Source organism: Podarcis vaucheri (assembly GCF_965113315.1).
Source record: "Podarcis vaucheri genome assembly, chromosome: 13".
Classification (NCBI taxonomy): Eukaryota; Metazoa; Chordata; class Lepidosauria; order Squamata; family Lacertidae; genus Podarcis; species Podarcis vaucheri.
In genome coordinates, this window is record NC_138751.1 from 25,985,853 (window position 1) to 26,124,486 (window position 138,634).

Sequence of the window (138,634 nt, forward strand, 5' to 3'; positions counted from 1 at the left end):
AGTAGAAAACAGCTACTATTTTGTTGGCATTAGATTTATATTTTACTGCTGGGCGGACATACATGAAAATGAGTGTCGCAAAATAGATGGTGACAACAGAGAGGTGGGAGGCACAAGTGGAAAATGTCTTCCTCCGGGCAGCAGCAGAAGACATTTTCAGTATAGTGATTACGATTTGCACATAAGAACCTAGAGTGAACAAAAGAGTGGCCATTACAATAACACTGCTGAAGCCGTAGCCAATGACCTGAATAGAATAAGTGTCAGTGAGGCATCAGGCATAAGCCTGCATTTTATTAATGTTTGATCAGGACTTGTATATTAAAGAGAGAGCTTAAATTTTCAAAAGTTTCATGCTAGGCAGACCAGCTGCTTAAGAAAACACTGGCAATGTTTTTCCTAGACAAAGGGGCCCCTTTGATTGATAGCAGAAAACAATTCTCAAAGTCGTAAAAGCTGAAATTACAGGCTAAGAACGAGGACACTGACCCTACATGTTACAGAAGATAAAAAAAGGCAGAAATAAATATAATTAAGAATGAGTAAATAGTAAAATAATGCCAATGTGCCTCCCAGTAAAATGAGCCAGATCTTCTTTCCAAGGTTAAAGACCAAATGGGGAAGCATCTAGCTGGCAAGTCTTTTTTTAAAGCTGTTTCTTTCTTAAACTGAGAAAGTTAGATAAATGTTGGGAAGAGCTAATGGGAAAAGCAGCTGGCTGAAGGAGGGGTTGTAAACTGGAGAGGCTTCTTTTGAAGCTGTTTTTTTACTGAGTTCCTTTTTACTTTACAAAGGCCTTATTCCTTTTAAAAGGCTATCTATGTTATGTATTAAATATATTGTCTTAAATGTAATTATGCAAAGGATTTAAGAAATGCTAGATTTCATATAGTTGTAAGAGTTGTATTTTGAAATTAAGTCAGCCACCAGTCTTGCCCCCCTTGCCAGACAGGAAGACGCCATCCAAACAGTCCTGAGCAGTCCTGATATATTAGTTGTCAGACATTTGTTTAGAAACCTTCAAATGAAGGAGATCTTTCAATGTTGATGTGAAACTCAAGATCCTTGACATATGTTTAAGATAAAAATTTAAGATTAACCATTTGTTTTAGAAGGCAATAGGGCAAGGAGGGCAAGAGGTGAGCTGGTAATTAAGATGCCTTGTTGAGACACATGTAAGATATATTACTACTTATTTGTCATTTATAGATGTAACAATATATAGCTCTTTGTGTTCCATATAAGGACAGGAGGATATGGGTGTATCTTTTTGTGATTGATTCTAGCAATCAGCCAATAGGAATTTCAACCAGGCTGATTGGACAGAGGCAGCCACAGGAGGAGCAAAGGGGGCTGGATTAAGGGAATATAAGTGCTGGCCATAATGGCAGGAGGCCAGGCCAGAGCTTGGTAACCATATACCACTGTGCCTCTCATTTATTTGTCTGACAAATAAATAATTATTTTAATTTCTCTATTGCTGCGTTGAATATTTCATTCCAGCTAAGCGTTAACCACAAGCAGGGTGCTACATCAGTACACGAAAGGCGAAATATCTGCCCAGCATCGCAGAAGAAGTGGTTGATTTTGTTGGGGCTGCAGAAGGAAATTTTAGCTAACATGAAGGAAGGGAATGTAGGGCATATGAATCCCACAACCCAGCATATCACAGCCACATTTCTGCAAGTCCTAGGGTTCATGATGGCGGAGTATCGTAGAGGGTTGCAGATTGCAAGGTACCTGTCGTAAGCCATGGCTGTCAGAATAAACAGCTCAATTGCAGCAAAGGCAAAGAAGAAGTAATATTGAGTGATACATCCTGGAATGGAAATTGTCCTCTTCTGAGCCAGTAAATTCTCCAACATCTTTGGCACTGTGACAGTGGTGTACCAGACTTCGACCATCGAGAGATTGCAGATGAAGAAATACATGGGGGTCTGTAGGCGTGAGTCCACGGCCACAATGAGTATAATCAGCAAGTTCCCCATTAGAGATAAGATGTAGATGATTAAGAAGAGCACAAACAACACCATCTCAAGCTTGGGGATGCTAGTGAAATGAAGAAAGACAAATTCTGTAACCACAGTTCGATTTTCTTTGTCCATTATATCAGAAAGCTACAAGGATATAAGCAAAAAATAAAAAATAAAAATGGAAATCATGATTTTTTAAAAACAACAACAACGATGAAGAACAGTGTCTAAATTCTTTGTTATTCAAATTTTTTTAAATAAATTCTTTATTCATCCTCTCAGCATTTTACCTTTTAAAAAAAAATCATTTGGCTCAGTGTAATATAACTCTCCTCCCCTCTTCCCTCCCCCCTCCCCATCTGTATTTCTTCCATTCATTTTAAAAGAAAAAGAAAAAAGAAACAATGAATCTATGAAAAGCATTTGATGCTGCTTCTAGGTGCATCACAGTACTGACTGATGAATTTCAAAAGTAAAATTTGCAGTGGTAAATATTATCATCAATGACTTTTTGGAAAGAATTGGTCCAATTCAAAGACTGATGTGAATGGACCTTGCTCTGTTCCAACAAAGTAATTATACTGTGCTGTTCTTCAGCTTTATTTGAGGTACACACAATGTCAACATTCCTCTGTGTCTGGGTAACGGAATACATTTCCTGTATAAACTGGCGTACTTTTTGCAACAGCCTCGGCTACCCTTTTGTCCTCTAGATATTGTTGGACTCCATGCAGCACTACCAATAGTGGAACTTGTGGTCTACCAATATCTGAAAAGCCAAAAGTTTAGTTGCCTCTACATTAGAGCTTATTTTTTTAAAAAATCCATTTACCTCCAAACCTCTTTTTTCCTGCCTTTTACACACAGAAAACTTTTAGCTTTTATTTTCTAATCCATAATTTTCTTGTTTTTGAATGATTAGTGCATAGGCTGCTGCTCAAAATTTGAAGGATACATTCTAGAAGTGAGGTAAGAATTTGATTGCATCTTCCCAACCAGAACACAACAGCAACAGGAGATACTTGATTCTATTATGTCCCATGCTGGCTAAACTGTATAATGATGTCACTATCCATAAAAACAAAAAACACTGTATGCAATAGGGGTTTGTTGTTTAGTCATTTAGTCGTGTCCGACTCTTCGTGACCCCATGGACCAGAACACGCCAGGCACTCATGTCTTCCACTGCCTCCCACAGTTTGGTCAGACTCATGTTTGTAGCTCCGAGAACACTGTCCAACCATCTCATCCTCTGTCGTCCCCTTCTTCTTGTGCCCTCAATCTTTCCCAACATCAGGGTCTTTTCCAGGGAGTCTTCTCTTCTCATGACGTGGCCAAAGTATTGGAGCCTCAGCTTCATGATCTGTCCTTCCAGTGAGCACTCAGGGCTGATTTCCTTAAGAATGGATACATTTGATCTTCTTGCAGTCCACGGGACTCTCAAGATTCTCCTCCAGCACCATAATTCAAAAGCATCAATTCTTCGGCGATCAACCTTCTTTATGGTCCAGCTCTCACTTCCATACATCACTACTGGGAAAACCATGGCTTTAACTATATGGACCTTTGTTGGCAAGGTGATGTCTCTGCTTTTTAAGATGCTGTCTAGGTTTGCCATCGCCTTTCTCCCAAGGATCAGGCGTCTTTTAATTTCGTGACTGCTGTCACCATCTGCAGCGATCATGGAGCCCAAGAAAGTAAAATCGCTCACTGCCTCCATTTCTTCCCCTTCTATTTGCCAGGAGGTGATGGGCCCAGTGGCCATGATCTTCATTTTTTTGATGTTGAGCTTCAGACCATATTTTGTGCTCTCCTCTTTCACCCTCATTAAAAGGTTCTTTAATTCCTCCTCACTTTCTGCCATCAAGGTTGTGTCATCTGCATATCTGAGGTTGTTGATCTGAGGTTGTGTCATCTGCATATATGAGATTGTTGATAGGGGTTGGCTGCCTCTAAATGAACATGTAGCTAAGTTTGTCAGTGACATGATAAAACTTAAATTGTGTCATTCCAGATAAACAGGCTGTCACAAGTTTTATTCCAGGCAAAGGTTATGCACAAAGTTCATACTTTATTCTACACCCATCACATAGTTCTACAACCATTGTGTAGAATATATAATCTACCTAATTCAAGAGGGCTAGTTCTCTATTCCTTGCTTAAAACATTTTTGGTGGTGTCCTAATCTCTCATCTGGCTGAGTAGCAAAACGTGGACAAGTTCTGTACACATGTGGTGGGCTAGTCTGACCCCCACCAACCCATTACTGTGGATGCTGATGATTATTATGTCTGAGCAAAATACAGCTACTGCACAGATGTGCAAGCTGTTAAATCTCAGGGATGGGAAACTGTGACTCCTCAGGTGTCATTATTCTCCCATTCCCATCAACCACAGTAACCATGGCTAATAGTCAGGGATGGTGAACATTGTAGTTATATTTAGGATTCTCCTACTACTAGTAGTAACAACAGCAACAACAACATTTAGAATAGTCCTCTTGGAGCAGACTTATCAGCTTATCTGATCCAGAAGATCCTGAAAATTCAATTTTCAACTATGGTCAACTAATGTCTCCAGGGCATTAAAGAAATAAGCCTCCCCTGATGTTTCTCCCTGAAATCTAGTAGCTAGAGACAAAATGCCTTTGCACATGAGTATTCCATTTAGCTATCAAGGCTATGAAGCCGTTGATAGAACCTATTTCCTGTAAGAATATAAACACATTTATTGTAATAAGTGTTTTTATAAAGAAACTTACCAGGGAAGTTTCCTGAAGGAGCACCTGCTACACAGAGGGATACGTTCGTCTTTATTGGAAGAAATGCATCTTAAATGCTCTATAGTAAAAGATGAAGATAATGAAGAAGAAACAACCCCTTTTGCTTTCAGTCCAGTCTAGCCCACGTTTCACCCAGTATTACTGAAATGGTGATTTGTTGTAGCAATTGCACGTAACCCATCTTACTTAAAAAGACAGTGGCGCATAATGTGTTGGCTATGCATCTTTGCAACTGTACAATTGAAATGTCCCAGGCCTGTTAATATCGGTTCATGTTGGAGCTCTAGGGAATTCTGCCCTTACGAGCTTTTTCATGTTATTGTTGCACTTAAGTCTCCCTGGAATACAGAGACTGTTCAGTATATGTAATTAAGCCCATTTATTTTTAGTCTGTTTTAATTGTGAAAGTTTATTAACATGGAATAGTTTTCGCTTTATTCTAGGCTGGACAGGCATAATTTGTGAGTGCAGTTCATTTGCCTTTACTGGCAAGTGGTTGACATCACTCATGGATGTGGCTGTTAGCACTGCTACACAATGTCTGCAGTCCTGGGAAAGCAGGGGAAGCAATAGGCTGCTGAACCACTGTATATAGATGGGGGGCGTATTTTCAGCTTGATGGCTTACAATATGGATGGGGACATATATATTTTTCACCTTGAAGGATACATTCTGTCATGGGCAGCCTACCAGGGCTATTAAACACTGATGGCAAGGGCCAGGAACAAACAAAGGTGGAGTAACCAGCACAACTATCTTTGCACAGTAGCATATATTCATATGTAAAGTCTCAAACATTTCTCCCTCTTCCATCCAGGCAAGCAAGAGGTATAGTCAGAATTCAATGATCGGCAAGCCCCTTGTTCTCTGTTATTTGGCATGTGAGAAGTGGCTGTGCAAATCTGCTTCAGTCATTTTCCTCCCTTCCTTAAATGAACGAACTATTCAGCTCTAAGCAGAGTTGCTCTCCAAAGGGACCATGGGAGCTGAGGGCACATTCCTGATCTCTGTACTACATCTTCCTTTGGCGGGGCAGGGGTGGGGGGGATGCGCAAACCTCATGGCTCTGACTTCAAATTGAGCCACAAAGCGTGTACTCCCTAAAATGAGAGCACGTGTTGTGGTGTGGGCCGCCAGGCCAGCCCTCTGTTGCCAGGCAGGTTAATAGTTATTGCCTGGCGCAACAATTGGCTGACAGGGTTGCTGGGGCAAATTTGATGTAACAAATTGGGTGGGTGGGACCATAGGCTTTAAATATTGGGGCACATTGCTTTCTCTTTCTCTTTCGCAGAGTGTATCGGCCTGCCCTGTGTTCCGGTTGACCTTGCTTTGCCTGTCATGGGTCGTCTGCCTTGGTGCAGGGGCCTAGTAGGAATTTTGCCATTTGGCTGATTGGCTGGTGTCACTTGATTTTTGCCTACTACTTAGCAATTCGTCACAACTTGTAAGGTTGTGGTTAGGCATTGGTTATAAAAAGCTGGTGGTGGAGGGGTCAGGATAGGCCGTGCCTGCCCCTCCAATGGTGCTGGAAGGGAATTCCATTAAAGGAATCCTGGGGCTTGGCACAATTTCGTCCAATCCCTGAAATGGGACCAGGGCTGGCAAGCCTTGGGGAGCTGGTTGGGTGAGCTGTGAGGGACTGACACTCAGCTCAACTGATCCCCAACATTGTTTTCCCTTCACTGGCTTTCGATGAAGTTCGGAAAGTCAGTTCTGTCCCAGGTGAGGGGACAGATAGTCATAACCAATGTCTAAGCAACCACTCACAGATTTTGTATTTTAATAAAGTTGTGACCAAAATAGTGCCCAAAACCTTAAACTAAAATTATGTGTAATTTGTGAATTATTTTGAGGGGTGGCTTGGGGACCTATGCACGCAATACGATTTTATAGTATCAGGAGAAAAGTTGTTTGATGGCTTTCAGAAGAGCATATGGCAGGGTATGACATCATCCAGTTTCTTCCCCTGCCTTCCAATATATCACACCAAGACTTATATATGGTTCTTCTGAACCAAATAATACATCATAGCCTGGGGAGATACAAGGTAATATCCCCCCAACAGATCAATTTAAATGAAGAAGATAAATATAGATGAGTTTTCCCCACACACACTTTGCCTCCTATTAATATTTCATGACGAACATTCTGAGTGGGCGGAAGTTTATTTCAACTTGAGGTGTGATCTTAGGTATAGTGATAGTGTATGCACTTGTGGATTAAATGCTGGGTAAGTGACAACTCATTTCTGGTCTTTGCAGATGGATTTAGTGGTAGGGATGTACAATGTTATAGCATAGTGAAAGAATTATAACCTGTTGTATCATTGGTACAGGGTGGCAGGAGAGGGTCCCTAAACATTTACCACCTGATCTAACTAACCACATAATGGAAGTTTAGCGAACTGAAAAGTTGAATTAGCTTTCTAGGCTGCTTCATAATAGATAATTGAAAACAATAAAATTAGGATGCAGTTTGAGCTGAGATCTCAAAAGAATATCTAGAAACTAATTCCTTCGAAACTGCAATTAGTTATTATCAAAACCATTATTTCTTTCCTTTCATGTGCCTCAGATATCTTGCCCAAGCAGATACAGTAGCCCTAATTTTTCCTCTGAAGTTCTGCCTTGGGTGAGATCTTGTCAGTTTGCTTTCCAATACTCATTAATTTTTCTCAATGTATGGAGTGTCTTCAGCAGACATGATCTCCTCAAAACATATATTTTAAGTGGCATATGGAACCCATGGAGAGTATGAATAAATATGCTGATCTCCTCACACCATTTTTACCTGAACTGTTAGCAATCTTAGTGTGGAGGGCATTCATTTCCTCGCCTTTCCTTCAGTATTTTGCCTTTTCAGAAACTGCCATAATCACTCTACAACAGTCATTGAAGTTAAGCTTTGTAGCAAATCTATTACTATTATTTTTTATAAAGAAAACTTTATAGTCTTGTTACTTAATATATCAGTTGCGAGATTACATTCAAGCATAATCCCAGTCCAGATAAATCATAATTGTTTATCTCTTGAGATGTTCATGTTTGTTTCTTTATTAAAAAGCCTTTGGTCATTTTTTTAGATGTGCATCCTTCAGATAACTTTCAATGGGAAACCAAACCACGGAATACTATTTTTTTCTTCTTGGCCTCTCCAACAACCTTCAGCTCCAGATCTTCTTATTTTTCCTTTTCTTGTTGATTTATCTGCTAACTCTGTTGGGGAATGTAATAATCATGCTGCTTGTAAAAACCAGTCCACCTCTTCAGAATCCTATGTACTTCTTCTTGAGTTACCTCTCTTTCCTTGATGTGTGTTATTCAACTGTCACTGTCCCAAAGATGTTGGAGATCATCATTGCCAAGCAGAAGACCATCTCTGTTGGTGGATGCTTCACTCAGGCATTCTTTATTTTGTTCTCGGCTACTGCTGAAGTTTTTATCCTCTCATCAATGGCTTATGACAGATACTGTGCTATATGTAAACCACTGCATTATGTGGAAATCATGAATGTGGCATTCTGCCAAAAGCTAGTGGCCAGTGCATGGATGATTAGTTTTGTTTATGCACTTGCAAACACATTGCCACTGTTAAGGCTACAGTTCTGTGGCTCAAATATCATAAATCATTTCAGTTGTGAGCTCCCTTCCATCCTTTCTCTCTCCTGCAATGATACTTTCTTCAATAAAATGCTGTTCTTCATTTCTGGGAGTACAGTTGGGCTTGTATCCCTGTTCCTCACTGTGCTGTCTTACATTCATATCATCTCCACCATACTGAGAATAAATTCATCTGAAGGGAGACGTAAAGCTTTCTCTACCTGCAGCTCCCACCTCACTGTAGTCAGTCTCTTCTATGGAACAGGTTACTTCCGATATCTGAGGCCAAGCTCAGCTTCGTCAGTACTTTTGGATTTAATATTGTCCATAGAATACAGCATTCTTACCCCTTTGTTAAATCCCATCATCTACAGCTTGCAGAACAAGGAGGTGAAAGCGGTGCTTAGGAGGATATTGAGAATGAAATCTTGATATTCATTCCCAATTCAAATAAACAGAACAGTGTGTAATGAGAAGATCGTGTCCCATTGTTTGTATGACCCCAATCTTTTATTTCATAAAACAGTTGATTAACATGGTTGTCAATAATTTTCCCTTCCATTACACGCCACAAACATTGCAAATTTTAGACGCACACATGCCCAATTCTCTTTAGCTTTTCTCCATGCATCTGTAAAGCAAATAAGCGATCTCATGGAAAAGGTCCACAAGGTTTGTATTCCAGCAGGTAAAAGTGGAGCCCATCAACCAGATTCAGTTTAGTAGGGTCTCCTCATTGGTCTGACCTATTGGGATTGCAAAAATTTCAATGGTAATTACGCATTGCCCAGTACATGTCAGTCCACACTACATGATTGATGGGTTATGTTCAGCTTTACTCAGCTGTGGGAACTATGACTGCTGATTTTTAAGATGAACTATATTTTACAGAATTTCTTATTTGAATTGGTTTCAAAGAGAGGGTTTTATTATGTCTTAGGCAATTTTCTTTTAATCTGTAAGCATGCCTGCCAACTCATTCACTTGCCAAAATCAGAAGAGCCTAGCTTTGGCACTCCAGCAGTAACACCATTGCTCCTGCTCTAAAAAATAGTTATGGAACTTCATTCCCTAGTGTCCTCCTTCTACTACATGACTGGTCAGCAACATATGCCCTTTTGGCACCAAAATGCATGGGAAAATACACAAACAACTACACAAACAACATGGCAACCAAATTCTTAGTGGCTATATGATTAAAATTTACATCACCTGGCTCTAAGGAAACAATGAGGCATTTCAGATAGGCAAATTAGGCCAAATATCTGCAAAACTTTACTGGGTATGGTTTAGTGAGCAGTAGTTTCTCAAAATACACACAAGAGCTACTTTTATTTTTTTCTAAAAACATTTTCTAACTGCTTGGAGCAGCTAGAAAGCACAGTGCTTCATTGAAATGGCATCTAAAACTGACCTGGAAGTGGTTGTACATTATGGTGGGTAATCCTTTCTTTGTGCCCACTAAGGAAGCCCCTCTAAATCTGCAAGGGATATTATTGTACATATTTTCCACTGACACAAAATGCCATTTTTTTGTTGTAAATAATAAAATACTTGATGCCACAATTCCTACACAATTTTGCTTTCGCTGACTCTGCTAATATGTGTTATATCATGCACATGTCTCTTGGATGTGTGCTGATGCTTGCAAGAGGCACCTCCCATCAATTATGGGGGGGGAGTATGTTTTGTAATAAAGTGTGATGATTTAAATACATTGTGAATGAACTTGACATTCCAGTTGCTCCAAACAGCTTGAAATTGGGGTTATGATTACAGTATTATTATTATTATTATTATTATTATTATTATTATTATTATTAGAGAAAGCACAACCTTCAAACCACCTAGAAAGTTACACATATACAAGGAGAGAGACAGAGAGAAACAGTTAAAGAAAAGCAGATTTCACAATAGTTATTTCCTAAAAATTACAATGTAGACATGGAGCAGAGTGGGCTTTGCCAGTAGGCATATACCAAAATGGACACAAACTCAAGCAGATTCATTCTGCCCATTCCTGACTGAAAGTTGCAGTTGTTGACAATATGAAGTAGGATATGTGGCCCTGGTCTGCCTCATTGTAAAGCATCTCTATATCTAAAGGAGTCTATCACACCTTGATGTTCAACTGACTTGTAAAACCTATAATAAATATGTTGTTGTTTTTTGGAAGGAAGAACTAATACAGTTTCATTTAATGAAAAAGGCATCCCAGGAGAAAGTCAGTTGGCAGGATAAATTTCATGGGATTAATTCCAGAAAAATGAACGTGACATCACATCACCATCCTTTCTATACCATCTTGCTCACTTAAAAATTGTCCAGTACATAGGCAGAATGGACACTGAACAATGCACATTAAAAAAAATCAGGCTTTTGTAGAGTTGGCAGTGATTTCAATCATTCCCTTTCAGTGTGCACAGCAGGGACCCTGAAATATTTTTCCTTTCTGTCACAGATGAAAAATTTTTGACCAGCTAGATGCTGTTTGGACTTGAGGTCGCATTCAGCCCCAGATAACAGGGCCAAAGGTCATGAACTGAAAACCAGCAACCGGTTCCCCAGCCATGATCTAAATGAGCAATATGATAATATGAGTGATCTTTATTTTCTTTGGGGATTTCACCAAGATTTGTTTCAAATCGTCATTTTTTAAAGTAATTGTAAAGTGGATGGAGATCTCTTTGAGATGCAGCTCCAGTCAAACCTAAGGGCAGTGGCAGTTGTTGCGCATCTGGATTAGCTATCAGGTAAGTGGCAATCTCTTTCTGATATTTATGAATAGTTTAATTCAGTGTGTTTTATGTGCTGGGCGATCTTAAATAGACAGTAACCAGTGCATGCTTTCAATTTGCAGAATTATTCAATATTTTCCTAAAGATTCCAGTGACTTGCACTTGGAAACACGAAATCACAGTAAATAACTAAGATTCACAAAGAAGCCGAACATATTTCTAGTCTTCTGACAACTTTTTAGTACTTTCTAATCCTCCCAAATGTTTCAGCAGTTTAAAAATTCTACAAATTTGCTTCAAAATTTAACCCTTTAAAAATGAAAAATGTAGGCTGTTCTAGTATATACAAACCAGAAAGGACCACTGTCTCCTATACTGGCTAAAGAGCTAAAAGCTCAGTGATAGAGCATCTGCTTTGCATGCAGAAAGTCTCAAGTTAATCCCTTGTACTTCCAGGTCAGACTAGACTTATTCTTTTCAGAAATTCTGGAGAGCCATTGTAAGTCAGTTTAGACAGTACTTAGCTAGATGGACCAATAAAGGACCAGTACCTAACCAAAAATCATGATCAACATATCCATAAATCTGAAAATGCATCTTTTTCATGTATGCCAGCAGAACTGAGATGACATTATTGGTCTTACCAAGTAGACATGGGTCTCAAAATTGAGATTGAACAGTTTCCACATTCAGAGCAGCATACCTAAATTTGATCTATGAGGACAAATCTGGAAATGGAAGGGGGTTCACATGTTCTCAGAGCTGCTTCCTTTTTTATAATAGGCAGATGTACAACAGGTCGAAGTTTTCCAACCACCAAATGTGTGCTAGGAAATAGTTTGACTGTTTATAGTCTTGCTTTTCATCTACAAAAACCTCCCTCCATTTTTTTAAAAAACCCCTCCCTTCCCACATTTAGCATTCTGTCTGGAATTTAGAGTTTGGAATTACATGGCCTTGTGCCCAGTATGGAACTATTGGGTCAGTGGTCTCCCTTGTCCCTGTCAGGTATGTAAAATGCTATGTGTACACAGTTTGTTTTCCATCCATTCAGATCAAATAAACCTCACCCCCCCAAATTAAACATTAGCATGCATATTGACCTCCACCTTAAAAAAGAAAGAAACAATCTTGAAGTGGTTGCACATGTGTGTGCATCCAATTTCCTTTTGTGCAGTGAGTGTGGAACTGCAAATGTGAAATCTCTACACAAACAATTAGCGCTTGAGTCAACAGTCTAGTTCTTGGCTGCATCAAAGCAATCATAACTATGTCCAGATAGAGATACAGTAGATCATATTGAATTCAGTGGAGCTTACTCCCAGGTAAATAGGGTTAAAAATTCAGAAAATACTTCCCCTACATTTATACATTCATTAATCATTTTTCAGAGCTTTCTACAAATTGAATAAATTCTATTTCTTTTTTTAATTTGTACAGATGTTAAGGCTTTTAAATTCATTGAGATGGAAAATCAAACTGCAATTACAGAGTTTATACTCTCAGGACTCTCCAGAGATCCACATCTTCAGGTGTTTCTCTTCTTGGTGTTCTTAATAATTTTTTTGGTAACATTGTTAGGAAATTCTGCAATCATGCTGGTGATTAGAACTGAGTGTAGCCTTCAAACCCCCATGTTCTTCTTTCTTAGTCATTTAGCTTTTGTTGACATCTGCTATTCATCTGTCACTGTTCCCAAGCTGTTGGAAAATATCATAGCAAAGCAGAAAACGATTTCCTGGGAAGGATGCATTGCACAGATCTTCTTCTTTTTCCAAGTTGCTTGTGCTGAAGTATTCATCCTTTCAGCAATGGCTTATGACCGATACATTGCTATATGTGATCCACTGCATTATACCACAATCATGAAAAAAGAAATCTGCAGACAACTAGTGGGTGGATCTTGGGCTATGGGTACCTTCTATGCTGTGTTGAATGTTCCACCTTTGGTGAATTTGCATTTTTGCGGGAACAATATTATTGACCATTACAGCTGTGAGCTTCCTTCTGTCTTGGCCTTGGCTTGTACCCAGACCCTCATAAATTACATTGTTCTTCTTATCACTGTGTTGGTGTTTGGTCTTGGCTCCTTTCTCCTTACCCTCATCTCTTATGTTTACATTATTTCAACCATCATGAAGATTCGTTCAGCAGAAAGCAGGCATAAAGCCTTCTCCACTTGCAGCTCTCACCTCATTGTGGTGGGATTGTTTTACATTGCAGCTTTTTTCCGGTACATGAAGCCAAGTTCAGAATCACTCGCCTACCTGGACAAATTAGTGTCGGTGCAGTACAGCATCTTAACTCCCATGTTAAACCCTCTCATTTACAGCTTGAAGAACAAGGATATCAAAAATGCTCTGTTGAAGAAGTTTGGAAAGTGTAAGTTTCTTCAATAAAATTAGACTCAATTCTAGAAAAGTGTACAGTGTCACAAGCTATCATTTAAAATGGTGTACATGTGTATATATCCGCCAAACATCTTAAGGGCTAATGAGGAGAGCAGCTCCCTGTTTTTAAAATGTCATGCTTCCCTTGATGCTGGAGTTAGACTAAAAAAGACCCCAAAACAAAGCTGAGGCATAAGATTAGGTTGAAGAAGCAGAACTGGAATCAATTTGCTTTCATGGGGGGAAAAGACCAAGGGGACATTTAACTAATGGGAAATATAGAAGCGTTCTTTTTTTTCCTTAATGGAAATCTGGAGAGAGAAAATGAATGATATGAATTATATAGGGGAAATGGAGTGAAATTTGAGTTCTGTGTTTATGGTTTGGATCTACTGCCTTGCATTTAGCTTCTGTTCTGGTGGACATCTGCTGCCTTCATCTAGTCTAGCCCTCTGAATCCAGCCAATGGTCATCCAGCCCAATGCCTCTTGGAAGCTCAGGTAGAAGGTGAGGAAGCTGAACTTTTTCTCCAGCATCCAAGTCATATGCTTAAACTGCACTGAACGAAAGCATAGGAATGGGGAACCTGATTGGTCACTTGGGCTTGCAGTGATGGAAACAATTCTTGAAGGGCCAGAAGTTCCCTGTTTATGCATGAGGTTATTAGGAGTGAAGATGTGTTAGATGAAAAAGGAGAGTTTATCCATATATTGCTGAGGAAATGTGTTGGAGGCATGCCTAGGTAGGATTGGTGAGATTTGAAGCTAAGAATGGGTGGACTAATATAATCTATATCACTTTCTTGTGTGTCCATTCATAAATCCACACTTCCAGGATTGCTGAATTGATCACACTAGTGTATCTGAAGCACCATGACCTTGTCCCTCCCACTCACCTTCCCAGTACACAGCAGAAACTCTGAAGATAGCTAATATTAGTCAATATAGCTAATATTTGTTGTTAGCTTCCACAAGTATTTAAAGTGACCTAACTGAGAAGCAATCCCCACATCATATAGCAATGAAACCCCGCTAGTTAGTTAAATATGTATTGCTTGAAGACTACAATTTTGTGGTATATTGCCACTCAAATTCATAATGTGAACCCTAGTTCTAGTATTAGCATTATCAGCCACTAAAATTATTATTTTTATAAAACAAAATGCAATTTTGTGCCTGAATGACATATTTGTAACCCAGCTGTGATCAGTCTGTATGGTTATGTGCTTGCTTGTTTGCTTAAATGGTGCTTAATTGGTGAATTGTAACAGCAATGAGTATATGGGGTCTACCTTTTAAAGGAGCTATTCCAATCTTGTTTGCTTGTTTTCAAAAGCTGTTGTGAATTTTAATATTATACATTCTTACTGGACTTAGTTTAACATATCTCTTACAATTAACAGGATGTTCAGGGCTGTTGTTCTTTTCTTATAAAAAAAATAATCACTATTGTTCCTTTTTTGTAATTATAGTACTATTACTTTTATGTAATATTTGTTTAATGGCTTTTAAAATTATGTGTGTTTTTGTTATGTTATTGTAAACCTGTTTGAAAGTGGGACATGATAGTGAACAAATAAATGTGACTATTCACCAAAACAGTAGTAAAGTGAGATTTAACTTTTGTCAAGCTGAAATCAATGTTGAACCAAGACATTTTGCTTTCTGATATGGAGTCCAAACGCTCCTCACAAGGATATGCTGCATGATTCAATAAACTCCTGCTTGTAATCTATCTCCCTTTCAGAATTCTCACTGATGCCTGTTGCTTCACCCTCCTGAATGGCAGGGTTACCCTTGGATGAAATGTAAACTCTCATTTACGTTTGCCTTAGCTAAATTTCATACAGTTGCACTAGGGGTGCTCACACATTATATTAAACAAGTGTGCATGATATTAAACTTGTGTACATGAATAACTGCAGTATCAAAATACAGTGGTACCTCAGTCTACAAACAGTCCTGTTAACGAACTATTTGGGCAACAAACTCTGCAAAAACAGAAGTAGGTGTTCCGGCTAGCAAACTTTGCCTCGGAAGCCGAACGGAAGTTAAACGGTGGAAGGGCACTGGTGGCAGGAGGCCTCAGTAGGGAAAGCGCACCTCGGTTTAAGAATGCTTTGGTTTAAGCATGGACTTCCGGAACGAATTAAGATCATAGACCGATGTACCACTGTATACAGTATGCCAAAATCTGGTCCTTTATCTCATGAACTGTCGTGTCAAATTCAGCAACAATATCTCCAGAGGCATCCAAATTGTTGCAGTTTGGAATGTTTCATTGGCCGTCTTGAACAAAATAAACTTAGATGAAGCCTACATTCTTCACTCTGTTACAGATAAACAAAAATATAGCAACAATATATTTAGAGGCATTCAAGTTGCCACAGTTTGGAATCACCATGCCAAATTGGATGAACGCACACCAATTGAGCAATTATATACTCATACATATTCAGAGGCACAAGAACCCTAATTGCCACAATTTGGAACCACCGTGCCAACTGGTCCCAAGCTACCCTCTGCATGTTTATCCATATTTGCCACCATGGCAGAAAAGCTTCTCCCACTAAAACAAAACAGAACAAAATTCACAGGCATTTGCAGGAATGCACTACTGATGAATTTAATTATCCTCTTGGGATGAGTATTTCTATATAAGTTGCTAAATTCCACACTGAAAAATATATCCTCCAGGGTTTGTTATAGCAAGTATAATAACATCATGGCAAACACTCCACTTAGTCTTAGTGAGCAAGGGAACCATTCTTACTGACACATAAAAGGTGCTTTTTCCAATTCATTCCCGCCTTTTCAGTCAGGTAATTATATACAAAAGTTTGAGTCTCTGGTTCAAGGCAATGTCCTCCAAAAGCTTCTTGCATGTTCCTTGATTTCCTCTTTCCCTCTGTTTTTGCTGATCATATTGATTTTTCTTAGGCCTTTATAAAAGAAAAAAGAAGAAATGAAAAGAAGAGATATGTTTACGTATGATTTCATTGTGTTTTAAGGCAGAAATCCTTGCTTATGTGAGAACGAGCAGGAAGGAAAGAAAAAAACAGCATTTGAAATTTCTCACTCACTAGACATAAATTAGAACGTAGGAAGTGGAGCCATTACAAGGTAGTTTTCATCATCAGTGCAACCAAATTACAAACATAAGGCTAAAAAAGTAAGAAGTGGTCCTGCAAATGCACACGTGGGTTAAATATGGATTCCAGGTTTGAAAAGAATGAAGACTACTGTTCTTAATAGTAACATGGCATTTATTCCTTTTACATCTCTCTCTCCCTCCCTCCTATATTTTAAATTGCAGTATTTGTTAGGAAGAAGAGTAGCCCTACTGTGGTGATGGTCTAAATTTCAGTTGCCATTAATTTCCTTGCATTTCACTTCATTCTGTGTAAGAAAGTGGCATTGAAGGAGCACTTCTAAAGGCTGACTCACGCACATACTAAATATTTCCATATGATGATTTCTGCATATTTAGAGTGAGCAAACTGCTGCAAATGGGAACCTTCAGAAACAGAAATGAGATGCAATGTGATTGCCTGCTGATTTTATTATTGGCATTCAGCTCTTAAAGGGACAGAAAGTCTTCCAAGGAAAAGGTGGCAACCCTGGACGTTAAATTGTACCAAACAGTCCTTAGGAAAAAAGGCTTGTGAGCCACTGATTTACGAAATCAATTCATTTTTTGTTAATCTTCAGTCCTTATGGAAGACAAATAGAGAAGTCTGTTCAAGGAGACTTTTAGAAACTGGTGAATAAGGCTGAGAAATGTTGAAAGATAGCAACTTCCCAACTGTGTGATCCCGATGATGGCAGCTGCTTTTGTTATTAGACCAGTTAGGATTTAACCAAAGATCCATATTATGGGTTTGAATATGAAATGATGCTCTCAGCATATTGAGGAAATTTTGATACTATTTATTTAAAATGTGTTATTTATTATATAAGAACACCTCATTTTAATAAGCTTTCTAACATTGATTACAGACAAGTAAAAGGCTGAAATGTCATGCATAGCTTGCATGGAATTATGTCCCACTGAGACCAGCTGGACTTCATTTCAAGGAAACATGAACTGATTTGGGCTACAATGGCTGTTGGTTAATCTTGCTGTCTGGTCTATGACTGCAATAAAGATTTATTGATTGGTTGGTTGGTTTCAATGATGCAGAAAAATTGAGCATGGACATTGACTTCTCAGTGGAGGTTAAAGCTGCTCAACATAGACTGAATCCAGCTCTTAATTGATATATGTTTTCAGAATTATGGTTCCCATCTCAACAATATTTCAGATGCTTTAGTCTACTATTCAGGAACAACAGAACAACTTTGCTGCAATCAGATGTTTGTTTGTTTTTCACAGATTACATTTTTGTTGGAAAGGAAATGGAAAATCATACTACTGTGACATATTTTCTTCTTGTGGGATTTTCTTACAGTTTTCCAGTACGTATTTGCCTCTTCCTGGTGTTTTTACTCATGTATGCAATAACTTTGGTAGGGAACACGATCATCATGATGGTAATAAAGAAAGACAGTAATCTACAGAGCCCTATGTACCTCTTCCTAAGTCAACTGTCTTTTCTGGATATTTGCTACTCTTCAGTCACGGTGCCTAAGGTTCTCCTGAATTTCTTCCATAGCCAAAGAATTTCTTACAGTACCTGCATCATGCAAATGTTTTTCATCATTCAGACAGGATGCACTGAAATCTTCCTTCTTACAGCAATGGCTTATGACCGATATGCTGCCATATGCAAGCCACTTCATTATGTTGAAACTATGAATATACCGTTCTGTAAGCTGCTGGTGGGAGGTGCATGGGCAATAGGTTTTGTACATGCATTTATTAATACATTTCCTGTTCTGAAGCTGGTGTTCTGTGGTCCAAACACTATCAGGCATTTCAGCTGTGAACTCCCATCTCTCTTGGCCTTATCTTGCACAGAAACCTTTGTGAATGCAATAACATTCTTAATTACAAGTAGTGCAGTAGTGCTTTCATCAATCTGTGTCATGCTGGTGTCATATACCTACATAGTCTCTATGGTTCTGAAGCTTAATTCAGCAGAAGCTAAAAGAAAAACATTCTCCACCTGCAGTTCCCATCTCATTGTTGTCATTTTATTTTATGGCACTGCCTGCTTTAGGTATTTAAGGCCGAATTCAGCCTCGTCTGTACTACTGGATGAACTCTTTTCCACCCAATATAGCATTTCAACCCCCATGCTGAACCCCATTATTTACAGTCTGAAAACCAAAGAAGTGAAAGAAGCCATCAAGAAACTGATGGGGTACAAAAAAGTGATACCTCCTGCTATATAATTATTATTATTATTATTATTTAAAAAGAGTCGCATATAGCAGACAATTCAAAAATTTGCCATGTGGGTATAGAATTAGTTGTATTTATAGGAATTACTTTTCTGTGGTCATTTAAACTATAATAAAGCCATGCTGATTAATTCTGAATCAATTTTCATCTCTCTAATTTGCAATAAGATTTCTGTCTGTCTGTTTCTCATAAAAGAGAATAAACACCCAATAATATGTGTATAAAATCTGAACATTTCCCAATCAATCATAATATTTGAAGGACCACCTGTTTCCATATTAATGTGTCCATATATTAAGAACTTCATGTTGCAATCATGAACACATTTACTAGTGAATAAGGCCCATTGAACTCAATTGAATTTACTTTTGAGTAGGCCCATTTGTGCAGGATTGTGTTGTCAATGGAGGTCTTCTATGGGTGACTATGCCACTATGAAGTGAGATGTTTTGTTTCCAAAAAGAGATCCTTCTCAGTGGTGATGTTTCAGTTGTTGAAAGTTCTCCCCAAGGAATTTTCATTATTACTCAATTGACTGTCCTTTCAACACCAAAGTCCTTCTTAGTTTCCAAGGATCTTTTTGATTGTAATAGTAGTCCTTCTGGATGTTTTATGCTGCCTTTATGATAATGTTGCATTACAATTGACCTTGTAATTATTGTATTCTATACATAAACCACTATGTTTATATAACCTTATAATAATAAAAAATAGAATAATAAATAATAATAAATACCTTAAAATGGACCATGAATTCTTTAGCTTTATCCTATTTATGGCTGCAATAATTATTTTTCAACTTTCCTAACAATAATGCAGATTACATCAGTGAAATGAATGGGACTTCCAGTCCGGAGCTGCCATGGCGAACAGCAATTCCCATGATAGCAGATGCTGGGTGTGCAGATAATTAAGATTAATTTGAGAGTAATTATCCTTGCAAGCCCCCCCCCCCAGCTCAGGGGGGGGTGAGCTCTCACTTGCAGATCATCCGATACCTGCTTCTTGTTTCTATGATGCGGGACAGGGGATGCAGAGTGCATAGCACTGCACGTATCGGTAACTTTCCAACACAGTCACCATGAGCAGTGGTTCCTCTGTTTTTTAAGATAGATATGAATTTAGACTTAAAAAACAGACACGTTCTGGAAGAAGGAGACAAGATAACCTGCTAAATGAATCAGGCACTGAGTGCCAAAGTCTTCATCTGGAGAGGACTATCGTCGTAACCGGATTGGAAGGCAGGTGGAGGGAAGCCTTAGTTTTTTCTCTATACATGCACTACATAGTTTTATGATTTGGCAACCCTTCACTGAAGAAAGAAAAATAATTTCTAATGGAATATAATTATCAATGGATTGTAATTAGTAATGGACTGCAAGAGGGAATCAAGAAAAACTTTATAATTTTTATGGACTAAGTCAGCCCGGAGCAAGGCTAGAGGCCAAAGAAACATGGTGGAGAGGATTGCGCAGTAAGAATTAAGTTCTTGGAGTGGCATGGGTGGGAATGCCAGAAATAATGGATTGCAACAGGAAAGGAAAGACAAACATTAAAATATATTACACAGAGAAAGTTAGAAGATATAACCCCCTCTGGCAAATCAACAGAGATGGAACAGTTAAAAATACAAATGAAAGTCATTACATCAGTGGCTGTGAAGATAAAGCAATAACATTGGAATGGTATTATTCGGATTAACTAAGAATGGAAGCAGCAGAAGGAGCAACAACAGTATCTCCACAAGACCAGAACATAGGAAGTCACCTAAAAATGTTTAATTTGGAATGGAATAATTGGTTTTTTAAAATTGTTTTATGATTTGGTATTGTATCAATGTGGCTTATACTGGATTATTATTAATGAAAAATTAATATAAATTATTATAATTGAAAAATTATCATTAGTAAAATGAATGGGTTAGGAAAGGAAGGGAAACTCCATGGTGTCCCATAACTTTGGCATATGAAACCGTATTCTTGCTCCTGTTGGAAACATGGCAGGCAAGGACATTTAAGGAATAGCTCCAATATTATGAAAAGCCTTCCCCACAGAGCTCTCTCAGCCCCCCTTGTCTCTTTCCAGACCAGTGGTTGTCGTGGCTAGATGCAAAGGTTGGTGTGGCTTGTTTCTATATATACTCACACACCCCTCTGCATCATTATCATCCATCCAAGCAAGAGGCGTTATCAGAGTTCAAGGACACAAAGTTGGTCTGCCAACAGGCCTGGTGCCTGAAGCCAGCTCCCCGCAGAGCATGCCCTTGGAGATCTTGCCATCTTCTATTCTGTGGACGTGACCAAGATAGCATAGATGTCAGTCACTGAGACAGGAGTGTTAACTTGCTTGGAATGTGGTCATGGGAAAGCATCTTTATCTGATACTCTTTGGGAAGACGATCCATTTCCATTGGGTTAGGTAACAGGAGTGAACATTTTTGTAACATGCAAAAAGAAAGGCTCACAGTTTCATCAAGTTTTTCTTGAAAGATGGCCAAATGATAGGCCAAATTCCAAGGAGCCCAAGATGAGTATAAGATCATTCTGGCTGGAATGGTCCTTTAAACTCTTATCATGTCTGATGGAGGACACAATGTCTGTGAATGTGTGTAGATGCTAGCCTATTGTATGAAGGCAATATATACATTCATTTCTTCACCCATTTTTGCCTTTGGCTCTTCCAACCATTCATTAATGAAGCTTGTTTTGTTACAGAGGTGCAAATGAAATTATATATTTTAAATTGTTTATTATCAGTGCAGTAGAAACCCAAGGTCCACTGGGATGAAAGAGTTTGGATTTGGCTGATCTTGGGCTTTCCTGGCAGAGCCGTGGTTATGGCAGCAAAAGTCCCTCACCAGTCTCAGCCAGGGTTCAGTCATCAGAACTTCCACCAGAAGGGGTATTCTGGGGATGTGGCAGGAGTGGGATGGAATAAGGGGAGACTTATACCTATTTCAAACTGCTTTCAGCTTGGTGCATGACCCAGCAGCTGGGCAGAACATATCTGGCAAAATTCCTCCTGAACGACATTTGAAATAGTGATAACCTACACCAGCCTAAGTGTGATAACCTACACCAGCTTTCTATAGTTAGGATTGCTCTGTACTGTATATATTCTACTGGTAAAACTTTAACATTTCCCATCACCTGCAGTATACTGTTTTTGAGTGGGGACATTTCACCCATTTACCTACAAATAATCAAATATACATTTCTTCTCATCTACACACATACCCAAAATAAACCACCCCAAAATCAAGAACCAGAGCTCTGAATATAATACTGCAATTCTGCTGGAGAAAAAGAATAAAATGTTGTTGCTTAACTCATGAGTTGAGGAATACTTTTCTGAGAGCTGCTTTGACGTCCTTATTTCTTAAAGTGTAGACTATAGGATTCAGAGTTGGCGTAACCAGTGTGTATAGGGCAGCAACCACCTTGTCTCGCTCAAAGGAGTAGCTGGAGGCTGGTCGTATGTAAGTATAGATGACAGTCGAGTAATATAAGGACACAACAATGAGATGTGATGAGCAAGTGGAGAAAGCCTTCTTCTTCCCTTCAGAGGTCCTGATGTTTAAAATTGCCTTAACAATGAAGCAGTAAGATAAGCATGTTATTAAGAAGTCCCCCATAGCAAGAAATATGTCTGCTGTGAATACCCAGACTTCATTGATTCTTACTGGGCTGCAGGAGAGAGCCAGAAGTGGAGGAATCTCGCAGAAGAAGTGATTGATACCATTGGGGCCACAGAAAGTGAGCCGCATAATCAGTCCAGTGTGAACCCATGAGTTTGTAATGGCGATAAGGATCACCACTGTGGAGAGTGCTACACATACTGTCTTATTCATCATGATGCTATAACGCAAGGGGTGGCATATAGCTACATAGCGATCATAAGCCATGACAGTGAAGAGCACCATCTCAGCTCCCAAACACCATGTGAAGGAATAGAGCTGGGCTATGCAGCCAGAATAGGAGATTCTCTTGCTAAAAGTTGCTATGTTTGTCAGCATCTTGGGAATGATGGTGGAAGTGCAGACTATATCCACCACAGCCAAATGGAACAGGAAGAAATACATGGGTGTGTGAAGTTTGGGATAAGAAACAATGGCAGCAATGATTGCTGTATTTCCGATCAGGGCAACTATATAAATGGAAAGGAAGAGAATGAAGAGGAAGATCTGCAGCTTGGGATGCTCAGAGAGACCCATCATCATGAATGCGGTCACACAGCTCCTGTTCCTTACTGCAACTTGGCCACATGATCTGTTAATGCAAAAGAATATCCATTATAGCTTCTCTATAACATGAATCAACAGCTATGAAAAACAAGTGTAGTTAAAGTAGTATTTTATATCAATAGACAGTTGCTTTCCTCATTCTTTTCTAAAAACATTGATTTCACTTCCTTTAAAGCTAACTGTTATATTGGAGCATCTATATTAAAATTTAAGCATTTTGGCACTGCTGTTTTTTAAGCTCACATTTATTATTAAGAATTCTAGCAGCATAGAATGGCTAGAAAGCACAACAGCTATCATAAACATTATTGTGATATATCACCAAATAGTAAAATTTCTATAACTCACAATATATTTTAGTGATGTCCTGCAAGGACTAAGACAAACGATTGCTTCTTATGAAAAGACCAAAAGATAATATATTTACATGTCATCAAAGTACTGCTTTTCCATGCTTCTGTTCTCTTACTACTTAGGTTAGTTCTGTTACCATAGAACACAGATAATGCTACAATGCGCTCAGTGGGCGAGAACATGCCAATATGAATGTGAGGAATGATATATAGGTGACTACAGTGAGAACAATTCCCAAAGCAACTCCATATTGGACTCTAAAGGAACAATTAAAATTTTAGTTTGTTTATGAAATGACATCACACAAATCCCCGCTTTCTCTTCGATTTATAAAAGTTCCTTGTTAAATTATATTTTATTGCAATAAGGCTAACAACCCCTCTGAAGATTCATCAGAACATTGCATCATTTCATCCCTGGTGTCCCCCAATCTGAGCAAATGAAATGAATGCAGCTCCTGGGATTGACCTACTCCCAATGCTTTGCTCACATTCTCCCCCCACCCCACCCCATATCACCATAACAAGTCTCTGATGGCGATGTCTGACCTGTTCTACATGGCCAATGTAACATTAGAAAAGTTTTTGTGGCACATTTTATTTTCTTATCATCATGTACTACAAACTTTGAAAAATGGTTTTCTTTTCTCAATAGGTTAGATAATATCTTTCAATATATTATCATCAAACTCAGCATGAGAGTTCCTGAGGTGGGGCCTGTGGCCTTCATCAATATTTGGATGCCTGGTGCCATTTAGAATCAAGATGGTGGACCAAAGGCACCAACTTCCAAGGGAGAATGGGGGCTGATGTCACAGAGTGTGTGATATCAGGATGTTGGGAGTAGCCAGGACGGAGCCAAACACAGTGGCAGTGTATTGGCAGTACAGCTTCAGTGGCCATGACAACTCCTCCTGCTGCTGCCACCGCCACTAGCAGGGGGCTGATTTCCTGCTTCTTCCTCTCTAGCAGCAGCAGGAGGAGAAGGAGCCAGCTGTGCCACACTTAGCTCCATGATTTTTCTCTTCTGCCACCTTTAAACATGGGGGGGGGGCTTGGTCCTTAGGAGATGGCGCTCCTGTGGTAGAAAGCATGACTTGGGTATGACTTCACATGTTTTGGGGCATGCAATGTCCAAAACAAGTCAATTTTGATGCCACTGAAGATATTGTTCCCCATCTGGTAAAACTTCACCAGATTTGATATATACATGTCAGGGGTACTAACTTGAATAAAATGGGGGGGGCAGGTAAGCCCTATCCTGCATAATTGATCACAAGACACAACACACACACACCATTTGGATGGCAATGTCCATCAAGTTTGGGGGGAGCTAGCCTGCCCCCTCAAATATTTCATTGGGGGGTTGAAGGGAGCTTGGCCCCTAGGAGTTGGTTCATATGATACACATACAGCCCCCAAACTCACAAATTTCTTTTAATAATAATAATTTAATAATAATTTATTATTTATACCCCACCCATCTGGCTGTTTCCCCAGCCACTCTGGGCGGCTCCTAATCAAGTGTTCAAAACAGTACAGCGTTAAATATTAAAAACTTTCCTCAACAGGGCTGCCTTTTAATTTCCAGCACCAGGAACTCCCCCTAGTAGTGAATAAGCCAGACAGTCTGTTTTCTATAAAAAATAATACCACCAAAGTAGTTGCAGGTCCAGGCATCATGCTCCCCAACCCCCAACCCCCAGATAAATAAAAGACGACTAAGTCTTGTTTGGATTGAAACAGACCACAACTTTATTGAGTACTTCCGGCCCACCCACTGGAAATGATGCGTAGGTCAACCCAGGTGTGGATTCCTAAAACTTACATGAAATAAGTGGACTCCCACAGGGACTGCTGTCTGGGGGGGTGCCATCAGCCTTGGCCCACCTGGGCACACAGACATGACCACTCCCCTCAGATCTCTTTATCAGGATACCCCAGCATTTGGAGGGGCAGGTGGAGACTACAACCTTCCCTCCATCCAAGACAAAGAATTGTCCCAATGCCCCAACCGCCAATCGAGCAAAACAGTCACTACCAAACCACTCACATCTGCATTCAAACCCTGATACTTCCTTCAATGTCTGCCAACCAAATATCATTTCCTGTGTAGAAAATGTCTCTTCTGAGAATGTAATACTGGGGTGCCGGATCACCCAGCCACTAGGTTGCAGCACCTAATTGTGCAGCTAGCCCTTTGCCAAGCACAATTGATTCCCACTGGGACTGGGTTGCACCACTGTTGTCTCTCAAGCATATCGGACCAGCCAAGGCATAAGCCAGACAGCCTGTATTCTATAAAAATCATCGTAGTAAAAACAAGAATAAGAGCAACAATGGTATAATTTCCTTCCTCCCTTCATTCATTCATCAAAATGGGGGCTAGATGAACCTGCCTTTGCCTAGGTATTTTAAAAATAAACCTGAAATAAGTCAATTTATAAATTAATGCTATGACCGTTGATAAGTTCTTTGAAGGACAATATAAATTTCTAGATTTCTCTCTCTGCAGGTGGAGAGAAAACCAATCACGTCTGTTGCTTCTCTACGTCAGAACTTTGGTGTCAGAGAATGTAAAAAAGAGGTGTGCTGGGAGAGGCTGTCGATACACAGAGTCCAAAAGTTTTCCATTCTCCTGATCTGTCATTGAAACTATGACAGTCCTAGAGCTGGTGTAGCTTATTTACATCCCAGAGATATATAACTCTCCAAAACAAGGACTAAGTGAGCCTGGGCTTTAGATGTGATGGTTTGACTAAATTTCATTTCCCCTTCCTCAGAGTATTATTATTGCTCTGTTAGTTACATCATGTTCCTTTTGCCTCCCCCCGCCCCAAATACTCTATAGTACCTTGGAATGCACTGGGGTTTAAATGTGTTAATGAACACCTATCAATTCAAATGGGGGATAGATATGGGACAAGAGATCCCACTAGATACTTTGTGGGTTTGAAAGCATATCTTGAAGCAAAACACCTACAAAGTAATATTTAGATGACACTTAATTCCTCCTATAATTAATCTTATATATAGGGATCAAGCAATGTATGGCAAAGATTAAAAGAAGTGACAATATATTATTGCAGATATTACTGTTGTGCAGTTTGAAGTGAAAACTGACTCCTTTCGGAAATGAAAACTGCCTCTTTTTGGAAATGAAGCATTGTCAACATTGAAATTTGAATTATAAGTGTATTTGAAAAATGGGCTAAATGTTGACATCAGTAGAATGAATAGAACAAATCCTCATCATCTTCCATGTGCCTCAGAGTTCCTTCTCCCAGTGGCACCATCACTTCAATTAAAGTAAGATTTAAAGGTAGCTGATAGCTTTCCTTGAAAGCCTGTCTACAATGAGATCAAACCAGTTTTCATCAGACATCCAACTTATAGAAGGCAATTGGCTCCAAGTTATAAAATACCAGCAACGATACAAAAGAGCAAATAGGGATGAAGGTAAATCTTTCATGTTACTTAAGAGTTTCTTCATAATGTAAATTGGTTAATTATTAAATGATAATAAATGACTTGTGTTTTGCCCAACCCCATTTAAAGGGTTTGTAATATGTGGCTTGACATAGTATTTCACATAGCATTTTGCAAGCAATGATTTTTCACACAATCACTTATATCTCTGAACTCTAACTTCTTGCACAAAAAATGTCAACTCATTTTCAGATACTCACATATATCTATATGTAAGGGCTTTGAAACAGCCCAGTTGGATATGTATGGGAATATTTTAAAAGTGGATATTTCTGGCTGAGTTATGATGACTGTATGTACGTGTTTTTAAAAGGACACAGAAGATTTGAATATAACTATTTTCTGATTAACCAACTCTTAGAGAAGAATTTGAATTATGGAAAACTTTCAAAAACTGGTGGAAAGATTTGGGCAGCCTATTCTTACTAATGTTGATATTTACCGAGGATGAATATAAAGATGAAATTGGGTTATTTAGGCCTTATTTATTTATTATTTATTTATTTCAAGGCTTGGCAGTCCATAAGATGCTATGGCTAATATTAATACAATTTAGGTTATAAAGATCAACTAACAAGTTATTTAGGCCATAGTAGATGCTGCTCTTTAATGAAAAGACAGGCAATTTAATAATGAATGAAAGTATATTGTTAGCCATGAGACTCAAAAGAAGTTATGATTTATTTATTTTGTGATCTCAAATGAAAGAACAATTGCTTTACAAATATTTGCCAGCTGAAGAAAGAAATTGCCAAATCTCTAGTGTGAGTGAGAGAGGGAGAAAGTGAATGGAAAAACCAAGTTTCTATCTGGATAACCAAGTTAACACAATTTGCCTGTCTAGGTCATCAGCATCAGAGATATTGACATGAAAAACCAGTCTACTGCTATGGAGTTTACACTGGTCAGCCTAAGCAGCTCCTTAGAACTACAGACTCTTCTCTTTTGGGTATTTACATTTATCTATGCTACTGCTTTGGCTGGAAACTTCCTGCTCATCTTCACCATATGCAGTTGCAGAAAACTCCACACACCCATGTACTTCCTACTCATCAACCTGTCCTTAGTGAATGTGTTTTCCATCTCAGTTACAACTCCTAAATTGCTCCAGACTCTTTGGACTCACACAAAGACCATTTCCTTTTATGACTGCATCACACAGGTGTATCTATTCATATGGGCTTTAGGAACAGAGATTTTTCTTCTCTCATTTATGGCTTTTGACCGTTACGTTGCTATCTGCAATCCTTTGCAGTACACAGTCATTATGAGGAAGGAAGTGTGTTTTGGCATAGCAAGTGGAGTATGGGTTGCTGGAATGGGCAATTCTGCCATTCACACTGTACTTGTGCTGCAACTCTCCTTCTGCAACTCCAACATCATCAACCACTTCTTCTGTGATCTTCCTCCACTTCTAGAGCTCGCAAGTTCTGACACCAGCCTGAATGAGACTATGGCTTTGGTGGCAGATGTGATATTTGGGATTGGAAGTTGTGGGTTAACCTTAATATCCTATTTGTTTATCATGAGAGCTATCTTTAGGATTCGTTCCACTGAAGGGAAAAAGAAGGCTTTCTCTACATGTTCCTCACATCTCATTGTAGTCAGTTTTTACTTCTTCTCAATCATATACACATATATCCGGCCATCCTCTGACTACTCCCCCGACATAGACAAATTTGTTTCTCTCCTTTATACAGTGGTACCCCCTGTTGTTAATCCCCTTATATATTCACTAAGAAACAAAGATTTTAAAGAAGCACTCAAGACATTTCGTGGAAGAAGCAGGCTGCTTCCAATACTCCAAGAATGAACTCCATATCCTTTTAGAGCAGCATTCTTAAAAATATGTGAACTGAAAGAAAAGGTTGACAACAGGATATTGTTTATGTTTAGCTGACGTAAGATGTTCAGATGACATATTTTGTACTTGAGAATCAAACATGGTGCTTAAACAACAAGCATATTTTAGGAAGCAATCTATTTTAGGAAACAACCTAAGTATAAGCTCCCCTGAACTCATTGGTATTACTGCTGAAAATACAAGTATAGAATGGCAATATCCCAGTGTATAAACAGCTTCTTTTAAAAAAAAAAGATACAGGGGGTTTCTGAGAGAGAGTATACATGTACATCAGTGCACACAATTGGGGAAAATGCCTTTTGCACATACATAAGCCTTTCATGTGCCTTAGCCTTATTTAGAACTGTAGAACTCAAGCATGGAGGTCTTGGGTAGTTATTGCAGACACCAGTGGCGTAGCGTGGGGGGTGCAGGGGGGGCCGGCCGCACCGGGCGCAACATCTGGGGGGGGGCGCTCACACTTGCAGCTCTCTGCCCCTACCTGGCTCACTCACTCTCTCTCACTGCAGTGCTGGCTGTGCGAATCTGATCCGAGCCGCTGGGTCGCCGCCCACTGTGGAGGGGGTGGGTGCCAGGCTTGCGGTGTGGAGAGAGAGCGAGGGACTATCTGGGGGGGGGGACAGTACAGCGGCCGCCCAGCGCGGCGCTGAGCGCGGGAGAGAACCACACCAGACCAGACCAGGCAGCAGCAAGAAGAAGCTGGCAGCGGCGGCAGGTTGGGGGTTAGGGGGCGCAAATTACTTGCCTTGCCCCGGGTTAGGGGGCACAAATTACTTGCCTTGCCCCGGGTGCTGACAACCCATGCTACGCCGCTGGCAGACACAATTCCAATCCACACATTGTGAAATGGTGTCCCATGGAATGTTTGAAATAGTCTACAGTGGTACCTTGGTTTACAACCATAATCCGTTCTGGAGGTCTGGTTGTAAACCAAAACAGGTTGTAACCCAAGACATGCTTTCGCCAATGGGTTCTCCCCCCAAAAAAACAAAAAACAAAAAATTGGTTGTAATCCAAAAAAAAAATGGGTTGTAATCCCCAAAAAGGGACACACACTTCCAGGTTTGACATGGTTGTAATCCAAAATGGTTGTAATCCGAAGTGGTTGCAAACCAAAGTGCCACTGTAATTCCTAATATTCTGCCTGCTTTTGTAACTTGGAACAGTGCATTATATTATCTAAAGTTCAATATATACAGATGATGTTGCTGGATCTCTTCAAATTGTCTAGTTAGCAATGAATATTAGGAGCACTTTGTGAGTTTGTGAGTTGTAAGCCTTTTAAAGACACACATAGTTGTATTTTTTAAAAAATAATGATGATGATGCAATGTACAATTGTGTATGGATTTAGGAGTAAAGACAAGAACCACTGTAATTTTCTGGAATTCAATAAAAATATTATTCTTAAAAATGGACGTATCAGCAGCCAGTTGAAAGTTAATTTTGAATTATATTTAGCCACTGAACCCAGCATGAATATACTTAACTTAAACATATTGTTCCTTAACCTGACAGTGACCTTGTTAAATGTGACAATTGAACTGAACTGAACTGAAATGAACTGAAATGATATTTGAACTGAATTGAAGTGGAACAAAAACCAAAGGAGTAATGGTTTATCTCAAACTGCTGAAATAGAGAGTATGGACTAGGGATGAAAGGGGGAATTCTATTCAGTTTGCATGTAAAGCTGAATCTACCTAATGCGAACTTTTCTAAACAACATGCAACCCAAAACACAACCATAATATGGAGAAATATGCATATATTAGATAGAGTGCATTAAATGCATATATTTCTGAACATAGCATACAAAATGTATTATATTAGAGAAAATTCTTTGCAAAAGAGAGAGTGTGTGTGTAATAGGAAAGACATGCTTTCAGATATGTATAGTAGGAGCGATCCACAGTAAAAGGTTGACAATTTTACATAAGGACTTTTTTCAAGACAAATGTGTAGAGCTGATTTTAGGATTGGAAAAATGGGAAACCCAAAACTACAGATTAATCCTTTCATATTAGACATGGGTGTGTGGCAAGGGCAGGAGCTGTGGGGACAGAAAAGAATTAACAACAACAAGGTTTAACTTGCTCTTTCAACTATTGGTTTAACACAGAAATCAGTGTCAGGCCCTCCAGGTTTTGTTAGGATGTGGGTGGCTCTGTAGTATAAACTACTGAGCCTCTTGGGCTTGCTGATCAGAAGGTTGGTGGTTCAAATCCCTGCAACGAAGTTAGCTCCTGTTGCTCTGACCCAGCTCCTGCCAATGTAGCAGTTCGAAAGCACGCCAGTGCAAGTAGATAAATAGGTACTGCTGTGGCAGGAAGGTAGACGGTGTTTCCGTGCGCCCTGGTTTCTGTCACAGTGTTCCGTTGTGCCAGAAGCGGTTTATTTTTTTTTATAATAATTTTTATTACATTTTTCCAAGTTACAGAAAAAACAGAAGAGAAAGCAGAATAGAAGGAAAAAAGAAAAAAGAACAGAAAATCACATCCATTTCAACAGCTTATTTCAAATTTCCATTGGACTTCCCCACATCTCCCGCATAATGCATTCTTGATAATAAAGTCATCAGCAAATTATACCCTTATTTCGTGTGTTTCTTTATATTTTCAGTTGCAATTTAAGTTTAAATCTCTTATTCTCCATTTACTCTAGAAATATAACATGATATCATTTTTACCCATTTAAACTTTGATTCTTTCACAAATGTTAGCAATTTCATAGATAATTAAATTTCATTGCTGGGGCTAATGTTCCAAATCATACGACGTCTTATGTTTCATACAACTTATAATACTTTTGCAAATAGTCTTTAAATTTTTTCCAGTCCTCCTCCAATGCCTCTTCTCCCAGGTCTCGGATTCTTGCAGTCATCTCGGCCAGTTCCATGTAGTTCATCAATTGCGTCTGCCACTCCTCCAGTGTGGGCAAATCTTGGGTCTTCCAATGCTTGGCGATAAGAATTCTTGCTGCAGTTGTAGCATACAGAAAAAAAGTTCTATCCTTTTTTAACACCTTCTGGCCGACAATGCCCAGAAGGAAGGCCTCTGGTTTCTTGGGAAAGGTGTACTTAAACACCTTTTTTAACTCGTTATAGATCATTTCCCAAAAGGCCTTCAATCTTGGACAAGTCCACCAGAGGTGAAAGAATGTCCCTTCAGCCTCCTTACATTTCCAACATTTATTATCAGACAAATGGTATATCTTAGCGAGCTTGACTGGGGTCATGTACCACCTGTATACCATTTTCATAATGTTTTCTTTCAAGGCATTACATGCCGTAAACTTCATACCGGTGGTCCATAACCTTTCCCAGTCCTCAGACATAATATTGTAACCAATGTCTTGAGCCCATTTTATCATGGCTGATTTAACTGTCTCATCCTGAGTGTTCCATTTAAGCAGCAAGTTGTACATTCTCGATATTACCTTGGTCTTTGGTTCTAACAACTCTGTCTCAAGTTTCGATTTTTCCACCTGGAATCCTATTTTTTTATCTAGCTTAAAAACCTCATTAATTTGGGCATAGTGTAGCCAATTTTGCACCTTATCCTTTAATTTTTCAAAGCTCTGCAACCTCCAATTACCTCCAATGTTTTCTATTATTTCCCAATATTTCGGCCAATATGCCTCCATATTGGATGTTTTCCGAGCTTTGGCCTCTATTGGTGAAATCCACCTCGGGGTTTTACTTTCCAATAAGTCTTTGTATTTTTTCCAGACCATAAATATTGCTTTTCTGACAATATGGTTTTTAAACGTTCCATGTGTTTTCCCCTTGTCATACCACAGATACGCATGCCAACCTAACGAATTATTAAAGCCTTCCAGATCTAGGACATCAGTGTTTTCCAATAGAATCCAATCTTTCATCCAACAGAAGGCCGCAGCTTCATAGTATAACCTTAAGTCCGGCAGGGCAAACCCCCCTCTCTCCTTTGCATCAGTTAGTATTTTAAACTTTATTCGGGGCTTTTTGCCCTGCCAGACAAATTTAGAAATGTCCTTCTGCCACTTTCCAAAACAATCCACTCTGTCCACAATCTGCAAGGCCTGGAACAAAAACAACATTTTTGGCAAAACGTTCATTTTTATAGCTGCAATTCGGCCTAACAAGGATAGTTTCAATCTTGACCAAATTTCTAGATCTTTTTTAACTTCTGACCAACATTTTTCATAATTATCTTTAAATAAATTCAAATTCTTGGAGGACAGATTGACCCCCAGGTATTTCACTTTTTTAACAATGTTTAGTTCTGTTTCCTTCTGAAACCCCTCTGTTTCAGTGACCGTCAAGTTTTTCCCTAACACCTTAGTTTTTTGTTTGTTCAGCTTAAAACCCGCCACCCGACCAAATTTCTGAATCAATTCCAAAACTCTTTTTGTACTAGGTTCTGGCTCCTGTAATGTTAAAACCAAGTCATCTGCAAATGCTTTCAGTTTATATTGTTTCGCTCCGACCCTTATTCCTTGTACCTGCCGATCCTCCCTTATCATATTCAGCAAAACCTCCAGGACTGAAATAAACAACAGAGGGGATAGGGGGCACCCCTGGCGTGTTCCTTTTTCAATATGAAGCTCTTCTGTCACCACATTGTTCACTATCAACTTAGCTTTTTGTTCTGAATAGATTGCCTCTATTCCATTCTCAAACCCCCTTCCCACTCCCATCCCTTCCAAGTTTTTCTTCATAAATTTCCAAGAAATGTTGTCAAAGGCCTTCTCCGCATCAATAAAAATTAACACTGCTTTGGTGTTAATATTTGTTTGTAAAAGTTCCAGAATATCGATAATGTTCCTGGTATTATCATACAAATGTCTACCTGGGAGAAAGCCTGCTTGGTCCTTATGGATTACTTCATTTAGTACTTTTTTAAATCTGTTAGCCAAAACATCCGCAAATATTTTGTAATCCACGTTTAGGAGTGAGATGGGGCGGTAGTTCTTGAGTTGAGTCTTTTCAGTTTCCACTTTAGGTATCAGTGTGATGAATGCTTCTTTCCACGTATCCGGTGCCCTCCCTCCCCCCATAATCTGGTTGCAAACCTCCATTAATGGTTGTATCAAATAGTCTTTTAAAATCCTGTAGTACTTGGAGGTGAGTCCATCAGGGCCCGGAGATTTGCCTAGTTGCATATTCTGAATGGCATCCTCGATTTCCTGTTGTGTTATTTTACAATTCAAGATTGATCTCTTCTCTTGAGATAATTTTGGTAGGCCGTTATCTTTCAAGAATTGTTCTATCTCAGTTGCTTCCTCGGATTCTTGTGTGTACAGTTTTTTAAAGTATTTCTGGAAACACCTTCTAATTTCTCCTGGTTTCTGAATGTTTTTCCCTTCAACTTCTAAGTTGGTGACATAATTTAATTTTTGTCTCTTTTTCAACTGCCAAGCGAGCAGTTTCCCACATTTGTTCGCAGATTCAAAAGATCTTTGTTTCATTTGTTTGATTTTCCATTCCACTTCTTGGTTAATCAATTTCGCATATTGTGACTGGTGAAATTTGATTTCTCTTAAAGTCTCTTTTGATTTTGGATTCACTCTTAATTTTTTCTCTCCATCACTTATCTTCTCCAATATCTTGTCTTTTTTACTATTCCAAAGTTTTTTCTTGATTGTATTCTGTTGTATCAGAAACCCTCTCATAACAGCTTTGCTTGCGTCCCAGATAATTCTTTTTTCCACCGAGGTATTCAAGTTAATTTCAAAATAGTCCTTTAAAGTTTTTTGGGCCTTCTTTACGATCTCTTGATCTCTTAACAGGTTGTCATTCATTTTCCATCTGAAGGAGTCGGCAGTAGTAAATCTCATTTCCATTTTCAAAGCGTTATGGTCGGAGCAAGTCTTTGGGCAGATTTCTATTTTTGTAGTCTTAGGTGCCAGCCCTCTAGTTGCCCAGATTTGGTCGATTCTTGTCCATGACAGGTGGGCCTCAGAAAAGAAAGTTCCTTCTTTACCTAGGGGGTTTCTCGTCCTCCATAAGTCAATTAAGTTCATATTGTCAGTTAATTCAAAGAAAGTTTTTGGTAGTCTTCCATCTTTAGTCAGATTCTGATTCTGTGACTTATCCATCAAAGTAGAGACGACCCCATTCATATCTCCCATCATAATGATGTTGGAATAGTCCAGATAGTCCAGTAGTGTCTCATGCAGCTTCTTATAAAATTCTGATTTCCCCTCATTAGGTGCATAGATTCCTAATATCAAAACTTTTTCTCCTTGGGTCGAAATTTCAATAGCCAGGATTCTTCCTTGTTCATCTTTAAACAAAAATTTTGGTGATAAATTCTCTTTGGCGTAAATCACCACGCCTCTCTTCTTGACTCTGTCTGATGAAATAAATTCTTGGCCTAATCTTTTATTTGTTAACACCTTCCTGTGTAACCTGGTCACATGGGTTTCTTGCAAGCAAATTATATCCAAATTCTCTTTCTTTAGGATATGGAAGATCCTTTTGCGTTTTTCTGGGGAATTCGCGCCGTTAATGTTCCAACTATACAGCTGCAGAGACATCCTGTATCAATCTGTTGTTACTCTTGTTGGGTGTCTTCTTTTTTATCCAAATCCGAGGGTGGTAACTCTTTTCCTGACTCTGGTGGTGGCCAAATAGCTGCCGCTCCTTTCTGCAAGTCTTCTCCGTGGTCGTGTAGGAACTTCTGGCTATCCTCTTTCGTTTTGATTTTTATCTTCTTTCCTTTGTATTTGAATGAGAGGCCTTGTGGGAACTCCCACCTGTAAGGTATTCCGTTACCTCTCAAAAGTCCAGCTAGGTCAGTGTAGTTAGATCTTAGATCCAGTAATTGTTTAGGAATGTCCTTGTAAATTTGTGCTCTTCTGTCCTGGATCACAAGTGCTTTATTAAAATGTAGGTCAAGTATCTTGTCTCTCTCCTGCTTAGTCCTTAAAATAATCAAACAGTCTCTAGGTCTGTCCTTCCCGGCAGCCCTTCCCAATCTGAATGCAGTTGTTATTTTGAAGTCTGTATCTTCGTTTATACCCCAGAATTTAGAAAATTCTGCTGTTAGAAAGCCAATCAAGTCCTCTTTCTCAATCTCTGGGATAGAGCGTAATCTCAAATTATTTTCCCTGTTTCGCAGTTCCACCAAAGACAGATAGGCCTGCTGGTCAGTAATATGTTTATGGAGCGGCCTTACCTCTCCTTTCAATTCCTCCACTTCTTTAGTTACTGCTTCTACTTTTTCATTCGCAGCCTCGGCCAATTTTCGATTTTCGGATACAACGTCCTTTAGGTTTCCAATATCTTGTGAATGCTTAGCCACCTGTTCAGAAAGTTTGGTAATTGAGGATGTGGCTAAGTCAATTTTTGCAGTTTGGTCATCCACTTTTTTGTTCAAAATTGCAAATTGTTGTAGCATTTCCTGTAGGAGAATGTTGGATCCCCCAGCTGCCATATCTTCACTTGTTGATTGTTCTGATTCTTCAGCTGGGGTTGTTGGTAATGGTACAGCCTGTAGAACCGCAGGGACTGAAGATCTGCGGGCCTGGGAAACCAAAGTTGTTTGTACCAATTTGCCTTTCCCTGCTTTCGACGCAGCTCTTGTTTTTGGTTTACCACTCATTCCACACTCATTCCACACCTGTCTTTGGATTCAAGGTCAAGCTGTCAAAAGTTCCATGGGAAAGACAGGCCTCAGAGTGAGTAACCAGACCACAGAGAGACAAAACAAAGTCAGTTCTCAGGAAATTGTAAATCCCAAACTCCACTAGGGGGAGTGTTGTTCAGTTCATGAAAGAAGAAACAAAGTTTCAGTCGCCATTAAAGTTCCTACAATTAGTTAAATTAATCTGTATCTTTAGAGAAGATCTTTTCCCTCTGGCAGAGCCCTCTCAATTTTGCCACAATAGTTTCTTAAAAGGTGCAAAATACAGTTACTTAATTGTATCCACCGGTAATGCCTCTAAGTGTCTGTTTCAGCTTTGTAAGTGTATCCGCAACACAACTTTTTGCCCGCTGCAAGTCCGGGACTAGGGATTTTCAAGTCTTTAAAGTTTTTAAAAGTTTTAGCGGAGAAGAAACCCCAAGCAGAGTAGACACGATCACAGGAAAATAAAGATAACTTGCCTTTCCCTTCAGTTTCCAAACTTCTCCAGACGTATGCTGTCTCTCATTTAAAAACCCTTTTGTACTGCTTCCAGCTTGTCAGTTCCTTTGCCTTTGATCATTAAGCACCTCCGGGAGACGGACTTCCTTTTTCTCGTCTCCCGCTTTCAGCCGAATTCACAATTTGTAATCCAATCTCAAATAAATCCTACTCACGAGTAGTTGATTTGTAATCCAATGTGAAGGAAGAAAGGTCGGCGCTCATCGGTAACAGTCGCGCGGCTTCACTCCCGCAGAAAGAGCGATGAATCCACAGCACCGCTTCCCCTCCGCGCTTCCGGAGCCCCTTACGGGGTCCCTTCTTCGTTTTGGGGGTCGCTCTCGGTGCCCGCCGGATCCCACGGCCACGAGCTCACTCTGCTCGTGGTTTAACTTAATGGGTCGTCGCTTCGCCGTAGCGAACAACCCTTTTCTGCGGAGCCCCTCTTTGCTGCGCAAAGAGGACCGCCATTACTCGTTTCGCGCCGCCTCCGGAAGTCGTGCCAGAAGCGGTTTAATCCTGCTGGCCACATGCCCCAGAAAGCTGTCTGTGGACAAACGCTGGCTCCCTCGGCATGGAAGCAAGATGAGCGCCACAACACCATTGTCGCCTTTGACTGGATTTAACCCTCCAGGGGTCCTTTACCTTTTCCTTTACCTTTTAACACAGAAATCAGTGTCATGCCCTCCAGGTTTTGTTGGAGTCCAATTCCCAATTATGATAGCCAATGGTAACAGAATATGGGAGGGAGCTATACTCCAAAAACAACTGAAGGGCAAAACATGGGCTGTTCCAGTTTTAACAACAAATTGTCAGGAATGAGCTAGCTCCGAGTGAATGTTTGCAGCCAACAGCAGAAAGCAGCCAGGAACAGAGAGACTAAGATGTTAGTCAGGCAGGGGAGAGCCAGGGAGTTGCAGACTTCAGCTCTTCCTGACCGTGACAGGCTGGCTGATAAGGCAGTGCAGTGGTACCTCGGGTTAAGGTCCGTTCTTAACCTGAAACTGTTCTTAACCTGAGGTACCACTTTAGCTTATGGGACCTCCTGCTGCCGCCACACAATTTGTGTTCTCATCCTGAAGCAAAGTTCTTAACCCGAGGTACTATTTCTGGGTTAGCGGAGTCTGTAACCTGAAGCGTCTGTAACCTGAAGTGCCTGTAACCTAAGGTACCACTGTAGCTGAGAGCAGTCTAGAACACAGGCCAAAACTCACAGGAAGCACAAAACAGCGCAAACAAACTCAGAGACAGCATCTCTGAAAAGGAAGAGGTTGGAGCTGATCCAATAAGTCCACACAGTCAGTGAATGGGAGGCTGCTAGACAGGAAGCAAAACAAGAGAAGTAAGGTGCGAAAGTTCAATATATTCTGTAGACACTGGAAGGAGTCTTCAGAAGAGTCATCTTGAGTAATGATTCTGGTGGCTTTGTTAGAGTCATCTGGAGCTGTTTGTTTTGCAATAAAGTCTCCTTTTTAAATTATCTACACTTACTGTGTTAGCAAGCTGGAAACCTGGACTCCTAACACAAATGAATTTTGTTTTTCTTCAACTGAAGAGCTGCAGTGTTTCAGGTGTTTACAATACTAGCTAGATGACTGCAATTGCTCTTCCCTGCTCCTGGTTCTTATATTCGTTTATCTTGAAAGTAAGGGGTACACAAAATAATATGCACAAAATATAATGCTGCAACTGCAAAACAGCATACAAATTAATTCATCAAAATACTTTCCTTGACATGCACATATTTTAAATATAGTTGTTTATTTCATTCATATATTACATGTGTATATATATTATGTCACCTTTACCTTATAATATTTCCAGGCAAAGACTTTTTGGTAGTGTTCATAGAAAAACCCAATTATATTAGGTTTGCATCATCTCACAAAAACAATAACTTTATTTGTAGAAATAGTAGTGGCATGATTCACCCAAGGTTAAGCACACTCATATTAATTTAAATTCAGTGGGAATGTGAATTTTGCCTTAGGTTTCTAAAAGTTGAATGATAGGAAGTGAATTTGACAAGTGTGCTAAACATGGAAATGATACAAATGTGCATGTGCAATTATTTTGGCAACAGAATTAATCATCTCCCGGATGATACCTCAAATGTCTTTCTCCCAGTGGCACCATCTCGCCACTTAAAAAAATATTTAGCACTGGTTACTAGCTTTGTCTGGATAGTATGCCTACGATGATATCAAACTGGTTATTATCAGACATCAGGTTGATAGGAAGATATTGGCTCTACATTATAAGAAGGGGAAATAAATGAACAAATGAATAATAGGAACAAACAAGCAAATGCAAAAACATATGAAGGTAAATATTTGATTTCATCTAACTGTTTCCTCTGAACCTAAATCGGCTGCATAAAATCAGGAGCATGAAAAACCCCTGGTACATGCGCCTGCTCCAAAAGGCTTCAGCTAGAGTCAAAGAATATATGTACAAAGTAGTGCTCCAATGATATTATTCATTGGTCAAGTTTGGAAAGATAAACTGAAAGCTGTTTATTAAGTTCTGGATGGTATGTTGCAGGCTGGGCATATATTATTCACATGTGGGGGTCTTGCCCAATAATGGCAGCAGTTTGGACTCCCATTTTCCAAAAATTCTCAGCAATTGTACTACAGATTATCCCTCCAGAACTAACATTGGCACTGCTATTGATTTCTCTAATGGAAATGATGCCATTGATTTACAAAGAGCTCATTCTTGTTCTAATGCCAGCTGCTATGTTAGAAATCTCCCATAATTGGTCCTCTCATTCTCTTCTAACATTAGAACGTTGGTGGAATAAAGTGTGACTCTTTGGTGAGAGGGAACATTAACTGCATCATCAGTGACTGTGCAGGAAAATATCTGGAGCTTATTAGTTCAAAGGAAACATGGTGGCCAATTTTGGTGACCAGTAATAGGCCAATTTGACCTTCAGATGTGCAATTCTGATTTTGAAGACATTCAGTTCAAGCATAGGATCACCTATGATGCTAGGTGTACCTGATAACATGTTTTCAGGCATTCTGTGCTCCTCTCTAATAATTACATTGTATTACCAAGCAGTTGACCCCTACTGTAGTTTTCCTGTTTCTATTCTCTATTGTTAGTGTTTTATCCTTTTTAATGTAATTCTTCAGCTAATTTTGGTTGGGGAAGAAATAAATACACAAGAAATACATATAAATAAGAAACTGTTGTGCTTTGATAAACCCCTTTCAAACCACTTTTTAAGGAGTTGTAAAATGAGGCTTTCTATAGTATTATATTTTGATATGTATTTCATGTGCAGTGTCATGGAATGTGCCACCAATATTGTCTGCTGGGTAATGTAACACTGAGGCTGAAAGAAATTTCATTAAGAGTAGAAATATGATTGTGAGTATGTCAGTCTCTGCTCAGGTACTGGTGGTTAAAAACTGTATTTGAAAGGAGAGATGGGGGAGCACCCTTCTTTAAAAGAGTGGCAAAGTAAATTAAAAAGGTAAAGGTAAAGGTACCCCTGCCCGTACGGGCCAGTCTTGACAGACTCTGGGGTTGTGCGCCCATCTCACTCAAGAGGCCGGGGGCCAGCGCTGTCCGGAGACACTTCCGGGTCACATGGCCAGCGTGACATCGCTGCTCTGGCGAGCCTGCACCAGCGCAGCACACGGAAACGCCGTTTACCTTCCCGCTATAAAGCGGTACCTATTTATCTACTTGCACCCGGGGGTGCTTTCGAACTGCTAGGTTGGCAGGCGCTGGGACCGAACAACGGGAGCGCACCCCGCTGCGGGGATTCGAACCGCCGACCTTTCGATCGGCAAGTCCTAGGCGCTGAGGCTTTTACCCACAGCGCCACTCGCGTCCCCCGCAAAGTAAATTACAGCACAGTAAATTATTAATACATAAAATAAGATATAAGCTTATTCTATGAATGAATATGCCCCACCCCCAAAAATGATTGGAATAGCAGGGCAAGTTTAACAAGAACAGAAATAATAAGAGTTGATATTTGAATGATAGAAATGAGGTGTTAGAAGTTGTATAATTGGATTTAATTAAACCACAATTGGATTATATCAATTCAAATTAAATGATGAAGAATAATAAATACATGATTTTTTGTCGATAAGGAATAAAATATCAAACAATAATCAAAAACAAATCATCAAATAGTCATTTAAATTTGATGATTTGTGTTTGATTATTGTTTGATTAAAGTATGAAGTATAAAGTATCTCTCTTATTGAATGTATTTTTGTGTTATTTATTTCACTAGTAAAACTTCCTTTTTAGTATAATTTTTAAAAATGCAACATCTCACAAAACTGGTTTAACCAGGTATCATGGCGAAATGAGTATATCCTTTATGAACAAAGATCCAAGATATCACCCTAAACAGCACAATCTGATGGAAGTTTTCTTGGATGAAAGCCTCACTATGTTCATTGGGCCTTGCTCCCTACAGAGCTGATGGGCACAAGCAATTGTGCATGATGAATTAGCCCTTGTCAGACTTTGCATCTGTATCTGCAATCACAGGATCCTCCACCTGACTACATCCCCCTGAGTGGACTGATACATCTACCTGTACAAATCCTGCAGCATTGCAGCAATACATTTCCACTCAGATATAGTTAATTAACCATCTTAGAATCATAGAATCATAGAGTTGGAAGAGACCACAAGGGCCATCGAGTCCAACCCCCTGCCAAGCAGGAAACACCATCAGATAGAATCATAGAATCTATGTATGAAGCTTAAGTATGAACAAAATGGCCACAGAGACCTTTTGAAATGGAGGGAATAATCAGCATGTCTCAACAAATGTTGACAATTAACAAAAACTGATATAAACGAGGGTAAGCATTGTGTCATTTACTGAAACTACTTGGTGGTTCCCATCCTCACCAGGTAATACAAATGTCAGCAATTATTGCTAGCAGTGTTCTTTTTTAAAATTCCTGCATTTTCCTAAGCAGTGGCCATCTTTTGTGTGTGTGTTTTGGGGTTGCAGTGGGAAGTATTGTTTTAGTAATGTTCAATGTCAATGAGACTATTTTCTGAGTATAGTGCAAGGGATAACTTCAGAGTCCACATTTTCTATGATGACAGACTAGCTTGCCACAATCTTAAAAATGACTAGTGAAGTCAAATAAGGGCCAATTTTCTCCTTTTGGCACAAAAGAGAGAAAGAAGGATGGTGTATGTATAAAGTTGGATCATTAATTCTACTTAATATAATTTATCTGTTTAGGACACCAGTGCCATCGTTATTGAAATGAAGAACCAGTCAGTTACTATGGAATTTATACTGGTTGGTCTGATCAGCTCCTCAGAACTCCAGACTTTTCTCTTTGGGTTATTCACATTCATATATGCTATTGCTTTAGGCAGTAATTTCCTTCTAATCTTTACCATATGCTCTTGCCGAAAACTCCACTCTCCCATGTATTTCCTGCTTGTTAACCTGTCCTTAGTGAATGTGTTTTCCATCTCTGTTACAATTCCTAAATTGCTTCAGACTCTTTGGACCCGTGCAAACAGCATCTCCTTTTATGGTTGCATCACACAGGTGTATCTATTCTTATGGGCTTTGGGTACAGAGCTTTTCCTTCTGTCATTTATGGCTTTTGACCGCTATGCTGCTATCTGCCATCCTCTGCAGTACACAGTCATTATGAGGAAGGAAGTATGTGTTGGAATAGCAAGTGGAGTGTGGGTTGCTGGAATGGTCAACTCTGCTGTTCACACTGGACTCATGCTGAAACTCTCCTTTTGCAGCTCTAACATCATCAACCATTTCTTCTGTGATGTTCCTCCACTTTTAAAGCTCTCCTGCTCTGACACTAGTCTGAATGAGACTATGGCTTTTGTGGCAGATGTGATTTTTGGGATTTGTAGCTGTGGGTTGACCCTAGCATCATACTCATTTATTGTAAGAAGTATCCTCAGAATTCGTTCCACTGAAGGAAAGAAAAAGGCTTTTTCTACATGCTCCTCACATCTCATTGTAGTCAGTTTTTACTTCTCCTCAGTCATCTACGCATATATCAGGCCCACCTCTGACTCCTCTCTAGACCAAGACAAATTTGTTTCTCTCCTTTATACAGTGGTAACTCCAGTTGTTAATCCAATCATATACTCACTGAGAAACAAAGATTTCAAAGATGCTTTCAAGACAATTACTGCAAGAGGAAGGCTGCTTCAAATTCCTCAAGGTTGATTGATCTACATACATATATAAATTATATATATATGTACACACACACACACATGCACACACACACAAATATATAAATACTATTAAAAAACAGTAAACAGTAAACTGTTTGATTACTTCATGAACAGTCAAATATGCTTCAGTTCTTCAGAACTCGTTTGCGGAACATATGATTCAAGCTTTCATGATTTTCTCTCTAATAGATAATATATTTCATTAAAAATACTTAAAAGTTAACACTAAAACCATCCTTTTCACCACTAGAATGGTTTTTGAAGAGGAAACGATGTGATTTCATAGATGGAGGAGTCCTTCATAAGTACTATAACAGGCAATGATTTTATTGTAGTAACTGGTTTTTCCTAAATGTTATAGCTAAAAGCCTGCAGCTATATTTACCATATTCCTTCTCAAGTAGGGGTCCTTTGAATGCTCTCAGACACCAATCTGCTATATTTTTTATCATTCTTTCTTGCCATCCAAATTTATCTCTCACCAGATTGGAGAATAATTTTCCTTTTTTGCAGGCAGAAGATTATTGAGAAGCCTGAGCGAGTGGAAGATTAAAACTAAATATCATAATATTTTGACACACACCACTTAACTGCTTCTTTAGGAGGCCTCGTATCAATGTTAAATAGTACTGGAGATAAAAATTGTGCCCTGCTGGGGCAGACAATATGAACTTCAAAGCCCTGCAGAATGTGCCCCCTCACCACGTTCAGCAACAGTGGGGGGGTTCTGGCATGTGAAATTGCCACTTGTCTTCCCTGGTTCATGATAAGGTAATAGTGATGGGGTGGGATGCAGCAACAGGCCAGGTAAGAGGTGGCTCCTGGTTGATTGCCCAATCAGGGGAGGAAGGAAGCCAAGCTATTTGATCAGTTTCCTCCCCAAATTGTCCCTTCTTCTTTTAGAAGTACTGTACAAGTTTTGCTGGTTGCTTGTTTGAGTGTTGAGTAGTAGTTTGGGGGGAGGCCCTGATAGGTTTTGGGACTGCCCCCCCCCCTTTTCTACAGTTATGCATGGAGTTAATGGGATTGGTTTAATAGGCCTTTCCAGGCAGGAAATGTAAGATCTTTTGGGGAAATAAGGGCACTCTGTGGGAATCTTACATTGTTTTGTCCTTTAGAACCCCAGAGGGCCATTTACGCTTGGGGGGGGGGGACTGACCGACACCTGTGGTTTGCCCAATAACTGCTGCTCACTACAGAATGTCTGGGCAGGGACTCAGGGTCAGGAGCACTGCATGAATTGGCACTCTCCAGAGTCATCACCATGAGCAAGAGGATCCCTGTTTTGCAAAAAAAATCATTAAAATTTGGACTAAAAAACAGGCGTGTTCTGGAAAGAAGGAGATAAAAAAGACCTGCTAAATAAATCAGTCACTGGATGCCAAAGTTTTGAATTAAAAAGGACTTTCATCATGGTGTTTCAAGTGAGGTGAGTGGTTATTTCTTTCTCTACATTTGCTACTTATGATTCCCTCAACCTCACAAAAAGAAAGAAGTAATTATCCAAATGGTGTGCAGGAGGAACTGTAAAAAGTAATTAGAAGCTGGGCTGTGCAGTTCTCGGTGGAGAGCCCTAATTAGAACTGGCAAAATATGATCAGAGATTAAGGAGGTTCAGGCTGAAAAAAATGGTGGCGGCTCTGGCGCAAGAGAAAAAGAAAATGGCCTCCTCTGAGGGGCGGGGGCTGAGAACATTTGATGGAATAATTGGAGAATATTTCACATAAAAAATTCTATTTACTTGCATGAACTTTTCTTTTCAATGTACAGTGGTACCTCAGGTTAAGTACTTAATTCGTTCCAGAGGTCCGTACTTAACCTGAAACTGTTCTTAACCTGAAGCACCACTTTAGCTAATGGGGCCTCCTGTTGCTGCCGCGCTGCCGTAGCACGATTTCTGTTCTCATCCTGAAGCAAAGTACATAACCCGAGGTAATATTTCTGGGTTAGCGAAGTCTGTAACCTGAAGCGTATGTAACCTGAGGTACCACTGTATGGTATAATGTGAAAGTAGAGTCAGTCTTGGATTTGGCAGGCTTCCCTAGGGCCCATGGGAGCAAGCTCAGATCTTGGAAAATCTAAATTAAACAATCCCCCCAAAATAGTGAAACATACCCCACAGCATTGCTTTTCTACGGAGATATTCATTTGGAATGCTAACTTGAAACATTAATTTGGAACACTATGGTATACTAACTCATTAAAAGACTGAAAGACTGCTTTACCATAAATCTTATCAAAAGAAGGAGAGTTGGCACATGCTGAGAGAGCTGTAACATAGCCCAGAGCCTGGAAGATAAAATGCTGAAATGAAAGATGGGACTATTAAGAGAACTATGCTAAAAAAAAAAAACAATTGAAGGATAACAACATAGAATGAACTGCCTTCTGAATGTTAAAAGAAATACTGATTTGCTGGACACGATAGAGAGTCATACACCGGAACCGCGAAGGCAAAACAATGGATTAAGATTGGACTTATGAAACTGGGGAAAAACAAGAGAGGTGAATGCAGGAACAACTGAAAGAGACTTTCTCCAGACATCCAGAACATAGGAAGTCCTCCTTTATTTATTTATTTTTTAATTCAGAATGTATAATTGGCTTTGTTTGTATTATGATGTGGCAAGATTTGATCTGAATTGCTATCATTTGGAATTTTATTAATTTGAAAATCAATAAAAATTATTTACAAAAAAAGAGATGAGATGCATATGCTTTGTGTGCTTATGAACAATAATACATCAGCTGCATATGTTGTTTCTGGGTTTTCTTTAATTCTTCAACTAACATATAAATAAAACAATACAACAGTGTACTCAGGGAGAAGCGGAGGTGTATCTCAATTCCTTCAGGCTCACAGCAACCAAGATAGAAGTTAGGGACTATTTCCCCCTTATGCCTGAGGATCAGGGCCTTTGGAGGATCTGCAGAGCTTTTAGTTCAGTGGACTCTACCTGCCAGCACCCTGTCCCTCAAATATTCTTTTTCTGGGCTTTCTGCCTACCACTGCCAGTGGAGACATTTCCAGCAAGAACATTTTGCCCATCTTGGTTCCTCACTGATGTAGTTCAGAGCAGGCAGGCACCAGTGCAACATCATAACTTGAGTTTATTGGAAGTAAAGGTAGTGCAGAAATTAAACAAACATTTCTATACCGCTTTATATTTTTAATAAAAATCTCAAAGCAGTTTACAGCATATTAAATCAATAAAACAATCAGCGGGTGGTGTTCCTCCAGCCTCATGAGGAGCCTCTTCAGTAGTCCACTCTTACCATCATCAGTTTAAGATTGTGCTCCAAATCTTCTTTAGAATCTGTTTTATATTATGTATACAATATAATGCAACAATTGCAAAACAGGATACAAAGATATTAATCAAAATACTTTGCTCTTACAATCTCACTGCAGATATTTCCGTCTGTCAGTGCAAAGACTTTTGAGTACTGTTTCTAGAAAAGCCCAATATAATTATTATTGCATCACCTCACAAAAAACAATAACATTATTTTTTAGAACATACTGTGTTTTGTTTAAAATAAAAAAATTCCTTCCAGTAGCACCTTAAAGACCAACTAAGTTAGTTCTTGGTATGAGCTTTCGTGTATGCACACGAAATTTTTTTATTTTGACTATGGCAGACCAACACGGCTACCTATCTGTAACTGTGTTTTGTTTATGAGTTATTTCTGATGCACTCCCATCATGTTAACTGTTTGTTAGTTTGGTGGTAGAAATAGTACAAATAGAAGTGGCATGAACCACCCAGGTTATTACTTTGGCTTCTAAGGGAGTGTAGGTATCTAAATGTTGCATCAGAAATATGATTAGCAATGTCAATCTTGCATGTGATGTCATGCTCCCAGTGGCACTATTACTTCACATAAAGAAATATTTAATGGGGCTGCTCGCTTTGACTGGAAAGGATTTCTACAAGGGCATCAAACCAGTTATCATCAGACATCAGGCTGATAGCAGACAATTGGCTCTAAGTTATAGGAAGGGGAATTAAGTGAACAAATGAAAACCAGGAGCAAAACAAAAATGTAAATAGATATGAAGGTAAATATTTCATTTCATCTTCCTGCCTCCTTACAGCTAATAATTTTGAAAACAAACAACTGTACACTCTGTTTATAAACTGATTGATTCTTAAATGATTATTAAAGGGAGCATGGAAATCCGAAGGCATAAGCTTCCACTTTGCATGGTTTTAGCATGAGTCAATGAATATGTGTACAAAGTCATATTCTAGTAGTATTGCTCATAGGTCAAGTTGGGAAAGATAAACCGAGAGCGATCTATGGAGTGTTGGATGCAATGTTGCAGGCTGGGCACATGTGGTGGTAATGTCCAATGGTGGTGATATTCACCCATATATTCCCAAAAAAATCACAACAATTTTAATGTAGATTATTCCTCCAGAGCTTACACTGGCACCGCTGTCAATTTTCCCAGTGATTTACAAACAGATCATTTCCCCCTTAAAAGTTGCTGCTAAGTTAGGAATGATTTGCCATTGGTGCTCCCATGCTCCTTTTATATCAGATGCTTGGTGTATGGCACTTTGTTGTGAGGGAGCAGCAAACACATCATCTCTGACTGTACAGGGGAATATCTAGAGTTGTTTGGTAGCCACTTTTGCTACCTTAGAGTTGTTTGGTAGCCCCTTTTGCTACCTTCTGACCTCTCGATTTGCAACTCAGGTTTTGGAGACATTTAGTTCAAGTGTAGGATCCCCCATGATGCTAAGTTTATCTGAAAACATGTTTTTAGGCATTTTGTACTCTTTGACACAGATCATATTGGAGCAATCATAACAATATGCTTTAAAGAAGGGTGCCTTGGCCCAAAGGGAACCCTGGACAGAAAATGCACTTTCCAAAACCCTTCAAGGGTGTAACCTTGAACTAAAAATCCAACCCAAGGCCTTATCTGCCTGAAGCTTCGACGATTGCTATGAGGCAGGTGAAAAACCTGCAGAATGGCCAATTTGCCTGAAGTCCAAAATCCCTCCGCACCATAGCTGCTGCTGCTGCCACCACAGCTTTCCATAATTTTTAAAATGATTGAATTCAAGCAACGGTCAATCTTCTCCACTTAGCACAAAAGGAAGGGATGGAAGGAGGCAGGGAGGGAGGGAATATGGATCAATCTTGATCCTTAATTTGAATTAATACAATTCATTTGTTCAGGAAATACAATTAATAAAATTCATTTCTTTAGGAAAGTAACATCAGAGAAATGGACATGAAGAACCAGTCGGTTACTATGGAATTTATACTGGCTGGTCTGATCAGCTCCCCAGAACTCCAGACTTTTCTCTTTGGGTTATTCACATTCATATATGCTATCGCTTTAGGCAGTAATTTCCTCCTAATCTTTACCATATGCTCTTGCCGAAAACTCCACTCTCCCATGTATTTCCTGCTTGTTAACCTGTCCTTAGTGAACGTGTTTTCCATCTCTGTTACAATTCCTAAATTGCTTCAAACTCTTTGGACCCATGTGAATAGCATCTCCTTTTATGGTTGCATCACACAGGTGTATCTATTCATATGGGCTTTATGTACAGAGCTTTTCCTTCTGTCATTTATGGCTTTTGACCGCTATGCTGCTATCTGCCATCCCTTGCAGTACACAGTCATTATGAAGAAGGAAGTATGTGTTGGAATAGCAAGTGGAGTGTGGGTTGCTGGAATGGTCAACTCTGCTGTTCACGCTGGACTCATGCTGAAACTCTCCTTTTGCAGCTCTAACATCATTAACCATTTCTTCTGTGATGTTCCTCCACTTTTAAAGCTCTCCTGCTCTGACACTAGTCTGAATGAGACTATGGCTTTTGTGGCAGATGTGATTTTTGGGATTTGTAGCTGTGGGTTGACTCTAACATCATACTCATTTATCATAAGAAGTATCCTCAGAATTCGTTCCACTGAAGGGAAGAAAAAGGCTTTTTCTACATGCTCCTCACATCTCATTGTAGTCAGTTTTTACTTTTCCTCAGTCATCTACACATATATCAGGCCCACCTCTGTCTACTCTCTAGACCGAGACAAATTTATTTCTCTCCTTTATACAGTGGTAACCCCAGTTGTTAATCCAGTTGTATATTCACTGAGAAACAAAGATTTCAAAGATGCATTCAAAACAATTACTGCAAGAGGAAGGCTGTTTCAAATTTCTCAAGGTTGATTGATCTACATACATTTATTATAAAGACTACTGGAAAACTGGAAACAGTAAACTGTTTGATTTCTTTATGCATAGTCAAATATGCTCCAGTTCTTCAGAACTCGATTGCAGAACTTATGATTCAGGCTTTCATGATTTTCTCTCTAGTAGATAATAGATTTCATTAAAAATACATAAAAGTTAACACTAAAATTATCCTTTCACCACTAGGATGGTTTTTGAAGAGGAAACGATGTGATTTCATAGATAGAGGAGTCCTTCATAAGTGCTTTAACAGGCAATTATTTTATTGTAGGAACTGGTTTCTCCTCAATGTCATAGATAAAAACCTGCATCTATATTTACCGTGTTCCTTCTCCTTCTCAAGTACGTGGCCTTTGAATGCTCTCAGGCACCAGAATGGTCAGAAAGAATGTTCATCATTCTTTCTTGTCATCCAAACTTATTTCTCACCAGATTGGGGAATAATCTTCCTTTTTCGCAGGCAGAAGATTATTGAGAAGCCTGAGCGAGTCAAAGATTAAAGCTAAACATGTTTTCCCGCATCCTTCCCACCACTGTTTCCAAGCCCACATGCCCTTCCTTATTCACACGTTATGGAGAAACAGAGTTGAGTGTCACCAACATACTGACAGTATGATAGTATTTTGAAACACAGCACTAAACTGCTGCTTTACAAGGCCTCGTATCAATGTTAGATAGCACTGGAGATAAAAATTGTGCCCTGCTGGGGCAGACCAGATGAACATCAAAGCCTTGCAAAAGGTGCCCCCTCACCACATTCAGTGAAAGTGGGGGTGTTCTGGCATGTGGCATCGCCACTTGTCTTCCCTGCTTCTTGATTAGGTAATAGTGATGAGGTGGGAGCAGCAACAGGCTGGGCAAGAGGTGGCTCCTGGTGGATTGCCTGATCAGGAGAGGAAGGAAGCCAGACTATTTGATCAGTTTCCTCCCCAAATTGTCCCCTCTTCTTTAGTAGTACAAGCTTTACTAGTTGCTTGTTTCAGTGTTTAGTAGTTCTGCAGGAAGGCCCTGATTGCTTTTGGGACTCCTCTCCCCCACCTCTTTCCTACTGCTATGCATGGAGTTAATGGGACTGGTTTAATTGGCCTTTCCAGGCTGGAAATATAAGATCTTGTGGGGAAATAAGAGCACTTCGTGGGAATCTTACATTGTTTTGTCCTTCAGGTCCCTGGATGCACACCAGGGTAAAAGCTGAACCTATAAGTCCATGATGCACTTAACAGGTTAAGGTTGGAGAAAGGATTATTCCAATCTTTTGTGATGAGGCCAATGATGGTAAATGCACTCTAGACCCAGAGAGAGGAGCGAGTTATCCCTTGTGTTTTAGGGAAATTTGTGTGCTTATGAACAATAATACATTAGCTATATATGATGTTTTTGGGTTTTATTTAATTCTTCAACTAACATACAAATAAAACAATACAACAGAGTGTACTCGGGGAGAAGCGGAGGTGTATCACAATTCCTTCAGGCTCACAGCAACCAAGATTTTTTGACAGAATTACAAGCCTGGTAGATGAAGGGAACGCAGTGGATGTAGCCTACCTTGATTTCAGCAAGGCATTTGACAAGGTGCCCCATGATATTCTTGTAAAGAAGCTGGTAAAATGCGGTCTTGACTATGCTACCACTCAGTGGATTTGTAACTGGCTGACTGACCAAACCCAAAGGGTGCTCATCAATGGTTCCTCTTCATCCTGGAGAAGAGTGACTAGTGGGGTGCCACAGGGTTCTGTCTTGGGCCCGGTCTTATTCAACATCTTTATCAACGACTTGGATGATGGACTCAAGGGCATCCTGATCAAATTTGCAGATGACACCAAACTGGAAGGGGTGGCTAACACCCCAGAGGACAGGATTACACTTCAAAACGACCTTGACAGATTAGAGAACTGGGCAAAAATAAACAAGATGAATTTTAACAGGGAGAAATGTAAAGTATTGCACTTGGGCAAAAAAAATGAGAGGCACAAATACAAGATGGGTGACACCTGGCTTGAGAGCAGTACATGTGAAAAGGATCTAGGAGTCTTGGTTGACCACAAACTTGTGTGACGCGGCAGCTAAAAAAGCCAATGCAATTCTGGGCTGCATCAATAGGAGTATAGCATCTAGATCAAGGGAAGTAATAGTGCCACTGTATTCTGCTCTGGTCAGACCACACCTGGAGTACTGTGTCCAGTTCTGGGCACCACAATTCAAGAAGGACACTGACAAACTGGAACGTGTCCAGAGGAGGGCAACCAAAATGGTCAAAGGCCTGGAAACGATGCCTTATGAGGAACGGCTAAGGGAGCTAGGCATGTTTAGCCTGGAGAAGAGGAGGTTAAGGGGTGATATGATAGCCATGTTCAAATATATAAAAGGATGTCACATGGAGGAGGGAGAAAGGTTGTTTTCTGCTGCTCCGGAGAAGCGGACACGGAGCAATGGATCCAAACTACAAGAAAGAAGATTCTACCTAAACATTAGGAAGAACTTCCTGACAGTGAGAGCTGTTCGACAGTGGAATTTGCTGCCAAGGAGTGTGGTGGAGTCTCCTACTTTGGAGGTCTTTAAGCAGAGGCTTGACAACCATATGTCAGGAGTGCTCTGATGGTGTTTCCTGCTTGGCAGGGGGTTGGACTCGATGGCCCTTGTGGTCTCTTCCAACTCTATGATTCTATGATTCTATGATTCTAAGATAGAAGTTAGGGATTATTTCCCTCTTATGCACATGCCTGAGGATCAGGGCCTTTGGAGGATCTGCAGAGCTTTTAGTTCAGTGGACTCCACTTGCCAGCACCATAGCTGTCAACTTTTCCCTTTTCTTGCAAGGAATCCTATTCGGAGTAAGGGAATTTCCCTTAAAAAAAAGGAAAACGTTGACAGCTATGGCCAGCACCCTGTCCCTGAAAAGCTCGCTTTCTTCCTGTCACTGCCAGTGGAGACATTTCCAGCAAGAACATCTTGGTTCCTCACAGGTATTGTTCAGTGCAGGCAAGCACCAGTGCAGCATCATAACTTGAGTTTATTAAAGGTGGTGCAGAAGGAAATAAAGGTGGTGCAGAAATGTAACAAACAAACAAACATACAAACAAACAATTTAACTTCTATACCACTCTATATTCTTTTAAAAAATCTAAAAGCGGTTTACAGCATATTAAATCAATATTAAATATTAAATTGTTTTATTAAATCAATAAAACAATAGGCGGAGAATGTTCCTCTGGCCTCATGAGGAGCCTCTTACTAGGGCTGGTGAGTGTGGGCCTCGTCCCCCAGGCCAGGTGCAAAGGGCCTTATAGGGAGCTGCCTTCACACTCATAGCTGGGCGATGTTCCTCTGGCCTCATGAGGAGTCTCTTCCATAGGGCTGCTGAGTCTGGGCCCTGCTGGGGCAGACAAGATGAGCATCCAAGCCTTGGAGAACATGCCCCCCCTCTCACCAAATTCAGCAAAAGTGGGACTGTTCTGGCATGTGGCATTGCCACTTGTCTTCCCTCCTCCTGGATGAGGTAATAGTGATGGGCTGGGATGTAGCAACAGGCTGGGCAGGAGGTGGCTCCTGGTGGATTGCACAATCAGGTGAGGAAGGAATAGTTTCTATTGCCATTCACCCTTGACTTCTGCAGCATCTGTCCTACTGCAATTCTAACACCATCAATCATTTTTTTTCTGTGAACTTCGTCCAATTTTAAAGCTGTCATACTCCGACATTAGCCTGAATGAAATTGTGGCTATTTTTGTTTGTTTGTTTTTCCCCAAAGTGAATTTACAACAAAAATTACAAACATAAAATCCAAAAAAGGGGGGGAAATGAAAGAAAAAGAACAAAAAACAAACCTACACAAAAACCCATATCATCTTAACAAACTTTATGTACATATACACATACACATTGACTTCTTTCCTGTTTTCTGGGTTTGCAGCGTTCTTAATCCAAGTTGTTCATATACTAAGCTGTTCTTAAACCAAGGTACCACTGTAGTTTAGAAACATTGCCCATTTTAGGGCCTAAGTTATACTGCCTGTCTTGCTGCTGTATGGAAAAACACATGAATCTGACCTTTGAAGAGTTTGTAAGTAAACAAATTTTAACTTACCAAACATGTGCTCTCTTTCTGTGCTAAGAGAAGTAGGGAACTTTTGAATCAACTTAAAGGGGATGTTTTAATGGTCTAGCAGCCTATATTTCCACATTTTACTTTGCAACATATTTTGTAATTTTAAATCTTTGTTGTGGCTCTCCTACAGAGTACTTCCCAAAACCTGGATCAAGGCATCCAGGGAATTCTTTTTATTTTACCTAAAGTAATTTCCCTTTTTAACCAAATTACTAAAAACCAACATTTAGTGCACTCATATCTGTTGTGCTTTTTCAATATGTAGCATTTACATTTGAATGGAACACCTCTCTATGGCTATGGCATAATGTTATTCTTTCTTTTAAGACACAAGCAATTTACACAGCATCTTTCTTTCTTTCTTTCTTTCTTTCTTTCTTTCTTTCTTTCTTTCTTTCACTGCTCTTCATCTGAGATCTCAGGATGTTTCACAGCCTAAAGATATAGAATAAAAAAAACAACAATAATCTCCCTTCTCACAAATACATTTAAAGGACACAGAATATTGATCAGCAAGACACCTGGTTGAAGAGGAACATTTTTTCACCTGTTGCCTAAAGATGTATAATGAGGGTGCGGGGAGAGAATTATACAGGGTAAGATCCACAGCAGAAAAGGCCCATTTTCATCTTTCCACCCTCTGGACCTCTCATGGGGGACACACATGAAGGACGGCCTCAGATGATGATTACAGGGTCCAGGTCAGTTCATATCAGGAGAGGTGGTCCTTGAGGTATTGTTGTCCTGAGCTGTTTATGGCTATATAGGTCAAAACCAGCACTTTGAATCGGGCCTGGAAACTAATTGGCAGCCAGTGCAGTCAGGTCAGGGTTGGTGTAATACACTCAAACTGTCTTGTCCCAGTGACCAACCTTTGCACACATCAGAACTGGTGTAATATACTCAAACTGTATTGCCCCAGTGACCAACTTGGACACCAAATTCTGTACCAGCTGAAGTTTCTGAACCATCTTCAGAGTTCCTAACCTAGAGGTTACAAGAGCATAGATGAAGTTAGACTATCCCTGTCCAGATAGGGACACAGCTGTTGTTATGGTTCTCATGAAATCTCAAATGTCTTTTGTTTTTCCCAATGGCATCCACACCCTATTTAAGGAAGTATGTGGAGCCCAATTATACATGGTTATGCTTTTGTCAGATGAGCATCAAGGTAATACAATATTGGCTTGCCTAGAAATACATCCAAAGGATATCAGTAAATCTTTCCAGCCAGCAAATATAGTGAACATGAACACTGATGCATTTCAGGAGAAGACTGTGAAACATTTCTTCAGAAAAAACTGAAATTGAGGTGAGGGTTTGGTCTTTCCTTCTTTGTTTTAGATAGGTTTTGGTTAATTTGGTTGGATTATTTTGATAGCAAATTCTATATTTATAATGTAATAAATATAACCTGCTCCCCATCTGTCTTATCCCAAGTCTTCTTGGGTGTGTTGGCAAAACAGGCAATGTAATCATTAACCAAAAATCAGACCAGAAAAGGGTAAAGTTGTAACTAAGGATGGGGGCACCTGTCAGTTGCAGTTTCTTGTCCCTCTAGTCTTAAGTTGAGTTCTCCACATTTCTACATCAGTTTGCTTAAAACAACCAAACAACTCCTAATGAAAATTTATCATGTATGTGAGAATTTCTCAAAAAAAAACACATTATTCTACAAATATATGTATTTTGTAAATAATTTCCCTTCAAGTAGGGATATTTTTTGTATATTTTCACAAATATATGCATTTGTATGTACACTATATCCCAATGTATGGATTTTTGTACACATCACTTAGATGCAGAATTTCACTGCAAAATCTGGAAAGTGTAGATTTTGAAGAATGGCTGTGTTTGGTTTGTTGTTTCAGGTTTGTTGCAAATTAGAAAAGCCAACCTTTAAATATGAACTGAATTGAATTTCTTCCAAATCCTAGTTGCAATTCCCCCCCCCCAACAACATATATACAATAACTGCTCACAAATAGCCAGAAATCACATTAGGACCAGCTGTTTAAAGTTTTTTGTTTTTTTTTTAAGAGTTGCAAATGACACTGGGCCTATTTAAGTTGTCTTGTGTGAGCTTCAGTTGCTCTTCAGATCCCGGTTTAAATATACAATTATGCATATAGTAAAACTGCACTATTGTACATACTTAACTTAGATTAAGTCCTATTGAATTTAGTGTGTTTGTTTCTGAGCAAATGTGCATAGGATAGCACTGTAAGTTCCACTGTGTAGACATCTTGCCTGTGAACAGTATTTGCTGCCTAGCATTATTTTAAAACTTAGCAAGTAGCCTGTTACTCTTTTTTTTTATTGTCCTTCACTTAAATGTGAACCATAATTTTCTTCATATGCTATTATTAATAAATCCAACGTGTGGAAAGTTTTCTTTTCTGAATTAGGGATCTCTCCTATCAACTGGTATGGTCTCTACATAGAGTGATTTATTTGTCTAGGTCTGCAGAGTCAGTGCTGGAAATGAAGAACCATTCTACCATTACAGAGTTCATCCTGGAGGGTCTTTCCAGCTCCTCTGAACACCAGATATTTATATTTTGGGCATTCACCTTCATCTATACAGCAGCATTGGTAGGCAATGTCCTCATCATCCTTGCCATCTGCACGTGTAGCAAACTCCACACACCAATGTATTTTCTTCTTATCAATTTGTCTATAATAAATGTGTGCTCTATTTCTGTTACAGTTCCCAAAATGCTGCAAACTATTTTTGCACCAAGAAAGACAATTGCACTTCCCGGTTGCATTGCACAGGTCTTTCTCTTCACCTTGGCTCTAGGGACTGAGCTCCTGCTCCTTGCATTCATGGCTTTTGACCGCTATGCTGCTATCTGCCATCCTTTCCAGTACTCAAGCATCATGAGGACTGAGTTTTGCATTGGGGCAATGGCTGGACTGTGGCTAATAGGCTTGGTAAATTCTGCAGTACACACAGGACTGGTAGCACAGCTTTCCTTCTGTAACTCCAACATCATCAACCATTTCTTCTGTGAGCTACCACCTATGTTCAAGATCTCTTGCTCAGACACAAGTCTGAATGAAATGATGGTTTTTGCAGCTTCTGTGCTAATTGCAATAGGTAGTTGTGCCTTAACATTAACATCGTATGGATTTATCCTAAGAACCATAGTCAAAATCCGCTCAACAGAAGGGAAGAAGAAAGCCTTCTCTACATGTTCTTCCCATCTCTTAGTTGTAAGCTTTTACTATTCCACAATTATCTACACTTTCCTTCGGCCTGCCTCAGCCTACTCCTTAGAAGAAGACAAGGTTATTGCTATCCTTTACTCAGTAGTAACTCCAGTCCTCAATCCACTCATATACTCTCTGAGAAACACTGATGTTAAAGAAGCTCTTGCAAAGCTAGTAGGCAGAAGGCTCTTCCAGAGAGAGTAGTTTTCTTCTAATAAATGTCTCGGTGGTTCAAGTGATTGCACAATGTAGGATGTGACTGAACCATTGCATAGATTAACATTACCTTCCTGTTAACAAGATAAATCTACAGGCTCAAAAGACAGGCCTGGTTCACACTTAATGCTAAGCCATGGTTTCATCCTGCCCTGGTGGCTTAAGCATCATTGATTAAGCATGAAGAAACCACACTCTGAAGACTGTTGTTGGTTTATAAACCTTGATTAATAATAACCTTAGCTTAGCATCATGTGTATTAATTAATTAATTAATTAATTAATTTACTATACTGTCCTTCATCTGAGGATCATGGGGCAGTATTTTTGTATAAAAAAGCAAAAAATGCATACCATCATAACAAAGAAAAACAATACCCACGGCCCAGCTTTAAAGGCCATTGATTGTTTAATTAGCCAAAGGCCTGGGAGAAGAGGAGAGCAGGGAGCTACCACAGAAAATGCCCATTCTCATGTTGCCACCCTTTGATCCTCTCGTGGAGGAGGCACACAATTTGTAAGTTGCCTGTTAGAACTGAATGACAGAAATATAATTTGTCAGACTTTTGCAGTCGTTTGGTACATGAGCTTTGATGATTTATTTGACCCAGTTGATTATTTGAAGGGTTATTTGTTTTTAGGGAAGACAACAAACACAAAAAATGTAGAGCTGAAGAGAGAAAAGAATGTTATTCAAAATTAGATACCATTAAAATATGCACCATGTGTCACACTTTGGCTTTATTGTATTGTATGAACTGTGAAATCAAATAAGAGAGGGGAAAGTGGAGAGGCATTTTAATCCTATGTAGGCTGCCTGCATAGAATTGTGCAATCAAACATTGGCAAACCCAGGCCTATTTTGCTTCAACAAGGTTGGTTTATTATCTGTATCGAGTCTTAGCCCTTTTGCCTGAAGACAACAAAAGCTACAATATGGTGCACCAGTGAAATAGTTGTGCAGATGTACAAATGAGCATGGTGGTATCAGAGGCGTAGGAAGGTCAGGTGGTACCCTTGTTACCCCACCCCCCATTGATTTTATTTTTTTTTTATTTTTTGCCTACAAAAATGGTTTTACGTTAGTTCATATTTTCTTACAAAGGAATGTGGATTCTGGGCCTCTGATAACAAGTAGGCGGCTACGGACAGGTACTTAAATCTACAGGATGGATTGTGTTTTGGCTTGTGTTTTTTTATTTATGTTTATTCTTTATTTATTTAATAAACTTTATTTTTAAATGCCTGCAAAGTGGTTTACCAAAACAAAAGAAACACCACAGCAGTAAATAATAATAATTAAAAAACACAATCCTACTTTAAAATAATACAAAAGCTAAAATATTAAGATTAAAATTACTTCAACTTCCTAAGCATCTAGGTATGCTTGCCTAAAGAAGAATGCTTTTAGCAGGTGCCCGAAAAGAGTCTAGCAAAGGCACATGCTTTGTTGCAATAGGCGGGGAGTTCCAAAGTGCAGGTGCTGTCACAGTAAACAATGCAGTACATATATTATGTGGAACCTGTAGTAGTGCTTGAAACTACTGAAAGGGAGGCTTTATTTATTGTGATTTCACCATGCTCTGTAATATCTGAAAAGGAAAACATTTATTTAAAAAACAGGACTGCACAGCAGCAATCTAGTCTCATCATGATCAGTGGGACTTATTCCTGAGCTGATGGTGGATAAGATGGGCTGCAATTCTATGCACCCCTTGCATCCAACTTGTACCTAAAACTCTACACAAGCCTGCACCAGAGAATTGTGGAGTTGGAAGGGACCCCTGAGGGTCATCTAGCCAAACCTCTGTGGCAATGCAGGAATCTCAACTAGACCATCCCTGACCAATGGCCACCCATCTTATGTTTTTCCCCTCAGCCAGACACACAACAAAGGAGACTGGAGGTGGGGGAAAAGATAAATTTTGACAATGGGGCAGATTTGTCAAGCGTGCGCAGGAACAGCTTGAAGACTTTACACAGAGAGGAACGCCACATGGGTTTTCCCACATATAACGTAACAGGCAGGGAGCCAGTTCAGATAGAGAGAAAGACATTGGGGGAGGGAGGACAAAAGAGTACCAAAGTCCGCCCATTTTATCTTCTTTGGGATGGTGGTGCTAGGGCTCTGGGACCACCCTCCCCAAAATATTTACTTGTCTTCAATGTATTGTTACACTGTTATTCTATAGTACAGATCCTTTTTAAATTAAACACCTTCTCTAAAATTAAAATGGCAGAAGTAATCAGTAGCATAGATATCAAAAGAAAGGCATGAGAATAGTCTCTAACAGGTCCACATATGCAAATAAGGGATTGAAAGTGACGTTCAGTGATTGGATAGTTACAGAAAGTGTTACAGTTGTGTGGTAGTGGAGCTCTATATAAGCAGACTGGCTGAACCCTTCAGTTCAGTTCTGTTCTGTGAATAAACAAGAGCTGTTTGAAGAATCGCTGTGTCATCTGATATGTTCACCCACAACTTATCAGTTTTCAAATATGTTTTCAGGGGGGGCACCTTTGCTCCCTCCCTGCTTTTACAGCTGACAACAGAAAATATTTGACAACAGGCTTGCTCCCTGAACACATTTCCTTTCCTCTCTCTTCCTGCCATGCCCTCCGACCCCCCAAACCAATCAGGTCCTTGACATAGATTCTGTTCTGTGTCTGGGATATTTTATGATATACATTTATATCAAATCAGACTGCTTTAAAAATGTATAGATGAAAAAAAAATGGGAGGCAGGAGATGTGTAAAAACAAGAACTATCATAGTTGATTGGATGGCTTTAAAAGACAAATAAAGCTATCGATGATTAATAGACATGATAAGCTATGTATGTACTAATGTCATAGGCAGTATTTCTCTGAATACCAGCTGCTGGAAATTACTGGTCGGGAAAGTGCTGCTGCACTCAGGTCCTGCTTGCAGGCTTCTGATTGACATCTGGTTGACCACTGGATGCTGGACTATATGGGCCTTTGGTCTGATTTAGTATTTGTGCTTTGAAGACACAAATGTGACTGGTATTGACTTAGGCATTGATATCAAACTATATCTGGCTCCTGCCCTACCCTGCAGGAAGCCTGTAAGGGTAAACAACCAGCAGGGGTATGTCCGTCAGTGTATATTGACTGGCGCTCACCCCTGGGGTTCCCGGGGATCCTGGCATGGCCCTGGCCACTCTCCGGGCTTCGGATGAGATCCAGACCCCTGGATTCCTTTAACAGAATACCCTATTCATTGGAGGGGCAAGTGATGGCCGCACCTCCCCTCCCCAGATTCCCCTAAACCAATGCCTAACCGCCAAACCTTACAAAGTTGTGATGATTGCTAAGAGGTAGGCAAAACCCAAGTGGCCACAGCCAATCTGCCACATTGGGAAAAATTCCTACCCGGCCCCTGTTCCAAAACAGGCAACCGACCGAAGTCCGATGCAAGGCCAATCACGACCTAATTAACGGGTGGGTGGGTGGGTGTTCGGCAGCGTGAAGCAAAAGGAGGTCCCTACGTCGCACTGCCAAATAGATACCCCCAACCCCAACCTTTACCATGATACCAATTGGCTAAAGGCCAGTGGCATGACTTTGGCACCACCGGCTTGGAGCGGGGCAAGCCCCGTCCACAAGCCGGTTGAGGAAGAGTTTCAGGGGCCGAGCACAACATGGACCCTCTGTTAGGAGGATCCAACTTCCCAAATACTGCACGCTTTGCTGCTTCATCGTCCATTGGTTTCAGACAACCCAATCACTGTGTATAGCAGCATACAATATGGCACAGCAAAAATAGTATTGACAACAAGGAAAATAACTGGGCCTGCTCTTGTGCCTTTAACAATAAATTGATCTACAGGAGTCACAGTTGAATCTTTTCACATTAAAGAGCCAAGCATCCCTTCTACAGCTGTCATTAAAGACCCAGGAATTGTAAAAAGAGGAGAAAGAAAAAGAAAATGTGGGGATTGGCAAGCACAATACTCTTATTTACTGTATTGAATGGGGTTTCTCTCAAGAAGGTGTGCACAGAATTGGCCTTAGTTTGCAATTTTGAACATACTTAAGCCCTATTAAAAACAGTAAAATAGAGCTCTGAATTAACATGAACAGGATTTCAGCGTTAGTCACAAAGCCTTTCCTGGAGCTAATTCTGTGTTGGAATAGGCTTAGTTTGGGAGAAAAATAAATGCAATTATTCACCCCCAATAAAAATGCTGTTATAATCCAAGTAGGCCTTAATAACATCATAATAATGTAATTCAGTTGCTAGGTATGTCAGCTAGGGTCCATTTCTTATTCTATGCTGCCACCAAGTGTCCTGGTTTTAATCTTGTCAGTATTTGAATATACCATCCAGTGACTGTAGTACAGCAGCACCCAGAACCAGCAGTTGCGTGTTGAGGTCCCCAAGCCACCCCCTAAATAAATCACAATTCACACAGAATTTTTGTTTTAGGTTTTTGGCATATTTTTGGCCACAACTTTATTAAAATGCATAATGTGAGTGGTTGCTTAGGCATTGGTTACGACTATCTGTCCCTGCCCCGGGACAGAACTGACTTCCGGATTACAGTGAAAGCCAGTAAGGGAAAACAATGTTGGGGAGAGAAAGGGACTGGGCACCATACCGTCACCCTTCCCTGCATGCTCCCAGGGGCTTGCACGGCCCTAGCCCCTTGCCAGGGATGTGGACAAAAGCATGGCAAACCCCTGGATTCCTTTAACAGAATTCCCTTGCAGCAGCAGCATTGGAGGGGCAGGGACAGCCAACCCTTAGCCCTCCACCAACCAAATTTTAATCAATGCCTAACAGCAACCTTACAAGTTGTAATGATTTGCTATGCAGTAGGCAAAAACCAAATGGTACCAGCCAATCTGCCAAATGGACAAAATTCCTACCAGGTCGCTGCCCCAAAAGCAGATGACCCCATGACAGGCATAGCAAGGTCAAACGCAACAGCCCTAAATTAGGGAGGGTGGGTGGGCGTTCCGATGCACACAACAAAAGAGATTGAAAAAAGCTGCGTGCCAAGAATATATAACCCAAATTGGCCCAATCACAGTCATGGCCATCCAAATGGTCCAGCCCAGTAACCAAGAGGGGGTGTCCTGTTAGACCCCACCGCAACACGTGCTCTCCATGAAGGAGAACACGCTTAATCAAAAACTGCATGAGGACACAGTCTCAGTTTCATTCCTAAATTTGCCAGTGCTTTAAAACTGTCTGAAAATCAGTCTGACACATGAAAGAAAAGCATACCTATTTCTAGCCTGCCTGTCTCTGATCTTGATTTGAAAGAGGTTTGTTTGTGGGGGGGGGTCAGCTTTCGTATTATAAAAGAGGGGGGAAGCACCCATGGCCAAAGGGATGTTCCCTTCAGGCAGCTGGTAGTCAGGGGTAAATTGGGAAGCTATTACTTCACACTGAAGATGCCTCCATGTCTGGGATAGGGAAGCTCTGGTCTCCAGATATTGCTGGACTGAAACTCCCTTCAGCCTCAGTCAGCATGGCCAAATGTTAGGAGTGATAGGGGTTGTAGTCCAACAACACCTGGAGGGGCACAGCTTCCCAATCCTGGCAAGGGTTGACCAATGCCTAACTTAATTTCCACTCCTACTTATACTGCATGGCGCAAGAGATAGCTTAGTTACCTTAACCTCTCCTTTCAGTTTTTATGCCAAACACTCTGTGTTCTAGATCTCAGAGGAAACTGCCACACCCACCCATGGAAAGATGGATTTCTGCCAAAAAAGCCAAGAAATTGTAGTTTGCTAAATATGCTGAAAATTATAGCACTGTGAGATGGGAACTACAGTTTCCAGGATTCGTTGGAGAAAGCTAGTGTTTCTAGGGTGTTGCCAGACCATACACACATACTGGTACAATTAGTGTATCAGTTTATTAGCTATGAAACTTGGTGTATTATCCTTGTTTCTGAGGCCTGGAACTTGGAATGTGGGATTGCATACTCTCAGTACAAGGCCTTGGGAAGAGTTGCTGTTAGTGGTCCCCCATGGCTCATGGCTCATATCTACCAGGAATCATGCATTTAGTATTGTGAGCCCAATGATTTGGAATTCCCTACTGATTTGTATCCCCCTCCTTATTGAACAGTGTAGGTCTGGACCCCAGCTGTGGCGTTGAAGCAGTGGCGTAGTGTGGGGGGGTGCAGGGGGGGCCGGCCGCACCGGCCGCAACATCTGGGGGTTAGGGTTAGGGGGCACAAATCCACGGGTTAGGGGGCGCAAATTACTTGCCTTGCCCCGGGTGCTGACAACCCACGCTACGCCACTGCGTTGAAGAAGGCAGAAGCTGAAACATTTTGTCCATTTCTGCTAATAAGTTTTTGTATCTTGAGATATGGCAAACATTGTGATTGTCTGACTTATTAGTTTTAAGGTTTTATTTTTATTTAAATTATTTGTTTTGGCAGCTATCTACTGTATATAGTAGCTATCTACTACTATCTACTGTATATATGTACTGTATCTATCTACTGTATCTATCTACTGTAGCTACTACTGTAGCTATCTACTGTAGCTATCTACTGTATATATGCTGTAACCCACCAACCTTTTGGGGCCAATGGGAACATTTGCAAGATGGGACAACTCCCTCAGCCCTTCCAACCAGGCACCCTTCCTCCACAATCTAGTTTATTGACTAGAAACCTATTTTCAGTGGGGAAATGGAGACATTGAGGTCTATGAAGGAGTCAACTATAGGAATGTAAGTACCTGTAGGTACCTGTAGGCACTATGCTGGCTACTCCTGCCTTAGGATGAAGGGTAGAATATGAATTTAAACTAGGTACCTACATAAAATTGTGTTTTTCAGCATCCTTCTGGGATCAAGAGACTGCCTGTTTGAAATGCTGCTTGCTTGCTTTGTGCTCCCTTCCACCAAATTAGCTTGAATACAGGAACATTACAGAATCCACAGTGACTTTGTATAATATTCTGGTATGTTGACACTTCTGCAGCACCCTAGACAGAAATGAATCATGCTAAAAGCACAAAGGCCTTTCCTGCTGGGGAGATGCTCCTCTCTTTGCTCAAGCTCCATTGCTCAATGCAATGTTAATGCAAACATTCCTTCACTCTCTAGAAGTCTAAAGGAATTTATCAACAGTTGCTTTGCTGTCCTCAGGAGAGACAATTAAGTGACCTGACATCTAGCCTGCCCAGCTTTGCCTCCTAAATACGCTTTGGTGGTAACTGTTTTCCTTTTCCTTTCTGGTCTTGCTCATTCAAGTTAATTTCATCAAGCTGCTTTTCCTTTTTAATCACCCTCAATGGGATCCCGACTTGGAGCTAAGCTTTCCCCAACATTGTTTCCACTAATAGCTCCCAGTAGGTCCTATTACCATTGCACATAACTTTGTTTCTAAACTTACCTTTTATTTCATGAGTGGAATGGGAATATTCTAGGCTTCCAGCCAGTTTACAGCCCTCAGAAGGGAATTTACACGTAGCTTTCAATTAATTAATACAGTATGACTGTAAAATCGAATTCATCAGCTACTTGTTGAAGCAGGGAGGTATTTTTTTATTTACCAATAATGTGTACATTTGCCTAGCCTCTGGCTCCACTAGCCCAAAATCATAAATATTTTTTAATCAAGTCTTATTAACTAGTTGCTACTTAATTATCATTTTAAAAACTCCTCGGCTAGCTGCAGCTTCTCACTCAAGTATATTACCTAAAAAACTTTATCACATAAAAAAAAATCTAACACACAGTTTCACAGTCAGGAGGATAGAGCGAGCAGAAATGTTTACATGAAGGAGTGGGGAAGGCCAGCTGCTGCACGAAGAACTCCCACATTTGATGCTAACTTTCGAATCCTATTTGGGGTGTTACTGCCCCCATGTTCATTAACTCAGGGACCGTGATGTCCTAAGTAGTCACCCCCTTCCCCATCTTCATGGAAAGAGTATGATTATCAATAACAATTGAGACATTGAGTGCACAGCTGTACATATGAAGGCATAGCCAAACAGTGGTACCTCTGGTTGCGAACGCCCCTGGTTTCGCACGCTGCGGGTTACGAGCTCTGGTAACCTGGAAGTAGCCGCTCCCAGTTGCAAACTTTGCCCCGGGATGTGAGCGGAAATCTTGTGCTGGAGGCCAGTGCACAGCGGGAGGTGCACTTTCACTAATGGTGCCTCATGTTACGAGTGGTTTCCGGTTACGAACGAACCTCTGGAACGGTTTCTGTTCATAACCAGAGGTACCACTGTAAATTGTTACACACTTAACATCAAGACTATGAAGCAGGACTACTAGATGTGTTTGTTTTCCCATATAGATGGACACATAGGAACACAGAAAGCCTGTCATATCAGGGCATATGACAGGAACAGGTCAGCAACAACTCACAAGGTGTCAGTGAAGTTAACTATTTATTCAAAGAAACAAAACAGCTCAGGCCTATAGAGCACAATTCTTCTCAGTAGATCCTACCCCAATGAGGCAGTTGCCACGACCAAAAGTTCCTGCCTTCCTATAGTTCTCCTCCTGTCCTAGGGGACTTCCCAATCTGTATGTTTCTGCTCCACCTCCTTCATACCTTTGTGGGTTCTGGGAGACCAGGGGGGAGGTCACAGCAGCTGGTAGAGACCCCCTGGCTTCTTCAGCAGCCTGCCTCTTGTGTCCCCCCTCCTCTTCAGCCTCTGATTCTCTGCCACAGCCTCTTCCTGCTCACAACACTATTACCGCTTCAGTTTCTGATACCTCCTTCTCCCCAGTCTGCTCCCTCTTGTCCCTATGACCACTCATTGTCATCTCTCCACCAATCTCCTGGCTCTACGCCTTCTTCTCTTTCGGATTTCTTTGGAGGCTCCCCAGCTGGCTTTTTCCACTACTCCTCTGAATCCAGCAGTAGTTTAGTGAAAGGTTCCCTCAACAAATTGATGGAGTGTTGTCTGCTCTTGGTGGTGTTACACTCCCTCTGAAGGCCTGGGTATGCAACTTGGAGGTACTTATGGATCCATTGAATGTCACTTGAAGCTCAGGTGGTCTCACTGGCACAGAGTGCCTTCCATCAGCTTCAGCCAAATTGCACCCCTATCTGGACAGGGATAGCCTAACTTCTGTTGTCTATGCTCTGGTAACCTCTAGGTTAGATTGCTACAACTCATTATATTTGGAGCTGCTTCTGAAGATGGTTCAGAAACTTCAGCTGGTGCAGAATTAAGCTGCCAGGTTGCTTGCTGGGGCACAACATTTTGAACATATTACATCAATCATGGCCTGACTGTACTGGCTGCCAATTAGTTTATGGGGCCAAATTAAATCACCGCTTTTGACCTATAAAGCCTTCAGTCTCTCAGGACCACAGTACCTGAAGGACTGCCTTTCCTGCAATAATATTCTGGGGCCCTTCTTCCTGTGTCCCCTCCATGAGGTCCAGAGGGTGTGGCTCTTTGTTTGTGGAATGCTCTCCCAAGGGAGGCTCATCTGACACCTTCATTACATATCTTTGGGTGCCAGGCAAAACCATTCCTCTTTTCCCAGGCCTTTGACTGATTAAACCATCTATGGCCTTTAAAATATGACTGTGTGTGTCAGGGGGTTGTTGTTGTTAATTTTGTGTTTTTATACTGTGAACCATGCAAAGTGAGGGGGGGTATATAAATTTAATAAAAAAATAACTTTATGGTCAAATATTCCTGGCTGCTCTGGGTTGGAGGTGGAGAAGCAGAACACAAACTATCTTTTATTTTACCACTGAAATGTGCACAGCAACACTGACATAGTGTGTTAACTTGTGTAAATTTCAGCCATGCAGAAAAGGTTTATTTTGGCCATGTGACAGGAAGCAGGGATGTAATCACTGTGACTCAGAGTGCCATTCCTTTGAGTGCTGAGATGCCTGGTTACATTTTAAATGATGACATAGTGTCCTTGTAGAAAAGCAGAAATTCACCGCATGTGCATGTCCAGACACAGAGAGAAGCATATTTCACACAAATCCTATATCCGTTTTTGTCTAATGTTTGTCAGTGCTAGGATATTTTTTTAAAAGCAGCATGAAGTGAGATCCCTGCTTAGAGATGCATTTTGTCTTAGGGAAAAAAAGTTTCTTTGCTAACAGCTCCCTGGGGGCCCCATTAGAGTTACAGAAATGTCACATTGTATGTTGCTTTAGTATCTCAGGAGATTAATCAAAATCTCAGCATTTCTGGTCCACAGGGCTTGAAGCTGAATTAGTCACTGTGGACCCAATCATTGCTGCCCAGAATCAAAATTCTCAGAAGTATTATTAGGGAACAAGGAATTTACAAGAAAAATCATCTGGGGAGACACATCTCATTAACTTCTAGGTAGCTGCCCTTGGGTGATTAATTGCACAAGTTTCATTTTTAGAAAGAAGTTGCAATTAAAGGGGCGCTGTATAATGAAACAAAGTGCAATGATTTTATAGGTTGACACTGTTTACAGCTTTTTTTGTAGGAAATATGGCTAGACTGAAGCGCTCTTTCAGTCTAGAGATTATTTTTTCACAGTTCATCTCAGTTTGCAAATCCAGATATGTGCTTTGAAGTGCTGGCACTTAAGTTAGCCAGACATCAGAAGAATAATGCTCTTGGTACATTGCATCTATTTTATTTTATTTTTTATTTATACCCCATCCTTCCCGGTTTAAAAACCAGGCTCAGGGTGGCTAACAGCAAATATAAAACATTGATTAAAATGCGACTTAAAAACAGCATAAAACAGCATAAAATACAACATAAAATGCAGCATCAATATCAATAAAATTAAAAAAAAATGGGGGGGGGGGGAGAAGTATAGTCAGCGTTGAAACAATAATATAGCCAGAACAACAGCATAGCCTAAGGCTGCAACCCTAAACAAACTCACTAGAGTGTAGGCTCCACTAAACACACACAAACATACTTCTCAGTAAACACACATAATAAGACTGTGCTAGCACTCACGGTAGGACATCCAGTCAATGTGACTTGCCTCCAACTGAACTGCTCATTGATGTGAAAGTAAGAGCAAAGTTCCTCCTATATCCTAGGAGTACGGTATACATTTTTGATGCAGATTATTATTATTTTCTTAATGTAGACACAGAGATTTTTGACCAGAGCTGAATCTTGCAAAACTGATGTCTAATGAAAAATGTGTACAGTATATGAATATGCAAACAGTGAACAAAAATCTGTTCAGACACACTAAGCAAGATGTAAGCTTAGAAATTCTGACATTGCTATGTGAGAGTAGTATAACCAGATGGAGGAAAGGTGGGAGAGGAATTGTTGCAGGTTTTTTCTTCACAGATCGCAAGATAAATACAAGGACAGTAAATGGAAAAGGTTTTTTCTTTTTTCTTTGTTAAGAAAGAAAGAAAAACATTAGTCATTATTAATTAGATATTGTTAAGTAATACATTAGACTCAACAGCTTGTGAAACATAAGAATAACAGTCCTTAAAACAACTGACAATTAAGAAAAACACAAACCCTACCATTAGAATTCTATATAGCAACATTGGATCAATAGCAGTACAGGAATAAAAATGACCTTTTTTATAAGGAAAAAATTTCATTTTGGAATAAAAATGTCTCCATGCTTATCAAAACAAAGCTCTCTGAAGGAGGATATGGGAGGGGATTGACAGATCCCCATTTTATTCCATTGTTAAATGCATTAAACTTATCTCCATTTGTCACATCATTTGGCAGTCATCCTGTCAATGTACTTCCTTCAGCAGGCAAAAGCCCACATAACTTACTGGTCTAGCTTTCGTATTTGTGGTCAAACAGGTTGGTCTAGTTTCTGCTCTTTGAAGCAAAATGTAGCATATCAGTTTCATTTACTCACTGTTGGATTACGAATCACTAGGAACAGTCCTGCAGCTGCTGAATCTCCTCAAAGTTCACAAAACTTAGGTTGTGTCTTCAATAGTTGTTTTATTTCCTGGTCAGTATCTTATGAAAACAGATGACATAACATTCCTACAATGATCAGTCTCTATTTAAGACCCAAATCCATTTGATTTCCTGGTTTTTGTTTGAGTGTGATGCTAGAAGCTCGTGTTTGAATCCAAGGTACACTATGGACATATATGACAATTAATAGAAGGGTATTTCACAAACCACTCCCTAATTTATCTTGGATAATAGTTGCACTGTATATACTAGAACCATTAAACATATGGGTGGATCAAAAACAAATGAGTGGATCAAAACACAATGTAGATCAGCTAAATGTGATGTAAAACATGTATCAAAAAACCCTGCCCTCTTTTCAAAGTATTAATAGCAGCAGGTATGAAGGGGAAATTTAATATATTTTCCCTCACTGGGATTCTGAGGAAAATCCTTCTCCTGAAGATAATATTTATATTGGGGAGAAATATCCTATTGAAATCAATATGTTCTGAATTTACAAAGCAAGTGTATATACTCAAGATATCTAACAGCTAACTAATATGTTAACAGACCCTCCAAGTATCCCTATTTTCCGGAGAGGTCACAGATTTAGAGAAGCCGTCCCAGTTTCTGATTTGATCCTGGAATGTCCTGCTTTCCCCTAGTACGTCCCTATTTTCATTGGAGAAATGTTGGAGGGTATGGAGCTATCCAACCCTCAAGCCATCTGGAGGCAATCCTGTGTAGGGAAGATTTTATTAAAATGTTTGATGTTCTATTGTGTTTTATATATGTTGGAAACTTCCCAGAGTGCTGGCACAACCCAATAATATGTGTGGGATGTAAATAGTAAAATTATCATTATGGAATGGGACATCCCTATTTTCATTGGAAAAATGTTGGAGGGTATGTGTTCAATGGTAATGAGACTGGATTCTGCTCTTACCAAATTACATTATGGGCTTATCACAGATGGAGGTGCTGATAGGTGCATCACCAGGCCATGTGAACAGACACAGCCCATCTTCATTTTAATTCTCTTCAATGCAATCCTCTACACCAGTAGTGGGGAGCCTACAACCCATTGGTTTATTTAGGCCCATGAGGCCTCCCCATTTGTCACACAACACTATTTTGGTGAGTGTATGGCCACCTGTCCTTTACTATGATGCTTTATTAAATGTCACTGGGCTACTTTTCCCATTGTCCCTGAGCATTGTCCATGCTAGCAGGGTCTGTTGGGAGTTACAATCCAACACCATCTGGAAGGTATCTAGTTGTAAGGTAGGCTAAGTTGAAAGATAGTGACTGGCCCAAGTCTTCCTTGAGAGCTTCATGACAGAATGATGATTTGAATCTCAGACTTCCCAGTTTTGATCACTCTTAAGGCATTACAAAATTCAATGTGTGGAGGAGATATGTCTGACAGGCCCAGCCCCTCCACCCCTCACATTGTCATTTTTAATGGCAAGTTGAAGCGCTTCACAGTTTTGGTATTTCACATGTGTTTGGACCACTGATTAAAAGGAGGGTTATACACATATTCAGATGAGCATATTTATAAGCTCACTTGAGGCCTCGCCACTAAATGTGGCAAGATCAGGATGAAGGGAGTGGGACTGTTGCGGTTAGGCTTTTGTAATGCTTGAATATGTATTTTTAGCACACCAGTGCTGATGGCATTTTCCATGAAAGAACTTGTGAAACAGTAACCTGTGGCATAGCTTATAAATTTTCTGCTGTCTCTACCTATTGGGCTGTACTGCTGAAAACTAGCACCAGAATCTGTCAGCATATTACAAATAAATGTGAGACATGCTTCCAGTGGTACCTCAGGTTACATATGCTTCAGGTTACAGACTCCGCTAACCCGGAAATAGTACCTCGGGTTAAGAACTTTGCTTCAGGATGAGAACAGAAATCGTGCTCCAGCGGTGTGGCAGCAGCAGGAGGCCCCATTAGCTAAAGTGGTGCTTCAGGTTAAGAACAGTTTCAGGTTAAGAACGGACCTTCGGAACAAATTAAGTATTTAACCCGAGGTACTACTGTAATGTGTTTAGAATCAAGGTGTAAAGGTGCTTTCACATGGACAGATTTCAAGTTAGAAGAGTTGACCTAGGTTGCAGCCTAGGTTCCTGGAAGCAATTCATTTACATACAGTTTGCGACAGCATGAATTCACTGACTTCTTTCATGAGATCCTTAAGGATCCATTCCATGTCTGACATCGTTCTGGTCTATATTTTATCAGTATATCCAAAATCTCCTGTTAGATAAATGAATGTTTTTGCCTTTCCAAGATGTGACATGGGAACACTTATCCACACCAGAATACATGTGATTTTCAGGAGGGTTGCAACAATGTATATTATCCATGTGAATTCAGATCACATCTCGCTGTGCAATTCTACATTTTATTTAGAAAAAACCCCTGGCAATCAGAAACTTTTAGACAGCTTGGTATGTCTTTATTTTGGAATCAACAAATGGGAAGAAGTATCTGCAAAATCAGACTGTATAAACTGATTTAGTGTATGATGGAAAACCTGATGAAATGTATGAATGAATTTTATTATTTTGGTCACAGGCCAGTTCCAGCCCACATACAATATCAAGGAAGTCATAAAACACGATAGGGATACATTTGAATTTGCAATTAGGTATAACAGGAACAATACAAATATAGCAACAATTTAAAAAATACAAATTAAAACTTAGATGAAATGTAACTTTCTGAAACCCACCCTGAAATCACAGAGGCCACATATCAGAACCTCTTAATGTTTTGCTAGTTTCCAATGTATTTTATCATTGCACAAGTTATCACGTGATGCTTGATGGTGAATGGAGAAGGTATCTGAATTTGGTAATTTTCAGTTTTGTGATGGCTTTAGCTTCTCTGTTTGAAAACATTTTGATAACATGGCTGAGTTATGTAAAGCTCTCCTTAAGGTCTTCCTCACTTCCCTGTTTCTAAGGCTGTAGATGATAGGATTGAGAAACGGAGCCACCACTGTGTAGAGGATGGACACCAGCTTGTTGAGATCAAAGGTTCCGATGGCCTTGGGTCGTGCATACATAAATATGGTGGTGGCATAGAACATAGAAACAACTGCCAGGTGTGAGACACAGGTGGAAAAAGCTTTCCGCTTCCCTTTGATGGAGGGGATTTTTGCAACTGTGCAAAAGATGCATATGTAAGATGTTCCAGTGACTGCCAGTGAAGTCATGAGGACTGCTAAAGCTGCCAGAAAATCCAACATCTCAATGGATGAAGTGTCGGTGCATGACAACTTCAACAAAGGTGAGAGGTCACAGAAAAAGTGCCTGATTGTATTTTTCCCGCAAAACTGCAAGTTGGAGATCATCAACACTGATGGAAAGGAAGCCAGGAAGCCACCTAGCCAGGAAACCAGACTCAAGACAGTGAATGCTCTGTGATTCATGAGTGTTGCATAATGTAATGGGTAGCAAATGGCCAAATACCTGTCATAGGCCATAGTTGCCAAGAGAAAGCATTCAGAAGAAGCCAAAGATAAGAAAAAATACAGCTGAGTGATGCAGCCCTCCAAAGTGATTGTCTTCTCACCCAACAATAGATTTGATAACAATTTGGGCATTGTTACTGAGACATAGAATATTTCCAAAAGAGAGAGATTTCCTAGGAAGAAGTACATGGGAATGTGAAGGTGGTTGTTCAATGAAATGGTCACAATGAGGAGGACATTTTCCAGAAGAGTTAGAAGGTAGATGGTGCTGAAAAATGCAAATAAATATAACTGATGCTGTGGAAGTTCAGGGAAACCCATAATTATGAATTCTACATGTGAGGTTTGGTTCCACATTCTTCTGTAAGTTAATTGCTGCTTCCGCTGTTAATAAAAACAAAGCATGCTAAGCACAATTCTTGGGCGGGGGGGGGGACAGTCAGTGAAATTGATTCATGCAAAGTGACATCAGTCATATCAATAAATCCACTTATACTAGTAATTATGGCATAGTCTGAAAAACCAATCTGGAAATTCTGAAATCCGTAACGGGGCAAATCAGATGAGAAGTAGATCAGCAGCTAATAAAATAGTCACAAGATTCTTACTCATGTGATTATTAACAATTTCAATGACTTTTTAAAATGTGTGCAGAGGTTTATTCAGCCTTTGCTATTGTTCTTCAGTTCAGGAGAGCATCTGTTGCTCATTTTGAACATCTTACTTGCATTTAGTAGTGGCTTGTAATTTTGATTGTGTGCTGAAGGTCCATTTCCTGGTCTGAGATTAAAATTTCTTCCCTCCTCACTGCAGCCTCCCCATTACAGCCAAAAATCTGCTCTGGAAGGTTGGGGGACCTTCAGGACCAGATTTTGGAATGTGCATGAGAAGCTGGAGGAAGGGGAAGAGAAACCTGAACTCGCATTGTAAACACTAATTTCTGTTGTGGAGCTGGGAAGACAGCATTGGAGGCCATACATAGTACAGGACTGTCAAAATACACTTCAGGTTTTATTCTAGTTGAAATGTGATTGTGAGTCTAGCATCCGGAGAGTGATATCTGACTTTCAATTTACGGTATATACCTTCAATTAATAATAAAACCAATTCAAGCTATTCTCTATGGTTTTCAAGATTGAGAGTTAAACCATAACCCTCTAAAAAGGTAATAAATGTTACCAAAATACTCCATTGCTAATTTGGAATACTGTCAAATACCATGACAAACAGGAATTTCCCAATTGACCTCTATGTAATATAAGGTTACACTTAAAAGTATGTGATACCTACATGAAATAAAAATGATGACCTCACTGCTGTCACTGACCTGTTCAAATGCAGACAGCTAGTGGAGGAGGAAGAAAAAGAAGCTGAAGCTATCAAGTTCCAATGAAACTGGATTTGGAAACAATAACACAGGCATAATTAGGTTGTCAGTTTCTGTAATATCTCTTCATATCCTTATAACACAACTATGAATATATATATATATATATATATTAAAAAACCATTGGTCTGTTTCAGCCAAATTTATGGTCACATCCACACAATACATTTACTGTATAACATTTGCAAAACATTGCCAGGTATGACTTCTCCTAGAATATCTTAGGAATTGTAATTTGTTAAGGGTGCTGGGAACTGTAGCTCTGTGAGGGGTCCCACAGCAACTCACAGCACCTTTAACAAACTACAGCTCCAATGATTCTTTAGGGGAAGCCATCACTGTTAAAGCGACAGGAGAGTGCTTTAAATGTATAGTGTGAATGTGAACTGCCTTCAAATTGAGTTAAGACACCCTACTAAATTTTGCTGGAGCATGTGCTGCTTCAATGTATCTAGAACCCTGAGACTTAAATCTTGTACACACTTACCTGAGAGTAAGACCCATTGGATTCAGCAATGCCTACTTTTGAACAGACACGATTACATTGCACATCTTCTCTTTAACTAGTTATTGGATTGCAATAGTTCTGGAGAAGGTAGACCTTTCAATGGCCCATTATCCATGCTTTCTAACGGCAACTGTAAAAAAAGAAGGAAATTCATACTTGGATGGTTCTAAAGTTCTTACTGAAGCACTTCTACATCTGTCCTCTTTCAAGGTGATGAGAAGCTCAGATGTGAGGGATGTAATTTTTCAAAGGAGTCAAACAAGAAATCCTAAATGAGTAGAACCCTAGAGCTTTAACTTCTCATAGCCTAAGAGATTTCCTTCTTATGGCTTTGCTTAGTCACAAATCCCACCTCTGTCCTATTACGTTAATAAGTTTATGGAATGCTGGGAGATCCACTTAGAATGTGGCTAATGATAGCAACAAGGTGTCTTTCTCTCTCCTCCACCTTCCTTCTCCTCTCTCTTTTCTCTTCCAGTTACCTTACATTTGCCTCTCTACTGAACTGATAAAACACATTTAACAATATTTTAAAGGCGGCACTTTATTGAAATCAGTGGGATTTAGCTTTCTTTGCTTCATTTGCCGACTGACCTTGGCTTGGCTATAGTACCCTAGGTCTCCAACAACAACAAAATTCTCAAAAAGCATATAATATAATAGGGGAAAATGTGCTTTTAAAATGCATAGATTAGTTGAGACAACATACAAAAATGCATCCTGTTATTGGAAATTGCTTGCACAATGGTTTATATAAGGAGAAATGTGCACTAAAGAACCACATTTGGTAACTGGTTCAAAAACACCCAGAGCCTGGCTGAGTGATGGCTTGAATCTAGGTCTCCCTAGTATGTTTCAGTTTGTAGCGAGGTGTTTATCAACTAAGCCACCATTGTAGAATCACCACAGCAGTACAGTATGAGGGTATGTTCTGAAGAATGCATCAACATGGCACCCACAGACACCAGGGTGCCCCCCCAGTATGGCACCTGCAAGTGTTCTAAATATATATCCTTTAAAAAAAACATAGTGTATCAGAGATTATTAGCTCTTCCTGTTCAGATCTTGTTGGCACTGGTTCAACTTCTCCTTTATTAAACATACCCTCTCAGGCAGACCCATGCTTCATTTGATATGAGGAATGGATATGAACCCTCCACCCCATTCTGAAGAAAGGGAAGCTGCAAAAAACTTTTCTTCATGAACGACTGCAGTGGTGACTTATATAGATGCACCCCTCCCCCACAATTGATGGAGGAAGGTGATGGATGCATACCTATACCTGTCTATTTTTCTGCTCTTTTAATTGTGGCATCAATTTCATGTTATGCCATGAAATCATGGCAGCCATTTTGTGTTGTGCCATGACCACACAATAGTCCTTTTGTGACTGGTTCCCATAACACCTCAAAATTCCAATGTGCCCACTTGTTCAAAAACGTTGGCAACCCCTGGTCTGAAGGCACAAGAGGGAAGGGGAGAAAGCCAAGATACTTCCAGCCTCCTAGTAGGGTAGACTCACATTTTGAAAGTGCTCTCTCCCCTCCCCTCCCCTCCCCTCTCCTCTCCTACTGGGTCCTGCAGGCTCTGAAAACACCATAACTCAAAAATGCCCTCCACCATCAATGTTTGTTTCACCCTCCCCCCGTCTTCCTCTCTGCATAACATATTTATGGACGGCGCAGAAGATGAGAAGCCAAGCTACTATTAAAGGGGCCATGGACAAAATTGCAGCTACACTAAAACTGCAAGCCCCTTTAAGAGCAGCTTAAATTGGGACTTCTTGTGGCAGTGATAGCTTAATTGTTTCTGTGGCAGTCCCAGCAATTTTGGGGCATTTGGAAGATATGTGCTATTACCAATGGAGAGATAAGGAAATAGTAGCAGCAACAGTAGTTCAGTAAAAATGTACATGAAGCTTGAAGCGTCCGTAAATAATGCATATTAAACCATTTAAATGTTTATTCATATTCTGTTGACCTTCATGTTAAACACAATTAAGGGGAAGCAATGATAAGTTTACTGCTTTGTTTTAGTTTCTTTCAATTTCTCCTCATTGATCCACAGAGGGACATGGTATGAGTCTGAGATGTTTGCCTTCTTCTGAAAAGCCAATACACCATTCCAGTGGCAACGACAGTTGTGGACTGGTGCAGTCATAGGGGAGTTGGGAGGGAAACTTCCTGTTCCCACATGACCAATGGACAATGTAATCTCCTCCATCATTTGCAGGCGTTGTCGGGACTTGCCCGTGAATTGACCAATCATGGGCGAGCTAAGGGGCTGGACTTTTGAAGTGGACCTGAGTGAAATCTGACCCTGCCTTAGATCAGCCTCCATTTTATTTGAACTGGGTGTGCTTGCACTCAGAAGTGTGGTAGGCTTTATTACTTCTTCCTATTCTCCAACCCCAACAATTTCGGGCTCACTGCACCTGGGACCATAATGCACATTCTTGGGGCTCTCCTACACCTGTTGAAATCAGAGAATGTAGCATTATTTAGGGGGAAGGCCAACCCTGTATTGAGAACAATTTCTGAAATAATGTTAGATATAAAATTATTTTCCTCGGATATTTGGAACTAGGTCAAAGGGATGCTTTAGTTCAGGCATAGGCAAACTCCGACCCTCCAGATGTTTTGGAACTACAATCCCCATCATCCCTAGCTAACAGGACCAGTGGTCAGGGATGATGGGAATTGTAGTCTCAAAACATCTGGAGGGCTGGAGTTTGCCTATGCCTACTTTAGTCCCTTTGAAATGAAATTCACTTGATGTGAATTTGAGAGATTTAAGCTTCTGTTTAATACTTCCATCTTTAGTAAATGGATGAGGATGATAAAGAATGGTGGTGACAGAGAGCAGTGAGAATAGGGAAGGACACTGTAGCAATTCAGAAGTCCTACATCAAAAGCACAGATGATTCTGTGCACTGCCAGGAAATGTCCCATGCACCATGCAAATGACACATATACAGAACATCAGCCTCTGTCTTTTATGCTAATTTGTAACATAGTTGTGAATCTGAATGTGGCCCTGAAAGCTTCTTGCACCTCAGTATTTCTGAGTGTGTAAATGAAAGGATTTAACAAAGGGGTTACAATAGTATTCAGGAGAGTGACAGTTTTGGTCAATTCTAGTGACTGGTGCTTGGCAGGTGTGATATGTAGGAAAATGGTGGAACCATACCATATTATCACCACTGTGAGATGGGAGGAACAGGTGGAAAAGGCTCGTTGACGGCCTTCAGCAGATGCAATCTTTAATATTGTGGTGATGATATAAACGTAGGATATTAAAGTTATCACACATGAGCCCATGATGACAATACCAGCAAGTATGAACCATGCCATTTCTAATGTGTACGTGTCAGTACAGGAAAGGACTATCCAAGGCACAATGTCACAAAAGAAGTGGTTGATAACGTTGGAGTCACAGAAAGACAACTGGGTAATAAGAAAGGCTGGTACCGAAATCGCTGCAAAGCCACATATCCAAGATCCCAATGCCATTTGGACAGACAACATTTTGGACATGATGGTGTGGTAGTGCAATGGGTGGCATATGGCCAAATAGCGGTCATAAGCCATGACAGCAAGCAGGAAGTATTCTGTACATCCCAAGGAGAAAACAATGTACATCTGTGTGATGCACCCTGTGAAGGTGATGGTTTGGTGGCTCTTGGACACAAGGATTGCTAAAGTCTTGGGAATACAGGCTGATGTGTACCATATCTCCAGGAAGGAAAGATTGCAGAGGAAGAAGTACATGGGTGTGTGGAGTTGTCGTCTGGCTCGCACTAAAGCTATGATGGCCACATTTCCAGTGATTGTCAGGATGTACATAAAGAAAAAGAGGATGAAAAGGAAGATTTGTAGTTCATGAGATCCAGAGAAACCCAGAAGGATGAATTCCTTCACAGTGGAGTCATTTCCTTCTCTCATCAGAATCAGGTATTTTTCTGCCAAAACAACATTCATGAAAACTTAGTGATTGGAAATGGTGGCTCTTATACTCTCACTTATTTGAAGAAATATTAATAATGCTCTCCATAGAATAACTATTAAGAAATAAAAATATAAGCCAAAAGTTCATTGTGAGAGGATTTTATTAATTTAGCACTTTAGTTCAAAATAATTTCTTTCTCAAATGAAATATCACTACTTCTCATATAATATCAATTTGTCTTACTGTAAAGATTTCTATTCATAAATCAGTTTATATTATTTTGTCCATTTTTACACCTCTATTTTCTATACACTTTTGTTACAGGTCTTCAGCCTAGAATTAGTGGGTGTCTAGAATACATGCTGCATTTTCTGCCAGAAGGGCAGAGAGATGCTTTGATTTCTGTTTACAAAATTACTCTATTTTACTCTGGATCTTTGGCATATTAATATCATTAGCAAAAAATAAATATATTAGAAAACCAAACAACACAGAAATAAATTATCACAGGAATATGATTTACACTAATGAAAATAATATATGTTCCCCTGAAATTTACTATTCCAGCAACTGATTAATAAAATTCTATTTTCATTAAATTTATCAGAGATTTTTCTTTGCTTCATAATCTTAGGATGGTAAACTGTAGTCATGAGGGCTATATCCAAACTTTAAACCTATTAAACAAGGAGATGCTCTAGAAAAGTTTCACTTTGTAATGTTTTTCTTAAAGATTTTCCTGGTGTTAGGATGCTGACAATGATGGCTTTAATGGGATTTTATCAATGGCTTTTAAGCATGTGTTATTTTGCTGTCCAACATAGAGCAAGAGAAGTCCATTATTTTCCCAGTCCAGACCACTATGCACACAAAAGGGAAGGTGGCAGTGCCGGGTCTTGTGGAACAGTGGGGGAGGGAGGACATTTCTCTCTGCTGTGATCTTGTATGGTCCCATGGAATAGGGATCACATATTATAGCAAAAGTATATACAGTTGTCCCAATTGTTTAGAGCCGATACATGTGAGTGGGTACTTATTTTTGTGTTTGATTTCCAATTAACAAGAGTAGTTAATTGGAAAGTCCATGAAGAAATTTGAAAGAATATAATTCTTGGGGAAATCACTACTACCACATCTACACACATTAACCATTACATTTACAACTACAACTTATTTCCCTTCTTCTGAACACTCTAAACTTCTGTCATTGAAATACGTAGTAGAGTTTAGTTCTATTAATTTGTCCTGGATTGTGCCCTAAGTGATTTATAATAAAGACAATTCTTACCTTTCTATTGTTCCGATTAAGCTGATGAACACCTCAAGACCAGTGTCACAATTAAAGAAAAAACTTCATTCCTTGGAGATAAAAAAGTTGTTATTGTTATCTGTGAATTTTCTTGCATTAAAATAATAAGCATTCTCACTTGAAAATTTATGGTGCTTGCCTAATCCATTGCAACACATTTTTTAGTTTCTGATCCCATGTGTTTCAACCTTTATGCATCTTTGTTGAGAATTCTCTCCTGACTATAGACAATAAATTTATACACTTTGAGTAAATGCAATGGGTGCTGCTTGATTTATTATTAAGTCGCAGGAGTAATGTCTGTGTATTTATTTACTTATTTTAATGTGCCAGGTGTATTGGATCAGGGAGAATGGGTTTTTCTCCCTAGGGTATAGGAGGAAACTCAGTCACAAACTTTATTTATATATAGCATCTGCAGCTGAAAAAAAAAATCCCTGAGCAACTAACAAATAGTGACAAGACTCTGTTTCAATACCTCTATTTTAAAAGCAGCAACAAAAACACAGTATATACAAGTGTAGTTCTATGTTGCGTGCATCTAGAACATCACTGCAGTCAATCATTACTCAGGATGTAATTGAAGGAAAAAAGAAATTATAGATAAGCAAATAATTTTAGAGCTTTTATTTTGGGAGGGGAAGGTCAGTTTAAGGTAGGGATGGCTAACTCAAAGCTCATGTCCTCATGTGGCCCACCAAGCCATAGGAACCGACCTGCTCATCCCTGCTGCTTTATCTATCGTTCTTCTTGGGTGATCAAGATCTATTTTTGCAGATAAGAAATATCTAAGGAGCAGGCAGTGCACAATATCTCCTGAATGGGATATAAACTTTTATCTTGCTGCCCTTTAAATCTCTCAGTTGCAGTCAGAGCAGAAATGGCTCACTGAGTGACTTTCTAAAATCATCATCATCATCAAGACAAGCTGATGATGAAATGTGGAGAAGATTGGAAACAATTAGAAACAGAGATACCAAAATTGACAGATTCTACCAACCCTACCACCAGCTTCGTTTCCACTTGGTTCTTCCCAAAAGCCAGATAGATAAAAAGTGCAGAAGACATATTGGATTACAGCAACCATTTCCAGCTCCAGTGTGTCTACAAATAGCATAAGTGATTCAGTTGTTCTGCCACAGAGGTTTTGCTATCATTTTTGAGATAGTTTTAGTGTTTAATTAATAGGAAACAGGCTTGCCATGCAATCTTATGCATAGTTGATGAGGAGAGGCAGAGCAATCTACATCCCTAATCCACAATGCTGGAAGCTTTTTTGAGGTCTCTGCCCAGACCTGTCTGGCTCTGCCAGTAAGGATCACACCAGTTTACTCACTCAAACAATTGGCTGGTGGAAAAAGTGTTGCGTGTTCAGACCCAGAGACCTCCCCCCTAAATAAAAACACATTTGACTCAAATTTTACTTGGGTTTTTGGCAGAATTTAGGCCACAACTTTATTGATTACAGAAAAGTGAGTGGTTGCATAGGCTCTGGTTTGACTAGGTCCCTACACCGTTGCAGGTAGCACTGACCCAGAGCACTATCATAAGTCAACAAGGGTGAACACCTGTGGTAGGTGGAAAGCCCGGGAACAGACTCTGTCCATTCTCCCAGATGCTCCCCTGGACTCAGGCATAGGCACAACCCCTCTCGGGGGTTGACCAAACCAAGTTGAGTCCCTGGATTCCTTTAATGGAATACCCTTCACATAAGGATGGTGAGACCTTTCTCCCATCCCTATCACCTGAACCAGTGCCTATCCACCACACGAGCACCCGCACCCACCGCCAACCACTCACACCTGTAACCAATCCCATAACCCCACTAACACTGCAGTCAGCCACAAATCATTCCCAATCACAGACAGATGAACCCCATCAAGCCTGTAAAGGGATCACTGAAGGTAATGCCCGGGTGACAGATCACTGTCCCACCCAAGGCCAGAACCTTCATGGCCGCTGTGCTCTGGACACACTTCCTGGCCCTCTCGGTGGCAGCTGGGCAACTGGCTACCGAGCCACACACGTCACTGCCATCAGTGACCAAAATTTTTGAAATAACAAATTCCTTCCAGTAGCACCTTAAAGACCAACTAAGTTAGTTCTTGGTATGAGCTTTCGTGTGCATGCACACTTCTTCAGATACACTGAAACAGAAGTTGCCAGACCCTTCTATATAGTGAGAAGGTGGGGAGGGGTATTACTCAGAAGGGTGGTGGGAATGGGAGATTGGCAGATAGCTGAGATGAGCCTGTTGACGACTCTTAACGACTGTAACAGGTCTTACAGGAAAGGGCAAGGGGTGAGAAGGTGAGAAATGGCTTAGTCATGTATAATGAGATAATACTCCAATGTCTTTGTTCAAACCAGGTCTCTCCATGGTTTTAAGTTTGGTAATGAGTTGCAATTCAGCAGCTTCTCTTTCCAGTCTATTTCTGAAATTCCTTTGTAGTAAAACAGCTACTTTGAGATCTTGTATAGAATGTCCTGGGAGATTGAAGTGTTCTCCTACTGGTTTCTCTGTTTTGTGATTCTTGATGTCAGATTTATGTTCGTTTATTCTTTGGCGTAAGGTTTGGCCTGTTTGTCCAATATAGAGAGCTGAAGGACACTGTTGGCATTTGATGGCATACACAATGTTAGACGATGAGCAATCAAATAGTCCCGAGATGGTATGTGTGATGTTGTTGGGGCCAGTAATGGTGTTGTCCGGGTGTATGTGGCAGCAAAGTTGGCATCTGGGTTTATTGCAGGCTCTGGTGCCAGTGTCCGTGTTAAGTCTGGTTGTAGTATTATTGTGGGTTAGGAGTTGTTTAAGATTGGGTGGCTGTCTGTAGGCAATGAAAGGTCTTCCTCCCAGAGCTTGAGAAAGAGAACTGTCATTGTCCAGGAGAGGTTGTAGATCTCTGATTATGCGTTGTACTGTTTTAACTTGGGAGCTGTATGTGATGACTAGAGGTGTTCTGTTATTTTATTTTTTGGGTCTGTCTTGCAGCAAGTTCTCTCTGGGTATCAGTCTGGCTCTGTTGATCTGTTGTCTAACTTCATCTGCTGGGTATTTTAACTCCTAACCCACAATAATACTACAACCAGACTTAACACGGACACTGGCACCAGAGGACACACTATATCCCTAGAAGGAGTGTTAGACAGTGGGAAACCACCAAAGTGGGCACAGGAGAGTGTGACCTAGGGTCTGTTAGATCCCAAATCAGCTCTGAATCCATATTTTTCCCTATGCCATTCCTGCTTCTTGCTCTAAGCTTACTCTAACAGTTCTCTCCTCAGTATCTCCCTCCCCCTCGGGCACATCAACCACTTCTTCCACTCCCAGGTTCCCCCCTCCCTCCAGGGAACTTGAAACCACTGGCTCGTCCCTGACACTGCCTTCCTGGAATATCTCTCTGGGTTCCCTAGTGGGACCCCGGATGCTTGGTTCAGTACTGAGCTCAACACTGATACATGAGTTCAGTACTGGGCGACTCCTAAGGTGAGGGGTTGTGCTTCCCAACCTTGAAAGGAATGCCATTCCATCAGTAGAAGCTGAGTAGAATAAAGACTTGATCCTCACCCTGCTGCCATACTACCTCCACCTACTGTTTAATCATCAAAGTTATGGCTTCATTTCTCCCAAAACTGGTGTTCATTTTGTATGATTTCCACAAGACCCATGAGCCACAAATATGCACCTGCCTGGAGAAAAAACCCTCTAATTTCTGTGGTTGGTGTTTTTTGATTAACAAATGAAACAAGCTAAGGAGTCAATCCTAAAACTCGTGAAAGACTGACTTAAAAGGCTCTTGGATGTGGCATTACACACATATTTATGCCACCAGTAACTCCCCCAGGCCACCTACAAAAAACTATGTGGTGATAGATGTGCCACCAGTGGCAGTGAAAATGGGACATTCTTTTGGGTGTGGAGTTTGTTTCATGGGTGGTCTTTTTATATTTTTATTATTATTTGGGAATTAAAAAAAGAAAGAAGTTCAGTTTTAAGATCATTCTACGGATTGTTAGCCATCCTGTGCTCAAGAAAGGTGGTAGATTAAAATGTAAAATAGAAAAAGTGCCCATAGGAAAATGAAAGTACAGATTCAAAAATGCTGAACCAATGGGCTGCAGGCAGTTTACATCCATCTGAGGATGCAAGTGTGCTGTCATGGTTCAAGTGTTGCATTACTCAGCCATGAGGCCCACAGTGTGACCTTGAGCCGGCCATGCTCTCTCCAGCTAACCTATGCCACTGGATTGCTATTAGGGTAAAATAGGAAGGGAAATAGGAAGCATGTACAAAATCTTGAACTTCTTGGAGAAAAGGTGAGATATAAATGGAATAATGATTAAACAAAACAGCACAGCAGCAGCAACAACAACAATTTTATAAAAGCCAGTTTGAGTACTTGTTATTTATACCCATAGTGGTGTTTAATTTAGCTCCAGGCATTTTCATTCTTCTCTGTTAGAAATTGAAATTTCATATTGAGATTTGAGTTAACATTGCAATCCAAAACCATGAAGAGAATTGACTGCAAAAAATATGAAATATCCTTGGGGGGGGAATCTATTCCATAATTGCTTGAGAACATTTTGTATGAATTCCTTGGAGATAAAATGTAAAGGGAAGCTCTGATCGTGTCAATGATATAAATATACCTTGCTCAGCTGTCTGTATCTCAGGTGCTTAGAAGGGCTTTCCCGGTTCGGTTTTAGACTCTGTGAGTAGAAACAATGAGGGATGTAATAAATATACGGTAAAGTAGCTGATGACTGAGAGACTGAAAATGTATACAGTATGTGTGAATTATAGGATGGGTGAGTGGGTTGCTATGAAAATTCAAAGTGATATTGTCTGTGTATGGATATGAAAGGATGATGCAATAAATATCTGTGAAGTGGCTTTCTTTTCTTTTTTTTCTGCAGTTTTTAATTATTAAATGCATTTGTGATCAGCAATTCATCAAATGGGAAAAAAAATACTACTTTGAACAGCTGGCCTGTAGCTTTCCCTGCCAGTAATAATAATAATAAAAATCAGAGCAGGGGAACCTTTTTCAGCCCAAGGGCTGCAGTTCTTTGTTTGCAACATGAGAGAGATACATGCCAGAAGGTGGTGAAACTAGAGACAAAGGGGAAAGAAACAACAGATGTGACTCTTACTGTTGTAATACATTCTAGCCATGCAAAAGCCTGAAGCTTCTGCAAAGAATCCACTCCTCATGTATTTTCACCCTCCATCCATTAAGATAGCTGAAGGATGCATTCCAGATAGGCAAAAGCACTCAAGGAAGGAACAGAGCAGGGCTAATGAGGAGTCTCGTCTGGGGAAGAGCAGAGAGAGAGGTCTGGAGGGTCACAATTGGCCTCTGCACATGAAGATCAGCTGAGAAGCAGCTGATATGTTTACATTAAAATGTTGGCATTTGTCATCTTGAGAGATAATGGAGTGCACCTCTGGGAGTGATTAATGCTGCATTAGTGACCTCCCTGGGGTAAAAGCCTGGGCATTATGTACAGAGGTCCTGGGCTGCCCAGACAACAAGACCTCACTCTTGGCCTTGCTGATGGGGTCCAAAGGAAAACAGAGCAATATGTTTGGCACCAGCTTGGCTCCAGGAGTTGCTAGAAGGAGGCACACAAGGACCCATCCTAATGTCATATGGGCTCCAGATTTGGGTAGGGTTCACTCTTTAGCCTTTTCTTCTCCTGAAGATATCCCACAAGACAGCAGAGGTTTAGGATCAGAGTTTTCCCTATCCTAGAGGGGTACCTTCCCAGGTAAATGGGCCCCATCTGCCCCTTACTTCTCTCTACAGCACAGGAAGAAACCTCCTTCGTGACCACTGGACCCACTATTGGTCTCATGCATTCAATCTGCTGGAGCCTGTCTTAAGTTGCAGGGCAAGTTCTTAACTCTCTGAGGGATTGAGACCCTTTGGCTACCCTCATCTGGTTTAGCCAAGCCAACTGAAGCTGTTTCTGGGGTATGGCCTCTGTCTCATTCTGATAGCTTCTAGGAGCACAGGTGAGAGCTGAGTGCAGAGTGGGGGTCAAAGGTGGATAAGCTACCCAAAAAGAGCACAATGTGTCTCCTACCAGAGGTACTCCCACCCCCTAACACCCTATAAAACCATACATTAAAATGCATATAAAGCAATTGTACAAGTGTGTTGGCCAGTGGGAGAAAACTAAAGATGCAAGAGCGGAAGAGAGAGAGAAGCAGTATTTTATATCCCCTTTTTATTATTACTATTTTCTTAACAATGTCCTTCTCATGTATATCGCAGTTTCAGGGGGGTAGGAAGACTTTGTTTCCTTTGGATCCATGCTTTTCCCTGATCCACTTCCAGCATGACCAAATATTCTTTGGCATGTCTTTTTGGCAATAGTAAGATAAGGTTTATGGCAGCTTTTGGGGTGGCCTTATGAAATCTGATCTCACAGTTCAAAGATGTTCCTCTCTCTGTTTCCTTGGAGAGAGAGAGCTACATTTCCCAAGGTCAATAGGATTGCAGTGTTAGTGAATTTAGAGCAACATCTTTACTGACTGAAGAAGCAATCACAAGTGTGGGCATTGACTCTGTACAGGATTGCAACCAAACTCTCGTTCTCAGAAAGGTGAAGGAAGCATATTGCCTAAGAAAATCAAATAGCTTCCAAGCTCTGTTTGTTTTCAGAACATGTAGGCTTTGAGATAAATTTGATATTGAATCTTACATGCTGGACTTCCTGTATATAAAAAGAGAGAGAGAGAACACTATTTGTTAAAATGTTGGATTTTTAAAAAAACTCTCATAAACATCTAAAAGTCCACGTTTAATCTGATTTTGAGACCAGACTATACAATATGCAACTTCTACAAACTGAACCCAGAACACAAAATGGAACAAACTGGATGGTCATTTAAATATTTATGTATTGTTTTATATTATTTATTGTTTTATACCCCACTTTCCCATCTGATTTCAGTAACTGAGCTCAGATCACCCAGTTAGCTTCATGACTGAATAGGAATTTGAACCCTGGTCTTTCACTAAGCAACACTGGTGCTTTCAATTCCAAACTGAAATGAGAAAACTCAAGAAAACAACATTTTGAGTTTCTGCAGCTCCAGACATTTAGCAAAAATGGGTTTTTGCTAGGCTCCCATGGACACATTGGCACCATTCAGGCAAGCTTGGTGGTCTGTGTTCAGTTGGTTGGATCACAAGTAAAGGTAAAGGTAAATACCCCTGACAGTTAGGTCCAGTCGCAAACGACTCTGGGGTTGCAGTGCTCATCTCACTTTACTGGCCGAGGGAACCGACTTTTGTCTACAGACAGTTTTTCCGGGTCATATGGCCAGCATGACTAAGCCACTTCTGGCAAAACCAGAGCAGCACACGGAAACACCATTTACCTTCCCACCAGAGCAGTACCTATTTATCTACTTGAACTTTGACGTGCTTTCAAACTGCTAGGTTGGCAGGAGCTGGGATTGAGCAACGGGAGCTCACCCATCATGGGGATTCGAACTGTGGTTTAGACCACAGCACCACCCGCATCCTGGATCACAAGTAGGAATTGTCAAATCTGTCCATTTTGGTTTCTCTCAGTTTCTTTCTCATATTAAAGTAACAGATCCCTAGTTATAAATACTATTAGAATACAGTAGACGCTTGGGTTCCGAATGTGATCCATGCGGGAAGCACGTTCGCAACCCACAGCATCAGCGAACCACAGCGCCGTGTCTGCACATGTGTGGGTCGCAATTCGGTGCTTCTGCACATGCGCAAAGTGCCATTTAGCACTTCTGCACACGTACAAGCGCCGAAACCAGGAAGTAACCCGTTCCAGTACTTCTGGGTTCAGCGCAGTGAGCAACCCGAAATCGTGCAACCGGAAGCATCTGTAACCCAAGTTATGACTGTACTGAATATTGTTCTGGTAACCTTGTCTCCCAAAATGCAGTTATAATTCAAAAATTCATATCAGTTTTTGTATTAGCAATGCTGGGAATTCCTTTTAAGGGGGGATATAGATTTTTTTTATTAAAACAAACAAACAAACAAACGCCAAAACCAAACCTCAATTGATGTAAATTCTACCAACTTTGTGCAGGGATTGTCTGTAATATTCATATTGAGGGTAAGGAGAAATGTTCTGCATATTCATTCAGAATTGTGTTCCAGCAGGTCAAAGAAAAGAACAGATGGGAGAAAACAACAGAGAAGAGCAAAATAAATCAAGAGTGATGGAATTCATTCTGCTTGGCTTCCCTGGGTCTTCACATTTCCAGCTAACAATCTTCATCATCTTTTTAAATATGTACATCTTGACCATTTTGGGAAATTTCTGTATTATCCTTCTAATAGTAACTAATCGCCGTCTCCATACTCCCATGTATTTCTTTCTTTGCAATCTCTCTTTTTTGGAAATATGGTACACAACAGCCTCTGTCCCAAAGATCCTGGCTATGTTCCTCGGAAGAAGCAGAAGCATTTCTTTTACAGGTTGCATTTTGCAGATGTACTGTATTTTTTCCTTTGGGTGCACAGAGCATTTTCTAATAGCCATCATGGCTTATGACCGATATTTGGCCATATGTTTCCCCCTTCATTACAGCACCATTATGGACATTCATCTTTCTAGCAAGTTGGCAGGAGGCTGTTGGCTTGGTGGATTCCTTGCTATGTGTATACCAACCTATCTGCTCACAACATTGTCTTTCTGTGGCCCCAATGTTATCAATAATTTCTATTGTAACCTAGATTCCTGGATAGTTCTTTCCTGCACAGACACCCACTTTCTTGAGATAACAGCTTTTTTCACAGCTATATTTGTCATTGTAGGCTCCTGTGTGACAACCCTTCTTTCCTATATTTACATTATCCTCACCATCCTGTGCATCCCCTCCAAAAAAGGAAGACAAAAAGCCTTTTCCACGTGTTCCTCCCATCTTGCTGTGGTGATTATTTGGTATGGCTCCACTATCTTCCTGTTTGTAAAGCCATCTAAACAGACCTCATTAGAACGAACCAAAGTAGTGAGCATCTTCAATCTTATTGTGGTGCCTCTTTTGAATCCTTTCATCTATACTCTAAGAAATAAAGAGGTGAGGGAGGTGTTGAGAAAAGTATTGTGCAGGTGATTAACAAAGCACAGATGTGAAGGGGAAGGGAAATAAATAAATAAAATCTGTATTAGTTGGCCTAGATTTTAGCAGCAGACAGTCTAGTTGTTAAGAGAGTTGCAGATGACTGGAGTAAGATTTCTGTTTGTGCACGTGCTCACACACACACACACACACACACACACACACTTTACATGTACATTTGGATAGCCCTAGGTGTGTCCACCCCACATATGATTCCATAAAACACCTTTCTATGAGAGAACTGAAACTTTGAGCATAGAGTTAACCTGTGTGTTGTTCAAAGTGTGTGCCTATCAACCCAATAAATACTCTTCACACAGAGCTATGCAAAAGATTGGTTTATTGAAAGCAGTTACTAGAGACACCAACCAATTCAAATCAAGCTTGATTTAAGATTAAATCTCAGAATCACCACAACATTGTATAGCAATTTTATCTAAATCATTTTTCCTATTTCCTGTTTTTGTTTGTTTGCTTGTTTGTTTGTTTGCAGCTGGTGCGTAGAGGGCCACTATGTGTGTTACAAAGCTATTTCTGTCACTCAAAAGAAAATGAACCATTTCTTTCTCTGGGACAACAGTAACTTCTCCACTAGCAGAAAACAAACAAAATGGCTTAATAACGAATTAGGAAGCTTCTTCCCGGAATGATATACCCACTGACTTCATTTTGTCTATTTGGATACATTTCCAAAATTGCTAATCACTGCTATGCCATCATTCATTGGGTGCAAACATTAAAACTGGGACAGTTGTTTCTCACAAAAGGAATGTCCAGAGCGATACCTGCATAGTTTGCACTCTAAGAGGTTGGTTTTTTGGGTTGGTTTTTTGGGGGGAGTAGTGCAGGGCGATGCCCAGTGATGGCAGATACTAATGATGGCTTTCCCTGCCTCACCCTAATAAAAAAACCTTTTACCTTTTACCTAGAGCATCTATAAACTGTTTAGACACCATGGCTCAGTGATTGGTTCTGGCCATTGCAGCCATGGTCAAAATTGCCTCTAGTTACTTCTAGTTGTTTTTATCTATCTATCTATCTATCTATCTATCTATCTATCTATCTATACACAAATTACATCTCTATAGAACTTCCAGTTTTTCAGCACAATTACATGTAAGTGGAATGCATTAAAATAATACTTAAGGATTTAAAACCAGCTATGTTTTGAAGCAATCACCATCTTGCTTTTGCGCCATTTTAAAAAAAATATTTATTTCCTTCTCATCATGATTCACAACACATTTGCACAGTATTTCTTACATGGGAAAAATTGCACAAAGGACTGTTTTTTCTGTTTCTTTTTACCGTAATTGTTCTATGGTTTAACATAGGAGGTTATGCTAGTTGGCCTTTAATACATATGGGGGTATAACATTGAATTATTACATTTGTGGAATATATGTGTGTGTTTTAAATAATATACAAAACTAACAAACAATCCTAAATAAATTCTAAAGCATGTATTTATGTTTCTTTTTCTTCATTTAGCCTTTCCCCAAAAAAGAATTACTCAATGCAAATAAGTCAAAAATATACACAGTATACAAAATGCATCAATTATTAAAAAGGGCGAAAGGGTTGTTATACTGTCATTTAATTTCTTTCAAACTTGGTGCTAATCTTATGCAAAGGTCATACTCTATATGTTTACATTGTTCTAGCTGCCTCAAAGGAATCAGCAAAGTAATTTCTTTAACTCAACTTTTCTTCCTCTTCAAAAAGTTCACTTGGCTGACGCTATCTCAGTTAGAAACAGCTTTCCTTTGGGAATAAATATTGTAGTGTGTGACATTCACTTTATATTTTAATGTCAATTGTAGTATAATGTCTAAGTCACTGCACTAGAATCAACTTTGATGTATAATGGGATGTTAAATATACACCCAACGTTCATAATCTGTGATTCGTCTGCTTTTGATTTGGTGATGAAGTGATCAAACCTTAATTCAGAGTTAGTTTCTAAAATATCAAAAGTGGGAGAAGGATCAAATATACAGCTCCCCGGCCTGAAAAACGTTTGAATGAATTATTTGTAGCCTCTCGGAAAATCAAGAAATGGTTACATGGGACATTTTTTATAATGGTAAGCTATTTTAAATTTATCTTTAATAAGTTTGATTTCAGAGGTTCATATCACAGCACTTTTATTTTATTCAGCATGTTTTATTTCAAGTTATAGCCATTCAGTCTTACATCTATCTGCAGACCTTTTCATAATTTTCATTAAAGGAAGGTAATACTGGTAAATCTTTAGGACATTTCAACTCAGATCCTAGTAACACCTGTGTTTTTTTATGCTTGTTTATTTCGCCCAGTGCCTTTGTGTCCAAGTGTCTGCATACTCTAACATGATAAAACTCCAGCAACTCCCATGGTCAAGAAGCTTTGGAACCTTCTTGATCATGGACCTTGCTATAGATAAACAGTGAACTCTCAATTCACATCCTGAAAGTAAGAAAGAGCTTGGCATCAGTCTAACTCACACATACATACTCATGATTGCATGACTGCCACCTTGTTTGAATGGGCAATGGAAGGCATATCAGGGGAATCAGGACACATATCCAGCCATTGGCAAATGAAAAAAAAAATGCAAATGTTGCACATGGTATCTTTGAAACTGCTATAACATAACGGTTACCATTACCACATGTTGTAAGAGTGATTTTCATTAGTTAATCATTAATTGGATGGAGAAGTAACTGGCACATTGTGATTTGCTCATGTGAGCTGAAGAAAGTGATGAACAGCAAACTCCAAAGCACATTCACTCAGAAGTTAAGTTTCCTATGAGCATTTCCTCGGCACTTTCTGTTTGAGTAAGTGTGCATATGATTGTGGCCCCAATGAAATTCATGTTTTGATTATTAAGACTCTGCACACACTACATAAGAGTAAGCTCCACTGAAGGTACTGCAACTTATATCTAAATAACCAGTGTGTATGACTACATTTCATGTGTCATTCATTTCAGTACAATGGTAAGCAACTGTGTAGAAATGAAAGGCAGAATGATCACTTCAGCTAATTTCCCTGTTATTTGGATTGCAGAGCCTCCAAGTGCCCCTATTTTGTAGGGACGTCCCTGATTTAGAGAAGCCATCCCGATTTCTCATTTGATCCCGGAATGTCCCACTTTTCCTTAGGATGTCCCTATTTTCATTGGAGAAATGTTGGGGGTATGGAGTTAGGCAGCCCCCAAACTGTCTGAAAGCAATCCTGTAAAGGGAAGGGTTTTTTTTAATGTTTAATGTTTTATTATGGTTTTTATATATGTTGGAAGCTGCCTAGCGTGGCTGGGGCAACCCAGTAAGATGTGTGGGGTATAAAACCTACATTGAGCAATATACTGATTATATGCTGTGAAATCCTATTCATAATTATTCAGAAGTTGGATTGTAATATATGTGTGGCTATTGTCATATGTGTGGGGGCCCTGTTTCCACCAGGCAATTCATGGCAATATAGTATTCCTGTTAAAGCACTGGATTGCCCCAGATTATTCTGATTTTCCACAGCGTTGCTTAAGCAATTTGACTCCAATTGAATATAACCTGGTGGGTTAAACTTCCTTACCTGGTGGAAATTGTGTATCTTTGAAAGATGCAGTGTAGTTCTTGACAGTTCTGAAGGGAAATGCATAAATACTTTTTTTGAAAGCATTTCAAATGAAATGAACAGGAACTGAAAGGAACTGAAATTAAGGATAAAAATGTATAAAAATACCTCTACTCGCAATAGTACATAGCACTGGATAAAATTTTCTGCTATAAATGTCTCCTCTCAAATATACAAGAAAAAGCAAGTCCTCTTAAATGAATATTCCTTCAGAACATGGGAGGGGGAATTGTGTCTTTATTGAACTGTGATAAATATATTGCATGGCCAGGCGGAGACCCCCTGACCCCAGGCGACACCTGGGTGGAGTAATGATTCATGGCAACATGCTATGGGATTAAAATTGGCCACAACTTTATTAAACTTTCAGATGTAGGGAGACCTTGACTTAGGCAGTGGGCGTTTATTCCTCCCAGTCCCCAGCCGAGGATCTGGGGAACACCAGGGTTATGTAATCTGTGTGGGGTTAGGGCTGGCTCTGGAAGACGTATGTTTAAGCAGAGAGCCCCCCCCCCCATTTCATTGCAACACAGGGGAGAGCACTGACAACCTTTCAGCGTATGGCCAGTGACTCCCCTCATCACAATCCCTTTAACGGGGAACCCTGGGATTGCCGCCACAGGGGGGGGCATGAGTCACCGCTCCCCCCCCCGCCATTTAGGGAGGATAGATTAAAGAATTCCACCCAAGGCATAAAACCGCCAAAGTTGTGACATTTTGCTGTGGGGAAGGCAAAACCTGCCAATGCAGGGAAATTCCTCCCCGGTCCTTCAACAGCAACCATTAATGACTGCAGCAGCGCCTGCATACTTGTAAAGAAGAGGTAACCTGCAATAAGAAGGCATAAACTGAGGGAGGGTCGGGCGGGAGAAGCTCTGGAGCTGACTGAGGGCTCCAAAATAAGTTCCACCCTCTATTGTGTGTGCAGGGCGGTCCCAATCCTACCTGGCCCATTCCCCTGGCAACGTCTCCCCAGCTGGGATTGGTTAATTGTTTAAGGTTAGGCAGGAACCTCCAGGTATCTAGCTTGGGGAGGCAAAGGTGGGCTGCATTGTGGGGAATCACGTAGGCATAGGGGGAGGCTGCGCACGACCACACAAACAGTGCCCCCCATTTCATGTGGGGAGTAGCCATTTCCATTACAATGTTATTTCCATCCAAATTGATTTAATGGCTTTATTATTATTTGTTGAGTCCAGATGCTCATCATGGCTTTACAGACTTGGGGAAAATTGCAAGTTTTGTTGTCAGAGAAATGAATAGGAGTAAAACAGAGAGAAATCAAAAAAAAATGTGTCCATATTTTGACTTTTTGAAATATGGCAACCCTACCTTACTCCTATATCCATATGATAAAGCTACAGAACTACAATCATTTGCATGCTTGTGTAGGAGTAAACCACATCAAATAAATTAATCCAGGGGCTTCTAACTGACCATGTATAGGATTTCAGGGTCTATACTAAAAATTACTGGCCTGTTACAAAATGTGTACTAAGCCCAAACTCCAAATATTTTTCCAGATCCCTGGTGGATATGAGGCCATAGCAGCTCATGCTGCATTGCAACCCTCTCTCAGTGTGCCTGCACAGCCCCTAACTTGACATTGTATATTTACCCAGCATCAGCCAGATAAGTTGTAGCAGTTTTAGGACAGTGATTCCACAACTCTGGACAACAACACAGGCTACTAATTATTGTTTCTTCTCTATTTAGTAACATAGTACATAGGATATTCTGAAAGAAGCAGCTAGAATTACTTTCTGTGGTCTGAATTGGACTTTCAGTTTATTCCATATAACTGTAACCATTCTACTGTTGTTGTAGTTGTTATTGTTTCTCTTCTCTTTGTTATAATTTTTTTGTTGCATTCAGATGCTCATTTTACTAGAAAACAATCAAACAACCATCACAGAATTTATTCTCTTGGGATTCGGGAATCTTCATGGTCTACAAATCCTTCTATTTGTGACATTCTTGGCTATCTACCTGATTACAGTCTCTGGCAACATCCTCATATTGATTACTGTATCACTCAGCCGAGGCCTTCACACACCCATGTATTTCTTCCTGTTAAATTTCTCTTTCCTGGAGATATGGTATACAACCTCAGTTGTCCCAAAGATGCTGAAGACTCTTCTCTGGTTGCATTACTCAGTTTTATTTCTTTGGCTCCATGGCAGTCATTGAATGCTATCTCTTAGCAGTGATGTCTTAGGATCGGTACTTAGCCATCTGCAATCCACTTCGCTACACAACCATCATGAACATCAAAGTCTGCTTTCAGATGGCAGCTGGTTCCTGGATAAGTGGATTCCTGACTCCCATAGTGACTATCGTGCTAACTTTCCGATTGCCGTTCTGTGCCTCCAATGAAATCGACCATTTCTTCTGTGATTTAAGCCCTATTATAAAGCTCTCCTATGCTGACCCTCATATAGCAGAGATGACCACATTCATTTTAGCATCCATGGTGACAATGGTCCCCTTTCTTCTCACTTTGGCTTCATATGCCAAAATTATTTCGACTGTTTTGAGAATTCCATCTGCCAAAGGGAAGCAGAAAGCTTTCTCCACATGTTCCTCTCACCTCATTGTGGTGACACTGTTCTATGTCACTTTAGGTACTGTTTATGCAGCCCCATCAGCAAAACAGTCACCCATTCTCAATAAACTCTTCTCTTTGTTGTACACTGTCATCACACCCATGTTCAACCCCATGATCTATAGTCTGAGAAACAAAGATGTCAAAGAAGCCCTGTGGAAACTCATCTATAAAGAACCTTATTGTCCGTGCATGGCCACCACTGTGGAACCAGAGGCAGCATATAAGGGAACCCCAATAGAAGTGGCAATAGACCAGTGATCCTTACTTCTAATAAGTGAGGTATTGTTTTCTTTGAAGGGACAATTTACTCATTCATCCCAATCTTTTAATTTTAGAAAGATTTAGTATTAATTTCTATTGCGTTTCTGCATAGGCAATTGCTTGGGTCTATAAATGGACGTCATAATTTATGTCAGGGATTCTAAGTCATGTGGCTGCCAAATCTCCTTCCCACACCCCCACCCCAAATGCCAGGGCTATATGGAGGCAGAATAGATGCAAAAGACTTTGATCAGAATTGGAATTAAAGGTATCATCATTTTTTTTCTTTAACTGCTCCTTCTATTCAGAACCAGCATGGTGTAGTGGTTAAGAATGGTAGATTTGTAATCTGGGGAACTGGGTTCACTTCCCCGCTCCTCCACATGCAGCTGCTGGGTGACCTTGGGCTAGTAACACTTCTCTGAAGTCTCTCAGCCTCATTCGCTTCACAGTGTTTGTTGTGGGTGAGGAAGGGAAAGGAGATTGTTAGCCACTTTGGGACTCCTTAAGGGAAGTGAAAGGTGGGATATCAAGTCCAAACTCCTCCTCCTCCTCCTCTTCTCTGTTCTACATTCTACTGTTCCTCATTTTCAGTTGAACTAGAATGTCTAACACTGACATAATATATGCGGTTTGCCATAACATACAGTCCATTTAGCCAAACTGCTTCCCCCACTAATTTCTCAAGGTTACACTCAGACATAAAATGTTTTGATGCATTTTGATGTTATTAAAAGTATGTTTCCATCAATATATTTTTTTTGTTTGGTCTTACATTGATATGAAAATGCGCTCTTTGAAAGTGGTTTAAAACAAATCTTAATAAATTTCATAAATCTATCCTTCACAAACTTTCCCAGATTGAGAAATAAATATGAAATCAAATATATATATAAATTAGGGCTGCCTTAAGACCAGATTTTCCCAGACATTACTGGAATTTCAAAGGTGGAATTAATATCTGGGGAGGAGTTTCTGAAAGGAGACACTTTGTCAAGTCAATGATGCAAACTTGTTTTATTGGCGTTTTTGTAAGGGGGGGGAAGCTTAACAATTTTATTATGTTGATTAGAGAGAGCTGATGTTTTAGTAGCATCCAATGTAGAAGAAAAATCAACACTAAATTAATATAAAATGAAGAGGCAGTTTATAATTAGCATAACCCTGGTTCAATAAACTATAGAAACAAATATTTAATTCTTCAGTTAGTTCTTCGTATTAGCTGTTCCCTTTTGTTCAATTCAGGCTTCAACAAAATAATGTAGCATTTGGGTGAAAAGATGCAGACCAACAATCCAGCACTGGAGGCTAAGATAGAAAAGATCTCCACAGCTACCATGTATTTCCCCTTGGTGCTCAAGTAGGTTGGAACAAAGGATAACCACACACTGCAAAACACTAACATGCTAAAAGTGATAAACTTGGCTTCATTGAACGTGTCGGGTAACTTCCTGGCAAGGAAGGCCAAAGTGAAGCTGGCAATGGCCAGGAAGCCAATATAGCCAAGGACACAGTAAAACATAATCACAGTCCCCTCGTTACATCCAAGTATTATTTCTTCAGCCATTGAGTGTACATCAGCCTCTGGCAACGGGGGAGAGATTACCAGCCACACAATGCAAATGCCTCCTTGTATAAGGGAGCAAGAAAGGACAATGGAATTGGCCAGCCTCTTTCCCACCCATTTCCTCATTCTGGATCCTGGCTTGGTGGCCATGAAAGCCAGAACCACAGTGAGGGTTTTTGCCAGCACACAAGAAACAGCCACTGAGAAGACGATGCCAAAAGCAGTTTGACGGAGGAGACAGGTCACCTTCTGAGGCTGCCCAATGAATAGCAGTGCAGAAAGGAAGCAGAGCAGGAGGGAGAGGAGGAGAGTGTAAGTGAGCTGCCGGTTGTTGGCTTTGACAATGGGAGTGTTGTGGTTCTTCATAAATGTGAAGAGGACTAGAATGGTGACCAAAGAACCGGAAAGAGCAGAAAAGGCTAAACTGAGCCCCACAGGTTCTTCAAAAGACAAAAAGCTTATTTCCTTAGGAATACAGAAATTATGGTTTTTATTTGGGTAAGTTTGGTCTGAACATGTAGCACAGTCAATCGAATCTGAAAAGGAAAATATTTGGCATAATCTCACAAACATGCCGTTAATCTCAAGAGCAGCCAATTTTACAATTTAAATTGGAGAAGAATAAGTTATTCATCCTGTAAAATGTAGTGTGACTACAGTAATTAAGGCTGAGTCTTTCTAAAGTGGAAAGTTTCAAATTCTTCCAAACTTTAAGGCCTTAAGCAGCCATTTTGTTTAACTTGAAAACCAAGCAAACAGAAATGATACCACAGAGCCCTGCTATGCATGTTTGCTTATTGCACTAGTAATCTGTATTTCAATGCTTCTACCAAGGCTGTTATACACATGCAATTCAAATTAGCTGACAAAAGCAATTGAAATACAACATATGGCTGGAAGGAAATATATCTTGTTACAAAGGCAAAGTCCATTTGCGAACGACTCTGGTATTGCGGCACACATCTCACTTTACTGGCCGAGGGAGCCGTCATTTGTCCACAGGCAGGTTTTCCCGGTCATGTGGCCAGCATGACTAAGCTGCTTCTGGTGAAACCAGAGCAGTGCACGGAAACGCCATTTACCCAGTGGTGGAGCTTCATGCTTCAGCACCGGGGGGCAGAGAGTAGGCGGGGGTGGGGTTGGCACGCGTCCTGGGGGCGTGGTACCCAGCATGGGCGGGAGGGCAGCTGTGATGGTACCCCATCGGGATCGTGCTGCCAGGGGCGGTGCGCTCCCCCCACACTCCTCTTCCTCTGCCAGTGCATTTACCTTCCCGCCAGAGCGGTACCTATTTATCTACTTGTATTTTGATGTGCTTTCGAACTGATAGATTGGCAGAAGCTGAGACCAAGCAACGGGAGCTCATCCCGTCGTGTGGATTCGAACCGCCAACCTTCCGATCAGCAAGCCCTAGGCTCAGTTATTTATATCACAGCACCACCAGCGTCCCTTATACCTGCATCCCTTAAATAATCCCTGCAATTTCATCACAATAAGTTACAACACAAATACAGTGGTACCTCTGGTTGCAGCATTCTGGAGCTCCGGTCAGATACAGAGGTTTCTGCAAATGGAGGGACTGCTTCTGCGCGTACGCACAATATATTTCCTAGTTTGCCGCTTACATATCCCGAAGTTTATGTAAGCGGAAGGATACGTAAGCAGAGGTATGGCTGTACAATTTTACAGGTTAACAAAATTGCAAATGCATTTAGTACTGAATGCTAATGACATGGAAGTGGTAAAGAAACATCCCTCTAAATTCTAGCATCTACTGTTACATCTTTTAAAAGGCCACATAAAAAAATTGAAATTATTAGCTAACAATGTTTGGAAAATGGAATAAAGTGTTATCTGAATGCAGTCCTAGTGTATACACACATCCTTATGCATTTTTAGCCTTGTTTCTCTGAATTTCATGCAATCTTCCTCTTTCTATATGCATTACTGCTTACCCTTCTGGTCTGAAATTTTCCCTTCTGGACAGGGGATGCAGTCGTAGCAACAAAACGGCTTCCCTTCCTTCATTTTCTTGCTTGAACCAGGAATGCACTTCTTACTGCATACAGAAATAGGCCTTGCCTAATCCATGAATGAAAAAAGAGAATATAGAACTTGGAATCCTCAAGAACTTGTGGGGGGTCAACCTTAAATTGTTACCTTAATTTTAACTGAACTTTTGGTCACAATATAAAAGTGTTGATGCAGGTGCACCTTGTCTAGAATGCACACATTTTTAATCAAGGAACGGAAATAAGGGTGATTCCACCTAAACATTAGGAAGAACTTCCTGACAGTAAGAGCTGTTCGACAGTGGAATTTGCTGCCAAGGAGTGTGGTGGAGTCTCCTTCTTTGGAGGTCTTTAAGCAGAGGCTTGACAACCATATGTCAGGAGTGCTCTGATGGTGTTTCCTGCTTGGCAGGGGGTTGGACTCGATGGCCCTTGTGGTCTCTTCCAACTCTATGATTCTATGATTCTATGATTTGGGAGGCCAGCAAAGCGGTAATGAGAGGGTTTCTGATACAACAAAACGCAATTAGGAGAAAATCACAGAATGAGACTAAAGACAAAATTATGGAACAACTGAAAGATAAAGAGAAGAGGAAACCCAAAGAATTTGCAGATCCAAAAAGAAATTAACGTCTTATAGGTTCAATATTCATAGTTAGTTAAGCAAGAAACTGAATGGAAGATAAGAAGGATGAGACAAAGAAATTTTGAATCTGCAAATAAATGTGGGAAATTACTAGCCTGGCAACTAAAGAAGAGACAAAAACAAAGTACTATTACAAACATTGTTACAGACGGAAAATCAGTAGAGAACCCTGCAGACATTAGAAATTGTTTTTATAAATATTATAAACAACTGTATAAAAAAAGAAAAAGAAGATTTAGGGAAGATCGAGCAATTTATAAAGAACAATGGACTGCAACAGATTCCAAAGGATAAAAAGAATCTACTAAAAGGCTTAATTACAAGTCAGGAAGTGGAATACGCAATAAATTCAATGCAACTTGGCAAGACACCAGGACCTGATGGTCTATCAGCGAAATATTATAAGACATTGAAAGATTGGCTTATGCAACCTCTGGTAGAAATATCTAATTCAATTTTAGGGGGGGGGAGCAAAGCACCTGAAACCTGGAAACAAGCTTACATTACTCTGATTCCTAAACAGGGTCTGGATAGATCCAACGTTAAAAACTACAGACCAATCTCCCTACTTAATGTGTATTATAATTTTTTTGCAAATATACTGGCTAATAGGCTAAAGAAGGTTTTATCTGAGTATATTCATAAAGATCAGGCAGGATTTCTGCCTGGAAGACATATGAAAGACAATATTAGAAATGTTGTGGATATTTTGGAAAAGTTAGAAACAAAAAAGAGTTGTAAAGCAATGTTAATGTTTATCGATGCTGAGAAAGCCTTTGACAATGTTTCTTGGAGTTTTATGTTACATAACTTAGAGAGTATGGGGATAGGTCATGATTTTCTAAATGGTATTAAAGCGATCTATCAAGAACAAAAAGCTAAAATTATTGTAAATAATGTGGTTCCAGAGGAAATTAGAATTGAGAAGGGAACCAGGCAAGGGTGCCCATTGTCCCCTCTGCTGTTTATCACGGTTCTGGAGGTCTTGCTAAGTATGATTAGAAAAGATGAACAAGTTAAAGGTATTACAGTAGTTTCAAAACAATACAAATTAAAAGCCTTTGCTGATTATTTAGTTTTGACATTACAAGATCCAGATTCCAGTGCAGTTAAAGCACTGGAGCTAATACATGAGTTTGGTCAGGTAGCAGGATTTAAATTAAACAAGAGCAAGACCAAAGTAATAGAGAAAAATCTGGATAATGAAGAAAGAAAACTACTACAAGAAAAAATGGGCCTAGATTTTGTGAAAAAAGTTAAATGTGTTTGCATTACGAGGTGCATGATGCCTGAAACCCAGTGAGGGGAAAACCAGACATAAGATGGTTATTGGGTTGAAATAGGCCAAAACATTACTGATTACAGACGTAAATAGGTTTTGGCGAAGTGATTGGGTATGTACCTAGTATTAAGGAATCCACCTATTGGTTTATATGCAAGGTAGGATCAGTCCCAATCAGAGGTTACCCACTGACATGCACCAGGTGTTAGGATCCTGCCAGGACTGCCATTGGAAATGATGCTATGGCCCACGGGGGTCGTTTAACCAGCCCACGAGCCTCCCCTGAACCTAACCACCCAATCACTGAATCCCCAATCACTGTGCTAAACCGGTGCTGTGCAGCTTGGGGACTCTCTTCCACAGCTTTGGAAACCTCGTCTGCGCAGACGCAAACGGTGAAAATCATGGGTGCGCGCTCAAGGACGTGCACAATCCAGCCCATGGAACAATCTCTGCTGGAGTGAATTGCCGCAGTTAAGGCAAACCTTACCAACCCAACTATGGCCCATCGGCCCCGATGTGGTCAGACAGACAATGACAACCCTTCCTGGGTGGGTGGGTAGTGAATCTGGTGGCAATCCAAGAAGTGGGACTCCGGGTGTGATTCTATTTTACAGGGTTGCAAGCCCACCTTCCTACAGGCACCTCATTGGCTTTTTCCCCTGGGATCATGCTGTGGCCTTGGCGGACAGCAAATGCTGCTTCTCCAGAGCCCCAAGACTACGTTCTGACCTCAAGCAATGATAATTATTTTACATATACTCAATATAAAGGATGCATATTTTTTGTTCCTTCAACAACTTCTCAATAAAATCTAAAGCACATCCCATGTTTCGGAACTTCACATTTAATTTCTTTAATCAACTCGTGAATTCTTCATAACATCCAAGCACTTCATTGTCCAGTGAAACTGTGTTACAATCAGGACTCAAAATACCGACAGTTTGATTGTACCTGATTAAACCACTTGTGCCATGTTATAGCATCCTCATGGATGGTGAACATTTTCCCCAAAGATGTCTGGGGATCCATTCTCCCAACTTTAACTTTATGAAAGGATTGGTTTTGCGAAGCAATCCAATTGATAATATCAAGCCCAGCTTCCAACTCCCCCTTCTGGTTGAAGGAAACTTTGTCTCCCGCACTATTATTAAATGACACACCCCTGAGGAAATGGTGGAACTAGATTTTGAAAAGAGAGAAAAGAGAGGTTTATGTCAGTCTTACAAATAAAGACAATGTTCACTGCATCTCACAAGGACCAGAACCATTACAGAGATTGTTTACTACACTATTTTAACACCAATTAATGGTGCACAGTCTCAAGGTAAATCTGGCCACATTACCTGCCACAGCTGATAAACCTGAGATGTCAGTTTCATATTGTCTTCCAGTAATCTTGAATTGAGTCTGGATGAGAACATGACATGGAGAGCATGGGCCATGGCATAAACAGCATTGTATATACAGTAGCTATGGCCTGTCATGCTCATTTCAAAAAAAGGTGTAGGAAGCATTTCCAGGTTCTCCTCTCCAGTGCAAATATTCGGATCCATAACATCTGTGACTGTACTAGGGAAGACACAAGCAAAGGCTTGTTGCCAGAAGTCCTTAATGAAAAAATCACCATCTGTGGTGGAGGGACTTATGTGTTCAAGAAATTTGTGAAATTCTGGGAAAGCATTAGAGTGAATTGTGAAAGACAGAGCCCCATGGATTATTTGTGTATCCCAAGTCTTTTGAAAAACTGCAGAAGTCAGCTCCATCTGGGCTGTCATTATCCAAACTTTACCTCTTGCATCCTCTCCTATCTCTTCTTCTTCAGATAGATATGGAAACCATCTAAGAAATATCACTGAGTAAGATTCTCCATAGAGAACCATCACATTGGCTTTGCTACCCATTATTTTATCACGTATTTTTGCACACTCCTGCATCATGTCTTTTAGTTCAGTGATGAAAGATACTTTGGGGATTCTTTCTATGAAGGCAAAACAGATACCACTAGAGGAAAACATTGGAACCACTGTTTGCACAAATTGTTCTCCATTCTCAAGTTCCATCGTAAGGAGCCCAATCCATATCCACTTGAAATGCAGAAGTAAGGAGAGAATCCCCTCATACTGAAGGGCTTCCTGGGGGACCATTTGGTAGAAGGAGAGGCCTGGAGTTTTATCATGCATGATGGGAGCTGGACCATATGTGAGCTAAAGGGAGGAGGGTGCAGAAAAGGAACAGAACAAATAGGAATGCTTTAATGGATATATCCAGAGAGTTTTTCTGCAAGATTTAAAAATGTAGAGCAGCACAATAAACAAAACTGCAAAACTACAAGAACTACCTTATCCCACATGTCCCTATGTGACCGCTATAATATATGTTCTGCGTTTGTAAGAAGATTGGTTAGTTTGGCAGTGCCTTCACTTTGAAACTCCCTGCCTGTTTTAGATCAAGCAGTCGGCTTCACTGTGGTCTTTTAAATTGCTGCTAAAAACATTTTTGTTTAAATTACCCCACTCAGTTGCTTAGAAAGCTGAGGTAAATTTATATTGTTGCAGTATTCTAAACTTTATATGTTTTAAGGCTTGGTTGTGATTTTCTTTCTTTTTTTTCTTCTCTTAACTGATTTTGAGGTTTCATTTGCATTCAAGCAGTTTTAAGTAATAATAAGTAAACAAATTGTCATGGCTTATGGAGTTGGGTCCCTATGCTTCAATTAATGATTGTAAAATATTTATTAAGACTTGTGTTCTATTTCAGTTATGAATGGACACTCTCAAATGGAATTGAGAGAGCTGGAGCTTGAGGACTCTATATATGAATATTGATAAAGGAGATGAATGACCTTTGCTTCCCTGGTGTCATTTGTACATTCTTGCCCAAAAGATTTGTGGCTGATTTCATATATTTCTCAATAATTGTCTTCTATGAAGCTTAACAAGCTTACATTCAAGCTTATTCTCAATTTTCTATAAACTCAGATGATGAAAAAACTAGAGGAATGAAAAAGTATGTTGTTTTGTTTTTCTTAATTGTATTAATAAATTCAGGATTTTTTATTTAAGGTTATGCTTTATTCACAATACCAGTTTACATATTTTAGCATCTATACCATAAAGTGAAACATGGTTGACGATACAAACATTAAGAGAAAACCGCCTTAAACCCATAGTGCTCAGCACAGAGACTGTTATACCTGTGGAATTTTGTAGATATCCAAGACTGTTGCTGCATAAAGAGAGGTTAGGGGATCAAGTCCCCCAATGACACCTATCAAATCATTCTGAGTGTCACATTTGTAGTTGGGGACGAATCTGTCCGGGCTGGACGTAAGGAGCAGTGTGGCATGATAAGTCCCCCTTGCAATGAAATAGCTGTCAAAGATGTGGAAGCCCAAAGTGGTATTAGGTAACATCTGAGGGTTGCCATTGATCTCCTTTACTGCAAATGCCAAGGCCAGGATGTGCTGGTAATTCTTAGGCACCATTCTGGAATAAGAATTGCAATCTGCATCAGAAAGATATCTTACATTGTGTAAAATTAGAATTACAACATTTTAACCAATGTAGTAATTATTATTATTATTATTATTATTATTATTATTATTATTATTTTGAAACCACCAACCCTGCTCATTTTATTGGCCAAAATCTGAAATTTTGTATCTTGAAACACCAGCCCTGTATTGGCCAAAAGAAAATTCAACATAATGCTTGACATCTTTCCCAGAAATGAGAATGGATTCAGGTCTCATACTCAATTTTGGCCAAAGGAATGCTCTTCAAAAATATTTTACTTGAAAAAATAAAATTTATAATTTAAATGGCATATTTAACTTTAAACCTGTGATTCTAACATTCACTTAATGTATAACAATATGTTGTATTCATGACAGTAATCTTATGCATTTTTAAAGTCAATAGTCTTTTCGCATAAGAGATGCTTAAAGGAAAATAACAAGGTTTTGTTTTTGTTAGCCAACCATTCTGAGAAATAAACAGCATTTCACCTAATCATGGAAGTATTAGTGGACAATAACCAAAACAATAAATTATCTAGTGCAAGTGGAGAAGATGTGAATATGAGATCAATAAGTACCATTATCAGGAATATATGAAGGTAAAAAAGAAGAAGAAGATTTAGGATTTAGGATTTAATTTCATTTAGAGAATAAGGTAGACAATGGTTTTTAAAATTAATAGATATGCAGTTAGAATATTCAGGCTTATATGTTGATTAAATCAATTAATCATTATTATAGTCTTCCTTATTTTATTGTTATGGGGAACAGGAAGTTTTAACCCATTCAGTATACCATTAATCGCATTGTTATTATCTTTCTATGATCACAATAATTAAACTTAGCATATTGCATATTGCCCTTGCAACAAAACAAAACTCAACATCAAAATGACCAAAGGAAAGGCAAAACTATTTGATTTTTTTCCCTAATGTGAAGTCCATTCATTTAATACATTTGGTGATCTATGCAACATCCTCATCTGTTTTCCTAAGATTGTGGAACACTGGCAGATGAGGTCTCTGCTCTCATTCATTCAGACAATGGATTCATCTGATTTATGTATCCTCAAAATTTTCTCAACTGCTTTTCCTTCTACAGCTGGGCATTTGGGAAATTACCTGTTTTAATGTTTCTATTCTTTTTTTGAAAATAACAGAAGATACAGAAGAAAAAAATCAGTAAGGCACAGCTGCCAGATTTGAGTTATGGGGCTGACTAAACAAAGGGACAAAGAAAGAAGTCCTTACACCAGCTCTTCGGGCAATACCTGTGGGGGATCTTCAGCAAAGGCTAAGGCATTAGAGATGATGTAGCTGTGAGAAGCTATGCCACCAAGGATGAGGTCTCCTGACTTGTGATACTTGTGAAGTGGAGGGTGTGGATCATGGACATGACATTTCACAATGTGAGCCTTGCATGTTGTGTGAGGTGGCAGTACAAGAAGCATCACCAGAAATATCAGCATCCTGAGTACAAGGAAAAATCCCCACTCAAGGGCTATCACACTATGTCCACTGTCAACTCCCTTATTAGAGTATCTATAGTTTCAAAGGCAAATATAAATGCTCATTCAGTCTTTAAAGAAGTCTGAATCCTGAATAATATATATTGTTAATCTCTAGGAGTAGCTCTAAACTCTAATTGGTATATTTACCAAAGACCATGTTTCAAATTCTTTCCTATTCAGATTCCACAGGGAGTTTGATAGGCAACAAAATTAATTATTGCCATTTTTGCAATGACAGGGTTTCACTATGGAATAGCAGAAGGGAGCTAGTTTGTCACATTTGAACAAATTTCCCCCTAATTATTCTGGTATCAGAATAAGAGCAAGTCATCAGATGTACAATACTATGGTCTAGAAATGGAAAACACATGGACATGTATTAGGGGGAGCACACTGAAGTTTCATACAGAACTTTATTAGCTCATTCTGGAAAATATCAAACACCCTCTCACAGATTAGAAATGTGGGCAAACCATTGGTAGGAGGAATTATCAGTCGGTGTGTATGTGTGCAGGGTGGTTTTGCTTACTTTTAACAAAGACATGCCTCTTCTCTAATCAGCAACTCAGTTGCCTTTAGAAACCCAGCTGCTGAGTCCTTTGAAACTCTATACTCAAATGTTCCTGGGAAAGACAGTATGTAACTAGTGCTGTTTACATGTTCCATAAAACAAGAAGCTTATATTCCTGGGAATACAGAAATAGTGTTTTGTATTTGGATAAGTTTAGTTTGAACATGCAGGAACTTCAATCAGCAAGTGGAAAATATCTGACTTGATCTCACAAACATGACCTTAATCTCAATAGCAAGCCCTTTCTTCTCATAGAAATATTAGTTGCAGTATTGTGATTGTGGAGATTTCTAGGGCTGCACACCAGAGTCAGCAGAAGACTGAACACAATCAGACCTATTCAGGGGAATCTGAGCTTCACAAGAGTCCTGTGAAAATAGCTCCTTATCTCCCTTGGGTGGGTCACCCAGAGTGATCTGCCAGTGGACTCTGCATTGGGTGGGAAGTTTACAGGGGTTTGCTTCAACAATATGTCCCTTACAGGGAACATAGTAGTGAAAGGGACCCAAGCAGGATTGAATCCACCACTCATTGCTGGAATGAGAATTGTTAAACTGTACCTTGCAGGAGTCAATGCTTCTGCCTTGGCTTGGAGAGGGGAAGGAAACACAAGTTCTCTTTCCACGTCATGACTGTTACAGTAGAGTTTTAAAAACATTTATGACTGATTATATTACTATCCTGCATGTTTTCCCAAAGGTGCCCCAATTAAACATTAGCCCTGCATTCTCACAGTTGTTGGTAATTAAGCAGGCCGCTGTGGTGACCTTGTGCTGCTAGTATCCACAGATGATAGTGACTGATGGTCCATGCTTGCATTCAGTGGAAATTCTTTGGAAAGCAAGTTCATTTAATTCTTCCTCCTCAAAAATATATGTAATGGGTACCAACCCAAAGACCCCTGCACTTATTTGCCAGGTTTCATTCTTTATTTTTATTTGATATTATTGGTATTATTTTCAGAATAATTGCATATTTATTCTAGAGATAAAGTGAAGCCATACGCAACAAACCCAGCAAAGCATTCCCTGGAAATTCCCGAAAGTACATTATAAAAGCCTGTATTTCCATACATATTGTTACCACTTCCATCATACAAAAGTTGCTTTTTTGCTTGACTGCAATGGTGCTAAATTAGTTTTGCTGCTGCATAACCACAACTCATTTCAGGCTATCATTGTGCCTAAACATGGGATTATTAAAACTGAATAGAGATATGGGTGCATAGAGGTCAGCTTTGATCCCAATTTATAGGTGCTTGGTATCTCCTCCCATATTTTTTCGCATTTAGCACAGAGGTCTGAAGGTGGCTTGTGATAGATAGTATGGGTTCTTTACTGGACAGAAACCAGTTTCTGTATAAGGATTCACACCCTCAAGAAGTATTGATATCTTTTTATGAGGCAGGATTATTATCCTTTACCTCACCCGATTCTGTCCAGCTGTATGAATGATATTTTAATATTTTAACCCTATTTTCAGGGCTCTCACAGCACCAGCCCAACAGACTTGTGGGGTACAGTATGAACCATGAGTGAAGTTCTGAATTTACTCTCCTCAAACACAAATAACATATCTTATAGAACTTTGAAGCTTAGGAGGAAGGCAGTGAGAAATTCAACTGAATTGCCTTTCAGAACCAAGGAAACCAAATGTTAATATATAAAAACCTTTAATAAGAAGACCAGGAAATGGTAGGGAAACAGAAGGAAAACAATTATACACAACACAGGATTGTACATGAATCAAATAAATTCAATCTTATTGAGCTAGATGTTATCTAATTGAACAGAATTGGGTTTCAGTACATGTGAAGAGTTCCTTATAAAATAGCAGTTCAGAACCAAATATTTTTGGGCTCCTTATCATATGCTTATAGGAAAACTAAAGCTTAAGGTAAAGCTGCACAGATTTATAGGCATCTGAGACCTGTAGAAGATGGTATTCACCTTAACAAAGATTGGTGCCTTGCCCAGTCAGGAAATACAATTAATCTGTGATGTCAATGAGCTCTTTGCCTGAGAGAAAAAACTCTATGTCCCTAACAGCCCTAAACTGTCATTACTGTAAGCATTGTTTGTCCAGAACACTTGATCCATTGCTTAGAACAGTTTAATTTCAGGATGTGTATTCAGAGACAATGCATTTGGTATCTACGCATTCAGAAATCAATACAGGTGGTGATAATTGCATATATTCAAAGTGGTCCAGTTGTTCTATCTCAATATATTGCCATTCTTCAAAGGACTTACCATATTTACCCAAGCCAAATGCACCATCGAATCTAATGCACATCTCAATTTTCAGAATCTTGAAACAAAAAAAGTATTTACTGCTGAATGTAAATGTGCCACCAAATTTAATGTGCACTTTAATTTTTGCAATGTAATTTGGTCAAAAAAGGTGACCATTAGATTCAAGTAAATATGGTATACAGGTGAAACTCTGAAAATTAGAATATTGTGGAAAAGTTCATTTATTTCAGTAATTCAACTTAAAAGGTGAAACTAATATATGAGATAGACTCATGACATGCAAAGTGAGATATGTCAAGCCTTTATTTGCTATAATTGTGATGTTTATGGCATACAGCTGATGAAAACCCCAAATTAACAATCTCAGAAAATTAGAATATTAAATGAAATCATTAAATGAATATTAAATTAAATGAATATATTAAATGAAATGAATCTATCTCATATATTAGTTTCACCTTTTAAGTTGAATTACTGAAATTCAGCACCTGATACAGAGCACTCTATTACACTGGATCTGATACAAGCATGGGAAATAAACAAGATGAGCTTGAGCTCTTGGTACAGCAAACTAAATATGACATAATAGGCATCACTGAAACCTGGTGGGATAAGTCCCACGATTGGAATGTAATAATGGAGGGATACAATATATTTCAGAGAAACAGACCAGACAAGAAAGGAGGAGGAGTGGCGTTATATGTCAGGGATGTGTATACCTGTGAAGAGATCCAAGATTTAGAACCTCAAAGCCAAAGTGAGAGCATTTGGGTCAAAATTAAGGGAGAGAAGAATAACAGAGACCTCATTGTGGGAGTTTACTATCGATCCCCAAGCCAAACGGAGGACATAGATGATGCCTTCCTGGAACAGATGGCCAAGCATGCAAAAGGAAGGGAGATAGTAGTAATGGGGGACTTCAATTACCCGGATATTTGTTGGATGTCAAACTCAGCCAAGAGCATAAGGTCAAACAGATTCCTCACTGGCCTTGCAGACAACCTCATTGTCCAGAAAGTGGGAGAAGCAACAAGAGGAACAGCCATTTTAGATCTGGTCCTAACCAATCTTGATGACCTGGTTAGTGGGGTAGAAGTGGAAGGATCATTAGGCGTGAGTGATCATGCTCTTCTGAAGTTTACTATACAGCGGAAAGGAGCAGCCAAGCATACTAGGACTCAATTTCTTGACTTTAAGAAAGCCGACTTCATAAAACTTAGGGAAGTGCTGGGTGAGATCCCATGGACAGTAATACTAAAAGGAAAAGGAGTTCATGATGGCTGGGAGTTTGTTAAGAGGGAGATAGTAAAAGCACAACTTCAGGCAATACCAATGAGACGGAAACATGGAAGGTGCCTAAAGAAGCCAGGGTGGCTATCTAAAGAACTTTTAACTGAGTTAAGATTAAAAAAGGATGTGTACAAAAAAATGGAAAAAGGGGAAAACCACCAAAGAGGAATTCAAACAAATAGCCAGCACATGTAGACACAAAGTCAGAAAAGCTAAAGCACAGAATGAACTCAGGCTTGCTAGAGAGGTTTAAAGCAACAAAAAAGGCTTTTATGGTATGTCCGTAGCAAAAGGAAGAACAAAGAAACAGTGGGGTCACTCAGAGGAGAAGATGGTGAAATGCAAACAGGGGACACAGAAAGGGCTGAACTCCTCAATGCCTTCTTTACCTCAGTCTTCTCCAATAAAGAAAACAATGCCCAACCTGAAGAATTTGGAGCAAATGATTCAGCGTAGGAAACACAGCCCAGAATAACTAAAGAGATAGTACAAGAATACTTGGCTAGTTTAGATGTATTCAAGTCTCCAGGGCCAGATGAACTACATCCAAGCGTATTAAAAGAACTGGCAGATGTGATCTCAGAACCACTGGCAGTCATCTTTGAGAATTCCTGGAGAACAGGCGAAGTCCCGGCAGACTGGAGGAGGGCAAATGTTGTCCCTATTTTCAAAAAGGGGAAAAGAGAGGACCCAAATAATTATCGCCCAGTCAGTCTGACATCAATACCAGGGAAGATTCTGGAGCAGATCATTAAGCAAACAGTCTGTGAGCACCTAGAAAGGAATGCTGTGATCACCAATAGTCAGCATGGATTTCTGAAAAATAAGTCATGTCAGACTAACCTGATCTCGTTTTTTGACAGAATTACAAGCCTGGTAGATGAAGGGAACGCATTGGATGTAGCCTACCTTGATTTCAGCAAGGCATTCAACAAGGCGCCCCATGATATTCTTGTAAAGAAGCTGGTAAAATGCGGTCTTGACTATGCCACCACTCAGTGGATTTGTAACTGGCTGACTGACCGAACCCAAAGGGTGCTCATCAATGGTTCCTCTTCATCCTGGAGAAGAGTGACTAGTGGGGTGCCACAGGGTTCTGTCTTGGGTCCGGTCTTATTCAACATCTTTATCAACAACTTGGATGATGGACTCAAGGGCATCCTGATCAAATTTGCAGATGACACCAAACTGGGAGGGGTGGCTAACACCCCAGAGGGCAGGATCACACTTCAAGACGACCTTGACAGATTAGAGAACTGGCCAAAACAAACAAGATGAATTTTAACAGGGAGAAATGTAAAGTATTGCACTTGGGCAAAAAAAATGAGAGGCACAAATACAAGATGGGTGACATGTGTAAAGGATCTAGGAGTCTTGGTTGACCACAAACTTGACATGAGCCAACAGTGTGACGCGGCAGCTAAAAAAGCCAATGCAATTCTGGGCTGCATCAATAGGAGTATAGCATCTAGATCAAGGGAAGTAATAGTGCCACTGTATTCTGCTCTGGTCAGACCTCACCTGGAGTACTGTGTCCAGTTCTGGGCACCACAATTCAAGAAGGACACTGACAAACTGGAACGTGTCCAGAGGAGGGCAAGCAAAATGGTCAAAGGCCTGGAAACGATGCCTTATGAGGAACGGCTAAGGGAGCTGGGCATGTTTAGCCTGGAGAAGAGAAGGTTAAGGGGTGATATGATAGCCATGTTCAAATATATAAAAGGATGCCACATAGAGGAGGGAGAAAGGTTGTTTTCTGCTGCTCCAGAGAAGTGGACACGGAGCAATGGATCCAAACTACAAGAAAGAAGATTCCACCTAAACATTAGGAAGAACTTCCTGACAGTAAGAGCTGTTCGACAGTGGAATTTGCTGCCAAGGAGTGTGGTGGAGTCTCCTACTTTGGAGGTCTTTAAGCAGAGGCTTGACAACCATATGTCAGGAATGCTCTGATGGTGTTTCCTGCTTGGCAGGGGGTTGGACTCGATGGCCCTTGTGGTCTATTCCAACTCTATGATTCTATGAAATTCTATGATACTATGGAAAACAGATTCATGAGCAAAAAACAAACAAATATGGACATACAATAAATTTGTTTTTTTAGTACCGGTACTTCTACCCATGTCTACTCACATGTTTGCAAATTCCTGCACTGTGAAGGGTCCCTTCCGACTCCACAACTCTGTGATTCTATGTCAGTATCCCAAAGAATGGAGTGAGAATTACTTCCTGATAAAGGGTTAGCATTGCAGCCCTGACTTTAGTGTTTTTGGGACGGGGAACAATGTTTATTAGAGAGAGCTGACTTTTTAGTAGCATCCACTGTAGAAGAAAAATCAACCCTAAATTCTTATGAAATGAAGAGGTAATTTATAATAAACATGACTCTGGTTCACTAATTAAAGAAATTCAATTAGTTCTTTGTATTAGCTGTTCCCTTTTGTTCAATTCAGGCTTCAACAAAATAATGTAGCATTTGGGGGAAAAGATGCAGACCAACAATCCAGCACTGGAGGCTAAGATAGAAAAGATCTCCACAGCTACCATGTATTTCCCCTTGGTGCTCAAGTAGGTTGGAACAAAGGACAACCATACACTGCAAAACACTAACATGCTAAAAGTGATAAACTTGGCTTCATTGAATGTGTCGGGTAACTTCCTGGCAAGGAAGGCCAAAGTGAAGCTGGCAATGGCCAGGAAGCCAATATAGCCAAGGACACAGTAAAACATTGTCACAGACCCCTCATTACATCTGAGTATAATTTGTCCAGCCACTGAATCTATATCAGCCTCTGGCAATGGAGGAGAGATTGCCAGCCACACAATGCAAATGCCTCCTTGTATAAGGGAGCAAGAAAGTACAATGGAATTGGCCAGCCTCTTTCCCACCCATTTCCTCATTCTGGATCCTGGCTTGGTGGCCATGAAAGCCAGAACCACAGTGAGGGTTTTTGCCAGCACACAAGAAACAGCCACTGAGAAGACGATGCCAAAAGCAGTTTGACGGAGGAGACACGTCACCTTCTGAGGCTGTCCAATGAATAGCAGTGCAGAAAGGAAGCAGAGCAGGAGGGAGAGGAGGAGAATGTAGGTGAGCTGCCGGTTGTTGGCTTTGACAATGGGAGTGTTGTGGTTCTTCATAAATGTGAAGAGGACTAGAACGGTGACCAAAGAACAGGAAAGAGCAGATAGGGCTAAACTTAGCCCCACTGGTTCTTCAAAAGACAAGAAGCTTATTTCCTTGGGAATACACCAATCTTGGTTTTTATTTGGATATGTTTGTTCTGAACATGTGGAACAATCACTCATATCTGAAATGGAAAATACATGGTTTAATCTCACAAACATGCCATTAATCTCTCTTTTTTCAAATTTTTTTATTGATTTTCACAAAATTAAAAACACACTAACAAATAAACAGACAAACATAAATCTTAACCTTATTGAAACTAATCTTCTTAACATTGTTAAGTGACTTCCTCGTATCCCCCTAGTTGAATTTCAATGCATATCGTTTTAACAGTTTTCCAAAAAACATGCCATTAATCTCAAGCCGTTTATGCAATTTGAATCTATAGCCCTGTTGTGATTAAATATCACATAATCTCCCTCCTATTTCTAAACACATTATTACTTACCCTTCTGATCTGAAATCTTCCCTTCTGGACAGGGGATGCAATCATAGCAACAAAATGGCTCCCCTTCTTTTGCTTTCTTGCTTGAACCAGGACTGCACTGCTCACTGCATAGAGAAATAGGCCTTGCCTAATCCATGAAGGAAAAAGGAGAATATAGATCTTGGAGTCATTATGGGGATGGCTAATTTTAAATTATCTTATTTCAAACTGAACCTTTAGTCACCACATAAAAGTGGTGATATAGGCTGACCTTGTCCAGAATGCACTCATTGTGAGGAAGGAACCATGTGCCCTTTCTCAAAGTGAGACAGTGAGGAGTATGAGGAGAGGGTGGGCATTGAATGCAGAAGGATGTTTCCATAAACAGAAGGCTGGTCATTTATATTAGCTGCATTGCAGGAAATAACAATTTACGGCTCCCCTGTATCCAGCAGCTGAAACAATGATCTAATTGTGCCTTACGATAGTGGCAATGCCACAGTTAAGGAGCATGGTCATGTCCATTTTGTTCCATTTGAATTATTTAACTCCGGTCTCATTGCCAATATTCAATATTCAATCAATTATTGGAATAATTGTTTTTAAAGAAACATGCTATTGTGACGGTATGGTGTCAGGATGCTGTCATCGGCTCCCGAATGGTTACCCAGGAAAGTATAAAGACAAGGAAAAGTTTCCTACAGTCCTTTCTTTATTTCAGACTTTTCAGAGAGAGGCTATAGAACCCAACCTCTTGGATAATGGTGTTGTCACAAGTGAATCTCCCCCTCACTTTTTCTCTTTCCAACTTCCCCATCCATCAACATAATCACCTCCTCTACAGGTGCTCCTAAGTGCCCTCTGTCTTTGAGCTCCTTGCTCTCATACTTTTAAGGCTCACCAGGTTCTGGGAGATGGAGGGTCTGATATGATTTCTAATGACAAGGTGTCAGCCAAGTGTTGGTCCAGCTCTCCCATGATTTCCCAACTTTCCCCCTCATCTGTCTCTGAGCTGTGACCTCCCTCAAATGCCTGTTGTAAATACAGTATATGCCATCTACCTCTTCTTCCTCCCTTGAAGAGCCAGGATGGGAAGATGGACTCCACCATTCCTCCTTTGCCCATTACCTGACACTGTAGCCTCCTCTCATCAGTCAAAGTACCCAGAATAGCGAGGTTACTGGATCAGTGAATTACAAAGTCTTAAGGGCTGTTTTGTTACAGGCAAGCAGGAAATAAAGTTTTCCACTTGTTGAGAGGGAATAGGACTCCTGTCTGGTGATGCTAGCTAGATTGTTCACCTCCCTGACTCTCACTCCACAGACTTCAAGCAGCTGACAGAAATCATTGCATAAAGAAAATGCTTAAAAGTGACATATAGCTTGGTCCTATGAAGGGAATTTGATATTTTGGGTAATATTCAATGATGAAGTATTCTGAGCGTACTCACTGAAATTAGTGTGCGTGTTAGCATTCCCATGTGCATGATACCTGGGGCCAGGTGAGGGGTAAATAAGTGATAAGATACAGGGCATGGGTATTAGGTTGAACTAGGCCAAAAAAAAAAAAGATTAGAGAAATAGGTAGGTTTCAGCCAAAGTATTTGATATGTATGTGGTATCAAGCAACCCACTTCCTGCCAGTACAGCCGGGGGGAGGGGATGTGCATCCAACCACTAGCTGCGCAGGAAGGAAAACGTGGCCCTGGGATCATGTCACAGCCATGCTATGAACCAAATGCCACATCCTTGGATACCAAATAAGTGCAGACTAACTATACATTTCAATCAATAATGAATATTTTACACATCTTCAATGCAAAAAAAGGCATATTCTTTGTTCACCCAACAACTTATCAATACATAAAATCAAAGACCTCCTGAAGAGGAATTTCATGAAGTGTAACATCCAAGGACATCATTGTCCAGTGACACTGTGTTTACAATCAGGACTCAAAATACCGACAATTTGATTGTACCTGATTAAACCAATTGTGCCATGTTATAGCATCCTCATGGATGGTGAACATTTTCCCCGAAGATGTCTGGGGATCCATTCTCCCAACTTCAACTTTATGAAAGGATTGGTTTTGTGAAGCAATCCAATTAATAATATCAAGCCCAGCTTCCAACTCCCCCTTCTGGTTGAAGGAAACTGTGTCTCCCACACTATTATTAAATGACACACGCCTGAGGAAATGATGAAACTAGATTTTGAAAAGAGAGAAAAGAGAAGTTTGTGTCAGTTTTACAGATGAAGACCATGCTAACTGTATCTAACAAGGACCAGAACTGTCTGAGAGATAATTTACTGCACTATTTTAACACCAATTTATGGCACACAGCGAAATGAGCGCCGCAACTCCAGAGTCGGTCACGACTGGACCTAAAGGTCAGGGGTCCCTTTACCTTTACGGCACTCAGTCTCAAGGGAAATCTGGCCACATTACCTGCCACAGCTGATAAACCTGAGATGACAGCTTCATATTGTCTTCCAGTAATCTTGAATTGAGTCTGGATGAGAACATGGCATGGACAGCATGTGCCATGGCATAAACAGCATTGTATATACAGTAGCTATGGCCCGTCATCCGCATTTCAAAAAAAGGTGTAGGAAGCATTTCCAGGTTCTCCTCTCCAGTGCTAATATTCGGATCCATAACATCTGTGACTGTACTAGGGAAGACACAAGCAAAGGCTTGTTGCCAGAAGTCCTTGATGAAAAAATCACCATCTGTGGTGGAGGGACTTATGTGTTCAAGAAATTTGTGAAATTCTGGGAAAGCATTAGAGTGAATTGTGAAAGACAGAGCCCCATGGATTATTTGTGTATCCCAAGTCTTTTGAAAAACTGCAGAAGTCAGCTCCATCTGGGCTGTCATTATCCAAACTTTACCTCTTGCATCCTCCCCCATCTCTTCTTCTTCTGATAAATATGGAAACCATCTAAGAAACATCACTGAGTAAGATTCTCCATAGAGAACCATCACATTGGCTTTGCTACCCATTATTTTATCACGTATTTTCGCACCCTCTTGTAACAAGTCTTTTAGTTCAGTGATGAAAGATACTTTGGGGATTCTTTCTATGAAGGCAAAACAGATACCACTAGAGGAAAACATTGGAACCACTGTTTGCACAAATTGTTCTCCATTCTCAAGTTCCATCGTAAGGAGCCCAATCCATATCCACTTGAAATGCAGAAGTAAGGAGAGAATCCCCTCATACTGAAGGGCTTCCTGGGGGACCATTTGGTAGAAGGAGAGGCCTGGAGTTTTATCATGCATGATGGGAGCTGGACCATATGTGAGCTAAAGGGAGGAGGGTGCAGAAAAGGAACAGAACAAATAGGAATGCTTTAATGGATATATCCAGAGAGTTTTTCTGCAAGATTTAAAAATGTAGAGCAGCACAATAAACAAAACTGCAAAACTACAAGAACTACCTTATCCCACATGTGCCCTATGTGACCGCTATAATATATGTTCTGCGTTTGTAAGAAGATTGGTTAGTTTGGCAGTGCCTTCACTTTGAAACTCCCTGCCTGTTTTAGATCAAGCAGTCGGCTTCACTGTGGTCTTTTAAATTGCTGCTAAAAACATTTTTGTTTAAATTACCCCACTCAGTTGCTTAGAAAGCTGAGGTAAATTTATATTGTTGCAGTATTCTAAACTTTATATGTTTTAAGGTTTGGTTGTGGTTTTTTTTCTTTTTTCTTCTTCTCTTAACTGCTTTTGAGGTTTCATTTGCATTCAAGTGGTTTTAAGTAATAATAAGTAAACAAATTGTCATGGCTTATGGAGTTTGGTTCCTAATCTTCAATTAATGATTGTAAAATATTTATAAAGATTGTGTTCTATTTCAGTTATGAATGGACACTCTCAAATGGAATTGAGAGAGCTGGAGCTTGAGGACTGTATATATGAATATTGATAAAGGAGATGAATGACCTTTGCTTCCCTGGTGTCATTTGTACATTCTTGCCCAAAAGATTTGTGGCTGATTTCATATATTTCTCAATAATTGTCTTCTATGAAGCTTAACAAGCTTACATTCAAGCTTATTCTCAATTTTCTATAAACTCAGATGATGAAAAAACTAGAGGAATGAAAAAGTATGTTGTTTTGTTTTTCTTAATTGTATTAATAAATTCAGGATTTTTTTTAGCATCTAAACCATAAAGTGAAACATGGTTGGCCATACAAACATTAAGGGAAAACCCTCTTAAACCCATAGTGCTCAGCACAGAGACTGTTATACCTGTGGAATTTTGTAGATATCCAAAACTGTTGCTGCATAAAGAGAGGTTAGGGGGTCAAGTCCCCCAATGACACCTATCAAATGAATCTGAGTGTCACATTTGTAGTTGGGGACGAATCTGTCTGGGCTGGACGTAAGGAGCAGTGTGGCATGATAAGTCCCCCTTGCAATGAAATAGCTGTCAAAGATGTGGAAGCCCAAAGTGGTATTAGGTAACATCTGAGGGTTGCCATTGATCTCCTTTACTGCAAATGCCAAGGCCAGGATGTGCTGGTAATTCTTAGGCACCATGCTAGAATAAGAATTGCAATCTGCATCAGAAAGATATCTTACATTGTGTAAGATTAGAATTACAGCATTTTAACCAATGTAATACTACTACTACTATTATTACTAATAATAATAATAATGTTAAAATCAGCAATCCTGCTTTTTCATTGGCCAAAATCTGAAATTTTGTATCTTGCTTTTCTAAAGTAGAAACACAATCCCTGTATCAGCCAAAAGAATATTCAACATAATGCTTGACGTCTTTCCCAAAAGGATTCAATTCTCATACTCATTTTTGGCCAAAGGAATGTTCATCAAAAATATTTGACTTGAAAAAAATAAAATGTATTATGTAAATAGCATATTTAACTTTAAACATGCGATTCTAACATTTACTTAATGTATAGGGATAAATGGTTAGCTCTTTTTGAGTACTCCAACTAACAAAGAAATTGGAAATTACATTAATCATTTTCAGTATTGCTTTTCTAATGTTGAAGCCCCCAGCCTTGCTTTTCTATGGGGCAAAATAAAATTAAACTCCATTGCCTGGCATTTTTAAACATAATAATGAATAGGTTGTATTCATGACAGTAATCTTATGTAGAGCATGCATTTTTAAAGTCAATAGTCTTTTACCATAAGAGATTCTTAAAGGAAAATAACAAGGTGTTTTTTTTTGGGTAGCAAACCATTCTGAGCCATTAATCAGCATTTCACCTAATAATAGAAGTGTTAGTGGTCAATAACCAAAACAATAAATTATCTAGTGCAAGTGGAGAAGATGGAGAGGATGTGAATATGAGATCAATCAGTACCATTATCAGGAATATATGAAGGTAAAAAAAAGAATAAAATTTATGACCTAGGATTTAGTTTCATTTGCAGAATAAGGTGTACAATGGTTTTTAAAATTAATAGATATGCAGTTAGAATATTCAGGCTTATATGTTGATTAAATCAATTAATCATTATTATAGTCTTCCTTATTTTATTGTTATGGGGAACAGGAAGCTTTAACCCATTCAGTATACAATTAATTTCATTGTTATTATTTTTCTATGATCACAATAATTAAACTTAGCATTTTGCATATTGCCCTTGCAACAAAACAAAACAATACTCAACAACAAATTGACCAAAGGAAAGGCAAAACTATTTGATTTTTCCCCTAATGTGAAGTCCATTCATTTAATACATTTAGTGACCTATGCAACATCCTCATCCGTTTTCCTAAGATTGTGGAACACTGGCAGATGAGGTCTCTGCTCTCATTCATTCAGACAATGAATTCATCTCATTTATGTATCCTCAAAATTTTCTCAACTGCTTCTCCTTCTACAGCTGGGCATTTGGGAAAGTACCTGTTTTAATGTTTCTATTCTTTTTCTTTCTTTCTTTCTTTCTTTCTTTCTTTCTTTCTTTCTTTCTTTCTTTTTTTTTGAAAATAGCAGAAAATACAGAAGAAAAAATCAGTAAGGCACAGCTGCCAGATTTGAGTTCTGGGGCTGACTAAACAAAGGGACAAAGGAAGAAGTCCTTACACCAGCTCTTCGGGCAATACCTGTGGGGGATCTTCAGCGAAGGCTAAGGCATTAGAGATGGTGTAGCTGTGAGAAGCTATGCCACCAAGGATGAGGTCTCCTGACTTGTGATACTTGTGAAGTGGAGGGTGTGGATCATGAACATGACACTTAACAATGTGAGCCTTGCATGTTGTGTGAGGTGCCAGTACAAAAAGCATCACCAGAAATATCAGCATCCTGAGTGCAAGGAAAAATCCCCACTCAAGGGATATTACACTATGTCCACTGGCAACTCCCTTATTAGAGTGTCTATAGTTTGAAAGGCAAATATAAATGCTCATTCAGCTTGTAAAGAAGCCTGAACCCTGAATAATATATATTGTTAATCTCTAGGAGTAGCTCTAAACTCTAATTGCTATATTTACTAAATACCATGTGTCAGATTCTTTCCTATTCAGATTCCACAGGGAGTTTGATAGGCAGCAGAATTAATTATTGCCATTTTTGCAATGACAGGGTTTCACTGTGGAATAGCAGAAGGGAGCTAGTTTGTCACATCTGAACATATTTCCTCCCCAATTAGTCAGGAATCTAAAAGAGCAAGTCATCTGATGAAGGTCACCATTGTCTGGAGTTGGAAAACACATGGACATGTCTTAGGAGGACCACACTGAAGTTTCACACAGAACTTTATTAGCTTATTCTGGGAGATCTCAAATGTCCTCTCCTAGATTGGAAATGGGAGGAAACCGCTGGCAGGAGGAATTATAAGTCACAGTGGGGTGTGGGGTGGTGTCATTTACCTTTAACAAAGATAAGCTTCTCCAATCGGCAGGTCAACTGCTTTCAGAAACCCAGCTGCTGAGCCCTTTGCCTGGTTCCTTGCAACTTCACTTCTAACAGTGAGGGAGCCACCAGAAGGCCCTCAGAACTGGAGTTCCATGTCTGAGCTGAGCAATGGGGGTAGAGGCACATTGAATTGTGGTCAGAAACCTAATGGGGACCAATGTACATCTTTTAGGATCGACGTTACATGGTCCAGGTGGCTGCTCCCAGTCACCAGTCTAGCTTCCACCTTATGGATTAGATTTAGTTTCTGTGTTACCTTCACATGTAGTCCACATACAGCACACTGCAATAGTCCAAGTGGGAGTAACCAGAACATATTCCTCTCTGGCGAGACAGTGGCTTAGAGAGGTAGAGTCTCAGCCAGTGTATCAGATGGAGCTGGTAGACAGTGGTCCTGGGTGTAGAATTAACCTGCACCTTCATAGACAGCTGTGAGTCCAAAATGATCCCCAGGTCATTCACCTGATCCTTTAGGGGCACAGTAGCCACATTCAGAACTTCTGCGCACCTCTGAAAATTGTGTTTTATTACTGTGAATGGGAAGGTCCATTACTTTAGTAGAAGACTTTAGACAGCTGTAATTTAAGAAGGAGGTATCTTAAGGTGGCCTCGAAGGGTGAGCTTGTTTAGCCCATGCTTGTCTGTAGCCATTTTAGTGAATTGAGGCTAGCATCTCTGATTTTGATCTGATATTTTGGGAGGTATTGTTGGCAATTTAAAGCTTGCAATATGTTTTCAGCTTTTTGTGCCGCCTTTTCTTTTTGATACTTTGAGGACTTGACAATTTTGGGAGTAGTTGGCTTGACAGGGCTCCCTGCCACTCTGTTTATATTCTGTTCCCTAGCATCTGCAGTTGACTTTCTGCTATGACTCCTCAGAATAATAAAGAAGGAGCTAAGCAAAAAGGGAAATCTGTGTTTAGCAAGCAACATTCCCCTATACTTGTTTCCTTCTCTGATGAAGAGGGGTCTGTTTTGTCTTCTCTCTTGGTGTGTTTGGATGCCTTAAAGAGTTTGCAGGGCATCAGTTGAAGAAGGAGCAAAAAGGGTTTTCTTGTGTGTGTGTGTGTTTCTTTGTGGCTCATCAGTTAGATCCATCTTTTAGATTTAGGGGAGCTAGTCTCAAACGTTTGTGGGGGGAGATCTAGGTGTTTTTTTGTGTGGGGGAAGTTATTTGTCCTGTCTTCAAGCTTTTTATGATGGAGGACCTCTGTAGCCAACCCCAACGACACGATCTCAAGATGGAAGGGGAGGGAACAGCTGCAGTCGCCTGCGATTCCTGCGCAATGTTTGCCATCTTGCCAAAGGTTGCAGGCAGCTTTACCTGCAGCAATTGCATGTTGATTGCTCTCTTAAAAGACAAAGTCCAGCAACTGGAGGAACGTGTAGCTACGCTCCAAAGAATTAGAGAGCTGGAGCTCTTCTTGGAAGCAACAGAGCACACCGTCTCCACCAAGGAGGAGACAGGGGACTCCCCTGAGAAGGAGTCTAGTTCACCAACACAGGAGCCAGATATATGGAGAAACGTGACTCAAAGAAGTAGGAGGCCCAGGGTTCACTCTGATTGCTTAGAAATACACAATCGCTTTGAGGTCCTCTCCCCTAGCATGGAAGACGAAGAGCAGACTCCATTTGAGGATCTCTCCCTCATTACAGTCGATCAGGTATATGAAGACGAGCAGCAAAGTCAGTCCTCAGGGAATGTGCAGGTGACCTTGGAACGGACAGCTCACGGAAGAACCCCGACCAAACCCAAGAGGAGGCGTGTAGTGGTGATAGGGGATTCCCTACTGAGGGGAACAGAAGCAGTGATCTGTGGGCCTGACAAGATGTCTCGGGAAGTGTGCTGTCTCCCCGGGGCTAAGATCCAAGATGTAACTGAACGACTGCAAGGAATCATTAAACCCACTGACAAATACCCCTTCCTCTTGGTTCATGTGGGAACTAATGACACTGCAAGCAATAGCCTCCAGAAGATCAAAAGAGACTACGAGGCTCTCGGCAGGAAATTGAAGCAACTAAATGCACAAATTGTCATCTCATCTGTCCTCCCAGTTGAACGACGTGGCCCAGGGAGAGAGGGGAAAATAGTGGAAGTGAACAGCTGGCTTCGCAAATGGTGTAAACAGGAACGGTTTGGATTCTTAGATCACGGACTGCAGTTTCTTGAAGATGGACTTCTGGCAAGTGATGGGCTGCACCTCACAACGGTTGGGAGAAATATTTTTTGCCAAAAATCTCAGAAACCTCATCAGGAGGGCTTTAAACTGACTAATGTGGGGGAGGGAGACAGTGCTCCTGAAGGTAGGAGCCTATCAATTAATGAAGATGATCATCCAAATGTCATAGACCAAATGGAGAAAACAGCACACGGACCTAGTGGTGGGAGGAAAAAATCCTTAAATAAGAGACACGGGGGAATGATTAATGGATTTCAATGTCTGTACACTAATGCGCAAAGCATGGGAAATAAACAAGATGAGCTTGAGCTCTTGGTACAGCAAACTAAATATGACATAATAGGCATCACTGAAACCTGGTGGGATAAGTCCCACGATTGGAATGTAATAATGGGGGGATACAATCTATTTCAGAGAAACAGACCAGACAAGAAAGGAGGAGGAGTGGCGTTATATGTCAGGGATGTGTATACCTGTGAAGAGATCCAAGATTTAGATCCTCAAAGCCAAAGTGAGAGCATTTGGGTCAAAATTAAGGGAGAGAAGAATAACAGAGACCTCATTGTGGGAGTTTACTATAGATCCCCAAGCCAAACGGAGGACATAGATGATGCCTTCCTGGAACAGATGGCCAAGCATGCAAAAGGAAGGGAGATAGTAGTAATGGGGGACTTCAATTACCCGGATATTTGTTGGACGTCAAACTCAGCCAAGAGCATAAGGTCAAACAGATTCCTCACTGGCCTTGCAGACAACTTCATTGTCCAGAAAGTGGGAGAAGCAACAAGAGGAACAGCCATTTTAGATCTGGTCCTAACCAATCTTGATGACCTGGTTAGTGGGGTAGAAGTGGAAGGATCATTAGGCGCGAGTGATCATGCTCTTCTGAAGTTTACTATACAGCGGAAAGGAGCAGCCAAGCATACTAGGACTCAATTTCTTGACTTTAAGAAAGCCGACTTCATAAAACTTAGGGAAGTGCTGGGTGAGATCCCATGGACAACAATACTAAAAGGAAAGGGAGTTCATGATGGCTGGGAGTTTGTTAAGAGGGAGATACTAAAAGCACAACGTCAGGCAATACCAATGAGACGGAAACATGGAAGGTGCCTAAAGAAGCCAGGGTGGCTATCTAAAGAACTTTTAACTGAATTAAGATTAAAAAAGGATGTGTACAAAAAATGGAAAAGGGGGGAAACCGCCAAAGAGGAATTCAAACAAATAGCCAGCACATGTAGACACAAAGTCAGAAAAGCTAAAGCACAGAATGAACTCAGGCTTGCTAGAGAGGTTAAAAGCAACAAAAAAGGCTTTTATGGGTATGTTCGTAGCAAAAGGAAGAACAAAGAAACTGTGGGGTCACTCAGAGGAGAAGATGGTGAAATGCAAACAGGGGACACAGAAAGGGCTAAACTACTCAATGCCTTCTTTGCCTCAGTCTTCTCCAATAAAGAAAACAATGCCCGACCTGAAGAATTTGGAGCAAATGATTCAGCAAAGGAAACACAGCCCAGAATAACTAAGGAGATAGTACAAGAATATTTGGCTAGTTTAGATGTATTCAAGTCTCCAGGGCCAGATGAACTGCATCCAAGAGTATTAAAAGAACTGGCAGATGTGATCTCAGAACCACTGGCAGTCATCTTTGAGAATTCCTGGAGAACAGGCGAAGTCCCGGCAGACTGGAGGAGGGCAAATGTTGTCCCTATTTTCAAAAAGGGGAAAAGAGAGGACCCAAATAATTACCGCCCAGTCAGTCTGACATCAATAGCAGGGAAGATTCTGGAGCAGATCATTAAGCAAACAGTCTGTGAGCACCTAGAAAGGAATGCTGTGATCACCAATAGTCAGCATGGATTTCTGAAAAATAAGTCATGTCAGACTAACCTGATCTCGTTTTTTGACAGAATTACAAGCCTGGTAGATGAAGGGAACGCAGTGGATGTAGCCTACCTTGATTTCAGCAAGGCATTTGACAAGGTGCCCCATGATATTCTTGTAAAGAAGCTGGTAAAATGCGGTCTTGACTATGCTACCACTCAGTGGATTTGTAACTGGCTGACTGACCGAACCCAAAGGGTGCTCATCAATGGTTCCTCTTCATCCTGGAGAAGAGTGACTAGTGGGGTGCCACAGGGTTCTGTCTTGGGCCCGGTCTTATTCAACATCTTTATCAACGACTTGGATGATGGACTCAAGGGCATCCTGATCAAATTTGCAGATGACACCAAACTGGGAGGGGTGGCTAACACCCCAGAGGACAGGATCACACTTCAAAACGACCTTGACAGATTAGAGAACTGGGCAAAAATAAACAAGATGAATTTTAACAGGGAGAAATGTAAAGTATTGCACTTGGGCAAAAAAAATGAGAGGCACAAATACAAGATGGGTGACACCTGGCTTGAGAGCAGTACATGTGAAAAGGATCTAGGAGTCTTGGTTGACCACAAACTTGACATGAGCCAACAGTGTGACGCGGCAGCTAAAAAAGCCAATGCAATTCTGGGCTGCATCAATAGGAGTATAGCATCTCGATCAAGGGAAGTAATAGTGCCAATGTATTCTGCTCTGGTCAGACCACACCTGGAGTACTGTGTCCAGTTCTGGGCACCACAATTCAAGAAGGACACTGACAAACTGGAACGTGTCCAGAGGAGGGCAACCAAAATGGTCAAAGGCCTGGAAACGATGCCTTATGAGGAACGGCTAAGGGAGCTGGGCATGTTTAGCCTGGAGAAGAGGAGGTTAAGGGGTGATATGATAGCCATGTTCAAATATATAAAAGGATGTCACATAGAGGAGGGAGAAAGGTTGTTTTCTGCTGCTCCGGAGAAGCGGACACGGAGCAATGGATCCAAACTACAAGAAAGAAGATTCCACCTAAACATTAGGAAGAACTTCCTGACAGTAAGAGCTGTTCGACAGTGGAATTTGCTGCCAAGGAGTGTGGTGGAGTCTCCTACTTTGGAGGTCTTTAAGCAGAGGCTTGACAACCATATGTCAGGAGTGCTCTGATGGTGTTTCCTGCTTGGCAGGGGGTTGGACTCGATGGCCCTTGTGGTCTCTTCCAACTCTATGATTCTATGATTCTATGATTCTAAAGAGAAGAGCAGCTGATTCCTTTCCATTGATAGCACTGGTTTCCTTGCGTGCATAGGGAGCTATGCCTCAGACAGTTACTAAGCATATTGAGACTATGTTATGGGGCTATAAGGAGAGGGGGAGGAACAACATAGGCCTTCCTATTCACCTTCATGTTGCGGCCTTGGAATGGGAGACCGTTTTGGTTACCCTAGAAGCTGCAGTATTAAAATGAAATAGCCCAGATTCATTCGGCTCACATGTAAATATCCTAATGAATTGAACATTACTTACCCCCAGGTAAAGGTTTAGCCTTGCAGCCCTGACTTCAGAGTTTGAGAAAAACAAAAATGCTTAATTGCTCTAAATGATAGAGTTATGGCATCATTTGGCTCTTAACCATCTGAGCCCTAATATGTTAACAAAGTCTCCTGTAGAATAAAAAGTCTAAACTCTTGTGAAATGAAGAGTCAGTTTATAATTAGCATAATTGTAATTTAATAACCAGATAGGAAGACAAAGTGTGTTCTCCCTCATGGAGAGCACAGGTTGCGGGTGGGGCTGACAAGACACCTCACTGTTACTAGGCAAATAGTTTGGCCATCCTTTAAGCAGGGGCAGGCTGTTAATAGGGAAATCTAGATGTTACCATTTGTTGATTGACAGCCCTATTTGTTAAATACAATGCTCACAGCGAGGAACTTCCTCTTTTCGCTGCTTACTTCGGATCACCCGCCCTCCCTTCGCTAATTTTAGGCTGTTTGCTTGACCTTGCTATGCCTGTCATCGGGTCGTCTGCTTTGGGGCAGGGGCTTGGTAGGAATTGTGTCCATTTGGCTGATTAGTGTGTGCCACTTGGTTTTTGCCTACTGCGTAGCAAATCGCCACAACTTGTAAGGTTTGTGGTTAGGCATTGGTCTTGGAATTGGTTGGTGGAGGGGTAAGGGTTGGTTGTGCCTGCCCCTCCAAAATGCTGCTGGTGGTGGAGGGGTATGGATTTGGCTGTGCCTGCCCCTCCAAAATGCTGCTGCTGCTTCAAGGGTTTTCCATTAAAGGAACCCAGGAGCTCCCCATGCTTTTGTCCAAAACCCCCTGGCAAGGGGCTAGGGCCATGCAACCCCCTGGGAGCATTCTGGGGAGAGGTGAGGCATGATTCCCAGTCCCGCCTCTCTCCCCAGGTGATTTACCCTTGCTGACTTCGCGGGGGGTGCGAATGTCAGAGCTGTCCCCATGCGGGGTCAGTTAGTGCTACCAATGCCTAAGCAACCACTCACATTGCTGTAATTTGAATAAAGTTGTGGCCAAAATTATGCCAAAAACCTTAAACTAAAATTAAGTGTCAATTGTGTTTTTCGTTGGGGGGGTGTCTTGGGGACCTCAACGCACAAAATCATTTAATTCTTCAGTTGGTTCTTCGTATTAGCTGTTCCCTTTTGTTCAATTCAGGCTTCAACAAAATAATGTAGCATTTGGGAGAAAAGATGCAGACCAACAATCCAGCACTGGAGGCTAAGATAGAAAAGATCTCCACAGCTACCATGTATTTCCCCTTGGTGCTCAAGTAGGTTGGAACAAAGGATAACCACACACTGCAAAACACTAACAAGCTAAAAGTGATAAACTTGGCTTCATTGAACGTGTCGGGTAACTTCCTGGCAAGGAAGGCCAAAGTGAAGCTGGCAATGGCCAGGAAGCCAATATAGCCAAGGACACAGTAAAACATAATCACAGTCCCCTCGTTACATCCAAGTATTATTTCTTCAGCCATTGAGTGTACATCAGCCTCTGGCAACGGGGGAGAGATTACCAGCCACACAATGCAAATGCCTCCTTGTATAAGGGAGCAAGAAAGGACAATGGAATTGGCCAGCCTCTTTCCCACCCATTTCCTCATTCTGGATCCTGGCTTGGTGGCCATGAAAGCCAGAACCACAGTGAGGGTTTTTGCCAGCACACAAGAAACAGCCACTGAGAAGATGATGCCAAAAGCAGTTTGTCGGAGGAGACACGTCACCTTCTGAGGCTGTCCAATGAATAGCAGTGCAGAAAGGAAGCAGAGCAGGAGGGAGAGGAGGAGAGTGTAAGTGAGCTGCCGGTTGTTGGCTTTGACAATGGGAGTGTTGTAGTTCTTCATAAATGTGATGAGGACTAGAACGGTGACCAAAGAACAGGAAAGAGCAGAAAGGGCTAAACTTAGCCCCACTGGTTCTTCAAAAGACAAGAAGCTTATTTCCTTGGGAATACATAAATCATGGTTTTTATTTGGATATGTTTGTTCTGAACATGTGGAACAATCACTCATATCTGAAATGGAAAATACATGGTTTAATCTCACAAACATGCCATTAATCCCTCTTTTTTAAAAAAAAAATTATTGATTTTCACAAAATTAAAAACACACTAACAAATAAACAGACAAACATAAAGCATAACCTTATTGAAACTAATCCTCTTAACATTGTTAAGTGACTTCCTCGTATCCCCCTAGTTTAATTTCAATGCATATCATTTTAACGTTTTTCCTAAAAACATGCCTTTTATCTCAAGAGCAGCAGATTATACATTTTGAATGTATAGCCCTGTTGTGATTAAATATCACATAAACTCCCTCCTATTTCTAAAGACATTATTGCTTACCCTTCTGGTCTGAAATCTTCCCTTCTGGACAGGGGATGCAATCATAACAACAAAATGGCTCCCCTTCTTTTGCTTTCTTGCTTGAACCAGGACCGCACTGCTCACTGCATAGAGAAATAGGCCTTGCCTAATCCATGAAGGAAAAAAGAGAATTATGGAGTCATATTTTTTAAATTATCTTATTTCAAACTGAACCTTTAGTCACCACATAAAAGTGGTGATGCAGGCTGACCTTGTCCAGAATGCACTCATTGTGAGGAAGAAACCATGTGCCCTTTCTCAAAGTGAGACAGTGAGGAGGATGAAGAGAGGGTGGGCATTGAATGCAGAAGGCTGTTTTCATAAACAGAAGACTGGTCATTTATATTAGCTGCATTGCAGGAAATAACAGTTTACGGCTCCCCTGTATCCAGCAGCTGAAACAATGTTCTAATTGTGCCTTACGATAGTGGCAATGCCACAGTCAAGGAGTGTGGTCATGTCCATTTTGTTCCATTTGAATTATTTAACTCTGGTCTCATTGCCAATATTCAATATTCAATCAATATTCAATCAATTATAGGAATAAATATTTTTAAAGAAACATGCTATTGTGATGGTATGGTGCCAGGATGCTGTCGTCGGCTCCCGAATGGTTACCCAGGAAAGTATAAAGACAAGGAAAGGTTTCTTACAGTCCTTTTTTTTATTTCAGACTTTTCAGAGAGAGGCTATAGAACCCTGCCTCTTGGATAACGGTGTTGTCCCGAGTGAATCTCCACCCTCACTTTTTCTGTTTCCAACTTCCCCATCCATCAACATAATCACCTCCTCTACAGGTGCTCCTAAGTGCCCTATGTCTTTGAGCTCCTTACTCTCATACATTTAAGACTCACCAGGGTCTGGGAGATGGAGGGTCTGATATGATTTCTAATGACAACGTGTCAGCCAAGTGTTGGTCCAGCTCTCCCATGATTTCCCAACTTTCCCCCTCATCTGTCTCTGAGCTGTGACCTCCCTCAAATGCCTGTTGTAAATACAGTATATGCCATCTACCTCTTCTTCCTCCCTTGAAGAGCCAGGATGGGGAGATGGATTCCACCATTCCTCCTTTGCCCATTACCTGACACTGTAGCCTCCTCTCATCAGTCAAAGTACCCAGAATAGCGAGGTTACTGGATCAGTGAATTACAAAGTATTAAGAGCTGTTTTGTTACAGGCCACTTGTTGAGAGGGAAGAGGACTCCTGTCTGGTGGTGCTAGCTAGATTGCTCACTTCCCTGACTCTCACTCAGCAGACTTCAAGCAGCTGACAGAAATCATTGCATAAAGAAAATGCTTAAAAGTGACATATAGCTTGGTCCTATGAAGGGAATTTGATATTTTGGGTAATATTCAATGATGCAGTATTCTGAGTGTACTCACTGAAATTAGTGTGTGTGATACCTGAGGCCAGGTGAGGGGTAAATTAGTGATAAGATACAGGGCATGGGTATTAGGTTGAAGATCAGAGAAATAGGTAGGTTTCAGCCAAGGTATTGGATATGTCTGCGGTATCAAGCAACCCACTTCCTGCCAGTACAGCCGGGGAGGGAGGGGATGTGCATCCAACCACCAGCTGCACAGGAAGGAAAACATGGCCCTGGGATGATGTCACAGCCATGCTGGGAACCAAATGCCACTTCCTTGGACACCAAATAAGTGCAGACTAACTATATATTTCAATCAATAATGAATATTTTACACATCTTCAATGCAAAAAAGGCATAATCTTTGTTCACCCAACAACTTATCAATACATAAAATCAAAGAGCTCCTGAAGAGGAATTTCATGAAGTGTACTTTGTATAATCAGTTCCCAAATTCTTTATAAATTCCAAACTCAACATTGAGCAGAGAAACTGTGTTAAAATCAGGACTGAAAATAGCTACAATCTGATTGTACCTGATTAAACCACTTGTGCCAAGTTATAGCATCCTCATGGATGGTGAACATTTCACCTGAAGATGTCTGGGGATCCATTCTCCCAACTTCAACTTTATGAAAGGATTGGTTTTGTGAAGCAATCCAATTAATAACATCAAGCCCAGCTTCCAACTCCCCCTTCTGGTTGAAGGAAACTGTGTCTCCCACACTATTATTAAATGACACACGCCTGAGGAAATGATGAAACTATATTTTGAAAAGAGAGAAAAGAGAAGTTTGTGTCAGTTTTACAGATAAAGACCATGCTAACTGTATCTAACAAGGACCAGAACTGTCTGAGAGATAATTTACTGCACTATTTTAACACCAATCTATGGCACAAGGTCTCAAGGGAAATCTGGCCACATTACCTGCCACGGCTGATAAAACTGAGATACCAGCTTCCTATTGTCTTCCAGTAATCTTGAATTGAGTCTGGCTGAAAACATGGCATGGAGAGCATGGGTCATGGCATAAACAGCATTGTATGTACAGTAGCTATGGCCCGTCATGCTCATTTCAAAAAAAGGTGTAGGAAGCATTTCCAGGTTCTCCTCTCCAGTGCAAATATTCGGATCCATAACATCTGTGACTGTACTAGGGAAGACACAAGCAAAGGCTTGTTGCCAGAAGTCCTTGATGAAAAAATCACCATCTGTGGTGGAGGGACTTATGTGTTCAATAAATTTGTGAAATTCTGGTAGAGCATTAGAGTGAATTGTGAAAGACAGAGCCCCATGGATTATTTGTGCATCCCAAGTCCTTTGATAAACTGCAGAAGTCAGCTCCATCTGGGCTGTCATTATCCACACTTTACCTCTTACATCCTCTCTCATCTCTTCTTCTTCTGATAAATATGGAAACCATCTAAGAAATATCATTGAGTAAGATTCTCCGTAGACGACTATCACATTGGCATTGCTACCCATTACTTTATCACGTATTTTCGCACCCTGTTGTAACAACACTTTTACTTCAGTGATGAAAGATACTTTGGGGATTCTTTCTATGAAGGCAAAACAGATACCACTGGAGGAAAACATTGGAACCACTGTTTGCACAAATTGTTCTCCATTCTCAAGTTCCATCGTAAGGAGCCCAATCCATGTCCACCCGAAATGCAGAAGTAAGGAGAGAATCCCCTCATACTGAAGGGCTTCTTGGGGGACCATTTGGTAGAAGGAGAGGCCTGGAGTTTTATCATGCATGATGGGAGCAGGACCATATGTGAGCTTCGTGGAGGAGAAAAAGAACAAAACAAATAGGAATGCTTTAATGGAGATATTCAGTCAGATTTTATTCAACATAGCAGCACAATAAATGAAACTGCATAACTACGAGAACTACCTTATCCCACATGTGCCTATGTGATCGCTATGCTCTGTGGAATTGGCATTGCCACTGGTGCATCATAATATATTTTCTTCATTCATAAAAAGAACGTGATTGTTTACACTTTGTAACTCCTTGCTTGTTTAAATCAAATGGTTGGCTTCACTGTCCTCTTTATAATCACTGTTAAACCATTTTTTTGTTTAGATTAGCCCACTCGGATGCTTAGAAAGCTGAGGTAATTTTAATTTGCTGCTGTATTTTAACTTTTATATGTTTTAAGCTATGGTGGTGATTCTTTTCTTGATTTTTTAAATTTTCTCTTCTCTTAACTGTTTTTATGGTATTCTTTACCATCAAGCGTTTTTTTTAAAAAATAATAAATAAATAAATTATCATGACTCATGGAGTTCAGTTCCTATGGTTCAATTAAGGAATGCAAAATATTCTTTAAAAAAATGAAATGTGTTTCTTGTGTTCTACTTTGTTATGAATGGATGCCCTCAAATTAAATTCTAAGAGCTGGAGCTAGAGGAGTGTAAATATGAGTATTGATAAAGGAGATGAAAGAGGATGTCATGTTTCAGAGAAACAGTCTCACTGTGTTTCAACCCCGACATCCTACTTTACTGTGTCATTATTTTTTTCTTCATTTGTGTCCCCCCCCCTTCATTTGTGTTAATGCCATTTGGGATGGTCATCACTGCCCAAATGGCATTAAAAGTATTTTTCTGGACCAGGGAGATTCATGCAGGATCTGTCCTGATCCTTTTCTATGGCACCTCAAATCCTTTAAATATATGCATCCCCTTCATATAGGCACCCTCCTGCCTGCATCTCTACAAAGACAATGGAGAGAACATCAAATTTAAGTGGTGCAATCTAGTAGGCATGCAATGCTACTTGTTTGCTAATTTTAGCATAGTCTCCCTAATTATTAATGAAATGTTCCTTAGTTGGGGTCAATGCTCCATAACTTTCCACTCCCCTTCTGAGAAGTGCACTCCAAGATCTGCCTCCCATACCATTTTCAACTCTCACTCGACCTCCACCACAAAATCAACCATCATATTCATAGCTGTCAACTTTTCCCTTTTCTTGCGAGGAATCTTATTCGGAATAAGGGAATTAAAAAAAGGAAACCGTTGACAGCTATGATCATATTATAAGTTTCTGAGGCTACGACCTTTGCATCCCTGGTGCCTTTCGTATATATCTGCCCAAAGATTTGTGGCTTTTAATATATTTCTCAATAATTGTCTTCTATGAAGATTAACAAAGCTAGAACTCTGTTAAATCACCTTCTTCTCTGCTCTGAGTTAATGCATCTAAACTCTTCTTGGAGAGTGACTGGTTTCATTCAATCTGATACTGAATTCTGTATAAGCTCAGATAACGAAACACATAGAGGCATGAAAAGGTAAAAGAACCTCATGCATGTTTGTGTGTGAGAGAATGTTATTTTGTTTTTCTTTATTCTATAAACAGATTCAGGATTTTTTATTTAAGGTTATATTTTTCTTCACAACACCAGTTTCCATATTTTAACCTTTAAGCCACAAAGTGAAATATGGTTGGCCATACAAACATTAAGGGAAAAACCCCTTAAACCCATTGTGCTCAGCACAGAGACTGATAATACCTGTGGAATTTTGTAGATATCCAAGACTGTTGCTGCATGAAGAGAGGTTAGGGGGTCAAGTCCCCCAATGACGGCTATCAAATCATTCTGAGTGTCACATTTGTAGTTGGGGACGAATCTGTCTGGGCTGGACGTAAGGAGCAGTGTGGCATGATAAGTCCCCCTTGCAATGAAATAGCTGTCAAAGATGTGGAAGCCCAAAGTGGTATTAGGTAACATCTGAGGGTTGCCATTGATCTCCTTTACTGCAAATGCCAAGGCCAGGATGTGCTGGTAATTCTTAGGCACCACACTGGAATGAGAATTGCAATATGAATCAGAAAGATAACTTACATTGTGTAAAATTCAAATTACTGGTTTTTCACCAATGTTGTTGTTGTAGTAGTAGTAGTAGTAGTAGTAATAGCAGCAGCAGCAGTAGTAATACTCTGCCCATCTGACTGGGTCACCCATGGCACTCTGGTGGCTTATCCTTTGCTAATTACCAATGTGATCCAGAAGGTAGTTTCAAATTACTCATGACCCAGAAAATTTTCACATAATAAGCAGAGGTGTTCTGTTAAAGGTACAACAACATAGCTTTACTCAATGTGATACAAAGTCTATGTCTGGCCTCAAATAAGCTTTTAAACCTATTGTCACACATCAGGGAATAAGTCTTATTTTACTCAATTTCACTGTTGGATTGTGCTGTAAACCATTATTTGAAATGTAGTGCACAAGGGCAGGAGATGGTATTATGACATTCAAGTCCACATTTGCATATTGTTTTTCTAAAGTTTTGGTTATGGATTGTATTTTTTAAAATAATAATAATAATAATAATAATAATAATAATAATAATAATTAATAATAATATTGCAACCCACCATGGGACCTTATGATGAAGTACAGGTAAGAATAAAATTGATGATGATGATGATGATGAAACCGCCCTGCTCATTTTATAGACACAAAGCTGAAACTTTGCATGTTGCTTTTCTAAAGTTTAAAGCACCATCCTTGTATTGTCTAAAATCCAACCTAAATGCTTGACATCTTTACCAGAAGTGAGAATGGATTTAGGTCTGATACTCATTTCTGGCCAAAAGAAAGTTCAATAAAATTGTTTGACCTCAAAATAAAAGTAATTGGTATCAAAACCATAATTTAATTTGCATATTTATCTTTAAACCCGATATTCTTACATCCACTTTTTGTATAAGGATAAACAGCTCCTTTGACCAACTCTTTTGGACCCTGAAACAGCACAAACAAAGAAATTGGAAAATTACATTCATCATTTTCAATATTGCCTTTCTACAGCTGAAGCCACAAGCCTTGCTTTTCTATGGGTTAAAATAAAATTAAATGAAATAGCTTAGGATTTTTGAAAATAAAAATTGAACAGGTTGTATTCATAACTATAATTTTACGTTGGACACTCATTTTTTCAACCCAAATAAAATGTTTAGGTTTTGGTAGCCAACCATTCTGAGCCATTAATCATCACTTCACCTAATTATGGAAGTATCAGTGGTCAATAACCAAAACAATAAATTTTGTAGTGGGGGGGGGGGTTGGAGGAGTGGAGAGGATGTGAATATGAGACCAAATATATGTTCTTATCATATCACACTTGCAAAAAATTGACTGTTTGAATCCCCCCCCCCAAAAAAAAATTGTGGAGTCCATTCATTTAATACGTTCGGGGACCTATGCAACATCCCCACCATCCATCCATTTTTCTAAGATTATGGAGCACTGATGGGTGATATCTCTATAATCCTGCATTCAGACAATGCATTCATCTGATTTATGTATCCTCTAAAAAAAATTCAACGGCTTGTCCTTCTATGGGCTGGGCAATTGAGAAATTACCTGTTTAGCTCTATTCTTTTTTGAAAGTAAAAAAAAAAAAATACAAAAGGAAACAAGACACAGTAAGACACAGGTGTAAGGTTTAAGCTATAGGGTGGACTATTCAAATGAACAAAGAAGGGATTCCCTTACATAAACTCTTCAGGCAGTACCTGTGGAGGTTCTTCAGTGAAGGTTAAGGCATTGGAGATGATGTAGCCGTGAGAAGCTATGCCACCAAGGATGAGGTCTCCTGACTGGTGATACTTGTGAAGTGGAGGGTGTGGGTCATGGACATGACACTTCACAGTGTGAGCTTTGCATGTCGTGTGAGGTGGCAGTACAAGAAGCATCACCAGAAATATCAGCATCCTGAGTGCAAGGACAAATCTTCACTTGAGGGACATTACACTATCTCCATTGTCAACTCCCTTATTAGAGTGTCTATAGCTTCAAAGGCTAATATGTATGTTCATTCAGTCAGTCTGTAAAGAGGCATGCTGCCTTGAATAATAAATATTGCTGGTAGAAAGCAGTAGTTCTAAACTCTAATTGGTATATTTAGTAAATGGTATCTTTCAATTTCTTTTTTATTCAAATTCCACAGGGAGTTTGAGAGGCAGCAGAATTAATTATTGTCATTTTTGATGTCAGGTTTTCACTGTGGAATAGCAGAAGGGAGCTAGTTTGTCACTTCTGAACATATCTCCCCTAATCAGTTGCATATCGAAATGAGAGCAAATAATCAGGTGTACAACACCACGTTTCGGAATTAGAAAACACATTGCGTGCTGAGGTCCCCCAAAACCCCTACCCCAATAACTCACACATCACACATAATTTTTGTTTAAGGTTTTTGGCATAATTTTGGCCACAACTTTATTTTCATACAAATTGAGAGTGGTTGCTTAGGCATTGGTTATGACTAGCTGTCACCCCCCGCCTTGGGGGACAGCACTGACTCCCTAGTCAGTCCCGGAGGAACAAGGGACAGAGTCAGCTGGAGCTGCGTCACAGGCCCTCAGCTACTCCGCGCATGTTCCTTGAAGCTTACGCGGCCCGCACCCTGCCGTCAGGGTTTGGACGAAGGGGATGGTAAGCTTCAGAATTCCTTTAACGGAATACCCGTCAGCAGCAGCATTGGAGGGGCAGGCACAGCCAATCCATACCCCTCCACCAACCAATTTAACCAATGCCTAACCGCCAACCTTACAAGTTGTGATGATTTGCTAAGCAGTAGGCAAAACCCAAAAGGCACACACTAATCAGCCAATTGGGAAAATTCCTACTGGGCCCCCGCACCAATGCGGACGACCCTATGACAGGCAGAGCAAGGTCAAAGCGCAAGCCCAATCAAGGGAGGGCGGGCGGGAGATCCGGTGTCCACAGCGAAAGAGAAAGGGAAAGCTGTGGACATTGCTTAAATAACCACTGATCCCACCCCTAAATTGGCAACATCAAATTTACCCCAGTAACACCATCCTCCAATCTGGTCCAGGCCCCTTGAATCTAATACTGCCTGGCAACCAAGTGGAGTTTTGTTCGGCCCCATCCGCAACACGTGCTCTCCTTTTAATGAGAACACGCTTTGTCAGAGACGAAACACAGGTTTCAGAGGTTGAGCACCGCTGAGAGCCAAGGAGAGGAGATAAGCCTGGAATGTGAAAGGGGGGAAGGGCAGCCGAGCTGTAGTAGAAAACTAATCTCTGAGTACAAAGAGCAGGAGGGGGGAGTCCAAGGGGGAAAACACAAACTGTCAGTTCAAGTTCAGGCTCAGAAGCAGGGGCACCTGAAATAGCCTGTCCAAAAACATGTAGGCTCGGGAGAATATGCGAGAAGCAGGAAAAAGAAAGAAAATGAAAGCGGGGGTTTCGTTGCTGGGGGAGGAAGAGGCGGAGCTCAGACATGCCAACAGCAAACTTGGGAGAAGACACTGAGGACTGAGCTCTGCAGTGATTTATGTGTTTAAGCAATAAATCTAAGATAGTTACTTCCGGAGTTGTCTCGCTTCTGTGGGAGAGACCCAAGCCATTACACACATGAACATGTCTTAGGAGGACCACACTGAATATTCATACTGAACTTTATTAACTCATTCTGGGAGATATCAAATGTCCTCTCATTGATTACAAATGGGGACAAACCATTGGTGGGAGGAATTATCAAGTCAGGGTGGGGTGTAGGAAAGCTTCATTTACTTTTAACAAATACATGTCTATTCTTCAATCAGTAACTCAGTTGTCTTCAAAAACCCAACTGCTGAGTCCTTTGAAACTAGACTCAAATGCTTCTGGGAAAGACATTTCCTTAGTATGTTACTGGGGCTGTGCCCATGCTACATAGAATAAGAAGCTTATATGCCAGGGGATACAGAAATAATGTTTTGTTTTGTGTTGTGTTTTGTTTTGTTTTTTAAAAATGTGAATAAGTTTAGTTTGAACTTGCAAGACCCTCAATCAGCAAGTGGAAAATGTCTGGCTTGATCTCACAAACATGACATTAATCTCCATAGCAACCAACCGCTTTCTTCTCATAGAAATATTAGTTGCAGTATGGTGATTGTGGAGATTTCTAGAGCTGCACATCAGAGTCAGCAGAAGACTGAACACAATCAGACCTATTCAGGGGAATCTGAGCTTCCCAAGAGTCCCATGAAGATAGCTCCTTATTTCCCTTGGGTGGGTCACACAGAGTGATCTGGCACTATCAGTGTACTATGTGTTGAATGGGAAGTCTAAAATGGTATGTCCCCTGCAGGGAACACAGTAGCGAAGACGTTCCGAGCAGGATTGAATCCACTACTCACAGCAGTGCAGATTATTGTGAAGCAGTAGCCTGCAGGATTCAATCCTCTTGCTCTTGGCTTGGAGAGGGGAAGAAAACATAAATTCTCTTTACACCTCATGACTTTTAAATTAAAGTTTTGAAAGGACTATTGGTTGATTACATTTCCATCCTGCATGTTTCCCCATGCTAAACCTTAGCTTATCACAGTTCTTGGTAATTAAGTAGGTGCTGTGCTGACCTTGGACTACTAGTATCCACAAGAAGGTATCCAAGAAAAATTAAAAATTACTGTATTTTAAACATCTTTTCCATGAATTTATATTACAGTATTTCATATCACATTTGTGGTACTACTCTAAGGCAGTGGTTTTCAACCAGTGTGCCATGGCACCTTGGGGTGCCTTGAATGATGGTCAGGGAGGGTTCCCTCCTTTCTCTGATGCCCTCATGCATCTTCCTCCTAATGGCTTGTTTGGCTGTTTGTTGCTGCAGCCCTGGCTACAAGCTCCTCAGGCGAATGGTGCCTCTGGGGCTGGCCAGGAGGTGCTGTTTGCCTAGAGCTGAGGCGGCCTTGGAGTAGACAAGCAAATGAGTGAGGGAGCCCAGCCAGCCAGTCTGCTAGCCCTTGCTGTTGGGAATGGACAGACAAGTGGGAGGCTGGGCAGGCATGCACCACGCTGGCCTTTCTTGTGTTTGCTGTCTGAAAGGCCTACCTGGCAGTTGAAGGGGAGCCCTTCCGCCATGCAGGATCAGTGGCGTCTGCTGTTGTCACTGATGCCTCCCAAGGTGAGTAAGCTGCTGTCCTCATGTTCACCTTTGACCAGTCTCTGTCAGGCCACTAAGGCTGGGGGCATCTTCTTCCCAGGCCCCTGTGGGATGTTAGCAGGAGTCACCTCTCTTGGGGGGTGGCTCATGGACCAGGGCTAGTTGCAGCTGCTCCCTGAAGGACTCTCAAGGAGAGATGAGGAGCCTGAGGAAACACTCCACAAGGGAGGGTG

General features: G+C 40.3%; 10 protein-coding genes and 1 pseudogene across 11 annotated transcripts; 8 read left to right on the forward strand and 3 right to left on the reverse strand.

The window, feature by feature from the left end:
- Window positions 1-7,862: 7,862 nt before the first annotated feature.
- LOC309517490 (olfactory receptor 5BS1-like) lies at window positions 7,863-8,786 on the forward strand (the record flags this gene model as incomplete). Its single annotated transcript, XM_082196720.1, has 1 exon — window positions 7,863-8,786. The coding sequence occupies one exon, from the start codon at window positions 7,863-7,865 to the stop codon at window positions 8,784-8,786; it is 924 nt and encodes a 307-aa protein (XP_082052846.1).
- A 3,772-nt stretch (window positions 8,787-12,558) lies between these two features.
- On the forward strand, window positions 12,559-13,491 carry LOC309517279 (olfactory receptor 8S1-like; the record flags this gene model as incomplete). Its single annotated transcript, XM_082196420.1, has 1 exon — window positions 12,559-13,491. The coding sequence occupies one exon, from the start codon at window positions 12,559-12,561 to the stop codon at window positions 13,489-13,491; it is 933 nt and encodes a 310-aa protein (XP_082052546.1).
- A 4,388-nt stretch (window positions 13,492-17,879) lies between these two features.
- Window positions 17,880-18,818, forward strand: LOC309517491 (olfactory receptor 5BS1-like; the record flags this gene model as incomplete). The annotated part of the gene is made up of 1 exon (XM_082196721.1): window positions 17,880-18,818. The coding sequence occupies one exon, from the start codon at window positions 17,880-17,882 to the stop codon at window positions 18,816-18,818; it is 939 nt and encodes a 312-aa protein (XP_082052847.1).
- A 3,338-nt stretch (window positions 18,819-22,156) lies between these two features.
- On the reverse strand, window positions 22,157-23,524 carry OR13G1 (olfactory receptor family 13 subfamily G member 1; the record flags this gene model as incomplete). Its single annotated transcript, XM_082196722.1, has 2 exons — window positions 22,157-23,096; window positions 23,499-23,524. The coding sequence occupies 2 exons, from the start codon at window positions 23,522-23,524 to the stop codon at window positions 22,157-22,159; spliced, it is 966 nt and encodes a 321-aa protein (XP_082052848.1).
- An 18,798-nt stretch (window positions 23,525-42,322) lies between these two features.
- Window positions 42,323-43,099, forward strand: LOC309517493 (olfactory receptor 13A1-like; the record flags this gene model as incomplete). The annotated part of the gene is made up of 1 exon (XM_082196723.1): window positions 42,323-43,099. The coding sequence occupies one exon, from the start codon at window positions 42,323-42,325 to the stop codon at window positions 43,097-43,099; it is 777 nt and encodes a 258-aa protein (XP_082052849.1).
- A 5,256-nt stretch (window positions 43,100-48,355) lies between these two features.
- LOC309517494 (olfactory receptor 13G1-like) lies at window positions 48,356-49,306 on the forward strand (the record flags this gene model as incomplete). Its single annotated transcript, XM_082196724.1, has 1 exon — window positions 48,356-49,306. The coding sequence occupies one exon, from the start codon at window positions 48,356-48,358 to the stop codon at window positions 49,304-49,306; it is 951 nt and encodes a 316-aa protein (XP_082052850.1).
- Window positions 49,307-55,919: 6,613 nt separating this feature from the next.
- On the forward strand, window positions 55,920-56,855 carry LOC309517495 (olfactory receptor 13G1-like; the record flags this gene model as incomplete). Its single annotated transcript, XM_082196725.1, has 1 exon — window positions 55,920-56,855. The coding sequence occupies one exon, from the start codon at window positions 55,920-55,922 to the stop codon at window positions 56,853-56,855; it is 936 nt and encodes a 311-aa protein (XP_082052851.1).
- A 14,461-nt stretch (window positions 56,856-71,316) lies between these two features.
- LOC309517235 (olfactory receptor 6A2-like) lies at window positions 71,317-75,441 on the reverse strand. Its single transcript, XM_082196376.1, has 3 exons — window positions 75,411-75,441; window positions 74,114-74,264; window positions 71,317-72,623 (listed from the first exon to the last, which is right to left on the reverse strand). Exon 3 carries the CDS (start codon window positions 72,594-72,596, stop codon window positions 71,625-71,627), a length of 972 nt encoding a protein of 323 aa, XP_082052502.1. The 5' UTR covers window positions 72,597-72,623; window positions 74,114-74,264; window positions 75,411-75,441; the 3' UTR covers window positions 71,317-71,624.
- A 1,674-nt stretch (window positions 75,442-77,115) lies between these two features.
- Window positions 77,116-78,114, reverse strand: LOC309517496 (olfactory receptor 6F1-like; the record flags this gene model as incomplete). Its single annotated transcript, XM_082196726.1, has 1 exon — window positions 77,116-78,114. One exon carries the CDS (start codon window positions 78,112-78,114, stop codon window positions 77,116-77,118), a length of 999 nt encoding a protein of 332 aa, XP_082052852.1.
- A 9,460-nt stretch (window positions 78,115-87,574) lies between these two features.
- On the forward strand, window positions 87,575-88,782 carry LOC309517270 (olfactory receptor 6F1-like). The gene has a single exon (XM_082196413.1). It carries the CDS (start codon window positions 87,583-87,585, stop codon window positions 88,519-88,521), a length of 939 nt encoding a protein of 312 aa, XP_082052539.1. The 5' UTR covers window positions 87,575-87,582; the 3' UTR covers window positions 88,522-88,782.
- Window positions 88,783-94,023: 5,241 nt separating this feature from the next.
- On the forward strand, window positions 94,024-95,014 carry LOC309517497 (olfactory receptor 11A1-like; annotated as a pseudogene). Its single transcript has one exon. The product of its transcript is annotated as an olfactory receptor 11A1-like (transcript).
- Window positions 95,015-138,634: the final 43,620 nt, after the last annotated feature.

Bases quoted from the DNA above. Each gene is read 5' to 3' on its own strand.
- LOC309517235 (XM_082196376.1), bottom strand. From the start codon at position 72,596: ATGTGGAACCAAACCTCACATGTAGAATTCATAATTATGGGTTTCCCT.
- LOC309517270 (XM_082196413.1), top strand. From the start codon at position 87,583: ATGGGAGAAAACAACAGAGAAGAGCAAAATAAATCAAGAGTGATGGAA.